General features: G+C 44.9%; 2 protein-coding genes across 6 annotated transcripts; one reads left to right on the plus strand and one right to left on the minus strand.

The window, feature by feature from the left end:
• Positions 1 to 56,545: 56,545 nt before the first annotated feature.
• On the minus strand, positions 56,546 to 105,125 carry LOC122936289 (kyphoscoliosis peptidase-like). Of its 5 annotated transcripts, none has more exons than XM_044292418.1 (12): positions 104,952 to 105,123; positions 99,749 to 99,802; positions 99,086 to 99,145; positions 97,808 to 97,882; positions 91,348 to 91,428; positions 88,645 to 88,686; positions 85,334 to 85,416; positions 83,383 to 83,488; positions 79,874 to 79,991; positions 71,945 to 72,133; positions 62,288 to 62,478; positions 56,546 to 59,259 (listed from the first exon to the last, which is right to left on the minus strand). In XM_044292418.1, exons 1-12 carry the CDS (start codon positions 105,106 to 105,108, stop codon positions 57,290 to 57,292), a joined length of 3,126 nt encoding a protein of 1,041 aa, XP_044148353.1. In that variant the 5' UTR covers positions 105,109 to 105,123; the 3' UTR covers positions 56,546 to 57,289. The 5 variants fall into 5 exon arrangements, with proteins under 5 accessions (XP_044148353.1, XP_044148354.1, XP_044148357.1 ...); XM_044292419.1 differs by having other exon boundaries at positions 91,348 to 91,410; positions 104,952 to 105,122; XM_044292422.1 differs by having other exon boundaries at positions 91,348 to 91,410; positions 97,808 to 97,878; positions 104,952 to 105,121.
• A 16,134-nt stretch (positions 105,126 to 121,259) lies between these two features.
• Positions 121,260 to 130,382, plus strand: LOC122935240. Its single transcript, XM_044291001.1, has 8 exons — positions 121,260 to 121,269; positions 124,658 to 124,719; positions 124,798 to 124,875; positions 124,978 to 125,058; positions 125,529 to 125,748; positions 125,960 to 126,119; positions 126,264 to 126,705; positions 130,281 to 130,382. Exons 1-8 carry the CDS (start codon positions 121,260 to 121,262, stop codon positions 130,380 to 130,382), a joined length of 1,155 nt encoding a protein of 384 aa, XP_044146936.1.
• The last annotated feature ends 13,797 nt before the right edge of the window (positions 130,383 to 144,179 follow it).

Genomic DNA, 144,179 nt, shown 5'->3' on the forward strand with positions numbered 1-144,179 from the left:
TCTGGCGACTTAACAAAAAACTGCCACACCGCCGAGTAGATGATTTTACCCCCAACACTACGGACTGACTGACTGCTACCGCCGCTGCTTCCATGAACCCGTGCACCACTACTTTCCGGGCAGGTAGGCTCCTGCAAAGCGGGTGGTCTACCCCTGGCACGTTTGGCTACTGACCTCCCACTGCTGCCACCCTGCTGACTCCCACCCACGCTAGCGACTTGTTGGCTCCGATGCTGCCTATCTGTCACGGACGGTGTACAGAAAACTAGAAGACACAAAATGAAGACCCGACTGACTGGATCCAAAACTAAGGAACAGCCTATGCAAAAATCTCAATGGTAGATGATCGCATATCCTCGTTCCTCGACTGTATAACACCTGAACACCCTATAATAGTGAGGGGACACGACCACCGGCTTCCTACACTTGATACGGAGGGAGTCAGGGTCACCTGGGATCCAGCAAACAGGAAAACACAAATGAATGAACAAAACATATCTGTAGAAGACTCAGTAGTAGCATCCAGCATGCACACACTCCAGGAAGTTGTATAAACCGCAAAGTGATGCAGTATGGGAAGGGATTTAAAGGGATGCAATCAGTGCAACTACATGACAGCTGAGAGAGGCTAACGAGATGAGAAAACGAAAGCAAAACAAAAGGAACCTCCAGGAGGAGGTTCTGAAGAACGTCTGTCAGAGCTTCTCAGATGTCTGGTGGTGACACTATCGGGCAAGCCTGCACCCTCTTCTCCCGATGATGAAGCTCCTTCGTCACCCGGCTCCCAAGTGCGATCAGCTACATCATCATCAAGTACTGTCTGCATATCACTGATGTCCTCCTCAACCGTCTCTGGGTCAGAAACCTAACCGCTAGCAACAGGAGCTCCCACGCCACACTCCTCATCACTACTAGCCCGCCTAGCGGAGGAAGCGGCGGATGTCTCCTCCACATGTTGGCTGGCCAGTATCTGCTGACTGTCCTGTAGTAGCTCGTCCTAGCTGTATAGTGGGGCTAAGCCCGCAGCAGTCAACCATTTAAGAACCGCTGGGTTGCTGGTCAAGACAGACTAGACAGGCTAGATGACACCGGGAGCTCAGGCCTCTCGCTGCGACTCCTGCTGCCACACCCCCATACTTTGCTGCAACTTGTGCCTGCGCCAGAAACATTTAGGCCTCTGCCACTCCCCTGTGCAGGGCCTGACACTTCTCTGTCTTACATACTGTTAGATCAAATAAATAAAAAGGAATTTAAATCACCCCAAAAAAGACTGTCATTTTCTCACTTCACCACACAACGGCTAATGAGCCCTTTTTTTCACTAATACATGCCAAAAGGGCTGTAATTTTCTCACTTTACCACACAACGGCAAATACTTTTTTTTTGCCACTAATACACGCAAAAAGGGGCTTTAGATCATATAAATACTCTGCTGAACGGCAAATATATTTTTGTTTTGCCACTAATACACGCCACAAAAGGCTTTAGAACATATAACTGCACTGCTGACCAGCAAATATATTTTACTTTCGCCACTAAAACACAACAAAAAGGGATGTAATTTTACACTTCACCACACAACGGCTAATAATAAGCCCTTTTTTCCAACTAATACAAGCCAAAAAATGCTTTAGAACATATAACTGCACCGCACAAGGGCAAATAAGTATTAATAAATATTTCCTTGCAATAAACCCTGTTAATAGCTGTATCATACAGCACTTTCACCCCAACAAGAACGGTTTGCTGGAATTACAGAGCTGTATAATCACAATATGGATCCCCAGTCAGTGCAGCAAGGTGTAATAGGATTGTTCCTATTACCCAGGCTGTAACCTCCCCTACTGAACCCTGTTCAACATAAATTCTGTGGAATGATTCCTCCCTATCTTTTCCCTACACCTTGAATAATCTTTCCCTGCACTTGTAAATCGCTTTTTCAGCAGAATTAAATTTTTTATAACACTGTCCCTAGTGCCTGCTGACGTCTCTCCCTGCACTAAGTACAATGGAAAATAGCAGAATCTGAGATGACTGAGGCTATTTATAGGGCTGTGACATCACCTTTCTCCATGTCCTCACAGATGCAGCAGCCATTTTAGGAAAAAATTTGATTTGTTATCATGAAGTGCGAGGAAATTCGGCTTTGGTGCGAATCAAATTTTTCCAGAAATTCGGATCAATTTCCACTTCGTCAACTTCGATTCACTCATCTCTAGTATTTGCCCTTCAAGCTTTCAAAGGGTTAACACAGGTGTTCAGTACAATTAAATCCTGGAGTTGTGTTTAATTTTACAATGTAATTGCACCCTCCCAGGTTCTGTCTTGAAGAGGCTCTGTCACTCGGATCAACACTACCCTTCCAAGTGTAAAGTCTGGTAGGGTTGGTGACACTAACAAAAATAATACTTTTCTTTCTGCTGTCAGTGGTCCGGTGGTAGAGAAAAATTAACTTTTAAAAATCTGCAAATTAAGTATTTGAGCACCAGGAGCAGCAGTGCATTTAGCCTTTATTCTGCCTGAGCCGAAATTTGAAACAGCACCCCCCCCCCCCCTTCCATACCAAATTATCAACCTAACCCCTTCCCTCCTAACATTACATAAATCACTACAAAATATACAGGTTAATACAGCGCCCCATACCTTTTACATTCAGCAATGTCTCCTCTGATGTAAACTTTGTGTTTCCTCATCTTCACCATTTAGACCAGACCACCATGATGATTTTTCAGCCATCTTTCGTCGCGTAGTTTCATACTTTTCCATCATCCTCCCACCTTCTGGAGAAATCATCCTACCACCCCCAATACTGTGCCACTGTGCTCCCCAATATTATACTGCAGAAAATACTAGTACCATGCAGATAGTGCCTTTCAATAAGGGCTCTTTCACACTTGCGTTCTTTTCTTCTGGCATAGAGTTCTGTCGTCGGGGCTCTATGCCGGAAGAATCCTGATCAGTTTTATCCTAATGCATTCTGAATGGAGTGAAATCCGGTCAGGATGCATCAGGATGTCTTCAGTTCAGGACCGGAACGTTTTTTGGCCGGAGAAAATACCGCAGCATGCTGCGCTTTTTGCTCCGGCCAAAAATCCTGAAGACTTGCCGCAAGGCTGGATCCGGAATTAATGCCCATTGAAAGGCATTGATCCGGATCCGGCCTTAAGCTAAACGTCGTTTCGGCGCATTGCCGGATACGACGTTTAGCTTTTTCTGAATGGTTACCATGGCTGCCGGGATGCTAAAGTCCTGGCAGCCATGGTAAAGTGTAGTGGGACTTACCGTCCGTGCGGCGCGCATGGAAGACGTGATCACATGGCACGTCATCCATGCGCATGGGGCGCTCTGACGTCATTCTGGAGCGCCCCGGGAGCTGCACGGACTGTAAGTATACTGCTCCCCGCTCCTACTATGGCAACCAGGACTTTAATAGCGTCCTGGCTGCCATAGTAACACTGAAAGCATTTTGAAGACGGATCCGTCTTCAAATGCTTTCAGTACACTTGCGTTTTTCCGGATCCGGCGTGTAATTCCGGCAAGTGGAGTACACGCAAGTGTGAAAGAGGCCTAAATATTGCCATGCAGTATCCTAAAATAACGGCACTTAGCAAATAATGCCCCTAACACTAATAGTGTAAACATAATATACTCTAAAAATAATTGTGCTAAGCTGATACTGTTCCAGGGTGCCCCTACAGTAATAGTGTTCCAAAAAGTCCCACCAATAGTAATAATTCTCAGAGCACACTTGGTAGTAATAGCGCTCCTAAAGTGCCCCCAACAGTACTAATATCCCCACTGTTCCCCAGAAGTAATAATGCTTCTATAGTGCCCATACTAGTAATTATGTTCCCCATAGTCCCCCAGTAGTAATAAAGTCCACCAAAATGCCTTCAGTAGTAATAATTTTCCTTATAATGTGAGAGTAGAAAAATGCCCCCTTAAAATGAGCACGAGTACAAAAACGACCCCTTTTAATATGTACCAGTCCCCATAGTGCCCCAATAACGCGTGCAGTATAAAATACCCCTATATAATGCCCCCATAGTGCTCATTTTCCCCTTCCCCATAGTGCTCTCATAATGTACCAGTATAAAATACCTCTATATAGTTCCCCCATAATGCTCCTCTCCCCTCTTACTCATAGTGCCCCCAGTAGATGCCTTCAGTGTCCCCCATAATTTGCCAGTATAACATACCCCTACTTAGTGCCCCCAGTAGACACCCCCATAGTGCTCCTCTTTCCCTCTTTAACCCCCTATAATGTGTCCCAAGATAAAATGCCCCTATACAGAGCCACCATTAGATGCCCTCATAGTGCACCCCAGATAGTGTTCCTCTCGCTTCTTCCACATAGCGCCCCCCATACAAAATAACCCTTCTTTGTGCCCTCAGTAGATGCCCTTATAGTGCCCCCCAATAATGTACCAGTAAGAAGTGCACCTAGATGCCCCCATGCTCTTCTCCTGCATTGTGCCATATAAAATAAAATGTCGGGACGCTAAAGTCCTGGCAGCCATGGTAAAGTGTAGTGGGGAGCGGGGGAGCAGTATATTTACCTCTATGCAGCTTTCAGCGATGCGATGCAGGCCTGTGTCCCACACTGTACGGTTCAGGCAATGCAAGGACATCAACGCGCCACCTCTGATAGGCTGCAGGCACTAGGCCTGTAGCCTATCAGACGAACAGGGAAGAGAGATGCCTCTCCTTTGCCCCGCTGCAGATTCCATCTGTAACGTTGTCCCGAGGACGTAGATACAGATTAATACAGAGATGAGTGCTTCCACATCTCCCGCTGCCCTGCCACTACTGCCCCCCACTTGTCACTGGGAACGCGCCGCCTGAGGTGATCGCCTCACCTCGTCTAATTGGCATTGCAGCCCTGACTTTTGCGGTTCGAGCACTGCTCTAGCAATGCCCCTGGTGCTCTATAATGACCCCCCTTTGCTGTAGTTTACTCTCCCTGCCTTTCGATTGACAGCGCTAGACTCTAGGGTCATGCATAATGTGCACGCGCCATCATGTTACGGGGGCTCAGGTGCAGAATCTAAGCACTAGATCAAAGGGTCTAGTGCTGTCAATCTAAAGCCAGCAGGCGTGAAGCACAGCAGAGGGTCATCATTGTGGAGCACCAGGGGCATGACTGTAGTGATGCCCCAACCGCATATGCCCGCCTCTTGGCGATCAAATACTTCATTTGCATATTTTTTTAAGTAAATTTTTCTTCACCACCGGACCACCGACAGAAGAAAGAAAGGTATCGTTTTTGTCAGCATCATCAACCCTACCTGCTATAAGCCTGTGAATTTTCACGTTATGGATCTTTTTAAGAAGTGACCAAAAAAAAATCGTCTTATTGATACTCAGTGCTGGATTTCTCTTATCAGCTTCGCCAGGTACCATTACCAATCTCGGACGCTTCAGGCAGGATGCCATTAAGGCCTCATGCACACGACCGTATGTATTTTGCGGTACGCAAAAAACGGATCCGCAAAAAAAGGATGACGTCCGTGTGCATTCCGTATTTTGCGGAACGGAACAGCTGGCCCCTAATAGAACAGTACAATCCTTGTACGTAATGTGGACAATAATAGGACATGTTCTCTGTTTTTGCGGAATGGAAATACGGACATGCGGAAAATGAATGCACACGGAGTAACTTGAAATGAATGGCTCCGTAAAAAAAACGGAATGGACATGGAAAGAAAATACGTTTGTGTGCATGAGGCCTAACTTGTATTCTAGCAGAAGTGGAGAGATATAAAGTAAATATAGAATATATGGAATATTGTGCCTCCACCTAGAAACCGTATTCAATCACAATAGGTATGTAAAAACAATTATATGTACTATTTATTTATTTAACACTCCCAGCAGGCACCTTGCTGGATATACATAAAGATAAAATAACCCCAAAAAAGTAAAACTCTAAAAAAAATTAAATGATATAAAAATACTAGCAGAAGGACCCGGCTTTGCACGGGTATATTTCATCTATTTCATTTAATATTTGTGTGTGTCGTTAAAAGATATCAACAGTATTCACAATAACAGTGACATCTACAGTACCCCGCCCCCTTAACAGTAACATCCACAGCGCCCTCCCCTTTAACAGTGACCTCCACAGCGGCCGCCCCTTTATTAGTGACCTCCACAGCAGCTGCCCCTTTATTAGTGACCTCCACAGTACCCCGTCTCGTTAACAGAGAATTCCACAATAACCCGCCCCCTTAACAGTGATTTCTACAGAGCTCCTTTCCCTTAAAATGTGACCTCCACAACACCTCTCCCCCCTAACACTGACCTCTACAGCATCCCGCTCCTTAACACTGACCTCCCCCGCGCGGGCCCCTTTAGCACTGACCTTCACAGCATCCCGCCCCCTTATCAGTGACCTCCACAGCAGCCAGCTCCTTTAACAGTGACCTCCACAGCAGCCGCCCCTTTATTAGTGACCTCCACATTATCCAATTTCCTTAACAGTGATTTCCACAGCACCCCGTCCCCTTAACAGTGGCCTCTACAGCAATCTGCCACTTAACACTGACATCCATAGTGGACAGTCCCCTTAACTGCGATTTCCACAACAGCCTGCCCCTAGGGTAGCCAGAGGTCCGGTTTTAGGCAGGACAGTCCAGCTTTAAGACTCCCTGTCCTCCGTCCGGTGCAGGACCTGGACGGATACAGGGATGTTCTTTCGAACAGCTCATTCTCAGACAGCAGCACTGTGCCGTGTGACCATGAGCTGCAGGGAGAAAATCATCCTCCCTCTGCAGCTGACAGAAGTAGATTTTTACCTTAATTTGTTCAATCCCCGTCTGCTGTGGAGGGAGAGGGGGCATAGCTTAGCGGGACCTGGCAGCGGGGTTTTTAAGTCAGTCTTTTGAGGGTGGCCTGAATGGCCACCCTACCTGCCCCTGAACTGAGACCTCCACAGCACTCCACTCCCTTAACAGTGTCATCCACAGCTCCCTACCCCTTTAAAGCTGACCTGCAGCAGTGAAGAAAAATGGCTAGGTTGTTATGGAAACCTGGTGTAAAACTGTGTGTATGTGGAGACTAAGGACCTGCGAGCTTCTATTGGCTGATAAGGGTCATGTGACCAGGCTTCTATTGGCTAATGCATTTTTTGGGAATATCTCACACAGGGATGTCCTTTTGAACAGCTCACTCTCAGACAGCTGCACTGTGCTGTCTGAGTGTGAGCTGCAAAGAGAAAGTCACCCTCCCTCCCACCCCTGCAGCTGACAGAAGTTGATTTTTACCTTCATTTTTTCAATCCCTGTTGGCTGCGGAGTGGGAGGGGTGTGGTCTAACCAAATTGGGGGGTGACTTAGTGGGACCTGGGGGCGGGGTTTTTAAGTCCATCTTTTGAGGGTGGCCTGAATACCCATCCTTCCTGCCCCTGAACTGTGGCCTCCATAGCACTCCACTCCCTTAACAATGTCATCCATCGCTCCCTGCCCCTTTAACCACTTCAACCCCCCTAGCTGAAACCCTCTTAATGACCAGGCCACTTTTTACACTTCTGCACTACACTACTTTCACCGTTTATTGCTCAGTCATGCAACTTACTACCCAAATGAATTTTACCTCCTTTTCTTCTCACTAATAGAGCTTTCATTTGGTGGTATTTCATTGCTGCTGACATTTTTACTTTTTTTGTTATAAATCGAAATTTAATGATTTTTTTGCAAAAAAATGACATTTTTCACTTTCAGTTGTAAAATTTTGCAAAAAAAAGACATCCATATATAAATTTTTCGCTAAATGTATTGTTCTACATGTCTTTGATAAAAAAAATACAAAGTTGGCATTTGACCAAGATATTTAAATGGTTTGGGTAAAAGTTATAGCGTTTACAAACTATGGTACAAAAATGTGAATTTCCGCTTTTTGAAGCAGCTCTGACTTTCTGAGCACCTGTCATGTTTCCTGAGGTTCTACAATGCCCAGACAGTAGAAAACCCCCACAAATGACCCCATTTCGGAAAGTAGACACCCTAAGGTATTCGCTGATGGGCATAGTGAGTTCATAGAACTTTTTATTTTTGTCACAAGTTAGCGGAAAATGATGATTTATTTTTTATTATTTTTTTCTTACAAAGTCTCATATTCCACTAACTTGTGACAAAAAATAAAAACTTCCATGAACTCACTATGCCCATCACAAAATACCTTGGGGTGTCTTCTTTCCAAAATGGGGTCACTTGTGGGGTAGTTATACTGCCTGGCATTTTAGGGGCCCATATGCGTGAGAAGTAGTTTGCAATCAAAATCTGTAAAAAATGACCGGTGAAATCCGAAAGTTGCTCTTTGGAATGTGTGCCCCTTTGCCCACCTTGGCTGCAAAAAAGTGTCACACATGTGGTATCACCGCACTCAGGAGAAGTTGGGGAATGTGTTTTTGGGTGTCATTTTACATATACCCATGCTGGGTGAGATAAATATCTCGGCAAAAGTCAACTTTTCCCTTTTTATTATACAAAGTTGGCATTTGACCAAGATATTTCTCTCACCCAGCATGGGTATATGTAAAATGACACCAAAAAACACATTCCCCAACTTCTCCTGAGTACGGCGATACCACATGTGTGACACTTTTTTGCAGCCTAGATGCGCAAAGGTGCCCAAATTCCTTTTAGGAGGGCATTTTTAGACATTTGGATCCCAGACTTCTTCTCACGCTTTAGGGCCCCTAAAAAGCCAGGGCAGTATAAATACCCCACATGTGACCCCATTTTGGAAAGAAGACACCCCAAGGTATTCAATGAGGGGCCTGGCGAGTTCATAGAATTTTTTTTTTTTGGCATAAGTTAGCGGAAATTGTTTTTTTTTGTTTTTTTCTCACAAAGTCTCAATTTCCGCTAACTTGGGACAAAAATTTCAATCTTTCATGGACTCAATATGCCCCTCAGCGAATACCTTGGGGTGTCTTCTTTCCAAAATGGGGTCATTTGTGGGGTGTTTGTACTGCCCTGGCATTTGAGGGTCTCCGCAATCATTACATGTATGGCCAGCATTAGGAGTTTCTGCTATTCTCCTTATATTGAGCATACAGGTAATGAGATTTTTTTTTTTTCCGTTCAGCCTCTGGGCTGAAAGAAAAAAATGAACGGCACAGATTTCTTCATTCGCATCGATCAATGTGGATGAAAAAATCTCTGCCCAAAAAAAAAAGGAGGGGAAAAGCGTCTGCCAGGACATAGGAGCTCCGCCCAACATCCATACCCACTTAGCTCGTATGCCCTGGCAAACCAGATTTCTCCATTCACATCAATCGATGTGGATGAATAAATCATTGCCGGGATTTTTTTTAATATTTTTTATATACAAAGTGTTTGCCAAAGCATAGGAACACCGCCTCCTCCTCAGCTCATATGCCTCGGCAAACGTATCTTTTACTGCAGAGGAGAAATCTCGTCTTGCAGCGCCGCATACACCGACTTGTGTGTAATCTGACAGCAGCGCAATGCTTCTGTCAGAATGCACATCAGTGCTGCAGCTAGTCGATCGGTTGGTCCACCTGGAAGGTAAAAAAAAACAAAAAAAAAAACAGGCCGCAACGCAATAATTTTATTAACTTTGGAACAGAACATATAAACTTTAACTTTTTGAACTGAACATTAACCTTTTTGCTTACTGGTGATTTTTATTTTATTTTTTACCTTTATAGGACAAACCTCTCCTTCCCCATGGGACAATGTGCAAAGCGCAAATCGCCCAAAGATGTGGCGAAGTGCGTTATGCACTTTGTCCCAGGTGAAAGGAGACGTTTGCAGCAGCTCTGTGTGAATGGGCCCTAATAGCCCTGTGTGCCTGTCCTGGTGAGATGTGATCCCTATGCTAGGTGTACCTGTGTGTGGTACTTCCGGAAACACTCCCCTAAGCATAGGGCAGGGTGGTCAGGGCAGTCAGGACAGAAATAGCGGGTGTCACGCCTTATTCCACTCCTGCTACAGACACGACATCTTTTTCGGGGTGACGGTTGGGTTGAGGTACCGGCAACGACATTGGGGAAATGTCGCTCGTGTAGACGGCTAACTACACTGGTGGATGGGGCCACGGAACCTCCTGGGTACAGGAGGTTCTCGATGATCTCTTCCTGAAATTTGAGGAAGGATCGTGTTCTCCCAGCCTTACTGTAGAGAACAAAACTATTATACAGAGCCAATTGAATCAAATATACAGACACTTTCTTATACCAGCGTCTGGTTCTGCGGGAAACTAAATACGGAGACAACATCTGGTCATTGAAGTCCACCCCTCCCATGTGAAGGTTATAGTCGTGGACTGAGAGGGGCTTTTCAATGACACGGGTTGCTCGCTCAATTTGTATTGTCGTGTCTGCGTGAATGGAGGAGAGCATGTAAACGTCACGCTTGTCTCTCCATTTCACCGCGAGCAGTTCTTCGTTACACAAGGCAGCCCTCTCCCCCCTTGCAAGACGGGTGGTAACGAGCCGTTGGGGGAAGCCCGCGCGACTAGTTCGCGCGGTGCCACAGCAGCCAATCTGTTCTAGAAACAAATGCCTGAAGAGGGCCACACTTGTGTAGAAATTGTCCACATAAAGATGGTACCCCTTGCCGAATAAGGGTGACACCAAGTCCCAGACTGTCTTCCCACTGCTCCCCAGGTAGTCAGGGCAACCGACCGGCTCCAGGGTCTGATCTTTTCCCTCATAGACACGAAATTTGTGGGTATAGCCTGTGGCCCTTTCACAGAGCTTATACAATTTGACCCCATACCGGGCGCGCTTGCTTGGGATGTATTGTTTGAAGCCAAGGCGCCCGGTAAAATGTATTAGGGACTCGTCTACGCAGATGTTTTGCTCTGGGGTATACAAATCTGCAAATTTCTGGTTGAAATGGTCTATGAGGGGCCGAATTTTGTGGAGCCGGTCAAAAGCTGGGTGGCCTCTGGGACGGGAGGTGGTGTTGTCGCTAAAGTGCAGGAAACGCAGGATGGCCTCAAAACGTGCCCTGGACATAGCAGCAGAGAACATGGGCATGTGATGAATTGGGTTCGTGGACCAATATGACCGCAATTCATGCTTTTTAGGTTAGACCCATGTTGAGGAGGAGGCCCAGAAAAGTTTTAATTTCGGAAACTTGGACTGGTTTCCACCGGAAAGGCTGGGCATAATAGCTTCCCGGGTTGGCGGTTATAAATTGTGTGGCATACCGGTTTGTTTCGGCCACGACTATGTCCAAGAGCTCCGCAGTCAAGAACAGCTCAAAAAATCCCAGGGCCGAACCGATCTGAGCTGTCTCAACCCGAACTCCAGACTGGGCGGTGAAAGGGGGAACTACAGGTGCGGCTGAAGTTGGGGACTGCCAATCAGGGTTTGCCAGCACCTCAGGGATTCTAGGGGGTCTACGGGCCCGTCTTTGCGGTGGCTGCGACGGGGTAACTAATGCACGTGCCACCGTACCAGCTTCAACTGCCCTTCTGGTGCTCGCCACTTCACCAGGTTGTACGGCAGTGCTGGTACTAGGTCCAGGGAGGGCTGCGCTGCTGGTGTATGCCTCACCACGTAATCCGACAGCGCCAGCCCCACTCTGCTGCCCTTGAAGCGGATCCTGCGCAACCTGTGGTCTAGCGACACGGGGCCGGGTACGCCTGGTGCTATCAGGGACCTCAACCTCCTCGTCCGAACTTTGGGTCAGAGTGCCACTGCTTTCTACAGGTTCATATTCTGACCCGCTAGATTCGTCAGATGAGGGTTCCCATTCCTCATCCGACTGGGTCAGAAGCCTGTAGGCCTCTTCAGAAGAATACCCCCTGTTTGACATTTGGGCAACTAAATTTAGGGGTATTCCCTGAGACTACCCAAGAAAAAAAGCAAGCCTGTCTTACAAATGGGAGGCTAGCGAAGTACCGGAGGCCGCTGCGGTTGATAAAAAATATCAAAACTGATTTTTTTTTATCGCCGCAGTGCGTGTAAAGTGAATGTGCAGTGATCAAAAAAATATATATTTTTGTCACTGCGGCGGGGCGGGTGTGGGCGAACGCACGTGTGGGCGACCGATCAGGCCTGATCGGGCAAACACTGCGTTTTGGGTGGAGGGCGAACTAAAGTGACACTAATACTATTATAGATCTGACTGTGATCAGTTTTGATCACTTACAGATACTATAAAAGTACAAATGCTGATTAGCGATACGCTAATCAGCGAATAAGGGACTGCGGATGCGGTGGGCTGGGCGCTAACTGATCCCTAAACTACCTAACCAAGGGGCCTAAACTATCCTAAAACCTAACGGTCAATACCAGTGAAAAAAAAAAGTGACAGTTTACACTGATCACTTTTTTCCTTTCACCAGTGATTGACAGGGGCGATCAAAGGGGTGATCAAAGGGTTAATTGGGGAGCAGGGGGTGATCTGGGGCTAAGTGTGTGGTGTTTGGTGTACTCACTGTGAAGCCTGCTCCTCTGCTGGATCCAACCGACCAAAAGGACCAGCAGAGGAGCAGGGAAGCCATATAACACATCATATTTACTAATATGATCTGTTATCTGGCCTTTAATTGGATTTTTTAAAAATCATCAGCCTGCCAGCCACGATCATTGGCTGGCAAGCTGATGACGCGACCCCCCTTGAAGAAATGCCGGCCCGCATTGCGCATGCGCGGGCTGGGTAAGCGCGTGATCTCGCGTCTCGCGAGATGATGCGTATATGCGTCAGTCTGCCTGCAGCTGCCGCCTCTGGACCGCGGATCTGCGTTAGGCGGTCCGGAGGCGGTTAAATCTGACCTGCAGCAGTGAAGAAAAATGGCTGGGTTGTTATAGAAACCTGGAGTAAAACTGTGTGTGTGGAGACTAAGGGCATGCGAGCTTCTATTGACTGATAAGGGACATGTGACCGTGTGTATGGCAGTTGGAATATGAAGAGAAAGACTTACAGGCTTGTGTTGGCTAATGCAGGTCATTTTTTGGGAATATCTCTGCTATGGTACGTCCTAGAGAGCTGTGATAATCCCTTAATCTTGCAGTCTGCAGATGTGTTTTAAATGGTTGTTTCTTAATCTCAGTACATTGTAGCCAATATGTATCACCACATCACAGATACCTCCTTAATGTTTCCTTAGTTAAGTATTGTAGATCATGTAAAGTCTTGCAATTAGTGAAAATATTGCCAATAGTGAAAAATAATGCTGATATAAAGAGTGATGCCGATATGGAAAATAGTATAACTCTCCATATGGTGAATAAATAGTTCACCTCCACAGTTTAAATATACATACAGCCATGGGCGGGCTGGCCATAGCCCCTGTGTGCACTTATGCACATGACCAACAGCCAAAGGTACGATAATACAGTTTCATACTGTGGCACAAGTGGCAGTATCTTGTGCTGCACTGTGGTATTCGGTTCTGCTGGGGTAGTATTTATGCATTATGGCAGAGCTGGAGAAGGTCCAGAGGAGGGCAACTAAAGTAATAACTGGAATGGGGCAACTACAGTACCCTGAAAGATTAGTAAAAATTAGGGTTATTCACTTTAAAAAAAAGACGACTGAGGGGAGATCTAATTACTATGTAGAAATATATCAGGGGTCAGTACAGAGATCTCTCCCATCATCTATTTATCCCCAGGACTGTGACGAGGGGACATCCTCTGCGTTTGGAGGAAAGAAGGTTTGTACACAAACATAGAAGAGGATTCTTTACGGTAAGAGCAGTGAGACTATGGAACTCTCTGCCTGAGGAGGTGGTGATGGTGAGTACAATCAAGGAATTCAAGAGGGGCCTGGATGTATTTCTGGAGTGTAATAATATTACAGTCTATAGCTACTAGAGAGGGGATCGTTGATCCAGGGAGTTATCTGATTGCCTGATTGGAGTCGGGAAGGAATTTTTTATTCCCCTAAAGTGGGGAAAATTGGCTTCTACCTCACAGTTTTTTTTGCCTTCCTCTGGATCAACTTGCAGGATAACAGGCCGAACTGGATGGACAAATGTCTTTTTTCGGCCTTATGTACTATGTTACTATGGTATTGCTGGCCCAGCCTACTTCTTGTTGTCCTGTCTTCTGTCAATTTGGACCTGTTGGAACATAGGGCTACTTTTAGGATTTTTTCCAGGGTCATTTTAAGTTCCCAGTCCATCCCTGCATACTGCGACCTCTATGTGGATGATGATAGTTGATATAGAGCTGTGCTGTAGATATTCATTCCAGATATGGATCGCTGGCTGCAGGGCCGTCTTTACCAAGGGGCAAAAGGGGCAGCTGCCCCGGGCCCAGTTGCTCCTGGGGGGCGCAAGGTAGCTGCCGCTTGAGCCCTGCTGGCCACTGCCCCGGGTGTCAGGCTGTCAGCTACACAGGGGGTACTGCCATGCCATGCCTGCCGGCACTGAGTCCAGGCAGCGTACTGTGAGTGAGAGCTGTGATCTAGGACCTGAGATGACATCATCACCATGTGACCAGTAACCTAGCAATATTACTGGTCACATGGCTATGAGGTCATCACAGGTCCTACCAGGAGTGTTGCAGGAGAAGTTTGCTTTAACTGTGGAGCTTTTTTTATGAAGATTACATCAGAAAAAGGTGACAGGGGCTGTTATGCTAATATACTGTAAGCTACTGTATAGTGGGGTGCTGTATACTGTGTGGGGGCCTGTATACTGTGGGGGGCCTGTATACTAGGGCCTGTATATTGTGGGGGGGCTGTATACTGTGGGGGGGGCTTTATACTGTGTGGGGGGCTGTATACTGTGTTGGGGCCTGTATACTGTGTGGGGGCCTGTATACTGTGTGGGGCTGTATACTGTGTTGGGGCCTGTATACTGTGTGGGGGCCTGTATACTGTGTGGGTCCTGTATACTGTGGGGGCCTGTATACTGTGGGGGGGGGGGGCTGTATAGTGTGGGGGCCTGTATACTGTGTGGGGGCCTGTATACTGTGTGGGGTCTGTATACTGTGGGGGGGCCTGTATAGTGTGGGGGGCTGTATACTGTGTGGGGGGCTGAATACTGTGTGGGGGCCTGTATACTGTCACTCTGTGTAGATGCAGTATCGCTGCAGAACCGCTCACCACTGCTGCACAATACAAATCCACTGTTATACACCTATCAATAGTACACCTATACAAATCCTTAAAAGGACTTTAGTGGCCCTATTAGCTAGCGATTTGTGTCCCTAACAGCCTGTCCCTGCTCCACTCAGCAACCTTTCCCTACACTGACAAAAGACTGAATGTAAAATGGCAGCCAGATCAGGTTTATTTATAATATAGGGGGTATGTCCATGTGCTGAAACTTTTCAATTTGCTGTCCTGTACCATCTGATGGATGAATATGGCGGGTGGGAATATCACCATATGAACAAGCAAAGTTTGCCGCGAACCGACCACCGAGCGAACCGCAAGGCCATCTCTTACCAGAGATTACTACATGAGCACCTGCTGAGTGCCCTAATACAGGATGGCTAAATATTGGGTTCTATCAGAAAAAGGAAGGGGGGAGAAAGAAGGAAAGAAAAAGGTGAAGAGGAAGAAGAAAAGGGGGAAAGGGAGACAAGAAAAAGGAAGACAGATGAAAGACCAGTTTCACTTATATGACATACAACATCTAGGTAAGGTAAACATGATTATCTTGTCTCATGAGAGCAGAGTGACATCACTAGGATGGTGGGGAAAAGTCAACCATTGTCTTCTGCGGTGTGGTGTTTCTTTTCATGGGTGGATTTGGTCTTAGTGTAAGCTGTGTACCGGGGTGGGTTCCCCAGGATACAGCGAAGTCACGAACAAGGAAAGCAACTCCAACACCAGTTTTGCCAAAACAGTATTTTACTTAAACGTGGTAATGAGCACTAGTGATGGCCTTGCGGATTGCCTAGCGGTCGTTTAGAGGCAAACTTTGCACATTCGCGATTCACCAAATGTGGGAACATATGGCGATATTCGCATCCGCCATATTCTTTTGCATTGTGCCGAACTTTGACCCATCCACATCCATCAGGTTGGACAGGACAGTCAATTGAAACGTTTCAGCACATGGACACATCCCCACCCTATAAAAAGAACCCGATCTGGCTGCCATTTTACATTCTGTCTTTTGCTAGTTTAGGGAGAGGTTGCTTTCTGGAGCAGGGACAGACTGTTAGGGACACCGAACGCTAGCTAATAGGGCCACAAAGGTCCTTTTATAGGTGTGCTATACTGAGGGGTCTGATATACTTTTAATATACTTTTTAACATAGAAAGTATAATATAGTGCATTTGTATTGTGCAGCAGTTGTGTGTGGTTCTGCTGAGATACCGCAGCTATACAGAAGGACAAACTCTATTGGAACAACTAATTGCAACTGGTGTGATACACCTGTTGCCCCCCAAAAAAACGATTGAGGTGTGTGATATACCTGTAATATATTTTCTAACATAGAAAGTATATTATAGTGCATTTGTATTGTGCAGCAGTTGTGTACGGTTCTGCTGCGATACCGCAGGTATATATAGGGACAAGTGTCACATTGGCTTCAACAAAATACTGATTTAGGGGTGCGATATACCTGCTTCTACCAAATATTGATTCAGGGGTTCTATATACCTGATTCCACTAAATACTTATTGAGGAGTGCAATATACCTGCTATTACAAAATACTGATTAATGGGTTCTATATACCTGCTTCCACCAAGTATTTAGGGGTGTGATATACCTGCTTACGCCAAATATTGATTGAAGCCTGCGATACACCGGCTTCAACTAAATCCATATTTAGGGGTGCATTATACCTGCTTCCACAAAAAATTGATTCAGGGGTGCTACATACCTGATTCCACTAAGTACTTATTGAGGGGTGCAATATACTGTACCTGCTATTACAAAATACTGATTAAGGGGTTCTATAGACCTGCTTCCACAGAGTACAGATTTAGGGGTGCGATATACCTGCTTACACCAAATATTGATTGAGGCCTGCGAAACACCGGCTTCAACAAAATACTTATTTAGGGGTGCAATATACCTGTTTCCACCAAATATTGATTCAGGGGTTCTATATGCCTGATTCCACAAAAAAATTATTGAGAGGTGCAATATACCTGCTATTACAAAATACTAATTAAGGGGTTCTATATACCTGCTTCCACAAAATACACATTTTGCGGTGCGATATACCTGCTTTCACCAAACATTGATTGAGACCTGCAATACACCTGCTTCAACAAATACTGCTCTTCTCTAGGGACTTTGGCACAGTGTCATTTTGAAAATGACAGGCAGAGAAAGAGGCAGGGCTTTACGCAGGTGTGGTAGGGGTCAGGCAGGTGTACCAGGCCGGAGCCTAAGTGGGAAGTAGGAGAAGGTGCGTGTGATTAAGTCAAAGGACACACCACAGTTGGTTGAGTGGCTCACTCAGCCTTCCGCTTCTGCATGCTCCTCGCTCTCTGCTGTGTACACCCCCAAAGACACCACCACCACCATAGCCCCGCCACTCAAGTCAGAGGAATTATTTTCACATCCATTCCCAGACCTTACTGATGTGCAGCCATTCTTGGCATCGGCTGATGAAGAGGAGGCAGCAACAGCTGCCACCCAGCGGTCTGATGACAGTACCCAGATTAGCCCAAGGAGGGTGGTCCCCGCTGTTTCTGCCTACTCTGAGATCTCTAATGTCAGTGGTGGTGGTGAAGGTGACAATGATGACATGTCGATGAACGTCTTGTGGGTGCCCACAATAGAGGAAGAGGATTGGAGCTCAAGAAATTGAGCAACAGATAGGGAGCAGAAGCAGGCAGAACTCTCAGTGCACAGTGCAAAAAGCAGACTGAAAATGTATCTGTAGCGAACCATCCACCATGCACGGTCACATCTTGCGCTCCCAGGACACCGGAACATGGCTCTGCAGTGTGGGCTTTTTTTAACTTGTCAGCTACTGACAATAGTGTTGCCATCTGCAGCCTGTGCTGTCAACGCATAAGTCGCGGTAAGCCCCACACTCACCTACACTCACCTAGAGACGACCGCCTTAAGAAGGCACTCCCATCACCGAGAACCCACAAAGCCACACTCCCGGTGCTCCACATCCTGCCTCTTCTCCTTTCTCCTCCCATTTGTCCTCCACTCCACCTTCCACTGTGCCGTCGTCGCGTTCATCTGACAGAAGGCAGGCTTCCGTGGCCCAAATGTTCGAGCGTAAAAAGTTGATGAAGCCGGATAACCCTCTTGCCCAACGGCTGACTGCTGGATTGTCGGAACTGCTAGCCTGCCAACTACTGCCATATAAACTGGTGGACTCGGAGGCCTTTAGAAAATTTGTGGCCATTGGCACACCGCAATGGAAGGTCCCTGAAAGGAAATGTTTCTCCCAGAAGGGCATCCCAGAGCTATATGGTCAGATTCAGTGGCAAGTGAATATATCTCTGGCACACAGTGCCGGTGCCAAGATACATCTGACCACAGACATGTGGTCTAGCAAACACAGGCAGGGAAGGTACATAACTTTTACTGCCCACTGGGTGAACCTTCTGACGGCTGTCATGCATGCAACCCGTGGCACCTGTGTGGATTTGGTGTTACCGCCACGGATTGCCTCTTCTTCTACTCTTCCTACTCCATCCTCCGTCTCCTTCTCGGCTGACTCCTCCTTTTCCACTGCTACAGCCTTTTCCACTGCACCCCCCAAGCTACCCAGAACCTATTCGACGTGCCAGGTGAGACGTTGCCATGCTGTGCTGCGGCTGTTCTGCCTGGAAGCCAAGAGCCACACCTTTCCTGCACTGCTTACAGCTCTGCGGTCACAGGCCGATCAGTAGCTAACCCCGCTCAATTTGACAGTTGGTAAAGTGGTGTGGGACAACGATGCCAATCTGCTAAGCGAGCTGAAACAGGGCAACATGACACAAGTGCTGTGCAAGGACGTCTTGCGGCAGGTCCAAAAAATCTCTGCCCATTTTAGAAGATCTTACACGGCCATGGCTTTCCTTGCTGACGTTCAGCGGCGACACCACTTGCCCGTTAGACATCTTATTTGTGCCAGCCGACACACTGGAACTCCACCTTGCATATGCTTGATAGGCTGCTCCAGCAGAAACGTGCCATTAACAACTATCTGTACAAACTCTGCAGCATGACAGGTTCTGGGGAGCTAGGTTTCTTTTCACAGCGCCAGTGGCTGCTCATGCGCGACTCATGCAGACTTCTGTGGCCATTTGATGAGATCACCAAACTGGTCAGTTGCAGCCAGGGCACCATCAGTGACATCATACCTTATGCCTTCTTTCTGGAGCATGCATTGCGTTGTGTCATTGATCAAGCCGTTAAAGAGCAGGAGCTGGAAGATGAGGAAGTCGCAATGATGAATGAATTCCCAGGGGGGCTACTCCATCTGAGACAAGTCAGCTACTCAGCAGGAGACTGAAGAGGAGTCAGAGGAGGAGGGTGGCTGGGGGTTGGAGGAGGAGCAAGAAGAGCAGACTTTGAGGGGTAATTTAAGCTTTTCGGGGATCCTTGGTGTTGTCCATGGCTGGGGTAGGAGGAGACTAAGGACGATATTCTCCTGGGTGATGAGCGGGAGCCAGGGCGCTCCACCGCTTCCAATTTAGTGCAAATGGGGGCCTTCATGCGCCAGTGTCCCCCGTATAAAAAGCATAAAGGGCAAAGACCATTACTGGGTGGCAACGTACCTAGACCCCCGTTACAAACACAAAATGGCGGACATGTTACTAGCATCACAGAGGGCTGTCAGAATGCAGCATTTCCAGGCCTTGCTGTGAGAGATGCTGCATTCTGCTGTTGCAGGCACTGACAGAGGAATTTCCTCTCACAGCGAAATAGGTGCGGGTACCAATCCTACAGCGCCTGCAAGAAGAGGGCGGTTTGAAGATGTGTTGGTCACTTCAGATATTAGATCATTCTTGCAGCCAACCCATCGACAGCCACCCTCCAGATCCAGCCTCAGGGAACACCTAGACCAACAGGTGTCTGACTACATCAGGTTAACGGCCAATGTGGACGCTCTGAGACGTGAGGAACCCCTGGACTACTTAGTGTGCAGGCTTGACCTGTGGCCAGAGCTGGCACAATTTGCCATGGAACTCTTGGCTTGCCCCTCGTCGAGTGTCCTGTCCGAAAGGACGTTTAGCGCAGCAGGGGGGATTGTGACTGATAAGTGCACTCGCCTAGCTCACGACAGTGTGGACTACCTCACATTTCTAAAAATGAATGAGGCCTGGATCTAAGAGGAATTCCACACCTGTGACGACCACGTGTAATTGAATTTCACCTATTATCATTTGGGGTTTATTAAAGAGGGGGAATTGTGTTAGCCATGTTTTTAATCCAATTTTATATTTTTAGTTCTTTTAAACATATGTATTTGACATGTATTTGTACTGGCCTACAGTAAATTTTTTATCCAGTGACAGCCTAATGTACCTCAAGCCACATAATCACAAGTTATTTTCTGTCCGGTGAATGCCTAGATGTTGGGGCCTCTACTCCAGTGGCCTACAGTAAAATATATATCCAATGACTGCCTAATGTACCTCGAGCCACATAATCACAAGTTCTTTTCTGTCCGGTGAATGCCGAGATGTTGGGGCCTCTACTCCAGTGGCCTACAGTAAAATATATATCCAATGACTGCCTAATGTACCTCGAGCCACATAATCACAAGTTCTTTTCTGTCCGGTGAATGCTTAATTGTTGGGGCCTCTACTCCAGTGGCCAACAGTAAAATTTGTATTCAGTGACCACCTAATGTACCTCCAGGCAAATAATCACAAAGTCAAGTGCCGGAGGTCCCGGGGGTACCTCCAGGACGCATTGCGAGCAAGTCTGGGACAAGGTATCGCAAAGAAAGGGCATTTCCCTTTCGTGGAACACATGGAACCCTCTTCCGTAGGTGAACCTGGAGCCAACTGGAGCCGACTAGGAGCGCAGCCATCATGACGTGAACATAGCATAGAAACATGAACAGGCAAAGCGAGGTACAAGACATGGAACAGAACAGAAGACAACAATGCAGAACCAGGCGGCCCATACCGAGACGTAGATGGCAGGGCAAAGGTAAAACCTAGCAAAGCAAAACATAGACAGACATGACAGAGACAAGAAGACATGACACCCACTGGCATGGACAAGGACAGACTTGAACAAAGACATAGCAGGGTACAGACACCCTCAAGGAAAGGCATGGTGTGGCATGAGCAGGAAGAGCAGAAACATAGCAGGGTACTGGACAGTCTCAATTAACAGTCCTGACCCCCAGAATGCACACGAGAACAGGAACTGACTGAATTAACAGAACTGACCACAAGCTATGCAGACTGAGACCTGAACCTCCATGCCCAAAGACAGAAGTCGCAGCCTAACAAGCGCACCTGAAAGGACACAGCCAGGAATCGAAGAGGGAGATTAACCCCATCAGAACCAAGCAGGGAGGTACCTAATCAGGTCAGGGATAAACAAGAAACCACAGCAAAGAAGCTGTGATACAGGACGTTGCCCCTAGCAACCAGCAAGCACGGAAGGCAGCAGCCAAAACTCTAGGGCACAACAAACTTGAATACCCACAGGGAGACGATACCACCTGAGAGAGGGCATAAAGTTATTTTCTGTCAGTTTAATGCCTAATTTTTGGGGCCTGTACTCCTGTGGCCTAAAATAAATCTTTCTAGGCTCCAGCAAGGCATTTTTTTGAGAGTTTCCCTTTAAGACGCATAAAAATAGCGCCTGATTAAATTACATATTTTTTGTGGGAATTTTTGCCAACCCTCTGGTTTGTCACTGTCCATGCTGTGGGACTATTTGTGCACTTCTAGTAAGTATTTGGTGGCTGCAAATATGACCTGAAGGTTTTTAAGGTTCGTCTGACATTAAACTCAATGGGGCCCGTTGCGAACGCGCTATGTTCGCGAACATTTGAGCGCAAACACGCATTTGCTTTTTGCAAAACGTCCCCGCTGATTTTCGTCCATCTCTAGTGTTGATCGCAAATTTTATAATCGCTAATTAATCGCGAATATCGGCACTTAGCAACATCCCTAGCAACCAATAGGAAAGTTACCTACCCCTTAGTGTTGATTGCGAATATTCTAATCGCAAAATTTTATTTCAAATATATTACATTGCCGATTTTTGCAATCAAGTAAAAAATGACTGGAGAACACAAATTCTCAAATTTGCTAATTTATGGCGAATATTCGTCCAAAAATGCACAAAATATCGCATATTGAATATTGCTTGTGCCGCTCATCACTATCCATCACTAATGAGTACGACCACAGATGCTGGTAACACACAAACAAATGTACATACACCCAGACACTGTTCAGAGAGGTGTACTGTTTTCCCTCCTTGTAAATCTCACATTTGATGATGGACCACAGGTTCTCAATGGGGTTCAGATCAGGTGAACAAGGAGGCCATGTCATTAGATTTTCTTCTTTTATACCCTTTCTTGCCAGCCACGCTGTGGAGTACTTGGACGCGTGTGATGGAGCATTGTCCTGCATGAAAATCATGTTTTTCTTGAAGGATGCAGACTTCTTCCTGTACCACTGCTTGAAGAAGGTGTCTTCCAGAAACTGGCAGTAGGACTGGGAGTTGAGCTTGACTCCATCCTCAACCCGAAAAGGCCCCACAAGCTCATCTTTGATGATACCAGCCCAAACCAGTACTCCACCTCCACCTTGCTGGCGTCTGAGTCGGACTGGAGCTCTCTGCCCTTTACCAATCCAGCCACGGGCCCATCCATCTGGCCCATCAAGACTCACTCTCATTTCATCAGTCCATAAAACCTTAGAAAAATCAGTCTTGAGATATTTATTGGCCCAGTCTTGACGTTTCAGCTTGTGTGTCTTGTTCAGTGGTGGTCGTCTTTCAGCCTTTCTTACCTTGGCCATGTCTCTGAGTATTGCACACCTTGTGCTTTTGGGCACTCCAGTGATGTTGCAGCTCTGAAATATGGCCAAACTGGTGGCAAGTGGCATCTTGGCAGCTGCACGCTTGACTTTTCTCAGTTCATGGGCAGTTATTTTGCACCTTGGTTTTTCCACACGCTTCTTGCGACCCTGTTGACTATTTTGAATGAAACGCTTGATTGTTCGATGATCACGCTTCAGAAGCTTTGCAATTTTAAGAGTGCTGCATCCCTCTGCAAGATATCTCACTATTTTTGACTTTTCTGAGCCTGTCAAGTCCTTCTTTTGACCCATTTTGCCAAAGGAAAGGAAGTTGCCTAATAATTATGCACACCTGATATAGGGTGTTGATGTCATTAGACCACACCCCTTCTCATTACAGAGATGCACATCCCCTAATATGCTTAATTGGTAGTAGGCTTTCGAGCCTATACAGCTTGGAGTAAGACAACATGCATAAAGAGGATGATGTGGTCAAAATACTCATTTGCCTAATAATTCTGTACTCCCTGTAGTGGGACAACAATGCTCCATATGGGGGGGGGGGGCGTGGCCTGACCGAGCTAGATGGCGGCTGCTTGTTAGCAGAGCTCTCGCCACCAGAACCCATCTAAGCCTCAATTTTAGCATCATCCTGACCCAGGCATGAAGATTCAGTCAAAGGAGTGTATGCAGACTGCACCGGGACGCAAAGAGGACCCGAGCTCTAGCACAGAGATGGATAAATTCCTAAGCAAAACGGCTGCTCAGCCGTCGGTGCGGCCCTCCAAAATGGCGCCGAAGTCTCTCGGCGCGGCTACAGGAGCAGTTACAGAGGATCATACCTCGGCCCAGCCTTCCGGAGATGACACTGCACCGCACAGCGGAGAGAGATCTGGACTTACCAGGGAATTTCTTGAAGAAGCTTTGCAGAGAGCGCTTGCCCCTCTGGCTGCAGACCTGGTGGTGATTAAAGCGGATATACACCACATCGGAGACCGGGTCGAGACGCTAGAGCAATCACAAGACGCCATGATCTCCTTTAATGAGGCGGTGAAAGACTCCCTGCTCTCCCACGCTAGAGCGATGAATTCACTCCTGCTTCAAATGGAGGATCAAGAGAACAGGAATAGGAGGAGGAATATCAGGCTCAGGGGGCTTCCAGAAGCAGATGACAAGAAGGACTTATTTAAAGTTATGGACTCCCTCTTTAGTACGCTGCTGGGCCCAGAGCAGGCAGCACAAATTACGGTGGAAAGAGTGCACAGAGCGCTAAAACTGAAACCAGTGTCCCGAGACAATCCGAGGGACATAATCTGTGGTATCCTGAGCTACAGAGACAAGGAATTGATACTTCAAGCGGCTAGGAAGCAGGGAGAAGTGAAGCTCCAGGGTGCTCATGTACAAGTCTACCAGGACTTAGCTGCAACCACATTGCAAAAACGGCGGCTATTGAAGCCACTCACTGACTTGTTAAGGTCATCTAAGCACCCATACAGATGGCTGTTTCCATTTGGGATTTCGGTCACTGTGGGGAACCGCCGTTACACCGTCCGGACACCTGAGGATCTACCTCCTGTCTGGGAAGCAATACAACAACCGCCGATTGAAATTCCATCCTGGCTACCTGTCCTACCCGTGGATGACCTGCCACCGCTCCCTCAGGCGTCCAGATGGATGAAGCCGAAACCCCAAAGATCGGGAAAGAACAGGAAGGCATGGTCCCATGGAGCTCCGGACTAAGGTTCTGCTGTTAAAGTAGTGCTCTTCCCTCTAGCTGCTGCAGCTTTGCTGCCATGTTTGGACGGAGTCTATGTCACTTATCCTATTTTTTAGTACTCCAGTCACTAGGCACGGTTTGTTACCTTCTTATTAGGTGTTACACCCGCATCATGTTGTATGACTGGGTTACCTATAATTATGCTTTATCTTACTGTTTGCAATGTATTTCTCCTCTCTCAGCAAAACTACTGGTTGGGATAGTTTATCTTTAAACACTGATTTAATTAGCTGAGGCTTAGTAGTGGGGTTCTGGGCTGGTTGGGATGCACATGGTGTCAACATGTGTGATCTTTTTTCCTCCCCCCGGTCCAAAATTCCACGTATACTTGTTACCGACTTTAAGTTATAGTCACTGTTTTATAAGGTTCAATGATTTGTTTAGTACATCCACACTGTCTGGTAGGACACACGACATTAGCTTGCAAATTGTCAATTTACTAAGATGGCTTCATTAACTCTATGTTTCTCCACCCTCAATGTTCATGGTTGTAATGGCCCTAGAAAACGTAGTAGGGTTTTCCAAGTTCTCAGGAGAACTGGTGCGGATATAATAATGCTCCAAGAGACCCACTTCTCCCATCTACATGTTCCTAATTTAGAACATAGCTCCTTTAATATGTGGTATCATGCTACTTCCAGTAGTTCTGCGGCTAGGGGAGTCAGTATAGGCTTCAAACGAGGCACCCCTTTTACGTTACGCTCTGAAGTGAAGGATCCGGAGGGGAGATTCCTCTTATTAAAAGGGGAGATAGGACATGTCACTGTCACGATATGCAATCTCTATGCGCCAAATGTGAAGCCAGTTAACTGGCTGACTGAGGTACTGGACAAGATTGGTTCATTTACTGCTGGGATATTGGTAATAGGGGGGGATCTTAATATTACCCTGAACCCTTTGCTTGACTCCTCAGCCCAGAAATCAGCTGTCTCATTCCGTGCTATCAGAACAGTCCAAACGCGCCTTAGAGCTTTACACCTTAGTGATGTTTGGAGGTCGGCGCATGGTGACAGACGTGACTACACGTTCTATTCTAATCCCCACAAGTCATATCAGAGGCTGGATTACCTCTTTGTGCAGGATAAATACTTACCAGCGGTCAAATCCTCCACTATCCACAATATTACGGTCTCTGACCATGCGCCCGTCTCCCTTGTCATTGGACTTCCAGAATTGTGTGGTAGAGAGTGGACCTGGAGGCTGAATCACACCCTTCTGGAATCGCAAACTCAAGTAGATTCCATCTCGCAAAAACTACAGATGTACTTCACTACTAATGCCACGCCTGATATGTCACCAGCAATAGTATGGGACGCGCATAAGGCGGTAATTAGGGGGGAATTTATCGCACTAGGCTCTTATAAGAAAACGAGATCACGGAAATTGTCGGAACTTCTGTCCCGCATAGCTTGTTTAGAGTCATCACATAAACGATCATGCGCCCTCAGGGATCTTGAGGAGTTAATAGCTGCGAGACGAGAATTACAGGAGCTGCTAAACATTAAAGCATCTAAGGCCTATCTAAAGGTTAAACACAAACATTATGCTCATGGGAATAGAGGCGGGAAAATAATGTCTGCACTCATTAAAAAACGAGATGACCAGGCTTTTATTAGGCGCATGAAATCACAAGCAGGGTCTGCTACGACCGATACACGGGAAATATCAATTTTTTTTAGAGATTACTACCATAATTTGTATAACCTTAGAGAGGAAGAACGAGAAGAAGTGAGGATAGAACGCAAAAGGGAGATTGAACATTTCCTAAAGACATTGAACCTTCCTGTCCTTAGCGATTCCTCCAGAACATCACTGCTGGCCCCTATTACTCTAGCGGAAGTGAAAAAAGTCTTGAATACAACCCCATCAGGTAAGAGCCCAGGTCCTGACGGCTTTACGGTGGCATATTATAAAAAGTTTTTCCCGGTTTTAGGCCCACAGCTAGTAAAATTCTTTAACGCTCTTCTAGGCGGAACCCCCATAACTAGCCAAGCTCTAGGGGCACACATAGTTGTTTTGCCTAAGCCAGGCAAAGATGTTGAGGTTCCTTCTAGCTATAGGCCGATCTCTCTGCTAAATGCAGACGTGAAACTATGGGCTAAAGTCTTGGCCAATAGGCTTTCTCCCTTTCTACCGGGGATCATATCCCCTGAACAATCAGGCTTTGTGGGGGGCAGGGAGTGCAGAGACAGCACCTTCAGGGTTCTACAAGCTCAGCAATTTGCTTTAAAACAAGGGAAGAAACTTGTGTTTCTTAGCACCGATGCCGAAAAGGCATTTGATAGAGTATCTTGGGATTACATGGAATCCGCATTACATAAGTTCGGCCTCCCCCCTCAATTCGTGGGGGCGGTGCTGTCTCTGTACTCTAACCCCTCCGCACAAGTACAAGTGAATGGTATCCTTTCACCCCCCTTTAAGATCTCAAACGGGACACGCCAGGGCTGCCCGCTCTCGCCCACACTGTTCATCCTATGCTTGGAAACGTTCATACAATCACTAAGGCAAGATCCTGAAATTCAGGGGATTACAATAGGCAGGGACTCACACACTGTCGCTGCATTCGCGGATGACATGCTCCTTTTTTTGACCAACCCTGAGCAGGCATTTCCAGCTCTTTTAAAACAATTGGATGTGTATGGCTCCCTGTCTAACTTTAGGATAAATCTCTCTAAATGTACGGCGATGGGTATGAATATTTCCCTTTCATCTGTCACGAAATTAGAAAAGGACTTCCCGTTTGAGTGGACTAATTCCCATATTAAATATTTAGGAGTTAATGTAACTAAAGACCCTAGCTTGCTATTCCACCAAAATTATCTGCCATTATTTGATAGCATTAAACAACAATTAGCTGATATAAAAATACCCTTTCTATCCTGGTTAGGGAGAAAAAACCTGTTAAAGACTTACATCTTGCCTAGGATGTTATACATTCTGCAGACTCTACCTATACCCCTTCCTCAATCCTTTCTAGCAAAAATCCGTAGACTCTTTTCTTCTTTTGTATGGAATGGTTCTAGACCCAGACTGGCATACAAACTTCTCACTAAACCCAGATTTAGAGGAGGATTTGGCCTTCCAGATGTTGCGGCATATTACAGAGCTATCCAACTCAGACTGCATTCTGAAGTTTGTAATCCTATGAATACAAAACTCGGCTGCAAAGTAGCTAGAAATATATTGGGCCCTAGGGGTGTGGCGGCTCTTTGGGACCCTAAATTGGCAATGAATCGTAATATAGGTAAGAGGGGTCTAAATCCTCTTCAGGGAGTTTTAAACACCTGGTCAAAAATATCACCTCTCCTACGGAATCCCTCATGCATATCTCCATTCACTCCCATTTGTTATATTCCGTACTTAGTGATTCAGGGATTTCAAGATGATTTGGGACTCTGGAAGGCGTTGGGTGAGGTGGCAATAGGAGATATCCTAGAAAAAAGGTCAATACCCTCAATTGAGAGCATGACAGCGAGTTTCCCTCGAATCCCATGGTCACCCATAGTGTTGAGCGCGAATATTCGAATTACGAATTTTTTTCTCGAATATATATATTCCATATTAGCTAAATTACAATCTAATCTATATGTGTATTTTACGAAATTTCGCAAGTTGCGATGCGAGTAATATAACACGAAATAATCGCATGAAGATTTCAATTTAGCACTGCTATATTCCATATTCTAGCCTAATATGGAATATAGCTGTTCTAAGTTAGCACTGCTGTATTCCATACTAGGCTAGAATATGGAATATAGCAGTGCTAAGTTGAAATCTTCATGCGATTATTTCGTGTTATATTACTCGCATCGCAACTTGCGAAATTTGCAAATGTTCTTAATATTGCTCTAACTTCGTCTTTTAGAATATTACGAATATTCTAAAAGACGAAGTTAGAGCAATATTACGAAATTTCGTAAAATACACATATAGATTGTAATTTAGCTTATATAGTGCTATAATCCTTTTTTTTTTCCTCTAATTTTTTTTGCCTCTTCTGAACTTAAGTTTTGTAAAATATGTACACTGTTAAAAAATATTACTATAGCAGTATATTAGCTTAAATACAATCTATGTGTATTTTACGAAATTTCGTAATATTGCTCTAACTTCGTCTTTTAGAAATTTCGTAATATTGCTCTAACTTCGTCTTTTAGAATATTCGTAATATTCTAAAAGACGAAGTTAGAGCAATATTAAGAACATTTGCAAAAGCCGAAATTGCGATGCGAGTAATATAATACGAAATAATCGCATGAAGATTTCAACTTAGCACTGCTATATTCCATATTCTAGCCTAGTATGGAATATAGCAGTGCTAACTTAGCACAGCTATATTCCATATTAGGCTAGAATATGGAATATAGCAGTGCTAAGTTGAAATCTTCATGCGATTATTTCGTGTTATATTACTCGCATCGCAATTTCGGCTTTTGCAAATGTTCTTAATATTGCTCTAACTTCGTCTTTTAGAATATTACGAATATTCTAAAAGACGAAGTTAGAGCAATATTACGAAATTTCGTAAAATACACATAGATTGTATTTAAGCTAATATACTGCTATAGTAATATTTTTTAATAGTGTACATATTTTACAAAACTTAAGTTCAGAAGAGGCAAAAAAAAAATTAGAGGCAAAAAAAGGGATTATAGCAGTATATTAGCTAAATTACAATCTATATGTGTATTTTACGAAATTTCATAATATTGCTCTAACTTCGTCTTTTAGAATATTCGTAATATTCTAAGAGACGAAGTTAGAGCAAATCACGAAATTTCGTAAAATACACATATTAGCCTAGCCATAGTCAATTAGCATAGGAACGTTGCCTTATACTATCAAGATAAATAATCGAATACGCGAAAAAAAAATCGTATATTATTCGCGATAATTGGAATAATTACGAATATTCGATTTCGACGAATATAACACGAATATTCATTCGAATATTCGCGAAATATCGCGAAATCGAATATGGCACCTCCCGCTCATCACTAGTCACCCACTCAATATTCACAGTTTTTAAAAGTGTGCACTTTATATCTGGCTTGCACCCCTAGTAAACTAGACCCTACTTGGTATGACACGTGTTTACTCAAGCAGGCGAACAAGAAAGGATCCATATCTAGGGTATATAATAAACTAATGGAAGAAGCAGATCCGGGCAAACCTTGGTTCATTTCCCAATGGGAAAAAGATCTTAACACCACATTGGATGATAATACGGTAAATAGGATCCTTTGTCATTCTCACGGATATTCTCGGTGTATTAGAATTCAAGAAAATGCTTACAAGTTGGTAACTAGGTGGTACAATACACCAGCAAAATTACATGCCATAGACCCCTCGCATCCGGAGCAGTGCTGGAGATGCAAGGGATCTATAGGTACTTTGTTTCACATCTGGTGGGCTTGCCCCTTAATAAAACCATACTGGGATATGATTTCCAAGAATATATTGGAAATTGTCCCCTCCTCATCCCCACTAACCCCCCTTGTGGTCCTACTAAATATCCCCAATGGAAAATTTACTCTCACTAGGCATTCTCTATTATCATCCCTAGTAGCAGCGGCAAAACTCCTGATACCAACTAATTGGCTTTCTGATAAAACTCCAGAGTCCACGGATTGGATCAACAAGGTTCAAGAGATACGTTTATTAGAAGAGATGTCCAGCTGGGAATCCCTGTCTCATGATAAACACCTAAAGATATGGGCTCCATGGCTGACGTGGTACGCTAACAGTCAAAAATGCATTAGCTCCCAAGTTAGTGGTTAGGCCTAATGTTAGGGAACGAAACTGTTACACGATTGAGTATTGGGACATGTATCATTTGAAGGTCTTTAATATGTTGTAATGAAATGGGTGGAAGATGGGTGATTACCTATCAATTGATTGGAAGTTGTGATTCTGGTCGAAAGTGGTCTAAATAGATCTTTTATATATTTTTGCATCTATCAGAGACCCGGTTAGTGAATTGGCAATATGGCAATATGGCAATTTTTATGCAAAAATTTGCTCGTCACTATACATCATTTTGCGTCGTGGTGAATGCTCTCCACTGTCTTTAGCTGATGTGTATCAGACTATGGATGTACCTTTATTTTTATTTGTATGTTTTTGTTATTGTTTCTTAAAAATGACATGCACCTTATCTTTATGTTTGCACGATGATGATGATCTTAAATAAAGATTTGTTAAAAAACAATGCTCCATATGGGGACATCTTTACAGATTCTTGGCAGATTTGATTGCTTAGACGAAAAATGTCTGACCACCATTTGTTAATTGCTGGACAATTCCACCAAATTTAGCTTTCTCGGGGGTTTGGGATTGATAATGAGAGCTTCGAGCCAGCCTATTGGACGAAGAATTTCCCCTTCGGTATTATTCCTTATTAGGAAAGACTTAATGTGAGGGATTAAAGTAAGGTCACATGGGCGAGGGTTGAGTAGGGCATGTATAGCATCTGTCTCTAGGAGCTTCCCAACGGGAGTCCAAAAGGCTACTGATAGGCAAAGAGGAGGATTTGATCCGTTTGGAGGAGGATTGTAATAGGATTGGAGAGGATGTACCTAAGATGTCTGCAATTTTCAGGATAGGGGAAGGGAAGGGAACTGAGCAATGGGAAGAGTTCAGCCATCTCCAGGCATCTAGTGTTGCTTTTAGAATTGGGTAGTTAGGCTGTGGTATATGTGGAGTTGAGTGATGACCTAGTAAAGCAGTCCGAAAAGGAATGCCTAATATGTCTTGTTCTAAATTTACCCATTGTTTATCGGTAGAGTTGCGGAGCCAGTCTACCGCTCTAGCCAATAGTATTGCTTTCCCATACAGTTCTGGGTTGGGGAGGCCGATGCCTCCTAGCTGTCGTGGATGGGCTAAAAGTTTGTACGAGAGTCTGGCTTTTTTACCGTTCCAGATGAAAGTTCAAAATTTTTGTTTCAAGGATGTGTAGTAGGCGTTAGGTATAGGGATTGGGAGGACCTGTTGGAGGTATGTTAGGCGCGGTAAGATTAATGAGGTAAGAAGATTTTTACGCCCAAACCAAGATAGCATGAGGGCCCTAGCCTGTAAGTTGTCTATGGCTTTAAATAGGGAGTTTTTAAGGGGAATGTAGTTTAGGGAGAAAAGATCTGAGATATGTGGGCCGATTCTAACTCCTAAATAAGTGGTGGTGGGGGAAGACCAGTTAAAGGGGGAATTTTCCATCAATGAGGATTTGGTATGAGCAGACATTCCTAATGTAAGAATCAGTGATTTACTAGCATTTATCTTAAAGTTTGAGATGGAGCTATATTGTTGTAAGTGGTTTTGTATACATATTAGAGAGGTTTTGGGGTTTGTCGCCATGATCATTACATCATCGGCGAACGCCGCAATTTTGTGTTCCCTTCCTCCCAGATAAAGACCTTTAATATTATGGTCTTTCCTAAATGTGATCAGAAGGGGTTCCATCGCCAACACGAAGAGGAGAGGGGATAAGGGGCAGCCCTGGCGGGTACCATTGTGTATGTGAAAGGGCAATGAGAGACTTCCGTTAACCATTACTAGGGCAGTGGCTTGTGCATACATAGCAAAGATCGCTTGAAAGGGACCAGGTAGACCAAAGCCCAGCAGAACTTGCCTCAAGTATGTCCAATTGATTCTATCGAACGCTTTTTCAGCGTCGGTGCTAAGTAAAAGGAGAGGAGAGGAAGTGTGTTTGGCATGGCATATTGCATTGATAACCCTCGTCGTGTTATCTTTGCCCTCCCTATTGCGGACGAAGCCTACCTGGTCCCCATGTATCAGAGAGGGAAGGAAGTTTGCAAGACGGTTGGCCAAAATTTTAGCTAAAAGTTTGAGATCAATATTTAAAAGGGAAATGGGTCTGTAGTTAGCGCATAGTCATGTCTCTAGATAGGGAATTTAACCTGTATTGCGGAATTACAAACATTAAGAAGATGCGGGAGTAGTTGGTTCTTAAAGGTTTTATAACATGATGACGGGAGGCCGTCGGGGCCAGGACTTTTACCCAAGGGCAATTGGGAGAGAGCCACAGATAGCTCCTCAATAGAGAAGGGTGCTGCCAGAGAGATTTTCTGAGTATCAGTAAGCGTAGGGAGGGTATTCGCCTCCAGGAAGGAAGAAATTAAAGACTGATGGGTTTCAGAGGATGGGGGATGGGGGATGGGGGATGGGGGATGGGGGATGGGGGGCGGGGGGGGGGGATGTTGTATAGCTCCTCATAGAAAGCTCTAAATTGATTGGCTATTTGATTTGTAGAAAAAGGGTCTCTCCATTGGGGGAGGCTAGCTGGTGTATGTAGTTGTTATCTCTTATTTCCTTAATTCTATTCATCAGGAACTTAGTAGTCCTATCGCCGTGAGCAAAAAATTTATGCTGCGAATTCAGATAATATTTAGCGGATTTAGCATCCAATAATGCTTTCAGTTCCGCTCTTAGACTAGAGAGATCCTGACGATGAGAATCAGCTAAAGAGCGTTTATGTAGGGTCTCAAGTTTTTAAATTTTGGTGAGGAGAGATGCTATATTTTTTTCCCTAAGTTTTTAAATATGTGCTCCAATGCTAATAAAGTGTCCTCTTATAAAGGGTTTATGAGCGTCCCAAAGGGTTTGAGAGGAGAGAGAAGGGTGAGTATTCAACTTAAAGTACTCATCTAGTAGGGAGGAAATTTTTGTGATAATATTGGGATCTCCTATAATAGATTCATTAAGACGCCAGTTGAAGCATGAGGTATTGCGTACAGGAGATGTAACTGAGAGGAAAACAGGCGCATGATCAGATATATGAATAGATCCGATCTTGGCTGCTGAACAGTGCTGGAGGTGTTCCTTGGACACAAATAAGTAATCAATGCGATGGTATGTGTTATGTACGTGTGAAAAAAAGGTGTAGTCTACATCGCTAGGATGCAGAGTACGCCAAGAGTCAACCAGGTGTAGGTTCCAGAGGACATCTCTCACCCGTCTTAGTGAGTTCAATGAGTGGGCTGATTTATGGGAGGATGAGTCTAGTTGTGGGTCAAGCGCAATATTAAAATCGCCTCCCAGTACAACAATACCGTCTTTGAAAGACTCAATGGTTTGGTAAATGTTGGGAAACCAGGAGGCCTGTTTGGTGTTGGGGGCATACAGGTTCACAAAAGTGTATATCTGGGGGCCTATAGTCCCTTTCACCAAGAGATATCCCCCTTCGGGATCCTGAATATGCTCAGAGTATTTGAATGGAACTTTTCTTTTAAAACCAATGCTTACACCTCCGGATGCCGACGAGTTACCCCCACAATGGAATGACACAGGATAGTGTGAGAATTCCAGGTTGGGGTAATGGTTGAACCTGAAGTGTGTCTCCTGGAGAAGCAACGCATCTGATCCCTCCTTGCGTAGCAATGAAAAAAATTGGCTTCTCTTAGATGGAGAGTTAAATCCCCTCACATTATATGTGGCAATTTGAAGATCAGTCATAGCTGTGTAATGAGTGGGGATTGAGGCGCATCAATGTGTTAGTCCCCCAGGGGAGAGCACTTACTGGTAGGATGCAAGTCAGCTGGTCCAGAGAAAAGGATTGGGTCCATAAGTTGGTGTAACATCCTCTACAGTGATATGACTAAAGTATCATGTACCTTAGAACAAACCAGGGAAAAAAAGAAAACATTAGAACAGAAAAAGAACATTTCAAGCGTAGGGTCACCCCCTAAGCTAGTCATCATGGGGGGAATGAGGTCTACAGACCAGATTATGTACCGTCTAGCACGTTAATAAGCAGCCAACATGGGGTGGTAAACACCTATAGTAAGAGAAAACTATTGAACATTTATGGAGAAGGTCAACTGATTAGTGGCGGGGGACTAGGCAACATTGACATTGAGAGATTGGACAGAACTGACAGTCCAAAGAAGTGTGATAAGTGAAGGTGCAAGCCAGAGACAGGCGAGTGACAAAGGGTCACGAAGGGAAAGGGGTAAAGAACGCAGGGGAGACAGACAGACAGTAACATATATCAAATGGATCTAAAAATCAAAGCTACTGGGCACTCTCGGATATGAGACCAATATTGAATTTATTAATAAAAGGAGTGTGCTAGATGGTAAAATCCAAACAAAAGTGGAACAATTACAATCCCAAAATATCACATAAAATATATCACATAAAATATAACACATAAATATCATAAATAACTAAAATGTCTAGTAAAAATCAATAAATATAGCTGGTGGCAGTTCGCATAAAATATTCCAATCACCAGCAACATTCAGGAGTGTGCAACCATATAATTCGAATATTCAGTCCGAATTTCTTGTATGGAGATAAGATGGGAGCAGTTGCATCAACAACATCCGAATAAAATCGACAAAGTCCGGTTTGAATTGCACCAATATTCGGATACAGAATCAAATCTTTTTCCACTAATCAACTTGCATGCGAATACTTGAAGAATATTCGTATAGTGGCGTCCCGCTATAAATGCTTTTCAGTGGCGTCCCACTGAGATTGATCTCGGTATGCCAACACACGATAGCAAATAAATTCGAACAGTCTTACCATTCGGTGTGGCTGAATGCCTGAGTCTTACTCTGGACATTGGTCTTGGTGTGTATTCGACCGTGGTCTTTCGAGTTATGACGGATTTTGACTCTGTTAGTTCCACGCCGGCCGCTTGTTCGCACCTGAATAATATTCACTAGGGCGGTCTTTCTCAAGCTTCCGAACGTTGGTGGATACAGGCACTGATTTACCGAGCGGTATACTTCATCATTGATCTGTAGATTGTAGTTGGATCCTTTGGGGGGGGTTTGGAACCAGAAGCGTTTCAGGGTCTTATGTTACCCCTTCCTCAGTGGTTCAAATATATCAAATGGATAAGACATCTCCAAACTTCACTGGAACAATTCCACTCTGTGAGGTGTCAGCTGTCGTCTGATCCTAGGATGTGCGGAAAGGGTTTTGGGATAGATTCCAGGTAATGGAACGTGAAAATTAGGATTTGCCCTAGGAGAGTTCACCGGTCTTGAGTAAGTCTTTTTGGGGTTAGTTGTCTTCCTCTTTTACCCGCTTTATGGGCTTTAGGGGTTTGCATCAGGGTGAAAGGCGTAATAGTTGGGACTTCTGGAAGGGCAGCAATGTCCTGAAATAGGTCCCAATTTTCAATCTGGAAGGGAGGAATTTGCAGGACATCATACATTGCATCTAGATCCGAATGTGACATAATATTGAAGCGACCTCCTTCCTGGGCAAAAGATAGTCCAAACGGAAAGTTCCATTTATATTGGATCTTGTTAGAACGTAACCATTCTGTCAAGGGTTTCAGGATCCTATGCTTTCTGAGCGTGGAGGGGGATAAATCTTGATAAATAGATACTTGTGCCCCTTCAAATATAATATCCGGGTGGTTTCTTGCCGCTTCTTGCACTGCAGCTTTGACCTGGAAATTAAGAAATTTGCAAATTATGTCCCTAGGAGGGTCTTCTGGTTTAGGCTTGGGGCGTAAAGCCCTATGGGCTCTCTCCAGTGTTATTTCAGGAGCGAAATTTGGGCCCAGGAGTGAGATGCAGAGATGTTTAACAGCATTTGGAACGTCTCCTGGGGCCACTGTTTCAGGGATCCCTCGTATCCGGAGATTGTTGCAGCGCCCCCTGTTCTTCTGGTCCTCCAGGGCATTATGCAGTTCGTTAAGGTAAGCGCTGCACTTCTGGAACGAGTTGGATGTGGCTTTCTGGTGTTCCAAAACCATGGCCTGGTGGGTCTCAAGGGCTTCCACTCTGCCCCCCACTTGCCTCATGTCCTGGCGCATAGCCGCTATCTCGCTGAGGATCGGCTCCATAGCTTTGCACAAGGCATGTTTTAGATAGTGCCGGGTTATAGGGAGAGTCCCTTTACCTTGCGGCTCGTCGGCGTCGCTGTCTTCATCGGACTTCTCCTGCGCAATGGCTCTGTGAGGCTGTGCAGGCTGAGTCGGCGCCATCTTGGATTCCCGCGCCACGAACGAGGATGCCCAGTTTTTATAGATTTAGGGATACAAGCTGTGAGTTTGGCGACAGTGCAAATAGAATTCAGTTTGTATTAGGAGGTAGTCAGAGACCTCTCTAAAATTAGAGCAATGAATGGGTTTATAGCAGGGGTAGCTCTTTGAGTGCCAGAAAAATTGAGCCTTGCCTCCTGTAATGTAGTGATAATTGAGAATGTCTATAAAAATTATAATGTCCCTGCTCTGCCACAGGGATGCCACAAGATGGGGCTCTGAACTCATAAATTGCTAGTGCAGCAGCTGTAGCCCCAGAGCTCATAGAAAAATGTACTGGCAAAATACAGCAGGAAAAGCCACAGGATCTCTCTGCCATGCACAGCAGGTAGCAGTACCTCCAGGAGCGCAGAACACAAGGGTACAGATTCCAGACTGGAGAAGGGTGGCTTTTACCACACGTGGGGTGTCGGGATCCAGCATTTCACATGACCAGGGAATATATCGCTCTAGAATACTGCTGCTAATGTTCGGAGATGTCACGGGCTGCAGTTCTCAGGTATATAGTAAAAGCCGAAGCCTGGGGCCCTCACAGATCCGGTACTGATGACCTATTGAGCAGCCCAGTACATTTATTATAATCCACACCAGATTTGGTGCATATTTCAGTTTTGTTGACAGACCTGGACACATGCACCACAGTAATTGTGACACATCAGATCTGATATTGCTGGACACATGAGCAGCAGGGAGCAAGTAAGTGTGATTCTTCCCCTAGAGGACGTAGGCTGTAGGCATCTGGGAAAAAAAATATTTATTCCTGGACAACCACTTTAAAGAGAACCTCTCACGTTGAACATGGTGTCTGAGCTGCAGGCAGCATGTTTAGAGCAGGAGGAGCTGAGGAGATTGATATATAGTTTTACAGGAAAAGATTCAGCAAAACTTTCAGCAGTCATCTCCTTATCATTACAGAATCCATAACGCAATTCTGCTTTTACCACCAAACGAAGCGTGAATGAATTTCAAAATATGAAATTCAATTTTCTATAATCATGATACACATCTTAGCTGCTGCATAACCTCAAGATACACACCTCAGCTGCTGCAGAACCTCATAATACACATTTCACCACATCAGACCTCATCATAAGGATCCGTCAGATGTTGTTATCCATGATGTAACTGATCTGGCTCTACCGTGATTCTCGATGTTGTGCTCCTATGACAGAACATAACGGCAAAAATCACTAGCACAAAACAAAGCCTAATATATTGTACACCTCAGATGCTGCAGAACATCATAATAAGAGAAATACAATTCTCATCATGACCAGGTTGTTATCGTAAGGTATTAGGGCAGTAAAACTTTTAGGAGAAGAGAAACCACTAACCTCTCTGACCAGAGAAACCAGCTCTACCTCCCTGACATCACACAGGTCCTTCACCCCTTCTCCTCTGCACTGCTGAGCTCTCTGTTTCTGCACTGGTCACACATGTCCTTCCCCACTTGGTATCTTCTCCTCTGCACAGTTAGCTTGCCAAGTGTAATTAGGGGACAGCCTTTTATCCACGGCTGGGCCCCCTTCCTCCATGGGCCCTATTGGTTTGCCTCTATTGGAAGTACGCCACTGTCTATGGCCCTTGCTGGCTGCTGTAAACCGTACATCTCAGGGTACTTTCACACTCGCGGCAGAGGATTCCGGCAGGCAGTTCGGCAATCCGGACGCAAACGGATGCATTTGTGAGACGGAGCCGGATGCGGATCCGTTTGACAAATGAATTGCAATACCGGATCTGTCTCTCCAGTGTCATCCAGAAAAACGGATCCGGTATTATTATTTTTTGCATTTTTAAAGGTCTGCGCATGCCGGATTCAGCATTCCGGCAAGTGATCAGTATTTTTGGCCGGAGAGAAAACTTCAGCATGCTGCGGTATTTGCTCCGTCCCAAAAACGTAAGAGCGACTGAACTGATGCATCCTGAACGGATCGCTCTCCATTCAGAACGCATTAGGATAAAACTGATCAGTTTTTTTCCGGTATTGAGCTCCTGTGACGGAACTCAATACCGGAAAACTAAAACGCTAGTGTGAAAGTACCCTAAATATTGTTAACAACTACTCAGACAAGAAGGCTGCCTCCCATAATAATATTCAGAAAACAGATGAAAAAATATATATCTGCAAATAGAAAATAAAAACAAATTAGGAAAAAAATATATGTGTCGCTATCTGGTTTTACCTTGCAGAAAAGTGACTCATTCACTTAAAAGAGTGGCTACAGCCAGGGGCGTAGCTATATGGGGTGCAGAGGTAGCAGTCGCTACTGGGCCCAGGAGCCTGAGGGGGCCCAAAGACCCTTGTGCCATATAAGAAGACACCGGTATTATAGAAAGTGCATGCTGGTCAAGTTATACCTCTGGCTGGAAGGAAGGGGTAAGGTGAAGAATTTGGCATGGGGGGGGGGTGGCATTTATATTTTTGCCTCAGGCAGCACAAAGGCAATGTGCGTCCCTGCCCCCGGCCACAAAGCACTGAGGGAAGGGGCCAGCAGGGCCCATGAGCCTTTAGCAATGCCCCTGGCTTCAGCCACAGCCCAGATAAAACGGATACATATTTGTGTTTGATAACTGAACGGCCTTTGTGGTAGCAAACCTTATCGATTATGTGATCTAGGAGTATGTCATATGCTCCGGTGATAGATGGCCGGTACTGTAGTGTATATTATCTGTCATGTGACTATAGTGTGTGATTTCTACGTCCTGTAACCTCAGTGTGTAATATTGTCTTTAGCAATATTCATAGGGTCCCTCCGCCTTCCCCATAGCATGTATGTTTGTAATGAGGGTTGTGAGTAGAGTTGAGCGAACACCTGGATGTTCGGGTTCGAGAAGTTCGGCCGAACATCCCGGAAATGTTCGGGTTCGGGATCCGAACCCGATCCGAACTTCGTCCCGAACCCGAACCCCATTGAAGTCAATGGGGACCCGAACTTTTCGGCACTAAAAAGGCTGTAAAACAGCCCAGGAAAGAGCTAGAGGGCTGCAAAAGGCAGCAACATGTAGGTAAATCCCCTGCAAACAAATGTGGATAGGGAAATGAATTAAAATAAAAATTAAATAAATAAAAATTAACCAAAATCAATTGGAGAGAGGTTCCATAGCAGAGAATCTGGCTTCCCGTCACCCACCACTGGAACAGTCCATTCTCAGATATTTAGGCCCCGGCACCCAGGCAGAGGAGAGAGGTCCCGTAACAGAGAATCTGTCTTCATGTCAGCAGAGAATTAGTCTGCATGTCATAGCAGAGAATGAGGCTTCACGTCAGCCACCACTGTAACAGTCCATTGGCATATATTTAGGCCCAGCACCCAGGCAGAGGAGGGAGGTCCCGTAACAGAGAATCTGTCTTCATGTCAGCAGAGAATTAGTCTGCATGTCATAGCAGAGAATGAGGCTTCACGTCAGCCACCACTGCAACAGTCCATTGGCATATATTTAGGCCCAGCACACACACAGGCAGAGGAGAGAGGTCCCGTAACAGAGAATCTGGCTTCATGTCAGCAGAGAATCAGTCTGCATGTCATAGCAGAGAATGAGGCTTCACGTCAGCCACCACTGCAACAGTCCATTGGCATATATTTAGGCCCAGCACACACACAGGCAGAGGAGAGAGGTCCCGTAACAGAGGATCTGGCTTCATGTCAGCAGAGAATCAGTCTGCATGTCATAGCAGAGAATCAGGCTTCACGTCAGCCACCACTGCAACAGTCCATTGTCATAAATTTAGGCCCAGCACCCAGGCAGAGGAGAGAGGTCCCGTAACAGACAATCTGGCTTCATGTCAGCAGAGAATTAGTCTGCATGTCATAGCAGAGAATGAGGCTTCACGTCAGCCACCACTGCAACAGTCCATTGGCATATATTTAGGCCTAGCACACAGGCAGAGGAGAGAGGTCCCGTAACAGACAATCTGGCTTCATGTCAGCAGAGAATCAGTCTGCATGTCATAGCAGAGAATGAGGCTTCACGTCACCCACCACTGCAACAGTCCATTGGCATATATTTAGGCCTAGCACACAGGCAGAGCAGAGAGGTCCCGTAACAGACAATCTGGCTTCATGACAGCAGAGAATCAGTCTGCATGTCATAGCAGAGAATGAGGCTTCACGTCACCCACCACTGCAACAGTCCATTGGCATATATTTAGGCCTAGCACACAGGCAGAGCAGAGAGGTCCCGTAACAGACGATCTGGCTTCATGTCAGCAGAGAATCAGTCTGCATGTCATAGCAGAGAATGAGGCTTCACGTCAGCCACCACTGCAACAGTCCATTGGCATATATTTAGGCCTAGCACACAGGCAGAGGAGAGAGGTCCCGTAACAGACAATCTGGCTTCATGTCAGCAGAGAATCAGTCTGCATGTCATAGCAGAGAATGAGGCTTCACGTCACCCACCACTGCAACAGTCCATTGGCATATATTTAGGCCCAGCACCCAGGCAGAGGAGGGAGGTCCCGTAACAGAGAATCTGTCTTCATGTCAGCAGAGAATTAGTCTGCATGTCATAGCAGAGAATGAGGCTTCACGTCAGCCACCACTGCAACAGTCCATTGGCATATATTTAGGCCCAGCACCCAGGCAGAGGAGGGAGGTCCCGTAACAGAGAATCTGTCTTCATGTCAGCAGAGAATTAGTCTGCATGTCATAGCAGAGAATGAGGCTTCACGTCAGCCACCACTGCAACAGTCCATTGGCATATATTTAGGCCCAGCACCCAGGCAGAGGAGGGAGGTCCCGTAACAGAGAATCTGTCTTCATGTCAGCAGAGAATTAGTCTGCATGTCATAGCAGAGAATGAGGCTTCACGTCAGCCACCACTGCAACAGTCCATTGGCATATATTTAGGCCCAGCACACACACAGGCAGAGGAGAGAGGTCCCGTAACAGAGAATCTGGCTTCATGTCAGCAGAGAATCAGTCTGCATGTCATAGCAGAGAATGAGGCTTCACGTCAGCCACCACTGCAACAGTCCATTGGCATATATTTAGGCCCAGCACACACACAGGCAGAGGAGAGAGGTCCCGTAACAGAGAATCTGGCTTCATGTCAGCAGAGAATCAGTCTGCATGTCATAGCAGAGAATGAGGCTTCACGTCAGCCACCACTGCAACAGTCCATTGGCATATATTTAGGCCCAGCACACACACAGGCAGAGGAGAGAGGTCCCGTAACAGAGGATCTGGCTTCATGTCAGCAGAGAATCAGTCTGCATGTCATAGCAGAGAATGAGGCTTCACGTCAGCCACCACTGCAACAGTCCATTGGCATATATTTAGGCCTAGCACACAGGCAGAGGAGAGAGGTCCCGTAACAGACAATCTGGCTTCATGTCAGCAGAGAATCAGTCTGCATGTCATAGCAGAGAATGAGGCTTCACGTCACCCACCACTGCAACAGTCCATTGGCATATATTTAGGCCCAGCACCCAGGCAGAGGAGGGAGGTCCCGTAACAGAGAATCTGTCTTCATGTCAGCAGAGAATTAGTCTGCATGTCATAGCAGAGAATGAGGCTTCACGTCAGCCACCACTGCAACAGTCCATTGGCATATATTTAGGCCCAGCACCCAGGCAGAGGAGGGAGGTCCCGTAACAGAGAATCTGTCTTCATGTCAGCAGAGAATTAGTCTGCATGTCATAGCAGAGAATGAGGCTTCACGTCAGCCACCACTGCAACAGTCCATTGGCATATATTTAGGCCCAGCACCCAGGCAGAGGAGGGAGGTCCCGTAACAGAGAATCTGTCTTCATGTCAGCAGAGAATTAGTCTGCATGTCATAGCAGAGAATGAGGCTTCACGTCAGCCACCACTGCAACAGTCCATTGGCATATATTTAGGCCCAGCACACACACAGGCAGAGGAGAGAGGTCCCGTAACAGAGAATCTGGCTTCATGTCAGCAGAGAATCAGTCTGCATGTCATAGCAGAGAATGAGGCTTCACGTCAGCCACCACTGCAACAGTCCATTGGCATATATTTAGGCCCAGCACACACACAGGCAGAGGAGAGAGGTCCCGTAACAGAGAATCTGGCTTCATGTCAGCAGAGAATCAGTCTGCATGTCATAGCAGAGAATGAGGCTTCACGTCAGCCACCACTGCAACAGTCCATTGGCATATATTTAGGCCCAGCACACACACAGGCAGAGGAGAGAGGTCCCGTAACAGAGGATCTGGCTTCATGTCAGCAGAGAATCAGTCTGCATGTCATAGCAGAGAATCAGGCTTCACGTCAGCCACCACTGCAACAGTCCATTGTCATAAATTTAGGCCCAGCACCCAGGCAGAGGAGAGAGGTCCCGTAACAGACAATCTGGCTTCATGTCAGCAGAGAATTAGTCTGCATGTCATAGCAGAGAATGAGGCTTCACGTCAGCCACCACTGCAACAGTCCATTGGCATATATTTAGGCCTAGCACACAGGCAGAGGAGAGAGGTCCCGTAACAGAGAATCTGGCTTCATGTCAGCAGAGAATCAGTCTGCATGTCATAGCAGAGAATGAGGCTTCACGTCACCCACCACTGCAACAGTCCATTGGCATATATTTAGGCCTAGCACACAGGCAGAGGAGAGGTTCATTCAACTTTGGGTAGCCTCGCAATATAATGGTAAAATGAAAATAAAAATAGGATTGAATGAGGAAGTGCCCTGGAGTCCAATAATATATGGTTATGGGGAGGTAGTTAATGTCTAATCTGGACAATGGACGGACAGGTCCTGTGGGATCCATGCCTGGTTCATTTTTATGAACGTCAGCTTGTCCACATTGGCTGTAGACAGGCGGCTGCGTTTGTCTGTAATGACGCCCCCTGCCGTGCTGAATACACGTTCAGACAAAACGCTGGCTGCCGGGCAGGCCAGCACCTCCAAGGCATAAAAGGCTAGCTCTGGCCACGTGGACAATTTAGAGACCCAGAAGTTGAATGGGGCCGAACCATCAGTCAGTACGTGGAGGGGTGTGCACACGTACTGTTCCACCATGTTAGTGAAATGTTGCCTCCTGCTAACACGTTGCGTATCAGGTGGTGGTGCAGTTAGCTGTGGCGTGTTGACAAAAGTTTTCCACATCTCTGCCATGCTAACCCTGCCCTCAGAGGAGCTGGCCGTGACACAGCTGCCTTGGCGACCTCTTGCTCCTCCTCTGCCTTGGCCTTGGGCTTCCACTTGTTCCCCTGTGACATTTGGGAATGCTCTCAGTAGCGCGTCTACCAACGTGCGCTTGTACTCGCGCATCTTCCTATCACGCTCCAGTGCAGGAAGTAAGGTGGGCACATTGTCTTTGTAGCGTGGATCCAGCAGGGTGGCAACCCAGTAGTCCGCACAGGTTAAAATGTGGGCAACTCTGCTGTCGTTGCGCAGGCACTGCAGCATGTAGTCGCTCATGTGTGCCAGGCTGCCCAGGGGTAAGGACAAGCTGTCCTCTGTGGGAGGCGTATCGTCATCGTCCTGCCTTTCCCCCCAGCCACGCACCAGTGATGGACCCGAGCTGCGTTGGGTGCCACCCCGCTGTGACCATGCTTCATCCTCATCCTCCTCCACCTCCTCCTCATCCTCGTCCTCCTCGTCCTCCAGTAGTGGGCCCTGGCTGGCCACATTTGTACCTGGCCTCTGCTGTTGCCAAAAACCTCCCTCTGAGTCACTTCGAAGAGACTGGCCTGAAAGTGCTAAAAATGACCCCTCTTCCTCCTCCTCCTCCTCCTCCTCCTCCTGGGCCACCTCCTCTTCCATCATCGCCCTAAGTGTTTTCTCAAGGAGACATAGAAGTGGTATTGTAACGCTGATAACGGTGTCATCGCCACTGGCCATGTTGGTGGAGTACTCGAAACAGCGCAACAGGGCACACAGGTCTCGCATGGAGGCCCAGTCATTGGTGGTGAAGTGGTGCTGTTCTGTAGTGCGACTGACCCGTGCGTGCTGCAGCTGAAACTCCACTATGGCCTGCTGCTGCTCGCACAGTCTGTCCAGCATGTGCAAGGTGGAGTTCCACCTGGTGGGCACGTCGCATATGAGGCGGTGAGCGGGAAGGCCGAAGTTACGCTGTAGCGCAGACAGGCGAGCAGCAGCAGGATGTGAACGCCGGAAGCGCGAACAGACGGCCCGCACTTTATGCAGCAGCTCTGACATGTCGGGGTAGTTGTGAATGAACTTCTGCACCACCAAATTCAGCACATGCGCCAAGCAAGGGATGTGCGTCAAATTGGCTAGTCCCAGAGCTGCAACGAGATTTCGCCCATTATCACACACCACCAGGCCGGGCTTGAGGCTCACCGGCAGCAACCACTCGTCGGTCTGTTGTTCAATACCCCGCCACAACTCCTGTGCGGTGTGGGGCCTGTCCCCCAAACATATGAGTTTCAGAATGGCCTGCTGACGTTTACCCCGGGCTGTGCTGAAGTTGGTGGTGAAGGTGTGTGGCTGACTGGATGAGCAGGTGGAAGAAGAGGAGGAGGAAGCCGAGAAGGAGGAGGTGGCAACAGGAGGCAAAGAATGTTGCCCTGCGATCCTTGGCGGCGGAAGGACGTGCGCCAAACAGCTCTCCGCCTGGGGCCCAGCTGCCACTACATTTACCCAGTGTGCAGTTAGGGAGCTATAGCGTCCCTGGCCGTGCTTACTGGTCCACGTATCTGTGGTTAGGTGGACCTTGCTACAGATGGCGTTGCGCAGTGCACACTTGATTTTATCGGATACTTGGTTGTGCAGGGAAGGCACGGCTCTCTTGGAGAAGTAGTGCCGGCTGGGAACAACATACTGTGGGACAGCAAGCGACATGAGCTGTTTGAAGCTGTCTGTGTCCACCAGCCTAAATGACAGCATTTCATAGGCCAGTAGTTTAGAAATGCTGGCATTCAGGGCCAGGGATCGAGGGTGGCTAGGTGGGAATTTACGCTTTCTATCAAATGTTTGTGAGATGGAGAGCTGAACGCTGGCGTGTGACATGGTTGAGACGCTTGGTGACGGAGGTGGTGGTGGTGGTGTTGGTGGTACATCCCCTGTTTGCTGGGCGGCAGGTGCCAACGTTCCTCCAGAGGCGGAGGAAGAGGCCGAGGCGGCAGCAGCAGAATAGGCCGAGGCGGCAGCAGCAGAAGAGGTAGCAGGGGGAGCCTGAGTGACTTCCTTGGTTTTAAGGTGTTTACTCCACTGCAGTTCATGCTTTGCATGCAGGTGCCTGGTCATGCAGGTTGTGCTCAGGTTCAGAACGTTAATGCCTCGCTTCAGGCTCTGATGGCACAGCGTGCAAACCACTCGGGTCTTGTCGTCAGCACATTGTTTGAAGAAGTGCCATGCCAGGGAACTCCTTGAAGCTGCCTTTGGGGTGCTCGGTCCCAGATGGCTGCGGTCAGTAGCAGGCGGAGTCTCTTGGCGGCGGGTGTTCTGCTTTTGCCCACTGCTCCCTCTTTTGCTACGCTGTTGGCTCGGTCTCACCACTGCCTCTTCCTCCGAACTGTGAAAGTCAGTGGCACGACCTTCATTCCATGTGGGGTCTAGGACCTCATCGTCCCCTGCATCGTCTTCCACCCAGTCTTGATCCCTGACCTCCTGTTCAGTCTGCACACTGCAGAAAGACGCAGCAGTTGGCACCTGTGTTTCGTCATCATCAGAGACATGCTGAGGTGGTATTCCCATGTCCTCATCATCAGGAAACATAAGTGGTTGTGCGTCAGTGCATTCTATGTCTTTCACCGCTGGGGAAGGGCTAGGTGGATGCCCTTGGGAAACCCTGCCAGCGGAGTCTTCAAACAGCATAAGAGACTGCTGCATAACTTGAGGCTGAGACAGTTTCCCTGGTATGCATGGGGGTGATGTGACAGACTGATGGGGTTGGTTTTCAGGCGCCATCTGTGCGCTTTCTGCAGAAGACTGGGTGGGAGATAATGTGAACGTGCTGGATCCACTGTCGGCCACCCAATTGACTAATGCCTGTACCTGCTCAGGCCTTACCATCCTTAGAACGGCATTGGGCCCCACCATATATCGCTGTAAATTCTGGCGGCTACTGGGACCTGAGGTAGTTGGTACACTAGGACGTGTGGATGTGGCAGAACGGCCACGTCCTCTCCCAGCACCAGAGGGTCCACTAACACCACCACGACCATGTCCACGTCCGCGTCCCTTACTAGATGTTTTTCTCATTGTTATGGTTCACCACAACAACAAATATATTATTTGGCCCAATGTATTGTATTCAAATTCAGCGGGATATAAATTTGAGGCCTAGTATTTAGGCGCTGGGTGACAGGTATGGGTTTAGTGACAGAATTAGACTTGGAAATACACAGTAGCGGGTGTGTGTGAAGTTATTCTGAATGACCCAATGTGCACCTTGAATATTATATACCCTTTTAGGGATAGATTTCAAATAGCTCTGATATAGCAGAAACCACTAAATTATGAAATTGCTAAATTGGGAATTGTATTTCAACCCAGAACAAGAAATGTGCTTGAACGGACACTAAATAACTCGCCCAGCTACAGCACTAAGGACAGATTTAGCTGGATATAAATTTGAGGCCTAGTATTTAGGCGCTGGGTGACAGGTATGGGTTTAGTGACAGAATTAGACTTGGAAATACACAGTAGCGGGTGTGTGTGAAGTTATTCTGAATGACCCAATGTGCACCTTGAATATTATATACCCTTTTAGGGATAGATTTCAAATAGCTCTGATATAGCAGAAACCACTAAATTATGAAATTGCTAAATTGGGAATTGTATTTCAACCCAGAACAAGAAATGTGCTTGAACGGACACTAAATAACTCGCCCAGCTACAGCACTAACGAGAGATTTAGCAGGATATAAATTTGAGGCCTAGTATTTAGGCGCTGGGTGACAGGTATGGGTTTAGTGACAGAATTAGACTTGGAAATACACAGTAGCGGGTGTGTGTGAAGTTATTCTGAATGACCCAATGTGCACCTTGAATATTATATACCCTTTTAGGGATAGATTTCAAATAGCTCTGATATAGCAGAAACCACTAAATTATGAAATTGCTAAATTGGGAATTGTATTTCAACCCAGAACAAGAAATGTGCTTGAACGGACACTAAATAACTCGCCCAGCTACAGCACTAAGGACAGATTTAGCTGGATATAAATTTGAGGCCTAGTATTTAGGCGCTGGGTGACAGGTATGGGTTTAGTGACAGAATTAGACTTGGAAATACACAGTAGCGGGTGTGTGTGAAGTTATTCTGAATGACCCAATGTGCACCTTGAATATTATATACCCTTTTAGGGATAGATTTCAAATAGCTCTGATATAGCAGAAACCACTAAATTATGAAATTGCTAAATTGGGAATTGTATTTCAACCCAGAACAAGAAATGTGCTTGAACGGACACTAAATAACTCGCCCAGCTACAGCACTAACGAGAGATTTAGCAGGATATAAATTTGAGGCCTAGTATTTAGGCGCTGGGTGACAGGTATGGGTTTAGTGACAGAATTAGACTTGGAAATACACAGTAGCGGGTGTGTGTGAAGTTATTCTGAATGACCCAATGTGCACCTTGAATATTATATACCCTTTTAGGGATAGATTTCAAATAGCTCTGATATAGCAGAAACCACTAAATTATGAAATTGCTAAATTGGGAATTGTATTTCAACCCAGAACAAGAAATGTGCTTGAACGGACACTAAATAACTCGCCCAGCTACAGCACTAAGGACAGATTTAGCTGGATATAAATTTGAGGCCTAGTATTTAGGCGCTGGGAGACAGGTATGGGTTTAGTGACAGAATTAGACTTGGAAATGCACAGTAGCGGGTGTGTGAAGTTATTCTGAATGACCCTATGTGCACCTTGAATATTATATACCCTTTTAGGGATAGATTTCAAATAGCTCTGATACAGCAGAAACCACTAAATTTTTAAATTGCTAAATTGGGAATTGTATTTCAACCCAGAACAAAAAATGTGCTTTGACGGACACTAAATAACTTTCCCAGCCACAACAGGACAGCGGTAACGAGAGATTTAGCGGGATATAAATTTGAGGCCTAGTATTTAGGCGCTGGGTGACCGGTATGGATTTAGTGACAGAATTAGACTGGGATATGGCCAAAAAATAACCACACTATTGCTGGTTAAATGCACTTGGTGATGGGCGCAGCTTGCCCCTGATGTAGTATATGGCCAAAAAATGAACAGACTATTGCTGGTTAAATGCACTTGGTGTCACAGCTTGACCAACCACACTACTGAGGGTTAAATGCACTTGGTGACGGGCGCAGCTTGCCTCTGATTTAGTATATGGCCAAAAAATGAACAGACTATTGCTGGTTAAATGCACTTGGTGTGATAGCTTGACCAACCACACTACTGAGGGTTAAATGCACTTGGTGTGACAGCTTCACCCTGATGTAGGCTTTAGCCAAAAAACAACCACACCATTGAGGGTTAAATGCACTTGGTCGCAGCTTGTGCTGGCGCACCACAAGACACAAAATGGCCGCCGATCACCCCAGAAAAATGTGACTGACAAACGGTCTGGGCAGCCTAAAAACAGTGAGCAATTGAGGATCAGCAGCTCAATGATCCACAGCTGCAGATCGATCAGTTAATCAAGTCCTTTGGAGGAGTTAATCTGCCTAATCTCGCCCTACTGTCGCAGCCGCAACCTCTCCCTACGCTAATCAGAGCAGAGTGACGGGCGGCGCTATGTGACTCCAGCTTAAATAGAGGCTGGGTCACATGGTGCTCTGGCCAATCACAGCCATGCCAATAGTAGGCATGGCTGTGATGGCCTCTTGGGGCAAGTAGTATGACGCTTGTTGATTGGCTGCTTTGCAGCCTTTCAAAAAGCGCCAAGAAAGCGTCACAAAAGCGCGAAGAAAGCGTACGAACACCGAACCCGAACCCGGACTTTTACGAAAATGTCCGGGTTCGGGTCCGTGTCACGGACACCCCAAAATTCGGTACGAACCCGAACTATACAGTTCGAGTTCGCTCATCCCTAGTTGTGAGTCATATATTCTTTGTAAAATGCTGTACTGATTCTTAGAATGGCAAACTCTGTATGTTGCTGCTTCGTCTGTAAACCTACGGTATGTGGGGAATACACACCCCCTTGGTGGAAATCCAATTAGCACCTGTCTGCTAAAAACAGTATGGGGCAGATTTATCAAAAGTGGTGTAAAGACAAACTGGCTTATTTGCGCATAGTAACCAATCAGATTGATCCTTTCAATAAAAGGTGGAATCTGATTGATTGCTATGGGTAACTAAGCCAGTTTATCTTCACACCAGTTTTGATAAATCGCCCCCAATGTTTCCTGGGTTCTGCGCTTAAGCCCAACGGAAATGTATAACCTTAGACATGGCAGAAAGCATGTGTCTAGGAGCTTTTTATCTTGAATACCAGAGGATGAATGAAATATATCATAAGTAGGGTTGAGCGAACGGAAAATAATAGCATTCTTAAGACAGAATGCTAAATAAAATGTCTATTGAGGGGTTAAAAAAATGAAAAAATCCAATGAAAACCTCATCCACTTGATTGTGCAGCCGGTATCCTCTTCTTTCTTCAGGACCTGCAAAAAGACTTGTGATGACGTCACCGCGTTCACCACGCGGTGAGCGCGGTGACGTCATCGCAGGTCCTGCTGAATGAATATAGAAGGATTGGTTTGTGTTCCTCGTCCTCGCCATCCCTGGGCCCAGAAAACATAAAAGTATAAGAACCTTTCTGTTTTAATCCTTTTATTTTCTGTAACTGTTTGATTATTATTTTTTTGTAATGCACTTTTTTGTACATTAAATCTTAAGATTTAATGTTGCTCATTGTTGCTGTAACGTGCCCAACTCTTCGAAATGCCGCTTTGCCCATTACCATTGATGCCATTATGCTTATTGTATGCCAGAACGCAGTGCATTCCTGTGAGGGTTGTGCGTCTGTAACCAGGGCGAAGAGTCAGCCTAGCCGTAAATTGACAGATGGAGGCAGCTTGTATATGAATTTGTGTGAGGATAGGCAACGTATGTCCGTGGTAGCCAAATACCCGTGTGAAGTTGGCACCCCATGTTCTTAAATTTCAAAAAGAAATACACTATTCGTTTGTTCTGCATTTGTGCTGGTTTGTGCTGCAAAAATGAACGTTTGCGCCGCTTTGGTTTCCGAGATATTGCGCGCTTGATTTGCTGAAACCTCGCCCATTTTCGACCCCATGTTCTTAAATATCAAAAAGAAATACACCATTCGTTTGTGCTGCGTTTGTGCTGGTTTGTGCCGCAAAAATTAACATTTGCGCCGCTTTGGTTTCCGAGATATTGCGCGCTTGATTTGCTGAAACCCCGCCCACTTTCCACCTCATGTTTTTACATTTCAAAAAGAAATACACCATTCGTTTGTGCTGCATTTGTGCTGGTTTGTGCCGCAAAAATTAACGTTTGCGCCGCTTTGGTTTCCGAGATATTGCACGCTTGATTTGCTGAAACCCAGCCGACTTTCCACCCCATGTTTTTAAATTTAAAAAGAAATACACCATTCGTTTGTGCTGCGTTTGTGCTGGTTTGTGCTGCAAAAATGAACAATTGCGCCGCTTTGGCTTCCGAGATATTGCGCGCTTAATTTGCTGAAACCCCACCCACTTGTCACCCCATGTCTTTAAATTTCTAAAAGAAATACACAATTTGTTTGTGCTGCGTTTGTGCCGCAAAAATGAACGTTTGCGCCGCTTTGGTTTACGAGAAATTGCGTGCTTGATTTGATGAAACCCCTCCCACTTTCCATCCCATGTTTTTAACCCTGACTCTAGACCCCCCAGGTGTGCTGCAGCTTGCCCCCCTCCCGCCCCCCCTACAACTTTTTTTGGGACACAAGCATATTATTATTATTTTTTTCGGCGTATGCTGACTGTGGCCATTTTTTTTTTTTTGTCTGTTAGGTTTAGGGTAAGTTTGCGAACACCTATCCCCGCACACACACGCACACCAAATAAAGTTTATCACGCACACACACACTCCTCTATGGCCCGCCGGATGTTCTCGGCTAAGGAGGCATATGCCCAGTCAGAGAGCCCCAGTGAGGACGAGGATGACCCCACTTTCCTTTTGTCATCCGCGTCCTCCTCATCATCTAGCGATGAGATGGCGGAGACGCCGCCAGGTGGAGCAAGGGGCCCGCCTTGTTAGGGACCCTGTGGCCCACACTAGTACGAGAAGCTCTGGGGCTCGTACTAGTTTTCCGGCCCACCAGTTAAGTCCACCGGAGCCCCCTACCGGTGAACTTGTCTGGTATACCCCAGAACGTTTTGAGCCTGTGATTCCTGATTTTGTAGGCCAACCAGGAATCCAGATTTCCACAGTGGGCTTCACTGAATACGACTACTTTAGTCTTTTTTTCAGTGACCCCTTTGTGAATCTGATGTTGGAGCAGACGAACCTGTACGCCCCGCAGTTCATTGCTCAACATCTGGGCTCCTTTTTGGCTAGGCCCGGTGGCTGGACTCTGGTCTGTGCAGCCAAGATGAGGACGTTTTGGGGCCTCGTGCTGCATATGGGCCTAGTCAAGAAACCTAGTGTCAGGCATTACTGGAGTGGGGACGTCCTCTACCAGACCCCTGGGGATAGGTACTTGGAGGGGGTGGGTAGGGAGGCTCCGTTGATTTTTCCACACGGTCCCACAAGCGGACGTGGATCTGGCTGCCAGGGACTGGAACAAGGGGATAATAGTTTAAAAGTTATCCACGTACAGGTGGTAACCCTTATCTAGCAGTGGGTGCATAAGGTCCCACACAAGTTTCCTGCTAACACTCAGAGTGGGGGGACATTCTGGGGGTTGAATACGGGAATCTCGCCCTTCGTACACACGAAACTTGTACTGTAAGTGTACCCTGAGGTACTCTCACAAAGTTTGTACAGCTTCATGCCATACCTCCCCCGCTTAGATGGAACATACTGGCGGAAAATGATTCTCCCCTTTAAAGCAATGAGAGACTCAACAACCGCTACCTCTCTTCCAGGTACATAGGCATATTTGGCCCCAAAGTGATCGATGACCGGCCTGATTTTGTACAGGCAGTCATAGGCAGGATCATCTTGGGGGGGAAATGCTGCATTATCTGCATAATGCAGGCATTTCCGGATGGCCTTAAACCGGGTACGTGTCATGGCCATACTGTAAAGTGGGGTCTGGTAGAGGACGTCCCCACTCCAGTAATGCCTGACACTAGGTTTCTTGACTAGGCCCATATGCAGCACGAGGCCCCAAAACGTCCTCATCTTGGCTGCACAGACCGGATGTTCAGCAATGAACTGTGGGGCGTACAGGTTCGTCTGCTCCAACATCAGATTCACAAAGGGGTCACTGAAAAAGACTAAAGTAGTCGTTTTCAGTGAAGCCCACTGTGGAACTCTGGATTCCTTTTTTTTTTTTTTTTTATTCAAACTCGCTGATCAACCGTCCGAAGTTGATCAGCGGTGGGGTGTGCGATGCGCTTACAGTGACCGGACGCTAAGAGTCCCGGCCACAGTCAGAGTACGCAGAGGGGGGGGGGGGATGGGAGGAGGGGCAAGCTGCAGCACACCTGGGGGATCTAGAGTCAGGGTTAAAAACATGGGGTGGAAAGTGGAAGGGTTTAATCAAATCAAGCACGCAATATCTCGGAAACCAAAGCGTCGCAAACGTTCATTTTTGCAGCACAAACCAGCACAAACGAATGGTGTATTTATTTTTGAAATTTAAGAACATGGGGTGGAAAGTGGTCCCCACTGGTGGAAAGTGGGAACCCATTGGTTTTCAAGCGTGCAATATCTCAGAAACCAAAGCGACGCAAACGTTCATTCTTGCAGCACAAACCAGCACAAACGCAGCAAAAACGAATGGTGTATTTATTTTTGAAATTTAAAAACATAGGGTGGAAAGTGGCGGGGTTTCAACAAATCAAGTGCGCAATATCTCGGAAACCAAAGCGGCGCAAACGTTCATTTTTGCGGCACAAACCAGCACAAACGCAGCACAAATGAATGGTGTATTTCTTTTTTCAATTTAAGAACATGGGGTGGAAAATGGGTGGGGTATCAACAAATCAAAAGTGCAATATCTCGGAAACCAAAGCGGCGCCAACGTTCATTTTTGCGGCACAAACCAGCACAAATGCAGCACAAACAAATGGTGCATTTCTTTTTGAAATTTAAAAACATGGGATGGAAAGTGGGCGGGGTTTCAGCAAATCAAGCGCGCAATATCTCGGAAACCAAAGCGGCGCAAACGTTCATTTTTGCGGCACAAACCAGCACAAACGCAGCACAAACGAATGGTGTATTTCTTTTTGAAATTTAAAAACATGGGGTGGAAAATAGGTGGGGCTTCATAAAAATCTAACGTGCAATATCTCAGGAACCGAACCGGCACAAACGTTCATTTTTGCGGCACAAACCAGCACAAACGCAGCACAAACGAATGGTGTATTTCTTTTTGAAATTTAAGAACATGGGGTGCCAACTTCACACAGGTTAGCCAAATGGGTTAGACGAGTGTAGAAGCACTCCCTTCCAATCCAAGTTATGGGTTCCGTGTGCCAGAGTGCCCCTCATGGCCTGTCGTGTTGCGTGAGCTTGATGATGTGCGATTCATGACATTGTGGGTATGGGCTGTCACAAGTACTCAGTTCAAATCAGAATGGCAAGTTCTGTCTGGTGAGAAATCAGATCTGGTGAGACAACCCTGTTTCACTTGAATGGGACAAGCAGTTGTAATATACAGTGGATATAAAAAGTCTACACACCCCTGTTAAAATGTCAGCTTTCTGTGATGTAAAAAAATAAGACAAAGATAAATTATTTTAGAACTTTTTCCACCTTTAATGTGACCTATAAACTGTACAACTCAATTGAAAAACAAACTGAAAACTTTTAGGTAGAGGGAAGAAAAAATATGAAAATTAAATAATATGGTTGCATACATGTACACACCCTTAAACTAGTACTTTGTTGAAGCACCTTTTGATTTTATTACAGCACTCAGTCTTTTTGGGTATGAGTCTATCAGCATGGCACATTTTGACTTGGCAAGATTTGCCCACTCTTCTTTGCAAAAACACTTTAAATCTGTCAGATTGCGAGGGCAACTCCTGTGCACAGCCCTCTTCAGATCACCCCACAGATTTTCACTCGGATTCAGGTCTGGGCTCTGGCTGGGCCATTCCAAAACTTTAATCTTCTTCTGGTGAAGACATTCTTTTGTTGATTTGGATGTATGCTTTGGGTCATTGTCATGCTGAAAGATGATATTCCTCTTCATGTTCAGCTTTCTAGCAGAAGCCTGAATGTTTTGTGCCAATATTGACTGGTATTTGGAACTGTTCATAATTTGCTCTAGCTTAACTAAGGCCCCAGTTCCAGCTGAATAAAAATAGCCCAAAAGCATGATGCTGCCACCACCATGCTTCACTGTGGGTATGGTGTTCTTATGGTGATGTGCAGTGTTGTTTATGGGCCAAACATATCTTTTGGAATTATGGCCAAAATGTTCAACCTTGGTTTCATCAGACCATAACACCTTTTCCCACATGCTTTTGGGAGACTCCAGATGTGTTTTTGCAAAATGTAGCCTGGCTTGGATGTTTTTCTTCATAAGAAAAGGCTTTCGTCTTGCCACTGTACCCCATAGCCCAGACATATGAAGAATACGGGAGATTGTTGTCACATGTACCACACAGACAGTACCTGCCAGATATTCCTGCAGCTCCTTTAATGTTGCTGTAGGCCTCTTGGTAGCCTCCCAGACCAGTTTTCTCCTCGTCTTTTCATCAATTTTGGAGGGACGTCCAGTTCTTGGTAATGTCACTGTTGTGCCATATTTTCTCCACTTGATGATGACTGTCTTCACTGTGTTCCATGGTATATCTAATGCCTTGGAAATTCTTTTGTACCCTTCTCCTGACTGATACCTTTTAACAATGAGATCCCTCTGATGCTTTGGCAGCTCGCTGTGGGATGTGACTAAGAAAATTTCAGGAAAGACCAACTAGAGCAGCTGAACTTTATTTGGGGTTAATCAGAGGCACTTTAAATGATGGCAGGTGTATGCTGACTCCTATTTAACATGATTTGGAATGTGATTGCTTAATTCTGAACACAGCTACATCCCCAGTTATAAGAGCGTGTGCACACTTATGCAACCACATTATTTTAGTTTTTTTTTAGTTTTCTTCCCTCCACCTAAAAGATTTCAGTTTGTTTTCCAATTGAGTGGTACAGTTTATAGGTCACATTGAAGGTGGAAAAAGTTCTGAAATGATTTATCTTTGTCTCATTTTTTTTACAGCACAGAAACCTGTCATTTTAATAGGGGTGTGTAGACTTTTTATATCCACTGTAAATATCAATAACACTGCACAACTCCTGTAAGTAAAGTATATACAGTAGTTTAGTCTTTTATTTTTAAATGCTATATACACCTTTGGGGGCATTTTTTTTAATTATTGCATTGTACTAATTTTGAGCTAAAAATCTTTTTTTCAATTTGTCTTTACTAAAAAATGTTGAGTTCTTTTCTCTGTACAGCTATGAGATTCCCTAGCAGCATGCTCTGTTCTTTTACTGTTTTTTGCCAGGCAGCTCAGCTGAAGGCTCCTTATCTCTGCTCTGACCTCCTAAACACTCACTATAGCTTAATTCTCATCTTACTGATAAGAATGTGGCTTAAATAAGTTTGTATGTTCTTTTAGTAATTTAGAGATGACGCTTATTAGATAAAAGCACTAATAAAAGCGAAAGTACAATTGACACAGCTAGACAAACAGTTAACTCTTTGTGACAGAACAGCTAAATATTTTTAATAACGACCAATTGAAAAAATGATTTTCAGATCAAAATGAGTAAAATATAATCATTAAATAAAAAAGTAAATAGCCTTACATAAGCCAAGGACTTGGTAATACAGATTTTTCTTCTCTGACATGCACAAAACTAGTGGGCAGCCTCAGCTCAATACAATGCATGGTATTTATTTATCTTCATCTAAACTGTCCCTGAAAATTCAGTATACACCCACTAATGTGAGAGTTTTTTTTTCTATTCCAGGTAGAAATCCTCTTTTAAGGAGCACTGCATGCAACACTCTGCTACTCTGGGGCAGATCGATCAACGTACTTACCACATCCATTCAACCTGCCATACACCTTGTTGATGAATCTTGTGCATGCTGCACTGAAGGAGAGACTTGTTCGCTGTGTATATAGTTGACCAGTATTAATACATTTCCTCGGATACTCTTTTTTCTGGGCTCTTTAAATCCCTGTGTCACACGCTGCCAACTCAGGTCCTGCGCTTCCTATAACACCGTATATGAGTTTTGCACAGAGTGTTTCTTTAAGCAGCAAAACTCATATTGTGAACTTCCAACAGGTTGTTATCAGATATAGGTTACCTTTATACAACTGAACAGATGCGGCATGGTGCTACTATCTACTTCTATTGTGTATCATGATTAAAAAAATAAATAGGTCATGAAACTTTGCAATATCTTGTTCAACGTGTATATTACCAACGTATTTTGCTCATAGTTATAAGAATACATTTTATAGTACATTAGCCTCATTGCATTAAGAAATCTTTTATAGAAAAACATCTCGTAAAATAACACTGTAGGATAAAAAAAATAATAAATAGTGCAAATGGGTTCATCTGAATGAAGCCGTTTTGTTCCATCCACTCTGTATACTCTTCTCTCCCACTTGATATTGCAGAACAAACTTCCTAGTTTTTGGGTCATCTTCAGAACTAGTAGTGACATACATGTACTTGCAATCCTCTGTACTACAAGACCCTTCCCAGTAACCGCCCTTACCAAGGCTCAGCGGAAAGAAATCCTTTCCCTTTACACTCACTTCAGTAACATCAGGAATCCGAAGCTTGAAGGAAACATTAATATTCTGAGGTAGAACACCTTCCAGGGGCTTAACAAGATCAAATTGCTCAGCCCAATCTGTGTATGCTAATGGAAATGGTGGCCACTTCACTGTGGAACTTTTACATATAATGAGGTAGTTACACTGGTGCTTGTACATGTTACTGTTTTTAGGTTTGACATTCACATGCAGCACATAGGTTCCTGACTGTGGAAGGTGGACCTTTATTTGCACATTGCCTTCTATTACAGTCTGGAAGACATGTCTTCGGGTCATCTCTGGAGTCATTTCTATTTCATCAGAGTGTAAAGTTGGAAAAATACTTAGGTCTGTCATAAGTGCGAAACTGACCGTAAAGCAACCATCTTCTGAATCAATTATAGGGTCAGGATGTGAAGGCTGAGTGAGACCAGCTTTCTCTGTGTCTGGATTTGGTCCAACAGGATTATGAAGGCTGGAAGGAAAAGGAGGCCATTTTACTTTAGGATTTGAGCATGATACTAAATAGTTGCAAATGTAGCCAGAAGAGGCATCAAATATCTGTAGAACATAAGAACCCGGACCTGGGAGGCGAACACTAAGCTTTAATTTATGATTTTGTATGCTCTGTATAACATGCATAGCATTGCGTGCCATCTGCCTGTCTTCAGACTTCAGACCAACTGTGAGGTTTAATATTCGGTTAGTAGAAAAACTTAGGGTAAAACATCCATCTTCTGTGTGGACAATTGGGTCTGGATGTGATGGCTGAAACAGTCCAACCATTTCTGTCTCTGGGCTGGGACCAACTGGACTATGGAGTAAACTTGGAAAGGGTGGCCATTTGACTGAAGGATTTGAGCAATGCAGTAGATAATTGCAGATATATTCATTATTACCGTCAAATATCTGGAAAACATAAGAACCAAAATGGGGAAGACGGATATTAAATTCAACTTTATGCTTTTCTGCCCTTTGTATTACATGGTGAAGGATAGTCTGCATTTTGTCAGACTTCAAGCTGCTGCTTAGTTTTAGATATTTGTTGAGTTTGAAACTGATAGTACAACATCCATCTTCTGTACGAATAATTGGCTCCATGTGAGAAGGTTGAAGAAGACCGGCCTTTTCTGTGTCTGGATTTGGGCCAACTGGGTTGCTTAGTAAAGCTGGGAATGGTAGACATTTGACCTTGGGGTTTAAACATATTATGAGATAGTTGCAGACATACCCCACAACAGAATCAAATATTTGGAGAACATAATGACCAGATTGTGGGAGATGAATGCTAAACTCCACTTTATGGTTCTGTACAGTTTGTATGATGTGATGAAAAATGTTTTTCCCTTCATCTGATTTGAGACTGGCAGTGAGTTTTAGTGTCTTTTCCATAGAAAATCTAATAGTACAGCATCCATTATTTGCATAGATTACTGGATCTTTGTGGGAAGGGGAACAAAGCCCTATTTTCTGTGACAACCAACTAGGACCAACAGGGTTACTGAGACATTTAGGGATCTTTATCTTGTTGTAAACATCTTTGCAATCTATTCTGTAATCCAGGACCATCTGGTAAGCCTCTTTTGTATCTTGTTTCTTTGCATAAATGTGTAAAATCTGCTGTCCAGTCTTTTGTGGGTAAATATCAAATTTGGCTTCGTGATCCATGACTCTTAGAAGACCAGGATCTTCTGTTTCTTGTAGGCTGAAGAGGAATAACAGGTTGTTCTGGCTTTCTATAGTGACAGACGCTTTCCCTTGTTCTAGGAAAAACATATATATATAGTTACTAAAATAGTATTTACCTCCCTGAGCATCTTAACCAATTACATTTTCTGGCTATCAGGAATTGTCTTGATAAATGTACTTGACCTTGGCTACATTTCCTAGAGAACATGCCATATCAGATCCAACAATTACTTTCTGTCTCAAGAATGAAAAAAAGAGTAAAGACACAAGTTCTATTTAACAGCTTTGAGTAACAATCTACTTGCTATACTGAGTTTCCTTTTTATCTTGGTTTTGCAAGGATCTTTGACTGCTGTGCTGAGCAAAAAGACAGAAAAAGTGCATACAAATGAATAAACTCTGGACACAATAGTCAAATGGAAAAGTTCAGTAGAAAATGATCCCAACTTTCCAACAAAAAAAATAAAAAATAAAATACAGATAACAAAGGAAAAATGTGTGTATGTTTGGGGGAGGAGGGGGATTATTAAGGCTAAAGAGAAAAGATGCAAATACAGTGCTTGCCATCAGGACAAAAGGACAAACTGCTTCGGATCAACTGTGAATTTCCACTAGTAACTACCCTATCAGCACCATATTAGCTGCAAAGAAGGCTTCTTCTATTGCTATGTATGCCATTGTACAGATTAATACTTTAGAAATGAACTACCATAGGCAGTTATTACAGATTTGGCCAGAAAACACTGTGTAATAGATCAGCTACTGAGGGCTTTGCTAGGTTTTGAAAACCCATTTTCAAATATTCTATTAAGGGATTCTCAGTTAATAGGTGGAATAACCCTCATGTCTTAGCCATAATGTCAAGTGACTACATACAGCATGTCAGGTTCTCAAGACAGCACTCTATATTGCTCTATTTGGCCTGTGGTAGATCTGCAAGGAAACTGCACCTTTGTATTCCACAGAGTCCTCACAAATTACAGCTGATCATTGGGGCTTCAAGCAGTACCCTCTAATCAGATGATGGGGAAGCCTTGTAACAAAAGAAGATTACTGTAAATAGGCAGACCCTTTAATAAATACCCATATATTTATTAGTCGTTTGCATTAGACTGTTCTCCAAACTATTGAGGTAAAATCAATAAATGAAATGAAGCACACACCTATGCCTACTCCATAGACAAACGGTGGTATCAGTATGGGTCATACGGAAAAGCTCAGTGGAGTTAAATGTGGTGCTGTCATAAGATGCCGCCCTTGCCACCAGTCAGTTTGTGAAAATTATGATCTGCTAGATCTCCCTTGGTCTTAGAAAAATACCTCAGCCATGAAACGGTGTGCCATGCAAATTCAAATAGCAGATCAGTCCAATTCTAAAGCATGTTGTGCGTTAGATTCACCAATTCTTGCTGGCATCCCTCACTCATCATAGAGTTCTAAACTGCCTCTGGAAATAATATCAGCACAAGGACTTTAAATGGGTTGAGCACCTGCACACCAGCCTTAGACTACTAAGCACAATGCCAATCATTGGCTGGAGTGCCGTAAAACATGCCACAACTGGACTCTGGAGTAGCAGAAATGTGTCTTGTGAAGTGATGAATCACTTATAGGATCTGGGTTTGGTAGATGCTTGGAGAACACTACCTACAATAATGCCTAGTGCTAATCGAAACTATATATTAGAGGAGGGGTAATGGTATAGGGCTGCTTTTCAGGTTTTGGGCTAGGTGAATGGTCCTGTTAATGCTATAGCATACAAAGACATTTTACACAATTGTTGCTTATATGTTAGGCTACTTTCACACTTGCATTCGGAGCGGATCCGTCTGGTATTTGTACAGACGGATCCGCTCCTATAATGCAAACGATGGTATCCGTTCAGAAGAAACCGTTTGCATTATATTTCACTAAAAAAGTCTAAGTACAATTTGTATTCAGACGGATCCGTCCAGACTTTACATTGAAAGTCAATGGGGGGCGGATCTGTTTGAAAAATGCACCATATTGTGTCACCTTCAAACGGATCCGCCCCCATTGACTTCCATTGTAACTGCAAGCAGCGTTCGGGTGTCCGCATCCACTCAGAATGCATTAGTGCTGGACGGATCCGTTCGGGGCCGCTTGTGAGAGCCTTCAAACGGAACTCACAAGCGGATCCCCGAACGCTAATGTGAAAGTAGCCTTAGTGGCAACAGTTTGTGGATAGCTCTTTACTGTGTCAGCATAACTGTGCCCTTGTAAACAACGCAAGCTCCTTAGGGGCATGCTTTGGTGAGATTAGTGAAGAAGAACTCAAGTGGCCTAGAGGGACTTCTGACCTCCTGAAATCCCTTTGGCATGCCAACCTTCTAGTCCAACATTAGTGCCTGATCTCAGAAATGCTTGCAAATTCCCACAAAGACACAAGAAACTCAAAGGAAATCCTTTGCAGAAGAAGTGGGGACTGTAATAACCTCAAAATGCTGGCCCAACTCGATAATTATGGCATGTTTTTGCGATGGGATGTCCAATAGGGTAACATAGGTGTGTTTGCCAGGGGTCCACATGTTTCTGGCCGCATAGTATGAATGGGAAAATACTGCTTGTCTATGTCTTTTTTTCTCAGTAAAATACATGTAAAATGTGTTTAGAAATTGTGCTGGTGTGCTAATGTTCAGTGATGGTCAGTTCGCCCGCGAACACATGCGGGCTGCCATCTTTTCTCACAAGTCTGGCGAGGCACAGGTAAGCCCTTACCTGTGCCCGTGCGCGAGCCGGTCTGAAATCCAATGCGGTCACCGGGAGCAGGCAGTTCCGAGAACAGCCCGATGAAGGCCCCCGGCGGCTGTTCTCGGAACTGCCTGCTCCCGGTGACCGCATTTGTTTCAGACCGGCTTGCGCACAGGTAAGAGCTTACCGGACTTGTGAGAAAAGATGGCAGCCCGCATGTGTTTGCAGGCGAACAATGCGAACTGGCCATCACTGCTAATGTTATCTTATTTACCTTCTTCCTGATTTGGCTTGGCCCATAAGCATCCAAACACAATTAGAAAAAATAAGCAAAAATCTTCCATGGAGAAACAAGCTCAACACCATCCATAATCTATTGAGAATATTTACCTGTTTCAATAATGGCTGTTTCTGGCTGAGAGGAAATCAAGCCTAAGCTGTAGAAGTGGCTCCTGCGGTGAACACTTTGCTCAAACTGCTTCTGGGACAGCTTTGGCTCCAGTAATTGAAAATCTGTTTTCTCAGGGTAGTGATCACCAATAAAAAGAGAAGGATGAGTAAGGAAATAGAACTCATTGTACCTTGAAGAAAAAAGAGAGAAGGAAAAAGGTATGGTGGAAAAGTGTCACTAACGGATCTAACCTACAGAGACAATTTGACATAGCACCTCCAAGTCAATTGTAAGCAAGATAGCATCATAATAGGACACAACATAACATAGTAACATAGTAACTAGAGATGAGCGAATCGAAGTTGTCGAAAAATTTGATTCCCACCGAATCTGAATTTCCTTGAGATTCGTGATAACGAATTGCATTATTTCCTAAAATGGCTGCTGCACGTGTAAGGACATGGAGAAAGGAACTCTGATAAGGCGGGATCACCCATAAGCAGCCAGCCAGCCCTGTGATGTCACAGCCCTATAAATAGTAGAGACAAATGTGCAGGAGCAGCACTCAATGGTCCGTCCTTGTTGTAGGGAGTTGCAACAGCCCCGCACCAGCCACGGATCCAATCAGCCAGAGAATACGTGAAAATCAAACAGCGGTGGCAGCATCTCCCATCATTGCATCTTTTTTAGGACTTCACAGCATACAAAAAATCAGCAACGTTTCGGCTGTGCAACAGCCTTTGTCAAGCATAAAAAACATATGGCAGAATTGCATATAAATACCCACACCCAAGACCACCCACAGTCGTCAGTACCAATTAGCAGTTCAAGCTCCATCATCAGCAACTTGAGTCTAGAGTCGCTGATGAGCAGCTTTCTTAACCCGCCTAGTGAAGAAACTACTCAGAAGCAGCTAGACCTGGAGCAGGACCTAAACCAGCATGTGGTGGCATAATTGGACAGCACCCTGCCACCCCACATTGAAGATCCACTGGACTACTTGACAGCCAAACTGGATTTGTGGCTGCAACTAGCAGAGTTTGCCCTGGAAAGGTGTCCTGCCCAGACAGTAGTGTGGCATCAGAGCGGGCTGTTTAGTGCGGCGGGGGCCACAGTTACCCCAAGAAGAACTCGCCTGTGGAGAGACTGACCTTTTTATCAAGATGAATCAGGTGTGGATCAGCCAGGATTTCCACCCACCAATGCCTGATGCATCAGACTAGATCATTTATGGTGCCACACCAACATTTTGACAAAAGAGACCGGTTTCTTCTGGCTACCTGCCTCAGCTACTATTCTGATGCTGCCACCCGCCTGACACCACACATCTGATGCCAAGTGCTCCTTCTTCTTTAACCCACCATCTTCAGCTGGTACTCACATTGCCACTCACCTTCCTACTATGTCACTTTGCCACTCTGTGGTCTCCTGATGCTACTGCCATCTCCACACTATGTCACATTGCCACTCTGTGGTCTCATCATGCTGCTGCCACCTCCACACTATGTCACCTTGCCACTCTGTGGCCTCCTCCTGAAGCTGCCGGCACCTCCAGAATCTGTTATTGGGCCACTCTGTGGTCTCCTCATGCTACTTCCACCTTACCACTATGTCATAGGGCCACTTTATGGACTACTCCTGCTGTTTCCACCCTCCCCACTTCATGACTGGGCCACTATTTTGCCTTTCGGCCTGGCTGACATCATCATTTGTTTGACCCTTCTTCTGATCTGTCAGAAGGAAGAAAAAATGAGACGCAAAACCGATCCTGTCTGTGTAGCAGCTGTAAGGCCTGTATGGTCCCATAAGAATTGGCTTGTGATTTGGTAGCCAAAAGCAGGAGTGGGTACAAAACACAGAAGACATCCAAAAAATTCCATTCACGTGTCATCTCTGTTTTGGATCCACTCCAGTTTTATTTTTTGCATTAGCAATACTGATGGTTTACTGACCAAATGCTGACTGAGTGCAGATGGATGCTCAACAGACAGGATCAGTTTTTTAGGGTTATCGTTCTGATGGATCAGAGGAACGGCAAAATAATCAGTGACGTCAACACAAACTTACTGCTGACACCCTCTCCACTCTAGTAGTAATGAAGGATCGGCACTCACTCTGGGAGTCTTGCAAATATTTCTTTATTGCCACATAGAGTCAGTGCCAAAACGCGTCACAGATTTGATATGTGCAATAAAGAAATATTTGCAAGACTCCCAGAGTGAGTGCCGGTCTTTCTTTTTTTTTTTTGAATTAACAATTTTTATTGTTTTTAAAATAATAACAAAGATATATGACAATGGCGGGAAAGTAGCGCCAATATGAAAGTACAAAAATATAAATATACGGTATTAAGTCATACCAGCACATCATAACACAGCAAATCAGTAAGCAGTGCCATAAATTAACATAAATGGGAAAAGGGAAGTGGAGAAAACATCAACAAAACAAATGGTATAAATCAGGTAAGATACAAATATACGTTATAGCTCACTTGATGCAGCAACAGGGTACGGTACTAAGTCAGTTATTTGCCCTATACAATAGAGAAAGGGTAAAATGGTAATAATGAGAAAAGAAAGCTAGAAAAAATAAGCAAGTAAAAATCAAGGAAGGCCCCTAAACGTCTTCCAAGGAGCCCACATGTCCAGGAAGGTGCTTCTAGTGCGGGTTTCCCAATGAGAGAGTTCCTCTAATCTATACAGTTGGTCCACCTTTTGTGTCCATTTAGCCTCATCAGGGGCCTCTGTAGAAAGCCAGGCGGCAGCAACTAAAATTCTAGATGCAGCTAATAGTATAAGTAATAAGGACCGGACCTTCTTATGGATCCCATCCAGCCCCAGGCCAAGGAGAGTCAGTTCAGGAGAACATACCAAAGAAGTGCCACAAATCTTATTACATTTAAATATTATGGAATGCCACCATGATTGAATTGTTGGACATTCCCACCATATGTGGTAGAAAGTGCCCTTGGAGGTTTTGCATCTCCAACAGGAGTCGGAAACACTGGGAAAGTATTGTGCAATATTTTCTGGAGTTTTGTACCACCGCATCATAATCTTGTACCCATTTTCCTGAACACGCACGCACCTTGAAATTTTATGTGGAACAGAAAACATAGTCTTGATTTCAGTGGGGGTTAGGGATCGATTGAGATCCTTTTCCCAAACTCTCACTATAGCTGGTGTAATGACAGTCACCAGTGACTTGATCCTTTTGTATATGAATGAAATTAATCTATTAGGCGCTTGTTTAGATCCAATTAGCCCTTCAAACCATGGGAACAGAGGAGTCACCTTAGGAAGGCTCTCCGCCGAAGCCATTTCAGATAGTATATATTTGTGTACAAATGAAAGAGACATAGATCCTTTCAAGTTGGTAAAAAGGAGAGGAAGAGGGGGGAAGGTATCGTGCTCTTTTAGGATATCTGATATGAGTAAGTTAGACTGCCTAACCACAGGGCTACAAGTCTCTTTTAAATCCAAGGGTGCTAAATCAATGACATCTCCCAAAGTCAGAAGTGAGGAAGGAGTGGTAAGCATTATACCACTAGAGGAGAACCATTCCCAAACTGCCAATGAGCATCTTATCATAGGGTTTTGGATTTGAGAAGTTGGGGGAAAGGATTTCCCAGCAAGCAGAACAGCTCTGGGATTGGAGAGGAGAAAGCTATTTTCCATCTGAACCCAAAATTTATGGGGGGGAGCTCTAATCCAATCTACTACTCTGGCTAGATGTATGGCTTTCATGTATATTTCAGGATCTGGGAGATTAATCCCACCTAGCTCCTTTGGTTTGGTGAGAGTGTCCAATGCAATTCTCGGTCTGCGCCCCTTCGAAATAAAAGGACGTACTGCTTTGTTAAATCTATTAAAGAAGGATTTCGGTATCTTGATAGGCAGAACCTGCATGACATATGTCAATTTGGGTAGAATCAATGCCGATACCATATTCTTTCTGCCAAACCAAGACAGAAAAGGGAGGTCCAACGAGTCCATCTGGTCAATAACCGACTTTAAAAGAGGAATAAAGTTTAGTTTGTATAAGTCTTTAGTATTAGGGGATAAGTTCACTCCCAGGTACGTCAACCTTTGTGTGGACCAGTTAAAGGGAGATTGGAGCTTCAGAATTCTAATTGTTGAGGGGGGGAACCCACTATGAATGAGTTGAGATTTAGCAGGGTTTACCTTGAAATTAGAGAGTGACCCAAATAAGTCCAACAACGATACGATAGCAGGAAGAGATTTTTTCGGATTGGTTGTGCAGATCAAGAGGTCATCAGCAAATGCAGCTAATTTGATTTCCTGACTTCCCACTTTAAGTCCTATAATATCTGTTTGCTGTCTCAGGGATTGTAAAAGCGTCTCCATAACCAATACGAAAATAAGCGGGGACAGGGGGCAGCCCTGTCTTGTGCCATTCCTTATACTGAAACAGGGAGACAGGGTATCATTAACTAGTACTGATGCCGAGGAGGAGTGATACATAGCCCTGATTGCATTTGAGAATTGAACAGGGATATTAAATTTGGCTAACGTAAGACTAATATATAGCCAGTCTATTCTGTCAAACGCCTTCTCGGCATCGGTACCTAAGAGAACTATGGGTATTTTTTTAAAAGAGGAGAAGTACAATGCATTTAGAACTTTCATAACATTGTCCTTACCCTCTCTTCCCTTAACAAATCCGACCTGGTCTGGATGGATCAGGGAGGGGAGTAGCTTTTGCAGTCTAGTAGCCAACATTTTGGCCAATAGTTTAAGGTCAGTGTTAAGCAAAGATATGGGACGGTAATTTGAGCAGATGGAATGATCCTTACCTGGTTTGGGAATAATTGTTATCGTAGCTCTAGACATATCGGATGACACAGGGGAGTTGTGCAGAGCATTATTGCATATTGGAAGTAGGTGGGGAAACAGGACTTCGGAATAAGCTTTATAATAGGACAGAGGTAAACCATCCGGTCCGGGGCATTTCCCGGGCGGGGATGAATTAAGTGCTTCTTGAATGTCCGCTATAGTAAACGGGGCAGCCAGCTGGTCATGTTGGTTATTTGTAAGGATAGGGAGATGAAGCGAGCTAAGAAAGGAAGAGATATTTTGTTCCTTATCCAGTCCAGGATCAGGAAGATGGGGGGGGGGGAAGATTATACAGGGACTCATAATACAACTTAAACTGTTCTGCTATTTCTTCTGTTTTGAGCAACATTGAACCTGTTGGAGATGTAATTTTATGTATAAAGCCATTCAATTTCCTACGTTTAATCCGTTGCATCTGAAACTTTGTTGCTTTATCGCCATGAGCAAAAATTTTTTGCTGAGAGCTTAAAAAATACTTCGCAGAGCGCTCATTTAGTAAATTTTTAAGCTCTGTTTTGAGTAAAATAAGTTCAGATAAGTGAAGTTGCAATAAAGAAATTTTATGAGTCTTCTCTAAGTTATTAATCCTGGAAAGAAGGGAGTCTATTTTTTTGTTGGCCTCTTTCTTCAGATAAGAGCATAGGCTTATCAATTGTCCCCTTATATAGGCTTTATGGGCATCCCATAGGGTATTTGGGGAAATGTCAGAAGTATGATTAATTTGGAAGTATTCCTTTAGGAGGGAAAGTATTTTATTCTTATGTTTGGCATTTTCCAAGATGGACTCGTTGAACCTCCAACCAGATTTCTTACCCATACCTTGTGAAGGGCGGATGGAGCAGAAGACTGGTGAATGGTCTGATAGCGTCATGGACCCTATTTTCGCCGAAGAGCAAAGTTGCAAGTGTTCTTTGGAGATTAATACATAATCAATTCTGCTATATGAGTTGTTGGCTGCAGAAAAAAAAGAGTAGTCAATATTAGTAGGATTAAGACATCTCCACACATCAACCAAACCAAGTTTGAACATTCTAGCCAGAGTAGCTTTGATTGCCTTAGAGGGGAGAGCTGATTTTCTTGAAGACGTATCCAAAAGGGGATTAAGAGGCATATTCAAATCTCCCGCTAATATTAATAGAGTGCCGGTCTTTCATTACTACTATTACATGGGACGCCAATCCTATGACATGTGCACCGCCACGCCATATCTGCAGTGCCAACTGATCTACACAGCACATAGCCTCTCCACTCTGTCGGGGGGCTCTACTTGTAAAAGCGTTTAATAGAACAGGTACTGTAGACATCTATGTGGAATCAGCTGACGACGGTGTAAAAGGAGTGCGCCTCTTGTTGGCGCTAACATCGACCTCTAAGGCTGAGTTCATACTTTGGTTTTTTGGCCCCGTGACTGCCCAAATAAATGAAGTGTGCAGTGATTCTAAGAACAACGCCTGTCATCTGCATGTCATACTGACTCACAGTATTATTCCACTACCAAAGCAGACCTCTATGCGTGTTACTGCAAGGCACAGTGTTCTACACCACTATAAAGGCTCTCTGCAACCAGGAAATATACGTTTTTCAACGAGATTCGCTGTGAATAAATACGGGTCCAGTTCAGCCTCTTATCTTGCAAGTTGATCCAGAGGAATGCAAAAAACCCTGTGAGGTAGAAGCCAATTATCCTCACTTTAGGTGAAAAAATTCCTTACCGACTCCAATCAGGCAATCAGAATAACTCCCTGGATCGACAATCCATCTCTGAAATACATCCAGACCCCTCTTGAAATCTTTTAGTGAACTCACCATCACCACCTCCTCAGGCAGAGAGTTCTATAGTCTCACTGCTCTTACCGTAAAGAATTGTCTTCTATGTTTGTGTAGAAACCTTCTTTCCGCCAGACGCAGAGGATGTCCCCTCCCTCACAGTCCTGGGGATAAATAGATTATGGGAGAGATCTCTGTACTGACCCCTGATATATTTATACATAGTTATTAGATCTCCCCTTAGTCATCTTTTTTCTAAAGTGAATAACCCTCATTTTGATAATCTTTCAGGGTACTGTAGGCCACCCATTCCAGTTTTTACTTTAGTTGCCCTCCTCTGAACCCTCTCCAGCTCTGATATGTCTGCCTTGTTCACAGGAGCCCAGTACTGTACACAGTACTCCATGTGTAGTCTGACTAGTGATTTGTAAAGTGGCAGGACTATGTTCTCATCATGGGTATCTATGCCCCTTTTGATGCAACCCATTATCTTATTGGCCTTGGCAGCAGCTGCACGGCACTGGTTTCTTCAGCTTAGTTTTCGGTTCACTAAAACTCCTAGGTCCTTTTCCATGTCAGTGTTACCCAGTGTTTTAACATTTAGTATGTACTGGTGACTTGCATTATTCCTTTCCATGTGCATGACCTTACATTTGTCAGTGTTAAACCTCATCTGCCACTTCTCTGCCCAACCCTCCAATCTATCCAGATCCCTCTGTAGTAGTATAGTGTCCTCTTCTGTGTTTATTACTTAACACAGTTTAGTGTCATCTGCAAAAATATATTTTACTGTTCAAGTCTTCTACAAGATCATTAATAAATATATTGAAGAAAATAGGGCCCAATACTGACCCCTGAGGTACTCCACTAGTGACAGTGACCCAATCTAAGTGTGTACCATTAATAACCACCCTCTGTTTTCTATTACTGAGCCAGTTACTTACCCACATACAGACATTTTCTCACAGTCCAAGCATTCTCATTTTATTTACTAACCTTTTATGTGGTACAGTGTCAAATGCTTTGGAGAAGTCCAGATATACAACATCCATTAATTCACTGCTGTCAAGTCTAGAACTTACCTCCTCATAGAAACTGATTAAATTAGTTTGGCATGACCGATCCCTCATGAAGCCATGCTGATATGGGGTTATTTGCTTATTTTTATTGAGTTACTCCAAGATAGCATCTCTTACAAAACCTTTAAACAGTTTACCCACGAAAGATGTTAAACTTACCGGCCTATAGTTTCCGGGCTCTGTTTTTGGACCCTTATTGAATATTGTCACATTTGCTATGCGCCAATCCTGTGGAACACTCCATGTCATTATAGAGTCCTTAACTATCATAAATAAGGGTCTGGCTATGACATAACCTAATTCTCTTAGGAAACTGGAGTGTATACCATCTGGTCCCGGCGATTTGTCTATTTTAATCTCATTGAGACACCGCTGTACTTCTTCCTGGGTCAGGCAGGGGACTTTTAATGGGGAATTGACTTTTTCATTCTGCATTTCATCTGACAGTTTATTTTCTTCAGTGAATACAGTGGAGAAAAAAAATAATTTTTACCCCCTCATTACTCTGTAAAGGGCCGACACCTTCAGATTTATACTTTTTACCATTTATATAATTGAAGAACATTTTAGGGTTAGTTTAACTGACAACTATGACCGGCATAGGAAACACCAGTCTTTATTAAATGTTCCCCATAGACTTTTATGAGATCCTACTGTAATTCCCTATGCCTCCAATTTCATGTACATATTCCAACAAATCAAACAGGAAAAGTATGTGGCTTACTCCATTAGATGTCATAATCTATACCCAGGTCTGTCATCAGCACCCAGCATACCCGGGTAAGTGCTGGGGCCCACTGTTCCTGAGGGTGCCCCAGGGCCACACCGCCAAGTAGGCAAGGCAAAGTGATCACCTCAGGCGGAGTGGCCCTGGAGATAAGTGGGAGGTGGCAGCAGCAGGACAATAGGAAATGAGCACTTCCATTGTGAACAGTAATACAGTAGGATGCTGTGGTGGAGCAGAGGAGAGGCATCTCTCTTCCCTGTTCCACTGATAAGCTCAAAGCACTAGGCCTGAAGCCTATCAGAGGCCAGAAAAGGCAGCTGTCATTACTGTCGCACCACCTGAAACGGGCAGCATACAGCGTAGGACACAGGCATCACACTGCTGCCAGAAGCATGGAGGTAAGTATTAGTGCTTTTTTTTTTGGCACAATGCTGTTGGGCGCACTATGGGGGAATTTTTTACTGGCACATAATAGGGGGCACTATGGAAAAGGGGAGTACAGAAGCACTATGGGGCATCTACTGAGGGCACTAAGAAGGGGTATTTTATACTAGCACATTATGGGGCACTGTGGGGACATTAGCTGAACTAGGGGCACTAAGCGGAGGTATTTTTTGCACTGGCGCACAGAACGGGGGCATTTTTGTACTAGCTCACATTATTAGGGTTCATTTAGTACTCTGGCACACATTATAAGGGGGCATTTTTTCTCCTGGCGCTCAAATTAAAGAGGCATGTTTTGTACTGGCACACATTAAGGGAGCATTTTTCTACTGTCACATTATAGGGGGAGTTATTACTACTGGGGACATTATGGTAAGCTTTATTATTGAATAAAGAGCAATCAAAAAGGTGAATGTGTGCAAAAATGGTAAAAACTACAGCTTGTCCCATTTAAAAAAAAAAATATGTCTAATTATAATACAAGCAGTGTCATTGACACTTTATCGCCCAAGAGTCCAGCCAGCTCTGTATATGCCCATTCTTCCATTTATGCAATTCTTCAAAGACTGAATATGATAACTCCATAGTATGACCCACATTGACTCTGGGTGCCCCTATATACATGTTCTGCATTGTTTAGGAAATCTGGAGCTGAGAATGCCCAAGGAGTACATGCTCCTCTGCCTTCCCTCTTGACAGTCATCCCTCAAATAACATTTTACTTCTTAAGAACAACTGCCATCTTTTATCTTGGAATATCTAACTAAAGATCTCTCTACTTACTGGAAAATGAACTTGCTTATGTTCTCATCAACATAACCAGCTCCCCATGTGCAATCCAACAAGTGCCAATGTCCTTCTAAAGATACCATGTTCCAAGTGTGGTCCAGGTCCCCAGATACTTCCTGTCCAGTCTTGAAGGATGTTCCCTTGCTGTAGCCGCTAACTGATTGGCATGGAACACCAACAAGTCTATAGGAGGGAGAAGTTCACATCTTTAATAATATTTTACATAGAAATAATCTTAGTTTCTGAACGGAAGCAGAACCGTTTAGTAAAAAATACCATTTAATAAGTAAAGTGGTTCTAATGTATCATCAAGTTTAACAGTCTTAGAGGGATTTACATATTGATGACCTATCCTCAGCATAGACCATTAATATTAGATTAGTGGGGATCTGACTCCTGACACCCCAGCCAATTAACTGTTCGAGGAGGCTGCAGTGCTCCCATGAGTGTTGTGGCCTGCTTGCAGCTTACCAAGAACAGCACCGATCTTATCCTATACTGGGGATAAGTCATCAATATGTAAATCCTACAGAACACTTTTTAAAGTGTAACTGTCATTCTTTTTTTATTTTTGTAATGTGTAGGGGCAGTGATACTGAACATTTTTGTAATATACTTTACTTACTGAAATTGTATATTTCTATTAGAAAAATACCTCTAAAATGGCCCATTTTGAGCCTTAGCAACTCTCCTCTGTCTTCTGTTTACATAACATAGTGTTAAAGGGGTTCTCCGGGCTTAACCTTTTTTTCGGTATATTTAAAAGTAACCTGTGGAGGAAAGATTATTGGTCCCATACTTACCTTCCAGAGTGCAGTCGTTCTTGAGATTAGCCTCCCGGTCACGTGGTCCCTCCAGATGGCTTTTCTTTGCTTCCAGCCGAAGTCCGTCTTCTTGTCTTCCTGTCTTCTCTTCCTTTCTTGAGCAGGAGACATCACCGCCTCCTGCTGAAGAAAGTGTCGGGCAGCCATCTTCACTCACCACGCAGGCTTACTATGCTGAATGCTAGTGTGCATGCGCTGGGTTGCCGGCCGCTCTCTGCAGTGTACAGGCTTCTTTGTGACTGGGGCACAGTGGATGACACATGGGGCAATGGATGGCACAAGGGGGAAATGGATGGCACAAGGGGCAATGCATGGCAAACAAGGACACTGGATGGCAAACAAGGGGGCACTGGATGGCACAAGGGGCGTTGGATGGCACAAGGGGGCAATGGATGGCTCAATGGGGGCAATGGATTGCACAATGGGGCAATGGATGGCACAAGGGGGCAATGCATGACAAACAGGGGCACTGGATGGCAAACAAGGAGGCACTGGATGGCACAGTGGGAGAACTGGATGGCAAACAGGGGCACTGCATGGAACAATGAGTGCACTGGCTGGAACAAGGGGGCAATGTATGGCACAATGGGGGCAATATATGGCAAAAGTGGGACACTGGATGGCACAAGGGGGCAATGCATGGCAAAAAGGGGCACTGGATGGCAAACAATGGGACACTAGATGGCACAATGGGGCAATGGATGGCACAATGGGGGAACTGGATGGCACAAGGGGGCAATTGATGGCAAACAGGGGCACTGGATGGCAAACAAGGGGGCACTGCATGGCATAGTGGGGGTATTGGATGGTACTAAAGGCACTGAATGGTACTAGGGGGCACTGGATGGCACAAGGGGGTACTGGCTGACAAATAGGGGGCATTGGATAGCACTAGGGGCACTGGATGGCACTGTTATGGGGCACTATGGATGTCACTGTTATGGGGGGCACTGTGGATGTCACTGTTTTGGGGCACTGTGGATGTCACTGTTATGGGGGCACTGTGGATGTCACTGTTATGGGGGGCACTGTGGATGTCACTGTTATGGGGGGCACTGTGGATGTCACTGTTATGGGGGGCACTGTGGATGTCACTGTTATGGGGGCACTGTGGATGTAATTGTCATGGGGGCACTGTGGATATCACTGTTATGGGGGCACTGTGGATGTCATTGTCATGGGGGCACTGTGGACGTCACTGTTATGGGGGCACTGTGGATGTCACTGTTATGGGGGCACTGTGGATGTCACTGTTATGGGGGCACTGTGGATTTCACTTCAGCAGGCAGTATCATAGAAGATGGGATTAGATACACACTTTAGCAGGCAGTATCATTGAAGATGGGATTAAATATACACTTCAGCAGGCAGTATTGCACACAACAAGATGTGTATCAGGCACACATACAGGATAGGATTAGATACAGATGTGATTGAATACGCTTGCTGATTCCAGCTGTTTATCACACGCTGGAATTAGTGAGGGAAGAGCCTGTGGACTGTCAGTGATAGGATTAGATCTGCCAGGATAATCTGATTTCTTCCAGGGGGAAAGGAAAGCTCAGACATGAAAAACAGGTATTTGGGCCAGTTTTCAACTTCATGCCCAGGCCATTTTTTGCAAATCTGACATGTGTCACTTTATGTGGTAATAACTTTGGAACGCTTTTACTTATCCAAGCCATTCTGAGATCGTTTTTTCGTGACACATTGTACTTCATGACAGTCATTGATTTGCGTCAATACAGGTCACCTTTATTTATGAAAAAGTCCCAAATTTACCCAAAATTTTGTGAAAAATGTGCAATTTCTCTGCTTTTAGAATAGAAAGTGATTGGCTACAGGTATGTGTTCCCAAGTACCGAACACTTGACTCCGACATAGAACTAGACCTTCTATCCAGTAAACAACAAGCAGGGCTCTGGGGAATTGTCACCCCCAATAAGACTCCCACAGGATTAACCAAAGGTATATATTTAAATATACAGAACCTTAAACCTAATGTAAACCTCTTCTCAGATCCCCCTCTTTGGATTACCAGCAAAACACACTCCCTATCTAGTTAAACCAGATTCACCCAGTATTCCACAATTCTGGGACCTTCTAACTGATACCCCAATGACGGCTCTGATATCCGATTTAAAACATAGAGAAGATATTCCTATCCTCTGCTCCAAGTACATCAAAGAAGGTGATTTTCTGGCTAAACAGGAATTAATTAACATGTGTCAAACTCTAATTACCAATTATGCTATTATGCCAACCCCAACATGGTTTGAGCAAATCTCTTCTCACTAAAACCTCACAAGGCATAGTGTTTCGCTCCTATATAAATGGTTAATCCCCCAAAAAGGTGGGAGTACCCAAGTATTCATAAGAGATTGGGAAGAAGATCTAGTTCGGTCCTTCTCCCCACAAGAGATTGACCTGATCTTCTTGAGATCACACAGGTTTTCCAGGTGTATAAAAATGCAAGAACATTCTTTTAAAACCCTAACCTGATGGTACAATGACCCTCATAAGCTCTTCAGAATGGGTTTTGCAGACCATGACTTATGCTGGCGGTGTAAGACCCAGAAAGGTACATTAGGCCATATTATGTGGCAATGCCCTTTGATTCACTTCCATTTTGGGAACAGGTTGAACAAAAATAAAGGAAGTTTGTAACACCAGATTAAAGTTAACCCCTCAATCAGTACTTCTTTGGCTACCTTCCAAGAAATGGCAACGTTCGATGTTTGACTTACCGACCCTTCTAGTCCAAGCAGCAAGGTTGCTAATCCCATTAAACTGGCTTAATTCCTCACCTCCCTCATTAAAAAGTTGGAATGAAAAAGTTGACCAAATTTTCTTGATGGAGGGGTTGGCAAGCTGGGCAACTAGATCACATTCTAAGTTCCTACAGCTTTGGAGGCCATGGAAATTGTTCAGGGATTCAGGGAATAAGTCTGTGACCTCTGACATTGGATCCACTTGAATCATCACAATTATCAAATCAATTATTTGTAGCTGCTGCCCTACACACTCAATTTACCACATTGTCCAAACTCATGTCATGCAGGATTTCGTTGCTGTTTTTACAGTTCAACTGTTCTCTTATGTTAGTAAACTGTTTCTTCCTCTACCATTTTGGTGGGTACCCGCCATGTTCCAAACTGCTCCACTTCTGTATGTAACATAGATATCTGAGTTGTCTTAAACTATGTAATTAAAGATATTGTATATCATTACCTTCATACCTGACATGTGGTCGTAAACTGATGTAAGGGTGCATGGCAGGGCGCAGAAGGAAAGGAGCGCCATATGGTTTTGGGAAAGCCGGTTTTGCTGGACTGGTTTTTTGACACCATGTCTCATTTGAAGCCCCCCTGATGCACCCCTAAAGTAGAAACTCCCAAAAGTGACCCCATTTTGGCAACTAGGGGATAAGATGGCAGTTTTATTGGTACTATTTTGGGGTACATATGGTTTTTTGTGATGCAAGGTAACCAAAAAATAGCTGTTTTGGCACTGTTTTTATTTTTTATTTTTTACAACGTTCATCTGACAGGTTAGATCATGCGCTATTTTTATAGAGCAGGTTGTTACAGATGCAGTGATATCAAATATGTATACTTTGTTTGTTTCAGTTTTACATAATAAAGCATTTTTGAAAAACGCCATATTGTTTTTATTTTCTGCCAATCGTCTTGTTCAGGGGCTCATTTTATGCAGGAAGAGTTTTTATTGGTACTATTTTTGGGTACATATGATTTTTTTATCATTCATTATTACACTTTATGAGGCAAGCTGACCTTAGCACAGTTTTTACACCTGAGTTCACCTGAGGGGTTAGGTAATGTGATATTTTTATAGAGCAGGTCGTTACGAACGTGGCAATACCTAGTATGTATATTTATTTAAGTTTTACACAATAATTGCATTTTTGAAACCCAAAAAATTATGTTTTAGTGTCTCCATGTTCTGAGAGCTATAGTTTATTTTTATTTTTTGGGTGATTGTCTTAGGTAGCTGCTAATTTTTTGCAGGATGAGGTGACGGTTTGATTGGTACCATTTTGGGGGGCATAAGCCTTTTTGATCGCTTGGTGTTGCACTTTTTGTGATGTAAGGTGAAAAAAATTTCTTTTTTTAAAACAGTTTTTATTAAAAAAATTTACGGTGTTCATCGGACAGGGTGGATCATGTGTTATATTTATAGAGCCGGTCGTTATGGATGTGGCAATACCTAATATGTGTGTGTAGAAAGCAGCACAGCATCGGGCTGCCTTGTCACCCATCGGTCCCCGCCACAGCAGCGCAGGGACTTGATGGGCTCCCTCACCCGCCGCAAATCCCTTCTATGTCGCGGTCAGCTCTGATCGCGGCATAAAAGGGGTTTATCCACCGGCCGGACCGCTGCAGTGATCGGGTGCGCACCTCTCCGGTGCCCACCCGATTACCATGATGTAATAGTAAGTCAAAATTGCTGGAATGCACCTGCCGCCATGACGTACTATTACGTCAACAGGAGACAGAGAAGTGTTGCTAAGGCACAAAATGGGCCACTTTAGAGCTATTTTTCTAATAGAAATGTACAATTTCAGTAATGAAAGAATATTTTTAAAAAATGGTCAGTTTCACTGCTCCTACACATTACAAATATAAAAAAAAAGAATGACCGTTACACTTTAACTTTGGTTCCATGATCTTCTGCTACTAGGTAAAGAAATTAATTTGGAAGGACTCTCTCAGCCCACACGTGTGTACTTTATGCTGTCGTTACATAAATAGTATGAAAGGGTGCACAACTGTACAACTTTGCAACCGTTCAATCTCAAATAAAAAATGAACCAAACTTGGCATATAGTCTTAATAAAAAATATGCCACTATTCCATGTATACAACACCTATTCAGACCTCTTTGTCATTACAGACTAAAAACGAACCCTGCGTAGTCTGATCTTGCAGTCATACTATCACCTGTCCATCTGGAAAGGACTAAGACCTCATGCACGCGGCCGTTGATCAGCCATTCCGTGCATTGTGGATAACAATTTGCGGTCCCCAATGCACGGGCAACATCCATGTGGATTTTGCAGACGTATCCATACCCATTCTACTTGAAAGTGTCCATGGTCTGAACGCACTGCAAAAAAGTACTGCATGCACTATTTTTTTGCGTTGTGGAGGCACGGACAGAAACCTCCACACCACTCTGTAGTGCTTCAGTGGGCGTTCCGTGCCTCCGTTCTGCACCGCACCTTCTGGATTGCGAACCCATTTAAGTGAATGGGTCCGCATCCTTTGATGCGGAGTGCCCACTGCTGATGCCCGTAAATTGCAGACCCACTGTTAGCCATAGGCTGCAGAATTAGACTACGCTAGGCTTGTTTGTAGTCTGTTACCATTGAGACATATAGGTCTGCATAGAAGCTGTATACACAGAACGGTATAGTGGATAAAATCCACCACTTATTAGAAACGGGATACCAGTATAGATGAGCTATATACAGGGAGTGCAGAATTATTAGGCAAATTAGTATTTTGACCACATCATCCTCTTTATGCATGTTGTCTTACTCCAAGCTGTATAGGCTCGAAAGCCTACTACCAATTAAGCATATTAGGTGATGTGCATCTCTGTAATGAGAAGGGGTGTGGTCTAATGACATCAACACCCTATATCAGGTGTGCATAATTATTAGGCAACTTCCTTTCCTTTGGCAAAATGGGTCAAAAGAAGGACATGACAGGCTCAGAAAAGTCAAAAATAGTGAGATATCTTGCAGAGGGATGCAGCACTCTTAAAATTGCAAAGCTTCTGAAGCGTGATCATCGAACAATCAAGCGTTTCATTCAAAATAGTCAACAGGGTCGCAAGAAGCGTGTGGAAAAACCAAGGCACAAAATAACTGCCCATGAACTGAGAAAAGTCAAGCGTGCAGCTGCCAAGATGCCACTTGCCACCAGTTTGGCCAAATTTCAGAGCTGCAACATCACTGGAGTGCCCAAAAGCACAAGGTGTGCAATACTCAGAGACATGGCCAAGGTAAGAAAGGCTGAAAGACGACCACCACTGAACAAGACACAAGCTGAAACGTCAAGACTGGGTCAAGAAATATCTCAAGACTGATTTTTCTAAGGTTTTATAGACTGATGAAATGAGAGTGAGTCTTGATGGGCCAGATGGATGGGCCGTGGCTGGATTGGTAAAGGGCAGAGAGCTCCAGTCCGACTCAGACGCCAGCAAGGTGGAGGTGGAGTATTGGTTTGGGCTGGTATCATCAAAGATGAGCTTGTGGGGCCTTTTCGGGTTGAGGATGGAGTCAAGCTTAACTCCCAGTCCTACTGCCAGTTTCTGGAAGACACCGTCTTCAAGCAGTGGTACAGGAAGAAGTCTGCATCCTTCAAGAAAAACATGATTTTCATGCAGGACAATGCTCCATCACACGCGTCCAAGTACTCCACAGCATGGCTGGCAAGAAAGGGTATAAAAGAAGAAAATCTAATGACATGGCCTCCTTGTTCACCTGATCTGAACCCCATTGAGAACCTGTGGTCCATCATCAAATGTGAGATTTACAAGGAGGGAAAACAGTACACCTCTCTGAACAGTGTCTGGGAGGCTGTGGTTGCTGCTGCACGCAATGTTGATGGTGAACAGATCAAAACACTGACAGAATCCATGGATGGCAGGCTTTTGAGTGTCCTTGCAAAGAAAGGTGGCTATATTGGTCACTGATTTGTTTTTGTTTTGTTTTTGAATGTCAGAAATGTATATTTGTGAATGTTGAGATGTTATATTGGTTTCACTGGTAAAAATAAATAATTTAAATGGGTATATATTTGTTTTTTGTTAAGTTGCCTAATAATTATGCACAGTAATAGTCACCTGCACACACAGATATCCCCCTAAAATAGCTAAAACTAAAAACAAACTAAAAACTACTACCAAAAATATTCAGCTTTGATATTAATGAGTTTTTTGGGTTCATTGAGAACATGGTTGTTGTTCAATAATAAAATTAATCCTCAAAAATACAACTTGCCTAATAATTCTGCACTCCCTGTAGATTGCTTTGGTAATACGACTGATGCATGCTCATGGTGAAACTCACCTGCACATATGCTCAAAGAGCGAGCTGTACCCTGTGCATACACCTTTCTTGGTCCGAAAGACATCTTCTGGGGCCGAGGATACCAGATCTTTATTCTTTAACCCCGCTGTGTCATACTCTGAGATCATTGAAAAGAAAGTAGTGTCTCTTTATTGTGCAAAGTACATGGATTTATTCTATTTTTATTCTTATTTCTGCAATACATGATGTTACATTTCTGAAAAATACCTTCACGTGAGGGTTTTAAGGGATTAACTGGTCCACCAGAGCACTTGGGCCCCTTTCATACGAGCTTTTCCGCGCAGGTGCAACGCGTGACGTGAACGCATAGCACCCACACTGAATCCTGACCCATTCATTTCAATGGGTCTGTGTACATGAGCGTTTTTATTCACGCATCAGTTCTGCGTTGCGTGAAAAATGCAGCATGTTCTATATCCTGCGTTTTTCTCTCAGCCTTGGCTCATAGAAGTGAATGGGGCGCTTCAGTGAAAAACACATTGCATCTGGATGTAGTCCAGATGCAGTCCAGATGCAGTCCAGATGCAATGTGTTTTTCACTGATGGTTGCTAACCGTCAGTTTTTATCACGCGCTTGAAAAATGCATCAAAACGCATTGCGGAAAAACTGAACAACTGAACGCAATCGCAGACAAAACTGACTGAACTTGCTTGCAAAATGGTGCGAGTTTCACTGAATGCACCCTGGACGCATCCGGAGCCAAGCCGCCACGCTTGCGTGAAAGAGGCCTTAAAGGGGTTTTCTGATGAAAAACACCTATCCTTTAGGCTACATGCACACAAACGTATGTGTTTTGCGATCCACAAATTGCGGATCCACAAAATAAACAGATGACATCCGTATGCCATCCGTTTTTTGGGTGGATCCATTGTAACAATGCCTAGTCTTGTCCGCAAAACGGACTAGAAAAGGACAAGTTCTATTTTTTTGCGGGGCTACGGAATGGACCCATTGAAATGAATGGGTGCTCATCCAATCCGTATATATATGTGTGGGGGTAAAAATGGCAGCACTGGGAAAAATAATAAAAGAAAAACAATAAAAGAGAAAATGGGTGCACAGCCCAAACGGGAAAAGGCTTACCCAGTATGAAGAGACCAAAAAGCGGGCAGCTCTCCAAAATAATGGTGAAAATATGCAAAGCTTTATTCACTCATGTGACAAGGCAACGTTTCAGCTCAGTGTGAGCCTTTCTCAAGCAAAGATACACGACCTGCTCCCTTGGTCCTGTATCTTTGCTTGAGAAAGGCTTACACTGAGCTGAAACGTTGCCTTGTCACATGAGTGAATAAAGATTTGCATATTTTCACCATTATTTTGGAGTGCTGCCCTATTTTGGTCTCTCTCTCTCTCTCTCTCTCTCTCTCTCTATATATATATATATATATATATATATATATATAAAGATGAAATAACGAGGCAGCACTTCCAGCTTTTGGTGTACGGGTGAAGACCCCAAACTATAATCCAAGCGACGTTTCGGCCTGCTCAATGAGGCCTTTATCAAGCTTGATAAAGGCCTCATTGAGCAGGCCGAAACGTCGCTTGGATTATAGTTTGGGGTCTTCACCCGTACACCAAAAGCTGGAAGTGCTGCCTCGTTATTTCATCTTTGTATATCGTGGAGGAGTGGCCTACCTCTGTGGGGATTTGCACCCAGTCCACCTACTCTGTGCACCATGTCACAAAGCTTGAATTATTTCAAATTGGTTTCTTGAACATGACAATGAGTTCACTGTGCTAAAATGGCCCCCACAGTCACCAGATCTCAACCCAATAGAGCATCTTTGGGATGTGGTGGAACGGGAGCTTCGTGCCCTGGATGTGCATCCCTCAAATCTGCATCAACTGCAAGATGCTATCCTATCAATATGGGCCAACATTTCTAAAGAATGCTATCAGCACCTTGTTGAATCAATGCCACGTAGAATTAAGGCAGTTCTGAAGGCAAAAGGAGGTTCAACACCGTATTAGTATGGTGTTCCTAATAATTCTTTAGGTGAGTGTATATATATATGTCTCAACAGAAATCGAGACTCTTCAGACCAGGCAACATTTTTCCAGTCTTCAACAGTCCAATTTTGGTGAGCTCATGCCTGGCTTCAGCTGTGACATGTCCCCTCACTACTGGGCCAGATGCTGTTTTTGTATACTGGTGAAAGCAGTCATTGGCTGCAGCAGTGCACATGACCGGGTCCATATTCATACCAGAAGTAAACAAGCTAAAAATGAACAGGCGCTAGAGAGGACCGGGGCGGCGGAGAGCAGCTTAGTATGACTTTTATTAGATCATACACGCTAGAACTATAGAATTCCAAGAAAAACCCCTTTAAGATAAACTAACCACTGTTACTGGATCTCAAATATAATTCACTCTTCTGAATAACATCCATAACTTTTTTGTTTGAGAACAATGACCCAGATTTATCAATCCAGGGTTTTAGACAGTTTTTCACCATGCTCAACAAGGAGCGCGGCTTGATTGAAAGCCCTTTGGCTTAGCAGGAAAGCAGGCATGGCCTAAAATGTGTCCTTTTCTCTAGAGGAAAATTCTGAGAAAAATCTAAGGTGGGCACGTATACTAAGGAATTAAAAGCGTCAGTATTAGGGCTCGTGCACACAAACGTATTTTCTTTCCCTGTCCATTCCGGGTTTTTTGCGGACCGTATGCGGAACCATTCATTTCAATGGGTCGACAAAAAAAAAAACTGAAGTTACTCCGTGTTCATTTCATTTCCGTTTGTCCATATTTCCGTTCCACACACAAAAAAAAATAGAACATGTCCTATTATTGTCCGTATTACGGACAAGGATCGTACTGTTCTATTAGGGGCCAGCTGTTCTGTTCCGCAAAATACGGAATGCACACGGACGTGAGAATTGTTTACCATGCCTGGCAACTTACATTTACTAAGGGTTGAACAGATGTTTTGTTGCAGGGCTTCATTTTTGACAGTGGTGCAAAAGGGCTCCGATGTGTTCCTGACAGGAATACATTGGCTAAAGTCTCAGGTCTTAACATCAGCTTGATGGATTAGCCAGTGATGTCAGTTGCTTATCATTGGGGTGCACCTTTCACAGTGATTTAGGGCTTCAAGTCTCCCAAAAAAAAGTTATCTAAGTCCTCTGGCGGAGCACAACCTGTCAGAAAACTCTATAATAAAGCCTGTTTTACAGTCTGCAAATTGCGCGTCCACAAAACACAGATCTCGACCGTGTGCATTCCGCATTTTACGGAACGGAACGTGTGGCCCATAATAGAACTGTCCTAAGCTTGTCTGCAATGTGGATAAGAATAGGACATGTTCTATATTTTTGCCGATGGCACGGAACTGTGTGCTGTCCGCATTTTTTGCAGCCCCATTAAAGTGAATGGGCCCGCATCCGACCCGCAAAAATTGCGGATCGGATGCGGACAAAAAAATACATTCGCATGCATGAACCCTAAACCTGGGCCAATGTACTAACAGTTAGACTGTACACATACCTATATGATGACATATCCATATCCAGATAGCTCTTATCTTCTCTAAGTCTGTGTTAGCACCACATGTAAGTTCTTTTACCAACTGCTCCAATGTCACAGCAGTCACCTGTAAGAAAGAAAAGTGTCATCAGGTAACGTATAAAAATCCTATAACTGTGTAGTTACTAAACTGACTTCTGGCGGCTGAGCTTCAAGGTAACAGTTCAACATCGGTGATGGGGGTGTGGGACTCTGCTGATCTGATATTGATAGCCTATCGTGATAGCAGATGAAAATCCTGAGCCACCCCAGGCCTATCATGAAAGCCCTAAAGATCCTTGCTGTCTTTATGAGGACCCAGTAAGCAGCACTTGTTCACTGACAGGACCTGGTATGATTAACAAGCCACGTGGGAAAGGCTGAGAGACTGGTCAGGGTTGAGGGAAAGCGGAACGGAGCAAAGTGCAGAGATATCCTTAATAAAGACCCGATCCAGACCACGCTGGACCTCAGACTGGACCAAAGGTTCACCTGCTAATAAGACAATGATCCTAAGCACACAGCCCAGAAAACACAGAGTGGTTTAGGGATAACTTTGTAAATGTCTCTGACTGAACCAGCCAGAGCCCTGATTTAAACTCAATCAAATATCTGAAAATGGCTGTCCACCAATGGTCCCCATCCAACTTGACAGAGCTTGAAAGGATCTGCTGAAAAAAATTGCAGAAATTCACATCCTCCAGGTGAGCAAGCATTGTGGCATCATACCCAAGAAGATTGGAGGCTGTAATCACTGCCAAATGCAGCGACTCTCAGGGGAAGAGCTGTGAAAAGGATGGGAGTGGTAGTGATGGCACCGATAGGAGTAGTAGTGGTTCAAGGTAGCCATCCTCACTGGGGCTGTGCACCAGTGAATGGAGGGTGCCTCGTGGTAGTTGGGGTACCCTTGGCAGGGTGCAAGGCAGATGGGCATGTGCAGGGCCAGAGGAAGGTTGATGGATTCAATGACCAGTCCTATTTGGTTGCAATACTCCAATGGTCCCTGGGGCAGTCCAGTGAATGGAGGGCGCACCCTTTCTTTCATCAGGCGCACGCTGATATTGGAGCTTTGGCCTGGTGTTAGGTGGAGTGCCCTTGATGGCAGGTGTTTGGCAGGGTGCAAGGCAGGAGGTTAGAAGCAGAATGGATGGATGATGCAATCACCAGGCCCAGTTTAATTAAAATAATCGCTTTACTGAGAATGATAAGAGTTGCAGTACCAGCATAAAAAGTAGTCATAGTTCTGTGGTTTTTCAAAGGCACTCTTCAGTTTACACACTGTTTGCAAGGATGAAAATGGGTTAGCAAACTACAAGATAGCTGACTCTGAGTCTCTCTCTAAATATACTTTGCAATCTTTCCAAATAACCAAGGTGTGCAAAGCTCTCAAAAATGTGGCGGGTGCCCGATTTTACATCCTATTCAATATTCAGCAAAGTCCAAGCTATCTTTACAGTCTTCCACCTGGCTCTAAACAGTCTGTGAAAGTTCTTTACTTCTTTCGTTCCAGAGCTTCAGGTAGTTCTTAGCGCCTTCCAGGAGTGGTGTGTCTCCTGGAGTAGGCCTCTCACTAAATAGATAGGAGGCAGCCTCCTCAAACTTCAGCTGCCTAGGCCAGACTCACTGGCTGATGCAATCGGACTATACTGTACAGCTCCCCCTTAAGAGGGAGTAGGACCAGCCACCCACCCACTGAGTAGGACAAAATAACTACCGTAAGTTGCTTTCCCATTTCAGCTTTTGGAATAACATAACACAGCTTTGAAAATACATGAACTTTTTAGCAATAAATTAATTCTTTTAGCAGTGATCTTCTGGAGCACTAAAGATAACTGTTATTATTATTATTATTATTATTATTATTATTTAAATTCACATAAACACAAATAACTTCTATTGCTTTATGTATACTAAGATAAGGATACTATTTTACCTTTGTAGCAAAGAGGTCCAGTTTTTTAAATACATTTAAGTCAACAACAAGAGATTTTAGGTTTCTTTTGTCCCGGGGATAAGCTGTGTAAAACAAGGACATCAAACAGTTAGCAGGCTCCTTTATCATCATTTGGATTCATAATACAATAGTTAAACTGGGAACTAAAGTGTAGATATAGGGGTGCAGAGGTAGCTGTCAAACTTGGAGTCTGGTGCCAGAGAGGGCCTAGGGACTCCTCTGCCACATAAGAAGGCATCAGCATTTTAGTTCGGGACCTGTTGTAGATTTTATTTTGGGCCCAGAAGCTGTTATCCGATAATAAATATTGATAACTTATCCCTAAGATAGATCATCAATATCAGATTGGTGGGGGTCCGACACCCAGGACCTCCACCGATCTGCTGTTAGAAGAGGCCGATGCTCCATGAGCATCGTGGCCTCTTCTTAGGCCATGTGATGTCACATAGTTGTGGTTGGGAGAGATGCTGGAAGCTGGCTGCTTCGGTGAGTGTGGTGGCTCCCTGTAACAGTTGACCAGTGGGGATGCCAGGATTTGGAACCCCATCAGTCTGATAGGATGACTTATCCTGAGGATAAGTCATCATTATATGTTAATGGATAACCACTATAAGCCTGGGCATGGGTTCAGTCCATAATTTTAGTAGGAGAATCATTGAGAGGAACTATGTGAGTGGCATATTATAGTTAAATGATTGGAGACATCATGACCTCAATAAACAATGTTTGATAGGATTTGATGATCTCTGTGAAGGTGGATAGGAGAAAAGTACTTGAAGTGACTTAACCATGAGAAATAAGTAGTATATAGAGCATTTTACAGAATTGAGGTATATACAGGCAAATACAGTCTGACAGATGAGAACACCACTGAATGGGAAAGTGGGAGTAAACACAGAAAGCAGTCCGGCAGTTTCTGTAGGAGTCTATGGTCTCTAGGGCGTTTTAGTATTTCACACATGAATCTATGGAGGACACAGAAAAGCAAGTCAATTTCCATAGGTTTCTATTTAGATGGGGGTTTAGATTGTGTCAGAGAAAACGGATCCGTCCCCATTGACCTACATTGTGTGCCAGGACAGATCCGTTTCGGTCAGTTTTGTGAAGCGGACAGCAAAACGCTGCAGGCAACGTTTTGGTGTCCGCCTCCAGAGCGGAATGGAGACGGAATGGAGGCAAACTGACGCATTCTGAGCGGATCTCACAAACGGAAAGCCAAAACGCCAATGTGAAAGTAGCCTTAGAAACACTTCCACTTTGGTTTCAGGGCAGTAGCATGACATCCTATTCTCTTATGGTCCCAGATCATTTTTACAGTTTTTCCCCCCAGAAATAGAGCATAAGGTGCAACTTTTAACTTTTTAATATATTCTCTATACTAAAAGGGGTTAACTTACTGCACAAAAAGTACTACTATGTACTGAATAGGACATTTCAAATGAAGTATTATTGCAATATATATGCAATAAAACGTTTTTTTTTTTTTATTAGCATTTTTTTATTTGCATTACATTTTCCTCTCTGGTAGCTCCTCTGCTGTTTATCTTCCTCGTCCACCTTCTCTTGCATTTAGAGCTGAGCTAACATGCTCATTCGCTTCCCTTTCTGTTCCCTTCCCCTTCCCTCAATGCTGGCATAGTGATCTCCTAGTGAATCAGGTGAAATGATCCAGATACCTTTCATTTATTCATCCATACCGTACTTCTAGGGGCTGATTAGCCATAGACCCTACATGACCCTAGACCCTGATGCCAAGGGCCACCTAAGCCCTCCTAGCTGCCAGCCGGGTTCATAATGAACTAATTTTCTCTTTTGCACCTGACCAGCAGCCACAGGTTCCCTCCTGAATTCAACTGTATTGAGGTCCTCATGAAAACGATACAGTTGAATACTAAGGCACAGGTGGCAGTGTTTTGTGGTGCACTGTGGTATTTGGTTCAGCTGGGGCGGTATATTGCTCTGCACTATGGTATTGCTGGCCCTGCCTACTTCTGTTGTCCCTGCTTAGTCATGTTGCTCCATCTGCCATCTGTCAATTTGGACCCACCTGCAACATAGGGCCACTTTTACCTTTTTTTCCCCAGGGCCTCTTTTAGTTCCCAGTCCGCCCCTGCCTAATTCTGAAGTCACAGAAATAGATGGCATAGACAAAACTAATGGGACACCTACAGATTACACCCACAGGAGCTTTTACGACATCCCATTCTAGAACCCCAATTCCAGTGGGACAGTGTGTAAGATGTAAATAAACACAGAATGCAACCATTTACAAATCTCATAGACCCATATTTTATTCACTATAGATAACACATACGAGATTTTGAAAGTGAGACATTTTACCATTTCATGTAAATGAGATATCTTACTTTCAACATCTGATATGTGTTCTATGATCTGTTGTGAATAAAATATGGGTCTATAAGATATTTAAGTCATTGCATTCTGGTTTTATTTACATTTATCTACATTTTACACAGTGTCCCAACTTTTTTGGAATTCAGGTTGTAAATCCTGAACCAAACTTTACACTTGGCACAATGCAGTCAGGCAGGTAACGTTCTTCTGACAGTCACCAAATCCAGACTTGTCCATCACATTGCCAGCTAGAGAAACACAATTCGCCGCGCCAAAGAACACATTTTCACTGCTGCAGAGTGTTGTGAACCGCCTCTGTCCTGTGCGCACAGGTACCAGCTTTCTGTGTGTGAATTAGGGATTGTATTCATTCTACCTCTGCCTGCAGCACTGCTAGGGTTAATCTCCTGCTATGTGAGGGGCAGCATAGCTGTGTCCAGCTGCTCCTATACATACACCTTGCAGTTTCCTTCAGTGCTTGCCTGTGCATATCTTGCTAGGTCTCTACAGCTAGTTAGAGTCAGAGGAAGAGCTATTTTCTGTTTGTCTGTCTCATTCCTGATTCCTGAACTGTGCTTGTTAACCGTACTGTTCCTGTGCCAAGCGTCTTTGGATTGTTTCACGGATTCGCTCTCTGAACAGTGGAGGAGGAAATTGTCGGGGTATTACATACTACATGTATCTCTAGGACTATATGTGAGGGACTGATTTCTCTGCAGGGGAGCAACAGCTCGTTGCAATGCATCCTGGGAAATGTAGGAACTTGATGAGACTTTGCCCATCCACAGAAAGGAAAGAAAGTCCACCAGGTGAGCAATTAAAAGAGTGTCATAAAATTGTAAATTTGTGGGAAAATCCCTTTAAAATGATACATCAGTGAAATGCTACAAAAAGAAATGGAGATACCCTCAATCCAAGTAAAATGGGTGTCTTACGATTTGTCAACTTTGGACTCTGTTCACTGTTCTGTGTGTGATCTGTACAAAGGAAGACACAATCATGTTAGACATTCGTAAATGCTAGGACCATTTTCCATTGTCAGGAGCCTCCACATGGAGATGCTGTGATATTACATAGGAAGGATAGCGCAGCATGCAGACACCATGAAAACACTATGGTGAAGCCTAACAGACCACAATAAAAGGGTCCATTCACATGTCTGTATTTTTGGTCCGCATACGATCCACATTTTTTTGTGGATCAGAGGTGGACCCATTTATCTCAATGGGGCTGAAAAAGATGTGGACAGCACATGTATATTCCATCCATGGCCCCGCAAAAAAAAGATAGAACATTTCCTATTCTTGTTCGTTTTGCAGACAAAAATAGGCATTTCTAACATAGGGTGAATATGCGGGACCGCAAAATGCAGGGCGCACACAGCCGGGATCTGTGTTTTTTTTTTGCGGATGCGCAATTTTCAGACCACAAAGTGGATACGGTCGTGTGAATGGGCCCTGAGTCAGTAGCACTCTTTGTTTCGGCCTCTGTAATGGAACAGGAAAATTCTATCTGTTATATTCTATTGCAGACAAAAAGAAGGTACTAGCTACTGTATAATACCAATATGAAGCCATTTAATTAACCTTTCCCTGTGCAAATAGGTAAAAAAAAAAAACTGCTGAAAAAAGAGTAAATTGTGTGAGAAATGACAGGTTCTAGAAAACCCTGCCCCCTAATATGCCATCACTCTGCCACCTACTGTAGATGCCACTATACTCTCCGTTGGGTATTTCATCACTGTCCCCTGTATGCCATCACTTCGTCATCTGTATGCCAGCACTGTTCTCTGGGTATACTACCACTCTGTCCCCTGCAGAAGCATTTGCAGGATGATAATCCTCCCAAATCAGATTACATGGAACCCTTTCTTTGTGTTGCTTCATAGTCTTTTTTAGGGTTTTATACTTTTTTTGCTGCCCCTATATTTACTGTACTGACTGTATCCATGTTCTGACCTCTAGATAGTAATAGACCTCTTCCCATTCACGACTCACATCTTCAAGAAGGCACAAGGCAACCTGCCCTTTTACCCATGCCGGTAGCTATTACTACTTGATACCCTTCTGTTGGGGCAGTGTAACCATTTCTACACCCACACTTGCTGAGACCACTACTAAATATCCACTGCTTGTTATAGAGGTATTGAGTAGAAGACTTCTGTCTTTGTTGTCCATGGCAATTAATCAGAGCTCTGCTTTCATTTCTTAAGCTGTCCTGGTAAAATGAAAGCTAAGGCAATAAACAGTGTCTCTTTTAGACAGTTTTGATAAATCTGCTCAAATAAATAGCGTTTACATGTAAAACTGTACATTCATTAAAAGAGTCCATGCAGGGAGATGAGAGGCAGGCTGAACAGCCACTGCAGCCAAAGAGAGAAAAAGCGAGTCAGACCTATGTACAGATGTGGCAGAGCTAAACGTATTCAGTACTCAGGGACTACATCATTCATGCATCATGGCAACTCTTGTCAAAATAGTCACTTTTTGCTGGATTGACATTACTCATGATATGTATTATTCCAATAGTAACAATACTGTATGTGACCAATTGATTGTTATGATACGTGTATTTCACCTCCAGTCCTTACTACAGCCACAGTAGCTAATATATTAAGTTACTGCCTTAAACTTCTCAGTGTCTTAAAGGGGTAATCCCATGACTAATGTAATACATGAAAACCTGACATCATACAGTACATGACAATACCTTTCTAGCAAAGCTGGAACTAGATAAGACTTGTCTGAATAAATCCTAAAGCTTTGGCAAAACTGTGACTTTTCGTAATACTAGTGATCGATTTAAACTTTTGAGCAAGATTGCATACAGTAAAACCTTAAGTATTCCTTTGGACTGCAGCTGTCACTTAATAGTTAAAACCAATTAGTAGGGGTAAAAATAGTCCCATTGTGGTTGTAATCCAATGGTGCTATTATACACATGCATCTAAGTTGCGGTAACTGCACTATGGTTGTTACTATTTGCTGCCCCACAATCTTACTTACCCCTTTAAAAAGGTGCAGTCAAGGTGCAACCCAGCAATTAGCAGAAACCAAGGTTCCCACATCTTAAGACATATGTGTAATAACAACCTAATGGTCTATGAAATATCCGCCATTCATTTCAGTTGCCACACCCAGTGGCACTATATCAATGTGAGATCGGTGGGGGTCCGACTCCCTGCCCCCCTGCCAATTAGCTGTTTGAGGAAGCCTCAAAACTCTGAGGAGCGCTGTTGCCTCTTGCAGCCGACCGCACACAGTGCCGTCCTTTAGTTAGTGGCTGTGCTTGGTATTGCAACTCAGACCCATTCACTTGAATGGGACTGAAATGCACCTAGGCCATGTGACTGATGGCCGTGACATCACATGGCCTAGGAAAAGGCCTAAGTGCTCATGGAACATCACAACCTCTTCAAACAGCTGATCGGCTTGGGTGCCTGGGGTCGGACCCCTGCCGATTTCATACAGATGACCTATCCTGAACATACACCATCAATAGGAAAATCCTGGAAAACCCCTTTAAGTACTGTAAGAAGAAGGAAGTGTTTTTTTAATTGAGTCATTTTTTTTTTTAAGATTGCTTTTCCATCTCTGTGGGTGTGCAGGCTGCAGGCTATTTACTTTCTGATTACTCACCAGAACTGTGATAACTTTCCTTTTGCTTGATTTCTTCCTTGTCCTTGTAAAAGCTTTTCTTTCCTTGTAAAGAGTGACATACTGATAAATAGGAGACAATAAGGATATATATACTGGCAGAGTTTTTGCTAAAATTTCTAAAGGTACCCACACATTAGTCTATAGTTGATGAAGATTTACAATTTCAACCAAAACGATCATTGTTCGGGTGGAATTTAACAACGATCATTCAGACAGACCCTCATAGTGTGAACAGAAGTTGGATCTGTTTGAAATCGGACATAAGATTTTACGTATAAAATAAAATAAGATCATTCATGAAAAATAAAGAGTTTAGTTTGAAGGAACATTTTCAGAAAGATCTTTTGCCCCTCTCCCGATTTCACTCAACTTGTACGACAAGTTTGCATAACTGTAATAGTCAATATGGACTAAAATGTGTATCTCTGCGTCTACATAACAATCAGACACCAGAGTTCAATTGCTATTCTACCATCAACCTGTTTCTATCTAATGTGTATGGGGATGTTAAAGGGTTTTTCCAGGATTCTAGCAGTTTTTGTCTAGCCCTGGAACTTGTGGTGCCTAGTGACAATAGTCATTACTCCTCCTTGCCACTCTATTCCGGTGCCACAAGCCATGGAGGAGCAGAGTGGAGGATGGAAGTGGTAGTGTTTCTAGCTGCAATAATCATTCACAGTGGTAATCCTCACACCGAGGCTCTCTAGGGTCAGGGCAGTGATAGGAGGGTGCACCCTTTCTTGCCTTGAGGCAGACCCTAATGTTGGAGCTCCTGCTTGATGGTAGTTTGGGTGCCCTTGGTGTTGTAGAGTTTAGTGGTGGGTACAAGAAAGGAGATGTAGGTGCTGTGGCTGACACATGGTGCTGGAGTCGGTAACCAGGCCAGTTGTAGAAAATAAACGAGTCTTCTCTTCAAGTCCATAACTAACAGGGATTGTAGTCCACCCATCTATCTCTCTCTCTCTCTGCAGAATCTCAGGTCTAGGTAATATTATTCTTGCAGTGATGGCTGTAATTCCCAGTTGAGTGGCATAGGATTAAGATATGGTGGACCATACTGTGTCCAAGAGTGGAAGGTGTTTTCTCAATTTCTCTTTCACTACAGTAAAGTCGCTATCAGCCATAAGCTGCCGATACCTTACTGACTGACTCCAGCTAGGTAGATTCTGGACCTTCTAGTTTTTCCTTTTTCTCTTTGAAGTAATGTGAAGTAGAGATGTTTTTTTCTCTGTGGATCTCTCAGAGATAGTAATTCTCTGGGATGAAGGCTGGTCTTCTAAGGAGTGAAGAGATGTAGCTTGTTCTCACTTCCTACACTAGCACACGACTAACTAAGCTATGGGCTGATCTAAGGAGTTTATAATCCACTTCCTTTATCTGCAGTGGATGCTTTCTCAAATTTTACTGAGGGTCACATGACCTGTGATGTCAGCTTCTCTCCCTGCTCTGATGATGTTTCATGCAGAAGCCTGAGAGAGCAGATCTGTGTCTGTACACAAGATTTCACTGTGATGGCCACGCCCCCTGAATGGCTGTCTGCTGCTGTCTGCCCTCTCCCTGGATTCTTCAGGAAACTTTAAGCCCTTCTTCACCACACACTCAGAGCTGGAGGCTTTGCTGAACAGCTGCAGTCATTGAAGAGACACAGGATCTTCCCTCCTCATTCTGCAGACCCAGAGCTGACAGACTGGAGAAGTTCTGCTGAGCATTGCACAAGAAAAGGTAGGGGGAAGATCCTGTATGTATCAGCAGAGTCGTTGTACAGCCAGGACTTGTAGTCCTACATCCAACATGCTGCTGAGTATCCTAGCAGTCAGACATGTCACTCAGGGAAGCACTTGTATTCATTCCCTTTGCAGAGCGGGGTGGAGTCACAAATATGGATGAGGAAAATCTCAGAGATTGTTGTTATTGCAGGTAAACAAAGGGCCAGAAGAGAACCAGGGAAATGAGGAAATAGATTTTTTTTTTTTGCCTAAAATTTGCTTAGCTTATGTATATATTGCTGACCCTCAGATTTATAGTGATATATATATTTTTCATAACTCGGACAACCCCTTTAAAGAGTATTACCCTATTCTGGGGTACTGCACTTGCACAACGGCTCCATTCAGCGATCTATAGTCCATTTCCTCACCCTTCCCTTGGAGTCATGTAACCTGAGACAGCCAATATGGACTAAAGTGTGTATGGCTGCATCTGCAAAATGATTATTGAGCAGACAATCATTTGTTCAACTGCAGTTCAAACATCTACCTGCTTCTTTCTAATGTGTATGGCCAACCCTATTACTAAAGCTTCTGAAAAGGATGACAATTAAAGAGGTTGTCCCATGAAAATACTCTACATTTGTCAAACCAGCACCTTCATTCCAATACTTTTGTACTTGCATGAAGCAAAAAATTTAGCATAGCCACTGAGTTATTCAATAAAATGTACCTGTCTAGCGCCTTCTGCGTTCTATTATTTTCCTTATTTCTCTGTCCACCTCAGTAACATCGCTAAGATGGTCGCACATGCTCAATTGCATCCTTCAATTGCTATCAACTTTATCTACTGTTAGATGCTGTGACAGTTACAGGGAGATAGCTGCAGTATAAAGGACATGTCCTCTGAGCTGTGACAGTTACAGGGAGAGAGCTGCAGCAGAAAGGACACATCCCCTGAGAAAAGGCACACCTCCTGAGCTGCCAGAGTTAATAAAATCTAGCCGATCAATTGGAGCAATGAATGAGGGGAATCTCTGGACCCATGTGTGGTACATGGCTGGTTCTGGCTTTGTTAGAAAGAGATTGTTATGTGCTATATGGTGCCTGATCACATTATACATTAACCATTAACTACTGTATCAGCACTGGTTATAAAGCTGCCTTTTGTTCTACAGCCATGATGGGAGGTAACTCCATTCCGAAATGTTAACCACTCGATTGCTACAGTCTGTGACTACGTCATGATCAAATCCAGCAGTGGTGGCAGCGCCTCCACACAATAGGAAAAAGTGCCTGCCTCTCTGGTGACCATGACCGTGGGAGCATGCATAGGAAGCTCCTGTCCCAGCCACCACATGTCTGCACTGCAGCAGTGGCCATAACCCCTGGATAGAAGCAGTGTATAATGTGATGGAAAAATGAATCAAGCCAGCAAAGGAGGCAATATGGACAATCACAATACATTAGGAAGTGCCTTGTATTAACTTTATCTAAATGATATATGCCATTTGCTGAAGCGAGACAACCCCTTACTTACTTTTGCTTCTAGTCAAGAATAACAGCCTGCTGGGGTCCATCATATCCGGCATAGCAGGAAAGGGCCGGAACATCGCCAGGCCCCACTGACTATATTGGAACCTGGCAGGGATCTGTTTACGACATTAGTGCCGCAATTCAGATGGACAAAAACAGCTGCTTGAAAACTTCTGCAAGCAGCATTTTTATTGTCTGGCAGAATCCCGACAGATCCCCGCTGAATCCCATTATAGTCAATGGACTCTGGCAGGGAAAGCCAGTATCCGGCTATGTCAGATACGATGAACTCCAGCAGGCTGTTCCTCCGGAACAGGAAGATTTTAACACTAGTGTGCAACTAGCTTATGTTAACCCCTTAAGGACCTCCACCATACAGGTACAACGCAACCGGACGTTACTTAAGGACCAACGCTGAACATGTACAGTGCGCTGATCGGACGGGTGCCGGAGTTGCGCCCCCCCAATCAGCGGCAGGGTTCGGCAGTAGCCGATAGTCAGACCCCTACTGATGCGCCGGCATTGGTAAAAACACATATGCCGGCGCATTAACCTTTGATGTGCCGCGGTCAGCGCTGACCGTGGCACGTGCAATGTCCTGTGTGGAATCGGAGCTGCCGTCAGGTCCCCAAGCTGCTGTGACGGGGACCCGATGGCAGGGAAGGCAGCCAGATGCCTTCCTTAGGCATCGTGGCTGCCATCCCTCTAAGGGCTCATGCACACAACCGTGCCATTTTTTGCGGTCCGAAAATTGCAGATCCGCAAAAAAACGCCGCCTGTGTGCCTTCCTCAATTTTGCAGAACGGAACAGGAGGCCCATTATAGAAATGCCTATTCTTGTCCGCAAAATGGACAAGAATAGGACATGCCTCATCATTTTTGCTGGGCCACGGAATGGAGCAACGGATGCGAACAGCACACAGAGTGCTGTCCGCATCTATTGCAGACCCATTGAAATGAATCGTTCCTTATACGGACCGTATACGAAATCAAAATACGGCCTGTATACGGAACGCAAGAAGCGTTCATGTGCATGAGCCCTTAGCCTGTGAGATCTAACCCCCTGGATCTCAAAGGCAGGGGGCTGTAAGTGTATTACAGTGTGTAATACACTTACAGCCAATGCATGACAATACAGAAGTAATGTCATGCATTGTAAAGGGGATCAGACCCCCCAAAAGTTGAAGTCACAGAGGACTTTTTCCAGAATAAAGTAAAAAAATTTTGTTAAATATAGGGAAAAAAAGAAAAGTAGACATATTAGGTATCACTGCGTCCGTATCGACCAGCTCTAAAAAAAAATCACATGACCTAACCGCTCAGGTGAACACCGTCAAAAAAATAAAATAAAAACTGTGCTAAAAAAACATTGTTTTGTCACCCTACATCACTAAAAGTGCAACACCAAGCGATCAAAAAGGCGTATGCCCCCCAAAATGGTACCAATCTAACCATAACCTCATCCCTCAAAAAATGGCTCAATGAAGCCGCTGCCAGCAGTCCGCATGGGAGCAACAGGCTGAGCCTAGTGCTCACGCACGGGATCTGGCAGAGGGATGGGAAGATTGCGGAGGCGGCGCTGAGGTGAGGAAGGCGGCACTGTAGACAGGCAGGGCATCGATTAAGACAGGGAAGGCGTGCGCTGGGCACCAGATAGCGATGGGTGCGGCCGGGCACCCTGTATTAACGGACGTCCCCTTGGGCACCTTAGGTACGTGATTGACAGGTGATTGTTTTTTGGGCTAATAGAGCCACAAGCAGGTTTAATAAGGCCAGTTTAGGATTCATGTTATTAGTATGAACATGGGCATATGTTTAGGTTATAGAGGTAAAATCTCATGACAGAATCCCTTTAAAATGGAAAATCTGCCAAAAAAGTGAAATTCTGAAATTTCATCTCCATTTTCCATTAATTCTTGTGGACCACGTAAAGGGTTAACAAAGCGTGTAAAATCGGTTTTGAATACCTTGAGGGGTGTGGTTTCTAAAATGGTCACTTTTGGGTGGTTTCTATTGTGTAAGCCTCGCAAAGTGACTTCAGACCTGAACTGGTCCTTTAAAAGTGGGTTTTGGAAATGTTCTAAAAAAATTTAAGATTTGCTTCTAAACTTCTAAGCCTTCTAACGTCTACCAAAACTAAAATGGCATTCACAAAATGATCCAAACATGAAGTAGACTTATAGGAAATGTAAAGTAATAACTATTGTTGGAGTTATTACTATCTATTATAAAAGTAGAGAAATTGAAATTTGTTAATTTTTCTAAATGTTTGGTAAATTTTGTATTTTTTTTATAAATACAAATGAAATATTTTGACTCAATTTTACCACTGTAATGAAGTACAATATGTGATGAGAAAACAATCTCAGAATGGCCTGGATAAGTAAAAGCATTTTAAAGTTATTACCACATAAAGTGACACATGTCAGGTTTGCTAAAATGGCCTGGGCAGAAAGGTGAAAAATTTCCCGGTCCGGCACTCTGCTTACTACTTAGAAATCTGTGCACATGGTGTAATTATGTGCATGAAACCTAAACACGTGAAACACATCAGCAGGTCAGGCCTTAGATTAGATGGTGCTTTGTGCAGAACCTCTTTATGTCCTCTTTAGGCATCTTTCACATGTTTATGAAGATATCCGTGACAAGATGGTCGGTACTTCATCCATGATGATGTCTGTGAAGAATCTGTGTTTGGTCCATGTGTCCATCCCCCCCCCCTTCCCAAGTACCATCCATATACTCCTGCTAGACTGGAAACTGGTTACTAATGCATTTCCTAGCAATGATCTCTGAAAACCACAGACCAAAACGGATGCCATTGTGGTTGTCACAGTCCCATAGACTATCATGTGCATGAGGGATCCATAATAATGAACAAAATAGTGCATGCTTCCATGGTGTCACCATGGACGCATGGTCAGTGGAAAACCATTGATGTGTGGATACACACATTAAAGTCAATGGGAACATGTGCTGTCCTTGGAGACCATGGACAACACATGTACTGTATGTGATTCACAGACATGTAAAAGAGGCCTAAGGGGTGTGCCATATGGTTTAGATCATCAGAGTCACTAGAGCTCCTTTCAGGGCCACTGGTGACCCTATCATTAATGACAAGAGATGCACCATCTAATGTTATTTGCCCTACACTCCTGTTAAGATTATTATGAGCCCATAAATGGTTTTCTTACCAAATTCCATGGCTGGTCTAACTTCCAGTTTCCCATTTTCTGGACTGGAGGAAATGGTTTCATCCTCCACGCTGACTACAAAATAAGAGAAGCAGAGGTCAAACAGGATATGAAATACCCTTTCATATGTAAAGAATGAAATTCAGCTCTGTTCTAACCTAAAATTGCAATTGCAGTATGTCTCTTTAACAAATGCTATTTACAGACTGCCCCTCCTCAACCTTTGAAACCAGTGGAATGATCGGAATGTTTTGTAGATGGAGAACCGGATTAGCCAATTTTTCGTTGCAGCAATCATTAACCTGTGCCTCACCATAATATCACAGAAAGGTGACCATGTCCTGTTGGTTTGGTTTTGATTGGACAGTTTTAAAGCCTTTCTCATGTGACAATGATCAACAAAGTTGTGTCTAGCCACAAAGAAAACGTGGTGCCAAAATCTATGCGACGCATAGCAAAAAATGGGCACAATCCAGACTTTTGTGTCTATGACATGGGAACTGAACATCAACAAGGACCTGACATATACATAGTAAGTAGTTTTGTCATACTGTGCTCCATCTCTGTACGTCTTCTGGATAGGTCATCAGTATCTGATCGTGGAGCTCCTGCTAATCAGCTATTTGAGAAGTCACCGATGCTTGTAGTAGTGCCTCGGCCTTCTCCAGCTTTCCTTAGGCCACGTGATGCCACGTTTATCGACGGCCTTATAGCAGCTCAGCCCTATTGAAGGGAATGGGGCTTAGCATGATACCAAGCATAGCCACTATACAATGTACGGCACTGTGATTGGTGAGCTGAGAGAAGACAGTAGCACTACTGCTAGTGCAGGTGCCTTCTCAAACAGCTGATCGGCAGGGGTCCCGGGTTCAGAGCATAGGTCATCAGTTAAAAAAAATAAAAACTCCTGGAAAACCCCCTTATTAAATTTACTTCTTGTTGTGCTGTCTATTGCTAGAAACTGAAATTCATGGACCTGCTATGGACAGGTGTAGATTTCAATTATAATTTCCATCCATTTTTCTGTTGTAAATTATGTTAAAAGTGTCAAGATGAGTCCACACGGCGTCCACTAAGCCCTACCCACTTTCTTTAAAAAGTGCCATGAGGGGCAGGAAATCTCACAAAGTCTCAAATATATAAAAGTGGTGACTTTTGCACACCAGAAAACCGGAGTTCAGCTATACTATACTACTTGTGCCGTCTTTCATTTACTTTATTTAATGTTAATCAAACTACATCATCGTCTACCCACAGGTGAATATTTTTCTTTCTTACCATTGTTATTATTGGGTGACAACCTCGTTCTTGCATCCTCTGAGGTGATTTCTGAATCAGCTGTATGAGAGATATTACAATAGAATACACTATTAATATTTCCTGTTATTCTGAGGCTTGACTCAAAATTATAAAACTGTTATGAATATGAGAAGAACCAGAATTTGTAAAGCATCTGTGTTCAACAATGTAATTGAAAGATCGCAGTGCTATGGGCAGCATGTTACAGAGCAGGAGGACCTGAGAAGATTGATATATAGTTTGATGGGAAAATATTTAGTATAACTAACATTTCAGTCATATACAGTAATGCCACGCTCTTTCCATGCTTAGGAGTCCAGTGGGCGGTCCTACTTAGTGATTGACAGCCAGCTCTGTGTATGCACTGGACTCCTAAGCTTATGAAGAAGCATGAAATAAATGACTAAGATGCAAGTTAGTGTGCTGCCCACACTGCGGACCGCACTACGGCCACGGGGGACACACGGTCGTGTGGAAGAGGCCTTATACTGAATCTTTGCCAACAAATTCATATATAAGTCTACTCAGCTTGTTTTTCTATATTCCAGAGTGTCCACAGATACCAGTGTGACGTGTTCCCTTTAATTGATGAGTGCAGTCTCATGATATAATTATGGCGAAATTTCTTTCCAAATATCTTACCCAAATCTCTTTGTTTTCCCTCGGACTCCGATTCATTTTTATCTTCTCTAAGACCTGTATATAAATGACATGCATATATATATCAATAGAGAGTAGCAGGCAGAATGGTGACAGATATTCACCATCGCTATTGAATGGAAGATCAGTAGACAATCTATTGTCTCTTGGTCAGAATCCTCTGGGCATATGAATCACTTGTATTCAAGGTAAATGTCACTAATGAATAGTAGCAAAAGTTGTGCCCAGAACTCAGAGGTAAAACATATAAAACATAAGGTGCTCCATAGTATAAACTATTCCAGATTAGCAGCTACGCTGGATAGAAATTGTGTACAAAAGGGTTATTTTAGACCTTCGCTTTAAGAATGGCTCTTCCCTTTACCTGGAAGGGTTAATAGTTTAGCAGAAACATAGCTAATCCCTGCCCCCCAGCCTTAACAAAGAAGACCTGTTAAGGGCTCATGCACATGGCCGTTGCCCGGCGTGGCCATATTGAGGGCCGCATACAAGAAGTCCTCAATACACGGGCACCGGCCGTGTGCACTCCGCATCACGGATCACGGGCCCATTCACTTTAATGGGTCCGCAATCCGGGAGCTGCGGAATGGGGGCACGGATCGGAAGCCCACGGAAGCACTGCGGATTACGTGCCTCCGCACCGCATAAAAGTAGTGCGGACCGTCGGATGCGGATCGTGGACCCAATTAAAGTGAATAGGGCCGCGATCCGCATGCGGCTGCCCCATGGTCGGTGCCAGTGCATTGGGGACAGCAATTTACTGTATGCAGCACGGGCACGAAGCCCTTACATTCGTGTGCAAGAGGCCTAAGGGATATAGGGCCAGATTTATCATTACTCTGACAGCTCACTCCACTTTCACATATGGCTAAGTCAGATTTATGATCAGCCCTTTAAGACTGTAATAAATGTGGTTTGACGGTAGCAGTTTATCCGTCAGTAAGCAGCTTTACAAAAGTCGCACATCTTTACGAAAAAGTCGCATGTTCTATTAAAAAGTCTCATAAGATAAGCATGGTTCTCACTGGAGTGAAATTGCGCATTTTTTTGCGACTTTTTTGCGACTTTTTAAATAGTCCCAATAGTAAATCTGTCTAGAGATTCATTTACATAAGAAAACACGCCCACTTTCAGAAAACTGGCGAGCATAGTGCAGAGCAGAAAAAAGTTGCAACTTTGTGCGCAGTTTTAGCGTTTTGAGCTAATGATAAATCTGGCCCATAGAGTTTGATAAGCCCCCAGTCTCTTGTCCTAGTACTAGATGGAACCATAAACATTCTTAAGATAAGGGATTTTGAATTCTGCACAATGCTGGTTATTTTAAGGAGGATCGGAAGTAACTGGTTAAAACTGGATTTGCACCATAAGGATAATTTGGAAGGGCAAAGTTATAAAACGTTAGTGCAGACGTCTTGTTGGCTTGCTATTGTCTATGGTTTGAAGACTGATCCTGGGTGGGGCGCACCACAGAATTGACCCAGTGACGAGACAAAGCTAAGTGATATTCTTCTTTCTGCATGCTTGCTTTTATAGTGCATGTATCTTTCCATTTGTTTCTATTTCTGTTAAATCTTAGTAAAATCACTGGTTTCACTGAATTATCTGTTGTTACATAATTTTTGTTTCGCAATCCAAAATTAACCCTTTAAAACAGACATAGTAATAATAATTACTATACAATACGTATGAATAAAACATCAATCTTTTTTAATACATCAATTTCGTAATAAACTCTAAAATAGTGTCTGAATGCATATATAAAGGATGATAAAAACATATAACAAATCCACCTCCCTGGTGACGCTAGTAACAATGTAAATTATACGAAAGGATTTCAATAAACAAAACTGTGGTTAATAAAAACGACTGTATCTGGTGGACAGGAAGGTACCTTAAAATCAAAGATATATAAACCTGACTAAATTGTAGGTATAGCAAACGAAAACGTATGGCAGCACACCATTACACCTTCAAACAATAGAACTAGGGATTAAGGATTATACTGGATTAAAGTGGTACTATACCTACTATCAGTGATGGCCAGTTCACAGTGTTCGCCAACGAACAAATGCGGGCTGCCATCTTGACTCGCAAGTCCGGCGATGCACAGGTAAGCCCTTACCTATGCCTGCACCACGAGCCGTTCTAAAACAAATGCGGAAACCGGAAGCAGGCAGTTCAAAGAACAGCCGCCGGGGGCATTCATCCTGCTGTTCTCGGAACTGCCTGCTCCTGATGACCGCATTTGTTTCAGACCGGCTTGCGGCGCAGGCACAGGTAAGGGCTTACCTGTGCATCGCCGGACTTGTGAGTCAAGATGGCAGCCCGCATGTGTTCGTTGGCGAACACTGCGAACTGGCCATCACTGCTTACTATACATAAAAAATGGAATCTCTTTGCGCACATTTTTGATCAAACGTGTGTCGGGCCCATCTACCAGCATCAAGGTGGCTTCTGCAGATGGGCAGATGTATCCCTAACACTAACAGAACTGTCTCTCCTGGGCCTAACCTAAGCCTACAATGTTCAAGTGTAGGTATACACATGAGTAAGCCACCACAAGGTACTGTAGACCCCACATCATGAAAAATCAAGAGCTGTGCATACGCAACTGATTAACAACCTTATGTATATGGGGGTGGTGGGCATGTGACTAAGGACTGTATTAAACCTGCAGATCATCGCTAATGGGCGTTCATAGGAGATGATCTGCTTGTGTAATAGTGCCGCCGATAACCCAATGTGATACTCAATCACATTTTTATAGGCTAAAAGATCATCATTTGCCGACAGAAGATCATGCCGTCTAATCATGTTCTGTTGCCGGCAAGCAATGATTCTGTATGGGGATTAGTGATCGCTCCTCCCTATACTGTGGAGGAGATTGCTGCATGTAATAGCAGCAATCTCCTTCACTGACGATCAGGCAATTGTCAGGAAGGAGCGCTTCCTTCCCGACAATCGTAATGCTCATTAGCAGGTGTATTACAGACCTAATCCCTTGTCCCCCTAGGAGATAATCCTCTGCCAAAGGCGCCAGATGCTCATCTACCTCTCCTCAATAAAATAATCATATAAACTTGCTGTTAAAGCCCCTTTACACTGATCAATTGAGCAGATGATTGTCGGGAAGGAAGCGTTCTTTCCTGACAATCGCCTGTTCATCAGTGAAGGAGAGCGCTGCTATTAAATGCAGTGATCTCCTCCACAGTATGGGGAGAAGTGATCACTACTGCCATTGCTCAACTCCATACTGAATCATTGTTTGCCGGCCTCAGAGAGTGTCTAGACACCACGATCTGCAGCCGATAATTTAGGTGTCCGCACAAACTATCATATTATTCGATGAACAAGCTGCTAATCAGTGGCAGATAATCGCTAATGAGTGTTCCTACACAGGCTCGGACTGGACCACAGGGGTACAGGAGAATCCCCCGGTGGGCCCCTGGTCAAAGTGGACCCCTAGTTTCCCATCCCCTGCACAAGTGGCACATAACAATATTTACGGCACCTCAACCAGCCTACGTTCATATAAAAAACTTCTTAGATTATTTATTACATTTGAATGTATCCGTACAGTGGGCCCCCAAAATAAATGTTACTGGTGGGCCCTAGGTACCACAGTCTGACACTGTTTCTACAAATGCTTGTTAGCGATTATCTGGCTGATTCTCGGCCGGTGTAAAGGGGCCTTTAGGGTACAGCTACAAGGTCAGGCTTTTTCCTGCAAATTTGGAGGCAAATACCAGGAATAAATAAAAAGAAGAGGAGAAGTCGTGTTTGCCTTTTATGTGTTCTCTGCTCCTGATTTTGGCTTATCATGTGAGTTATTCTTCCCAAACCACTACAGGGCTACCAACCGTCTATAAACTGATACACATTCTGCTCCTTTTATTATGATTAAGTACTTCTACAGGTCAAAGTGTTCACATCTCTAGTGTTTGTATTGCTTTATTGACATTGGAGTCAGTGCACCACTTCCATCTAGACGGAGGTGCATTATCTGGAGGTTAGTAGAACTGCCTGGGTCAGACACCCATACACTTTGACTCTAGTTGTAAATAACCAAAACACTCATGAGGTATATAATATAACTACTTTTATGGGTAGAATAACAAATTATTGGCATGACGGCTACAATCACGAGACACACAGAGTTTTATGGAGTCATCAATATGAAAGGATAAGCCAGACTGTATCCTATTCCAGCTTTTATACTGCAAGGTTCAGATCAACAGACAGATCGAAATGATTCTTCAGCTTCATTAAAACAATCACAAAAGCGTACGACCACATGGTCAGGTTTCCTGTTGCAATTTTGGAAGCTGAAATCAGGAGTGGATCAAAAAAGGTGATACATTATAAAGGACAGATACCACTTCTCCTCTTTTTTTGGATTGACTTCTAATTAGAGCTTCCAAAGCTGCATTAGGAGCTAGAACGTGGTCATATCCTAAGAAGTTGAGTGGATCACATGCTTTTAAGTTGATCACATTTTTATATAATTTTCCAGAAATACAATTAGTTCTTATTACAGTATAGATGTGCAGAAAAGAACATTTATGGGAACCTACTTATCTCAAGAACGTTTTCTCTACAGCCACCCATGCAGTGAAGGTTACTATACATTCATGGAACTACCTTTCGAAATGAGGTTGCTTCACTTACTAATGAAAATAATAGGAGTTCTAGAAACTGCTCCCAGTTCAAGGTAGAAGGATCACGCATGTTTACCTTCTTTTCCAAAGATGACAGGGAACATTCTTGGGATCAGTGCTGGTTCTTGTACCACGATACAGTGCTGGTTTCTTTGCAACCATGATAGTGAAAGTGAATTCCTTTTGAGGATCCATGAGTGCCCCAATGGATGGACCTCCCGTGATCCCATTACTGACACGTAAGTTCATTGCTACAAACCCCATTTAAATATCAGCTTCATAACGTAGTGTAAGTTTCACTGCTTTTCTCTAAAGGGTAAGAATTATTATATCATAAAATGCAACTCCCTACAATTTCCTGGCAAATTCCATTTCCATAAAATCTGCCTGCAGACTGTCTATGGTCTTTCAGGAAAGGTGTAGAAATTTAGACTTGCCTTGGCTAACCTGATTGTCCGGCATCATGCTCCCTGAAACTATACAAGACACTGAAACTTAGCTACGGTATAACAAGCAATAGTACTTACACAGGTAGTACACGCACAAGTAGAATGGGAGTAGAGGAAAGCAAAGAATCCCCAGCAATACCCTTTGCCACTGATTGAGTCGATGGTGCAGTGCCATGATGCATTTCAGCCAGTGTACGTTCCTTCTCTGTAATGTTTTCACTGATACTGACTGCATGAACTTTATACTGCAAATCTGTATAAAACCTCACAGATATGAGCAGTATATGACACACTGTCAACACCATCCCTTTTTTGAATGTGAGTTTGGGTGTGCTCATATGACCTTTGGTTAAGTACATTCTTTCATTTACTACACCGCCTTACATAGTAGCGAGTGATCATAACAACACAAAAACACAACCTCTCCGTCCAGATAACTATACAAATAGATGTAAAAGCCAGTCTTAATCTATCCCCTGCCTTAGATTATTGAGAGGCACACATTTCCTTATAATTTTGGTGCATATTTCCAGGTATAAACTACACCATATTCCAGGAGTAAATTATAATAAATGTCCTGGGCTGGCTATGCCCCCTTAACCCCTATTCCCTGCTTGTCTTTTTGAAAAAGTAGCGAGTGGGGCTTTAAACCCCCAAAATATTGCAAAATTTCACACAAGTATGGCATGCACCATACTTTTCAGTTTTTCTATGCCAGTGTTTGGGAAAGCAAGGGCTAAGAAATGTTTCTCTTATGGCGATGGGTGTGGAACGATTGTGTTAACCAACAGATTTGGCTTTGGGCTAAACCTAAGTGAGTTATCTTGGCAGTCCCCTTGTATTCATTACAGATAGCCTTGCGGTTCGCCCGGCGGTCGTTTCGTAGCAAACTTTGCTCGTTCGCCATTTACCGAATGGCGATATTCGCACGCGCCTTTTTTTTTTGCATAGCGCCGAACTTTGACCCATGACACATCCATCAGGTGGGACAGGACAGCCAATTGAGACGTTTCAGCACATGGACACCCCCAACCCTATAACAGAACCTGATCTGGCAGCGATTTTACATTATGTGTTTTGCCAATGTAGAGAGAGGTTGCATTTTGGAGCAGGGACAGGCTGTAAGGGACACCAAACGCTAGCTAATAGGGCCACTGTAAGATCCTCACCTGCTTTGCACTCCAGGGGAACCAAGAGGGGTCCTCGTGGAGTTGCGGGACAGGTTATGCGTGTCTCTGATGCACCAGCGCTGACCCCTTTGCGAGCCAGTGCGGAGATGCGTTCGCGTGGACATCGGAGGGGAGGACCGTCGGAGTCCCGGGGACAGAGTGGCCAGGCGAGTGACAAGACGCCGCGGCCAGGGTTGTCTCCGGTGTCTCCTGCGACTTCCGTTTCCGCATCTGGGTCCACGCACTCGCATACTCGCGCTGAGTCAATCATGCGTCCGTGCGTACGCACGAGGGCAGGTTCACAAAGGGATACACGGTCGCGAGTACGCGCTTCTTATGCACTTCGTCGACCAGTGGCGCATATTATACTGACTCACAAGAGCAAAGTGGATTAGGGAGTCAGCCATGGGTTAATCAACTTGTGATTGCCTTAGGCCTTGTACTCAGGTGCAGGGCAATTTGTTCACCTATGGTAGTGGACACTTGGCACCCTGGGATTGGTCAGCAGGCATTTAAAAGGAGGTCTCTCAGGGTGATCAGTGCCCACTGTTATTTTCCCTCAACCAGGTATAGGTCACAACTCCTAGTGACTGAAGACTGCCAGGAACTTTGTCCTTTACAGCGGACCCAAGATCTGGAGTGACTCGACTGCCAAGTGCACAGCATCATTCAGCACTGGTTGGGACTATTCCTGGAATCTCCTTGCCTGTTTTTTTGTTATTATTCCTTGTTACCAGCAAGTGTCCTGGATGTTTATGTTTCTGGTGAATAAACACCTTTTTGCTTTCATCACTGGTCTGTTTGTTGGTGCCTTGCATTACAGAACAGTGGGCCCAACTAACAGTTGCCATGGACAAGATCCAGCAGCAGCTGAATGAATTAACGGGAGCCGTTAACCTGCTGTTCCAACGACGCCCAAATATACCAGCAGCCGCTGCAGCGCAAATCCAAGAGCAACTGACAACTGTGATGGAGGAGGTTCAGCAGCTTATCCAGGGAGCCTCAGCACTACCCGTCACTATCGCAAGGCATCAAACAGAACCTAAGATCCCTCTGCCTGACCCCTTCACAGGAGAGCGACAGGAGTTCTTAAACTTCAGGGACTCCTGTCTCCTTTATTTCCAGTTATGACCGATGGCTTCTGGCACTCTCAGGCAGAGAATTGGGATTGTAATGTCACTGCTACGTGGAGACCCCCAACGTTGGGCATTTAACTTGCCTCAAGACCATACAGCTTTTTCGTCAGTGGATGCCTTCTTCGAGGCTATGGCTGTGATTTACGATGACCCGGATCGTACTCGCACCGCAGAGACCAATCTTGAGCATATTCAACAAGGCCGCCGCCCAGCTGAAGAATACGCTGCAGAATTCAGGCGATGGGCAGCTTTCACCACCTGGGGCGACGCAGCCCTACGCCATCGCTTCCGTTTGGGACTTTCGGATGCGGTCCGGGATCTTCTTTTGGCCTTGCCTACCCCTTTCTCGTTGGAAATGGCTATCTCTCAGGCAATCGATGCCGACAGGCGAATCCGTGAGAGGCGAGTGGAACGGTCGTCTCGGTTTTCATCCTCTCGACCACATCCAGGGCCTCTAAAATCGGCCGAAGAGCCAATGGAGGTTGGATCCTCCCATCTCACACAGGCAGAACGAGCTCGTCGCCAACAGAAAGGCCTGTGCCTATTTTGCGGAAAGTCTGGACACCTCGTTAAAACCTGTCCCCTCCTGCCGGTGGGAAACGAATGAACCTAGGGGGCATAGAGGAGAACCCCCTAGGTGCTATTATCCCTCCTCCAAGCCGGGTGATGGTATCCATATCGTTACGGTGGCAAGACAAGGTCCATGAGTTTTCAGCACTAATCGATTCTGGGGCCGCTGGGAATTTTGTGGACTCAACCTCGTCGACTTGGCATCCCGTTGATCCAGCCGAAAACCACCATGTCAGTGACCGCGATTGATGGTTCCCCTCTTCAAGATGGTCGTGCAGTGTGGATGACTCCGGGAATACAGGTAACGGTGGGGGCTGATCATCGGGAGACCTTAAGCCTTTTTGTCCTTGACATGCCATCCACTCCCGTGATTTTGGGTCTCCCTTGGTTAAGGCTCCATAATCCAGTAGTGGACTGGCGCTCGGGTCTTATCTGTCAGTGGAGTACGGAATGCCTTACTAAGTGCATTCGTCCCGACCTGTCACAAGCCTCCATGGAAGTATTAAGTACTTTACCACAGCAGTATCATAATTTCCAAGATGTGTTCAGTCCTCAGGGGGCTGATGTATTACCTCCCCACAGGTCATATGATTGTCCTATAGACCTGTTGCCAGGCACCATGCCACCACGAGGGCATCTTTATAATCTCACTGGGCCTGAGGTTCAGGCTCAGCGGGAGTATATTAAAGAGAACCTTGAGAAGAATTTCATTCGTCCATCCACTTCCCCTGCTGGAGCTGGATTCTTCTTTGTGGAGAAGAAGGATGGAGGCTTGAGACCTTGCATCAATTATCGTGCCCTTAATCGGATTACGGTGAAGAATCGGTATCCACTGCCTCTGATTGATGATCTGTTTTCTCAGGTGGCAGGGGCCCGAGTCTTCACCAAACTCGATTTAAGGGGTGCTTATAATTTAGTTCGCATTAGAGAGGGTGACGAATGGAAGACCGCATTTAATACCAGAGACGGGCATTACGAGTATCTCGTGATGCCTTTCGGTCTCTGTAATGCTCCCGCGGTCTTCCAGGAGTTCATCAACGATGTTCTCAGAGATTTCTTGGATAGATGTGTTGTTGTCTATTTAGATGACATACTAATCTACTCTTCGGATCTGGTCTCTCATCGGAGACACGTGTGTCAGGTTTTCCAGAAGCTGAGGGAGAACCGCCTCTATGCCAAACTTGAGAAGTGTCTGTTTGAGGTGAAGGAGTTGCCTTTCCTGGGGTACATTATCTCAGAAAAGGGATTGGCTATGGACCCATCCAAACTTTCTGCTGTCTTGGATTGGCCTCAACCTAAGGATCTTAAGGGGTTGCAGCGTTTCTTAGGCTTTGCCAACTTCTACTGCAAGTTTATTAAGAATTTTTCTGCGATAGTAGTACCTCTCACCAACCTCACTAAGAAGGGAGCTAATCCTTCTAAGTGGACGAGAGAGGCAGTCAGAGCCTTTGAGACGCTGAAACAGGCCTTTTGCACGGAACCAATTCTTACTCATCCAGACACCTCCAGACCTTTTGTTCTCGAGGTCGATGCCTCAGAGGTCGGTGTAGGGGCAGTTCTCTCACAGTATTCTGGGGACCCCGAGAAGTTACATCCCTGTGCCTTCTTCTCTCGGAAGCTCTCTCCAGCCGAGTGTAATTATGATATCGGCAATAGAGAGCTTCTGGGAGTAAGATTGGCTTTTCAAGAGTGGAGACATTGGCTAGAGGGTGCAGAACATCCCATCACGGTTTACACTGACCACAAAAATTTGGAGTATCTAGAGAGTGCCAAAAGACTCAACTCCCGACAAGCCAGGTGGGCATTGTTTTTCACCCGCTTCAATTTCCGCCTCACTTATAAACCAGGTTCCAAAAACGTGAAGGCAGATGCCCTGTCCCGCTGCTTCCCTGAGGCTGCTTCTGTCCTGGACTCTGAGCCAGAAACCATTCTCCCAACTAAATGTTTTCTTGCTGCCCTGGGGGCCGCAGAAGTAATGGAGGACTTGTCCTCTCTTCTTGAGCCCTCACAGGCAGAGAGGCCACCTGACAAACCCGAGGGTCAATGGTTCGTACCCATTAACCTTCGATTGGAGGTCATCCGACAGCTTCATGACTCAAAGTCTGCCGGGCATTTGGGTGTTAAAAAAACACTTGCCCTTGTTAAACGTCACGTGTGGTGGCCCAACATGTCCGTGGATGTTAAGGCCTATATCCAGGCATGTACTGTTTGCGCCAGAGGTGGTGGAGGTTGAGGAGGAAGAGGAGGAGGCCGGACCCTCCCAGCATATTTGTGCCACCCCCACCAGATGTGGGAGAATTGAAAGAGGTGGAGGTGGAAAGTGCTAGACCCTCCAGCACCGCCCCATCTCAGGAGGAGGAAGAGGAGGAGATCACCAGTCCCCGCCAGGAGGGTAAATATGTGCACATAGCAATATGATTATGTATCCATAACATGTACATAAACATTAAAAGGGCTTACAATAAGGGGACAATATACACTATAGTAATACAAAAAAAGAACACTGGACAATAACTCCTTAATTTACATTAAAACCATTAACTTAACAAATAAATAATATTAAACACTATTGAACTATCACTAACTAACAAACAAAATAAAATTATACTGTACTGAAATATCACTAACTAATAAACTATATAATCATCATAAATATCACTAACGTATTGAGATTTAAATTGTCAATGTGTATAAAGACTTTAAATAAATAAAAAAAAGGTAAAAAATAGACAGACATATTTTGTACCGCCATGTACATATCGACCGTCTCTATAAAAATATCCTATGACCTAACCCCTCAGGTGAACATTGTAAAAATAAAAAAATTGAAACAATTAAAAAAATAATAATTTTTGTCACCTAACATCACTAAAAGTGCAACACCAAGCTATCAAAAAAGGCATATGCCCCCCAAAATAGTACCAATCTGTCATTTCATTCGGCCAAAAATGAGACCCTACCATTAGACAATCGCCGAATAAAAATAATATTATGGCTCTCAAACTAGGGAGACATTAAAACATGAATTGTTTTTGGTTCAACAATGCTTTTATTGTGTAAAACAGAAATAACTAAAAAATAAGGAAACATATTAGGTCTTGCCGCATCTGTAACAACCAGCTGTATAAAAATATCATACCAAGTAACCCCTCAGGTGGACACCTTTCAAAACAAAAAAATAAAAACTCTCCAAAAAGGCATTTTTTGGACAACTTTTATCACAAAAATGTGTAATAGCAAGCGATCATAAAGTCATATGCACCACAAAATAAAGGTTTAAAGGTTTAATAAGAATTGCAAATAATGTTCATATATATTTTTTCCAACAGTACTGAAGGCCAAAGTGGCAAAAATGCAGAAGGAGCACCGCCAGGATATGCGGGCCATTCAGGAGCGGAGGAATGCCATGGAGGAGAGGCATGGCCATGAAAGGGGTGCAGGAGATGCTCCTGCTATTGGAAAAGTTGCCTTAAATTTTTTTATTTTATTTTCTAATAATTTATATAAATTGTTTATACAGTTATAACGTGTATTTTGGTTTTTGTAATATTGCTCTGTTTTTAGGCTCCATTCAGATGTCCGCAAAACACGGACACCGGCAATGTGCTTTCCGCATTTTGCGGATCCGCACATTGCAAGAACTATAAAGAAAATGCCTTTTCTTGTCCGCAATTGCGGACAAGAATAGGACATATTCTATATTTTTGCGGAACGGAAGTGCAGACCCGGAAGTGCAGATCCGCAATTCCGGATCCGAGCGGGACAAAGTCTGTCCCCATAGAAATGAATGGGTCCGCCATTCCGTTCCCCAAAATGCGGAACAGAATTGCGGACGTGTGAATGGGGCCTAAGTGTAATAGCTCGTCCTAAATCAGCCAGAACTGACAGCAGCCGGTAAATACATGTCAAATACATATAGGGTCCATTCACACGTCTGTAAAATGGGTCCGCATCGCGGAACGGTTACAGAACCATTGATTTTCAATTCCAGTCAGCAAAATTAGGCATTCACAGGATAAATAAGTGTCGGCCAGTACAGGCCCCAAAAATTAGCCAACAGGCGTTCACCTGGCAAAGAACTTTGCATTCTGTGGCTGTAGGTACATTAGGCATTCACAGGATAAATAAGTAAGTGTCGGCCACTAGTACAGGCCCCAAAAATTAGACATTCAAAGGACATAAAAGGCCTTTTATGCTGCTGTATTTACCTAAGACAGGGACCATGAATTGTTATGGGTGGTGGCGGATATTTGTGGGCTGTCATGAGGAATTTGAATCAAACATGGTCTACTGGTCACAAGTGTTGAATTCCTCCGAGATCCATGCCTCATAAATTTTTAGAAATGTGAGGTAGTCAACACTGTCGTGAGCTAGTCGAGTGCGCTTATCGGTCACGATTCCCCCTGCTGCGCTGAACGTCCTAGATAAAAGTCTCTAGACAAGCGCAGTGTTTGTGGAAGAAGGTATATAACACCCCGTTAGTCGTTTTGGGGGGCGCTTGGTATATCACACCCGTTATAATAATTTTTTCTAATTGCGTTTGTCAATCTTTGTAGTTGTAGTATCGCTGCAGAACGGCTCACCTGTCACAATGCTGCACAATACAAATCCACTATAATATGCTTTCTATGTTAGAAAGTATATTATAAGTATATTACACCCCTCAGTATAGCACACCTATCAATAGTACACCTATACCAGTCCTTAAAAAGACTTTTGTTAGCTAGCGTTTGGTGTCCCTAACAGCCTGTCCCTGCTCCACACAGCAACCTCTCCCTACACTGAGAAGAGACAGAATGTAAAATGGCGGCCAGATCAGGTTTATTTATGAGGTAGGGGGTATATCCATGTGCTGAAATGTCTCAATTGGCTGTCCTGTACCACCTGATGGATGTGTCATGGGTCAAAGTTCTTCACAATGTAAAAGAATATGGCGGGCGCGAAATTTGCCATATGTTCGCATGTTCGGCGAATCACAAACGAGCAAAGTTTGCCGCGAACCGACCGCCGGGTGAACCGCAAGGCCATCTCTACTTACCACACCCTGTGCAGTGCCCCTAGTCATTCCCTGTACTGTGCCCTCTTACACCCTTTTATCCCATCACAGTATGGCGGTGTTATCTTGTCACTGTACAGAGGTGTTATCCGGTCAATGTATGATGGTGGTATCCAATAACTGGATGGCCATAACTGTATCCCACGCCATCCTTTTTTAGACCTGGCATGAGCGGGAAAAATATGCAGATTGCGGTGCTAAGGACCTTTGACATAATCTGTGTCAGAAATACGCCTAACATAGATGTATTTCTATATAATAAATGACCACCTAATTGTATTATTATTCAGGGGTAGAGCTAATATGTTTATCTCTTATATATATAAAAATGAGTTTATGTCTGTCTATCTGTCTGTCTGTCTGTCTAGACGTCTGTCTGGACGTTCTTTATGCACAACCAAATGACTGGAGCGATCTTCACCAAATTCGGCACACAGGTACATCAGGTGTCCGGGAAGGTTTTAGACCAGGTCTCAGCTCTCTAGGACGTACCATTCCTGAGATATTCCCCAAAAAATGACCCACATTAACCAATACAAGCCTACAAGTCTTTCTTTTCCAATCCCAACTGCCATAAACACAGTTTTACTCCAGGTTTCCATAACAACCCAGCCATTTTTCTTTACTGCTTAAAAAGGACGGGCACTGTGGAGGTCACTGTTATTAAATGGACGGGCACTGTGAAGGTCACTGTTTTTAAAAAGGCGGGCACAGTGGAGGTCACTGTCATTAAATGGACGGGCACTGTGGAGGTCACTTTTATTAAAGAGGCGGGCTCTATGAAGGTCTCTGTTAACCACTTCAGCCCCGCTAGGTGAAACCCCCTTCATGACCAGAGCACTTTTTACACTTCGGCACTACACTCCTTTCACCGTTTATCGCTCGGTCATGCAACTTACCACCCAAATGAATTTTACCTCCTTTTCTTCTCACTAATGGAGCTTTCATTTGGTGGTATTTTATTGCTGCTGACATTTTTACTTTTTTTGTTATTAATCAAAATATAACGATTTTTTTGCAAAAAAATGACATTTTTCACTTTCAGCTGTAAAATTTTGCCCAAAAAAACGACATCCATATATAAATTTTTCGCCAAATTTATTGTTCTAAATGTCTTTGATAAAAAAAAAAATGTTTGGGCAAAAAAAAAAATGGTTTGGGTAAAAGTTATAGCATTTACAAACTATGGTACAAAAATGTGAATTTCCGCTTTTTGAAACAGCTCTGACTTTCTGAGCACCTGTCATGATTCCTGAGGTTCTACAATGCCCAGACAGTAGAAAACCCCCACAAATGACACCATTTTGGAAAGTAGACACCCTAAGGTATTCGCTGATGGGCATAGTGAGTTCATAGAACTTTTTATTTTTTGTCACAAGTTAGCGGAAAATGATGATGATTTTATTTATTTATTTTTTTCTTACAAAGTCTCATATTCCACTAACTTGCGACAAAAAATAAAAAATTCTAGGAACTCGCCATTCCCCTCACGGAATACCTTGGGGTGTCTTCTTTCCAAAATGGGGTCACTTGTGGCGTAGTTATACTGCCCTGGCAATTTAGGGGCCCAAATGTGTGAGAAGAACTTTGCAATCAAAATGTGTAAAAAATGACCGGTGAAATCCAAAAGGTGCACTTTGGAATATGTGCCCCTTTGCCCACCTTGGCAGCAAAAAAGTGTCACACATCTGGTATCGCCGTACTCAGGAGAAGTTGGGGAATGTGTTTTGGGCTGTCATTTTACATATACCCATGCTGGGTGAGAAAAATATCTTGGTCAAATGCCAACTTTGTATAAAAAAATGGGAAAAGTTGTCTTTTGCCAAGATATTTCTCTCATCTAGCATGGGTATATGTAAAATGACACCCCAAAACACATTCCCCAACTTCTCCTGAGTACGGCGATACCAGATGTGTCACACTTTTTTGCTGCCAAGGTGGGCAAAGGGGCACATATTCCAAAGTGCACCTTTCGGATTTTGCAGGGCATTTTTTACACATTTTGATTGCAAAGTTCTTCTCACACATTTGGGCCCCTAAATTGCCAGGGCAGTATAACTACCCCACAAGTGACCCCATTTTGGAAAGAAGACACCCCAAGGTATTCCGTGAGGGGCATGGCGAGTTCCTAGAATTTTTTATTTTTTGTCGCAAGTTAGTGGAATATGAGACTTTGTAAGGAAAAAAGAAAAAAAAAGAAAAATCATCATTTTCCGCTAACTTGTGACAAAAAATAAAAAATTTGAGGAACTCGCCGTGCCCCTCACGGAATACCTTGGGGTGTCTTCTTTCCAAAATGGGGTCACTTGTGGCGTAGTTATACTGCCCTGGCAATTTAGGGGCCCAAATGTGTAAGAAGTACCTTGCAATCAAAATGTGTAAAAAATGGCCGGTGAAATCCGAAAGGTGCCCCTTTGCCCACCTTGGCTGCAAAAAAGTGTCACACATGTGGTATCGCCGTACTCAGGAGAAGTTGGGTAATGTGTTTTGGGGGGTCATTTTACATATACCCATGCTGGGTGAGAGAAATATCTTGGCAAAAGACAACTTTTCCCATTTTTTTTATACAAAGTTGGCATTTGACCAAGATATTTTTCTCACCCAGCATGGGTATATGTAAAATGACACCCCAAAACACATTGCCCAACTTCTCCTGAGTACGGCGATACCACATGTGTGACACTTTTTTGCAGCTTAGATGCGCAAAGGGGCCCAAATTCCTTTTAGGAGGGCATTTTTAGACATTTGGATCCCAGACTTCTTCTCACACTTTCGGGCCCCTAAAAAGCCAGGGCAGTATAAATACCCCACATGTGACCCCACTTTGGAAAGAAGACACCCCAAGGTATCCAATGAGGGGCATGGCGAGTTCCTAGAATTTTTTTTTTTTTGCATAAGTTAGCGGATATTGATTTTTTATTTTTTTTTTCTCACAAAGTCTCACTTTCCGCTAACTTAGGACAAAAATTTCAATCTTTCATGGACTCAATATGCCCCTCACGGAATACCTTGGGGTGTCTTCTTTCCGAAATGGGGTCACATGTGGGGTATTTATACTGCCCTGGCTTTTTAGGGGCCCTAAAGCGTGAGAAGAAGTCTGGAATATAAATGTCTAAAAATGTTTACGCATTTGGATTCCGTGAGGGGTATGGTGCGTCCATGTGAGATTTTATTTTTTGACACAAGTTAGTAGAATATGAGACTTAGTAAGAAAAAACAAAAACAAACAAAAAATTTCCGCTAACTTGTGCCAAAAAAAATGTCTAAATGGAGCCTTACCAGGGGGGGGTGATCAATGACAGGGGGGTGATCAATGACAGGGGGATGATCACCCATATAGACTCCCTGATCACCCCCCTGTCATTGATCACCCCCCCTGTAAGGCTCCATTCAGACATCCGTATGATTTTTTACGGATCCATGGATACATGGATCGGATCCACAGAACGCATGCGGACGTCTGAATGGAGCCTTACAGGGGGGTTATCAATGACAGGGGGTGATCAGGGTAATCAGGGTGATCACCCCCCTGTCACTGATCACCCCCCCTGTAAGGCTCCATTCAGACATCCGCATGATTTTTTACGGATCCATGGATACATGGATCGGATCCACAGAACGCATGCGGACGTCTGAATGGAGCCTTACAGGGGGGTTATCAATGACAGGGGGTGATCAGGGTAATCAGGGTGATCACCCCCCTGTCACTGATCACCCCCCTGTAAGGCTCCATTCAGACATCCGCATGATTTTTTACAGATCCATGGATACATGGATCGGATCCACAAAACGCATGCGGACGTCTGAATGGAGCCTTACAGGGGGGTTATCAATGACAGGGGGGTGATCAGGGAGTGTATATGGGTGATCACCCGCCTGTCATTGATCACCCCCTGTAAGGCTCCATTCAGACGTCCGCATGTGTTTTGCGGATCCGATCCATGTATCCATGGATCCGTAAAAATCATGCGGACGTCTGAATGGAGCCTTACAGGGGAGTGATCAATGACAGGGGGGTGATCAATGACAGGGGGTGATCAGGGAGTGTATATGGGTGATCACCCGCCTGTCATTGATCACCCCCCTGTAAGGCTCCATTCAGACGTCCGTATGCTTTTTGCGGATCCGATCCATGTATCCGTGGATCCGTAAAAATCATACGGACGTCTGAACGGAGCCTGACAGGGGGGTGATCAATGACAGGGCGGTGATCAATGACAGGGGGGTGATCAGGGAGTTTATATGGGGTGATCATGGGTGATCAGGGGTTTATAAGGGGTTAATAAGTGACGGGGGGGGGGGGGGTGTAGTGTAGTGTGGTGTTTGGTGCTACTGTACTTACCTACCTGAGTCCTCTGGTGGTCGATCCTAACAAAAGGGACCACCAGAGGACCAGGTAGGAGGTATATTAGACGCTGTTATGAAAACAGCGTCTAATATACCTGTTAGGGGTTAAAAAATTCGGATCTCCAGCCTGCCAGCGAGCGATCGCCGCTGGCATGCTGGAGATCCACTCGCTTACCTTCCGTTCCTGTGAGCGCGCGCGCCTGTGCGCGCGCGTTCACAGGAAATCTCGGCTCTCGCGGGAGGACGCGTATATGCGTCCACCCAGAAGAGCAGGACCGCCGGCAGGACGCAATCCTGCGTACGGCGGTCCTAAGGTGGTTAAAGGGGCGGCACTGTGAAAGTCACTGTTAAAGGGGCGGTCACTATTAAAGTCACTGTTAAAGGGACGGTTACTGTTAAAGAGGCAGTCACTGTAAAAGTCATTGTTTTAAGGGCGGTCACTGTGAAAGTCACTGTTAAAGGGACGGTCACTGTGAAAGTCACTGTTAAAGGGGCGGTCACTGTGAAATACACTGTTGAAGGGGAGGTCACTGTGAAAGTCACTGTTAAAGGGGTGGTCACTGTGAAAGTCACTGTTAAAGGGGCGGTCACTGTGAAAGTCACTGTTAAAGGGTTGGTAACTGTGAAAGTAACTGTTAAAGGGGCGGTCACTGTGAAAGTCACTTTTAAAGGGGCGGTCACTATAAAAATTCACTGTTAAAGGAGCTGTCACTGTGAAAGTCACTGTTAAAAGGGCGGTCACTGTTAAAGGGGCGATCACTGTGAAAGTCACTGTTAAAGGGGCGGTCACTGTGAAAGTCACTTTTAAAGGGGTGGGCATTGTGGAGATCTCTGTTAAAGGGGCGGGCACTGTGGAAGTCACTGTTAAAGGCGCGGGCACTGTGAAGGTCACTGTTAAAGGGGCGGTCATTGTAAAAGTCACTGTTAAAGGGGCGATCACTGTGAAAGTCACTGTTAAAGGGGCTGTCACTGTGAAAGTCACTTTTAAAGGGGCGGGTACTGTGGAGGTCACTGTTAATGGGGAAGGCACTGTTAAAGGGACAGGCACTGTGAAGGTCATTGTTAAAGGGGCGTGCACTGTGGAGGTCAATGTTAAAGGGGCGGCCACTGTGGAGGTTATTGTTAAAGGGGAGGGTACTATAGAGGTCACTGTTATGGGGAAACTGTTGGAATCTTTTTACGACACACGGAAACAAAATGAAATAGATGAAATATACCTGTGCAAAGCCGGGTCCTTCTGCTAAAATTTATATAGATTCTACTGTATTATACTGTGCCCTGTATTTCCCAGTAGAAAATGATTCTTGGGAAACACAGTCCTTGTTCCTGACCACCAGGTAGCGCTCTGTCAGTACATGGCGGCCTCCCCTCTCCGCCACGCTGCTCCGCGGTGTACTGGTGTTTATTATGACACTAGGGCTGGGTTCACATCCTATTTTTGGCATCCATTTAATGCATACAAAAAATGTATGCGTTAACAGATGCCTCAGATTGATGCCATACTGTGGCGTCCGTTCACCATACAGTTCCATGGTAGAAAAAAAAATTACGTTAACGTATGCATTTTTTTCATGGACATTTTTGAGAGTTTCCCTTTAAGACGCATAAAAATGGCCCCTGATTAAAATACATATTTTTTGTGGGAATTTTTGGCAATGATCCCCCTCTGGTATGTCACTGTCCATGTTGTGGGACTATTCGTGCACTCGTAGTTTTTATTTGGTAGCTGCAAATGGTTTTTCAGGTTCGCCTGCTATTAAAAATCAATGGGCGCGATACGAATGCGCTGTTCGCGATCATTTGATCGCAAACGCGCATTCACATTTCCAAACTGTCACGGACGATGTTCGTCCGTCACTAGTATTCATCCTTTACCCCTATACAACAAAGTCCCCTATCTCGACTTCACTAAAGGAGAACCACCAGGCTGTTACCTTCTGGAGTAGTCTCAGTGTGGTTAACTGTTGACCCACGGGGGTCAGAAACACCGGTGCAGGGCATAGAGGGGTCAGACGGAATCATGGTCAGGCACAAACAAAAGTCAGGGCTGGAAAAGTACATGCAATATGGTAAACAGTCCAAGGTCAGGGTAGAAAGTGTAGGACCAGTACAGGTAAAAGGCATAGGTCAGGTCAGACAGCAGGTCAAATACCAGTAAACATGCAGAGGTCGGTACAAGGGTAGACAACAAAAAAGTACCCCAAGCAGGAACTTATCAATCTAAGACATCTATTGCTCAGACACCCCCCACTACATATACTACAGTAAGCTTAAAATACATTTTGAGTGAAATGTTTTAGGGACTATACACAGGAGTACATGCCTGTAAATAATATCATAAGTGATAGCCAGCATGGGTTTATAAAGGACAGATGTCAGACTAAGATTTGTTTTTATGAGGAGGTGAGTAGAAGTCTGGTCCGGAAGGCTGTGGATGCAGTGTTTTTGGACTTTGCAAAAGGGATTGATAGATGCCTAATGGGCAAATTAAGGTCTATACGGTTAGAAAGTGTAAACAGTAATTGAATTAAAATCTGTTTGAAGGACCTTGTCCAGACAGTTGATTTCTATTCTGAATAGTCGATGGTTATAAATGAGGTACTCAAAGGTTTAGTGCTGGGTTGGATATGCAGTGACCAGGAACTTGTTCGCTGACGCCACTTTTAGTGCAGTGGCCGGGTCAGGTGGATAATATTCTGTATTAGTTAGTGACGCCAATTGCAGCGTGCGCAGGGTACTATTCCAGGGCCCTTCCAATGCCTATAATGTCTCTATAGCTTTGTGGTAGTTGTGTCACAGTGTCTCCTACCTGGGTACGTCCGGACTCCTGGCTTCCTGGCTCACTTGCAATAAATTTGAGTGTAGTGATAGTTGGAGTAATAGAGGAACTTGGCAGAATAATTGATGTACAGACCTTTAGACAAAGTTCAAATTTTGCTTTACTTGAAAAAACTTGCATACAAGCAGTATACAGCTTTGGTCTCTTGGTCCCAGCAGGTTTTGGCAATCATTGGCAGGAATTAGTACTTCTAATTTAAATGTGGAGCTTGCAGGATAAAATGTCTGCTTGGTAGTTCTGTAACTGTGGCAACATTAGCTTCTGCACTTATCTGGTACCTTCTGCTCTGTGGGGACAGACTAGCTGAGGAGGATTTGGCTTCTCCTAGGACTCTGGACTTATCTCACTGATGGATTCTCAGGGTATGCTTTCTTCCTCTGGAGGTTGTCTTTAGTTTCTGCTTTCCTCATCCAGCAGAGCTGAAGGTGCTCAGACTGGGTATATGGCCAAGTCTCAGCAGAGAATAGGTCCTTGCTGTCTTTCCTATGCAGGGGAACTCCTCACACACACCCTACCCCTAGCAGGGCCCCACAGGGGGGGTACACTCCTCTCTAACTTTCTTCTCCACCCATGCTGCAGCATGTTTAACCAGCCCACTTCTCCACATAGGGGGAGCTAAGCTGGAATAATCCATTCCAGCTCAGATACACTGAACTGTAACTTGTACCTGCCAATGTGTTGCTGTCACCTACTGGTAACCAGGCAAATTACATGAACAATTGATTTTAACATGGTTTTGTATGCACATTTGTGGAAGACATAATATAAATTATATCCGATGACAGTATAAAGGCTCTTAGAAGATAGAGGGGTAGAGGAGTGTAGTAACACAATTCTTGGGTGTTACAGATATTAATTAACTTATTTATTAATAACATACACTAACATGCACTAATTACACTGTTTGTATTTTTGCAGATAATATCAAGCTATGTAGTCTATGAAAGAGATCCATAATTTACAAGCTAATCTGGACACACTTGCCATAGAATTTTTAGCACTCTGAATAAAATTGAATTAGAGATGATTCTAATTGGCCCCAGTTGCCAGCTGTCAGGGAGGTGCTGGATGCGATGAGAGCTTCCATCAATACAGAGGGACTCCTTCCCTCCTCCAGGCCATCATTCAGCCTTGCAGGCACAGATCAGCTGCCTGACTGTATAAGAGGATCAAGCAGGCCTGGGAATCTGCCTGTGCCCTCTGCCTACACAGTGCTGCAGCATGATCTGTGCCCGCAGGAGAGTGATGGAGGTGATCTGATCATCAGAAATGGGACAAGGTGAGTATTTACTGTTTATTTTTATTTTATTAACACTGAGGAGCAGTGAGATAGCTAAAGGATCATGGGCCCTGGGGCAGGAGTTCAGCTTGGACCCCACTATCCTCAGTGCTTTATGCTAGGGACAGGGATACACCTAGCCTTTCTTCTGCCTGAGAAAAAAAATGGAATGGCAACCCCCTATGCCAAATCCTCAACCTAACCCCTTACCTCCAGCCCTACTGTTAAAGAACAAATTGGAAAACATCACACACAGCGCTAAAATTATACAGGGCAATACAGCACCCCATACCTCTTACATCCAGTGATGTCTCCTCTGATGTAGACGTTCTCTATCCTCATCTTCTTCATTCGGACCAGGTCTCCATGCTTTCAGCCATCTTTTGTCTCTGCACAGTCTAACAAACAAACACCTTAGTTATCTACTTTTCCATTATTCTCCCACCACCTCAACACCCAATCCTGCCACCCCTAATACTGTCCCACTGTGGTCCCCAATACTATACTGCAGAAACAGCCCCCCCTGAAAAGTGCCACACATATAGTGCCCCCTTAAATAATTATAGGCACACAGTGCCTTAAAATAACTGCACAGCCAATATTCCCCCCTGACACAAAGTCTCGTAAACATAAAGTACCCCAAAAATAACTAAGGGTACTTTCACACTTGCGTTTTTGTTTTCCGGCACAGAGTTCCGTCAAAAGTGCTCTATGCCGGAAAACGACTGATCAGGCATATCCCCATGCATTCTGAATGGACAGTAATCCGTTCAGAATGCATCAGGATGTCTTCAGTTCAGTCATTTTGACTGATCAGGCAAAAGAGAAAACCGCAGCATGCTACGGTTTTCTCTCCGGCGAAAAATACTGAAGACTTGCCGGAATGACGGATCCGGCGTTTTACTCCATAGGAATGCATTAGAGCCGGATCCGTCGCAAAGGTTTCAGTTGTTTGCCTGATCGACGGATCCGGTTCTTCTTTCTGCGCCTGCGCAAACGAATAGGAGGAGCTGTGGGCGCCGTCAACTTCCTGTCACTCTTCGATCCTGCCTGCGAGGGAGAAGGGAGGACGCCATTGTAGGTGAGTAGAAACTTTTTTTTTTTTCTTTCGTCTCCGATTTTTTTTGTTTAAAATCAACATAAGCAGCTCCTATGTAATTATACATGGGAGCTGTAGTAAATAGATCATGCTAGGGGTGGTAGTCCTGTTGACTACCACCCCTAGCATCCACTATATGTACTTCCACCTCATGCAGGGCCTATGTAGTTTTGCATAGGCAATGCATGTGGTGCAAGTACATAGTGGATGCTAGGGGTGGTAGTCCTGTTGACTACCACCCCTAGCATCCACTATGTACTTGCACCTCATGCAGGGCCTATGTAGTTTTGCATAGGCAATGCATGTGGTGCAAGTACATAGTGGATGCTAGGGGTGGTAGTCCTGTTGACTACCACCCCTAGCATCCACTATATGTACTTGCACCTCATGCAGGGCCTATGTAGTTTTGCATAGGCAATGCATGTGGTGCAAGTACATAGTGGATGCTAGGGGTGGTAGTCCTGTTGACTACCACCCCTAGCATCCACTATATGTACTTCCACCTCATGCAGGGCCTATGTAGTTTTGCATAGGCAATGCATGTGGTGCAAGTACATAGTGGATGCTAGGGGTGGTAGTCCTGTTGACTACCACCCCTAGCATCCACTATGTACTTGCACCTCATGCAGGGCCTATGTAGTTTTGCATAGGCAATGCATGTGGTGCAAGTACATAGTGGATGCTAGGGGTGGTAGTCCTGTTGACTACCACCCCTAGCATCCACTATGTGCTTGCACCTCATGCAGGGCCTATGTAGTTTTGCATAGGCAATGCATGTGGTGCAAGTACATAGTGGATGCTAGGGGTGGTAGTCCTGTTGACTACCACCCCTAGCATCCACTATGTGCTTGCACCTCATGCAGGGCCTATGTAGTTTTGCATAGGCAATGCATGTGTTGCAAGTACATAGTGGATGCTAGGGGTGGTAGTCCTGTTGACTACCACCCCTAGCATCCACTATATGTACTTGCACCTCATGCAGGGCCTATGTAGTTTTGCATAGGCAATGCATGTGGTGCAAGTACATAGTGGATGCTAGGGGTGGTAGTCCTGTTGACTACCACCCCTAGCATCCACTATATGTACTTGCACCTCATGCAGGGCCTATGTAGTTTTGCATAGGCAATGCATGTGGTGCAAGTACATAGTGGATGCTAGGGGTGGTAGTCCTGTTGACTACCACCCCTAGCATCCACTATGTGCTTGCACCTCATGCAGGGCCTATGTAGTTTTGCATAGGCAATGCATGTGGTGCAAGTACATAGTGGATGCTAGGGGTGGTAGTCCTGTTGACTACCACCCCTAGCATCCACTATGTGCTTGCACCTCATGCAGGGCCTATGTAGTTTTGCATAGGCAATGCATGTGGTGCAAGTACATAGTGGATGCTAGGGGTGGTAGTCCTGTTGACTACCACCCCTAGAATCCACTATATGTACTTGCACCTCATGCAGGGCCTATGTAGTTTTGCATAGGCAATGCATGTGGTGCAAGTACATAGTGGATGCTAGGGGTGGTAGTCCTGTTGACTACCACCCCTAGCATCCACTATATGTACTTGCACCTCATGCAGGGCCTATGTAGTTTTGCATAGGCAATGCATGTGGTGCAAGTACATAGTGGATGCTAGGGGTGGTAGTCCTGTTGACTACCACCCCTAGCATCCACTATATGTACTTGCACCTCATGCAGGGCCTATGTAGTTTTGCATAGGCAATGCATGTGGTGCAAGTACATAGTGGATGCTAGGGGTGGTAGTCCTGTTGACTACCACCCCTAGCATCCACTATATGTACTTGCACCTCATGCAGGGCCTATGTAGTTTTGCATAGGCAATGCATGTGGTGCAAGTACATAGTGGATGCTAGGGGTGGTAGTCCTGTTGACTACCACCCCTAGCATCCACTATATGTACTTGCACCTCATGCAGGGCCTATGTAGTTTTGCATAGGCAATGCATGTGGTGCAAGTACATAGTGGATGCTAGGGGTGGTAGTCCTGTTGACTACCACCCCTAGCATCCACTATATGTACTTGCACCTCATGCAGGGCCTATGTAGTTTTGCATAGGCAATGCATGTGGTGCAAGCACATAGTGGATGCTAGGGGTGGTAGTCCGAAAAAATGTTAAATTTTTATTTTTTTTCCCATGTAGTCCAAAATCGATTTTTTGGGGAAAAAGAAATTTGAATAGAACTTTAAATAATGTCAAGTAAGTATTATTAGTCTTGGTTTGTTGTTAATATTAATAATAATAATAATCAGAGTAATATTTTTTTTTTTCTACAGGCTCAACATCTTCAAGTGATGCCGGGACCTCTCCTCCAAGACGTAGGCGGAGACATGATACGGTAACATTTTTTTTTAAAGCATTCTGCATTTACATTATGAACGCATTTCTTAATTTTTTTATTGTTTATAATTCACAGTCATCATCTGCGGAGGAGAGGCCTCGCGCCCCAGAGACCGCTGGAGAGGAGGAAGCTGGTGGTGGAGCACATGAAGCGGTAAATATTTTTTTTTTTTTTTTTTTTTTTTTTTTTTTTTTAAACACAATATTATGATTTGTATATTAAATTTTTTTTTTGTTGTTGGTATTTCTATTACAGGTCGCTCCTCCCGTTGGATCCAACAGAGGTCGTCAATCGAAAGCCAGAGGAAGTCGGGGAGCCCGCGGCGGTCGTGTTCGTGTGAGTATTTCCTAGAGGAATATTTTTAATTTTAAAACTGTTAAAAGGATTTCTGTCAACAGGTTTGGGCCTATAGAGATACGGACCTGCACGGCTAGATTGCCGCTAGCATGTTCGCAACATATGTGTCCTATAGGGCTGTGTGGTTTTAACTTAATAAAAAATTTTTTTTTATAGATATAAATGAGTGTTCAAGGGCTGCACTAACCTTCCTTGTGAGCAGTGCCTTTATATTGTTCCTTCCCTGTCCTGACATCAGCTTCATGCCGAGAACAGCGCATGAGCGACACATTCAACACTCATTTACATATCTATAAAATCCTTTCTCTTTATTTAATTAAAACCACACAGCCTTTTATTGGACACATATATTGAAAACATGCTAGCGGCGATCTAGTCGTGCAGGTCCTATCTCTATAGACCCAAACCTGCTTTAAACATGAGATTATAATTTTTTTTTTTTATTTTAGGGTTCACGACGCTCCACCAGAACGGATGAGGAGGAATTTGGTAGTTGTATAATTGACAATGAACTCCTCATCCAGATGGTGGAGGATAGACCACCGCTCTGGGACCACACAGACCGCCGCCATGCTGACCATCATGGTACCCGGCTCCTCTGGCTTGAGATATGCGAAGTCTTGGTGCCTAATTGGGACGACCTCAATGAGAGTCAACGGGAGGAGTGCCGTAAGTATACTCTAGTATAATGCACATGTGTACTTTTCATTATAAATTGGTTTTGTGTCTGGTTGAAGTTGGTCACTCAATGCTACCTATAGTGAACATCAATAATTTTTTTATTGTTGTTGTAGCAGGTTCAAACAAATACTAAACCATTTCTGATGTCTGAAATAAATTATTATAATATTTATTTTATTTATTTTTTTCTTGCGGACAGGGACTACAATCCTGGTGCGGTGGCGGTCAATGAGGGACCGCTATAAGAAGGACTACAACGAGGAGGTCAAGCGCCCGAGTGGTTCAGGAGGAAGCCAAAAGCGGCCGTACCGTTATGCGGCCGCATTAGGTTTTCTTAGAAGAACCCTACAGCTGCGAAGGTAAGCTGTAATGTTTATAATAATTATGAATACTAATCTCCAATCTATGTGTGTGGCCTAGACAGACTGTCATTTGACACTCTGTCTTGGACATTCACACATAGTTCCCTATTTGTCCATTAATTTTTTTTTTTCCTTTTACAGCACATCTAGCAGTACTCGGGCGCAACAAGCTCCTCGTGAAGTCCTTCCAGAGTCCGGAGCTCAAGAGGCGGTCCCCGAAGAGCCGCCCACCGCGGGTCCCTCACGTCCTACTCCAACAGCTGGTCGGGACCTCAATGTTCCCCTACCTGTGCCCTCTGGCGACGCAACAATGGCCACAATGGCACCACTTTTTGAGGCATTGATGCGTCGCCAGAGGACCGGTAGGAGCCGTCAGGCGGACTACGAGGATCTCACAAGGCTCGTTTACGAGTCCTTGATGGGATATACCAATAGGATTGCCGCTTTGGAGGAACAAGTGCGACGTCTGCAGGAGGGGGCGGTGCATACGTCGCAATTGGGTCCTGTGCATCACTATTGGTATTCGTTGCTCCCCATGATGGAACGATTTACGCCCGACCAGTTGTTTGAGGCCCGAAGACAGGTGGACAGTGTCTTGTGGCAAGTTCAACACCGCCCCACATCCTATCCCCCATCCATGCCCTATCCCCCATCCATGCCCTATCCCCCATCCATGCCCTATCCCCCATCACAACCTCAACAACCCCCTACCCAAACTACCTACCCACCTTTCCTACCTCCTCATCCCCCATCCCAGCCTCCACATTCCACCGAGCACTTTTCTCACCACTTTTCTCCTTCTCCTCCTCAATATTTTCCAACTAGCAGTTTCAACACTCCTTCTACTCTGGCTCGGTCAACTCCTTCTCCCGCTCCCCCATCCAGATTGAATACTCCCTCTGTTGTGCTTGCCACAACACACACTTTTATGTCCACAGGGGCACAGGAACGAGGGGGACCAACCAGTGTTGAAACCTCCACCACCCAACCTTCTACTCCCACCACTCCCACCGGTCCTACTTACAGGCATTTATAGCCTTTTTTTTTATTTTTTTATTATTCTAAAAAGTTATTTATATTATTTAAAAAAAAATATTTTTAAAATAAAAAAGATATTGTTTATAAATTTTATTTGTTTTGTATTTATTTAATTTTTTGGTAAATAAAAGCGAACATCTCACATCGCTTTTGAAGTGAACTATACTTGGTTTGCTCCGACAGCGATGGGAGATTACTTTAGTGTATGTAGGAAAGGTCTTTAAAATTGTACGATCGCCAGCGAAGCGACACAAGTATGTATCGCTCCGCTGGCGTTGGTCAGATTACTACACCATAACAGGCCTGATAAAATCTACCTTCACCAGTGGAGCAACACAAGTATGTGTCGCTCCTCTGGTGTCGGTCAGATACTACACCATAAAAGGACTGATGAAATCTACCTTCGCCAGTGGAGCAACACAAGTATGTGTCGCTCCGCTGGCGTTGGTCAGATTACTACAACATAACAGGCCTGATAAAATCTACCTTCGCCAGTGGAGCGACACAAGTATGTGTCGCTCCGCTGGCGTTGGTCAGATTACTACACCATAACAGGCCTGATAAAATCTACCTTCACCAGTGGAGCAACACAAGTATGTGTCGCTCCTCTGGTGTCGGTCAGATACTACACCATAAAAGGACTGATGAAATCTACCTTCGCCAGTGGAGCAACACAAGTATGTGTCGCTCCGCTGGCGTTGGTCAGATTACTACACCATAACAGGCCTGATAAAATCTACCTTCACCAGTGGAGCAACACAAGTATGTGTCGCTCCTCTGGTGTCGGTCAGATACTACACCATAAAAGGACTGATGAAATCTACCTTCGCCAGTGGAGCAACACAAGTATGTGTCGCTCCGCTGGCGTTGGTCAGATTACTACAACATAACAGGCCTGATAAAATCTACCTTCGCCAGTGGAGCGACACAAGTATGTGTCGCTCCGCTGGCGTTGGTCAGATTACTACACCATAACAGGCCTGATAAAATCTACCTTCACCAGTGGAGCAACACAAGTATGTGTCGCTCCTCTGGTGTCGGTCAGATACTACACCATAAAAGGACTGATGAAATCTACCTTCGCCAGTGGAGCAACACAAGTATGTGTCGCTCCGCTGGCGTTGGTCAGATTACTACACCATAACAGGCCTGATAAAATCTACCTTCACCAGTGGAGCAACACAAGTATGTGTCGCTCCTCTGGTGTCGGTCAGATACTACACCATAAAAGGACTGATGAAATCTACCTTCGCCAGTGGAGCAACACAAGTATGTGTCGCTCCGCTGGCGTTGGTCAGATTACTACAACATAACAGGCCTGATAAAATCTACCTTCGCCAGTGGAGCGACACAAGTATGTGTCGCTCCGCTGGCGTTGGTCAGATTACTACACCATAACAGGCCTGATAAAATCTACCTGCGCCAGCGAAGCTACACAAAGATGTGTGGCTCCTCTAGCGATATAGAAGATTGAAATTGAGTATCAACACAATAATATATCTGCAGTGTAGCAAATCACGAATGTATTTCTCTTATATCGTGCTAAAAATAATATATAATTAAAAATTTCAAATACTTAGAAAAACTATATTTATTGAAACACAAATCCAATTGAAAACTAATACAAAAAACTGTAAACCACTAAAATAAACAGAAATTAACTGTAAATCTCAAAAAAAATGAAAATGTTTAAACAAATCGGTCCTGCCAGTCCACCCTTCCTGCCTCCGAGCAAAAATAATCTGCAAAACAGTCTCTCATCCGTGATACTGCAACACTTGACCGTGGTCCAAAACTTTCAATGCTTGGCATCTCGCTGTCCTCCTGTATCTGTTCCAAATTCAGTGGTTCCTTTTTAAGGAGGTAGTTGTGTAACACAACTGCACACTTTACAACCTTATCCACCGATTCCACCTTCATATGAATTGGTTTGGTAAAAATCCGCCATTTTGCAACCAAAATTCCAAATGTACATTCAACCATTCTTCGAGCCCTGGTCAAGCGGTAGTTGTATGTACGTTTTGTTAAATTTAATCCGCGGCTTGAATAAGGTTTCAGAAGATTTCCACACATTTGGAAGGCCTCATCACCAACCAATACAAACGGCATGGGTGGGGCCTCAGTACCTGGCAGTGGTTGAGGCTGCGGGAAATCAAATTCTCTATTATATAGACTCCTGCCCATATAAGAATTTTTAAAAACCATGGAATCGTTGGTGCGTCCATAGGCCCCCACGTCGACGGCAACAAATCGGTATTCTGCATCAGCGATAGCCATTAGAATTATTGAAAAATATTTCTTATAGTTGTAAAACTCAGATCCGGATCCTTGGGGCTTGATTATTCTTATATGTTTCCCGTCTACTGCACCTATGCAGTTGGGAAACTGACAAATGTCCCAATATTTTTCAGCAATTTCGGTCCAATGCTGTCTAGTTGGATGTGGAATAAATTCTTCATGAAGTTGATCCCACAAAACACGGCATGTCTCCTTCACAATCATGGAAACAGTCGATATGCCAAGGCGAAATTGGAAATGGAGTGAGCTAAAACTTTCTCCACTTGCAAGAAACCTATGGAAAAAAAAAGATTTTTATTTTAGAAAAAATTATAATATATATCATTCGAGATACAATTCTATGGGACGTTTTTTTATCAAGATTTTTTATGTAGACAATAATAATGTAAAAAAAAGGAGAAAGGTTTCTTCTCCATGGTGACCGATATTGATCACAGTTCATTTGACATTGTTTGACCATTATTTGGATTTAAGCATAATTAAAAATAATAATCACTTGTGGCCTATACACTTTCTACAATGATCACAGGAAATAAAAATTTAAATTAATTTACTTTTACACTACCAATGAGCAGCTTTAAAAAATTAGAATTCGTACTATATATAATATTTATCTACTTTACCTTATGGTCAACAACAGGCGTTCTGCTGGGGAAACACAGCGGCGGAAAGTGGTGTCTTGCCTTTGAATGTGTGGTGACACCCGTTGTAAGAGATCGTCAAAACTTTCTACTGTCATCCGTAAGTAATTAACAAATTTGTCTGGATAATTCCTCAATTCGGGAAACAAAGTTTCAAAAACTCCCCTTCTTATTCTTGCAGATGTTATTGGATGCACCCAATAGCGACGCTTTCTACGCTGTCTGTCTCGAAGACGTCTTCTCCAGCGCGAAACCAGAATTAGAGCCTGGAATCCAAAACTAATATGGTCTGGCATCATCTTTACACTCTGCAGAAGGAACTTCTGAGTGGTAAGTGACCTTCGGTTTTCTTTTATAGCCACTTGTAGTATTTGCTTAACAGATTGCATGTTTTTATCTCTGAAATTTGAATAACGGATCCGTCCTTCCGTTTACAAACGGAAGGAAACGGAACAGACGGATCCGCTATTACGACGGATCCGGCAGACGGATCCGTCGAAAAGTGTATGTCGGATGCAACGGAATGACGGATCCGGCATAAAATACTATTGCCGGAACGACGGATCCGTTGCATGAAAAATATCCGTTAATGTTGATTTTGACGGATCCGGCAGGTAATTCCGGCGACGGAACTGCTTGCCGGATCACTCTGCCGCAAGTGTGAAAGTAGCCTAAGCAAAGCTGATACTGTGACAGGATCCCCCCCATTGTAATAGTGCTTCCCAAATTCCCATCAATAGAATTAAATATCTGCCAGAGTGCATAGTGCCCATACTAGTAATCATGTCTCCCATAGTCACCCAGTAGTAATAATTATCCTTGTCAGGATCTGCAACTAAAATTCAGGAGGGGAGCCTGCAGGGTCACACTGGACCTCCCTCTGTCAGCACTCCTTCCTGAAACTACTCGATCTAAGGGTCCATTCACACATCTGTAAATGAGTCCGCATCCGTTCCGCGGAACAGGTGCAGACCCATTAATTCTTTATGGCCACAGAAAAGATGCGGACAGCACACAGTGTGCTGTCCTCATCCGCATTTCCATGCCGCGGCCCCGGACTTCCAGGCCGCGGCTCCGCAAAAGATATGCAGCCAGCTAGTCGCAGGGGCAACACGTGAGGTGCATGGTGGACCGATGAGGGGCCAAAATATAACACACAGTTCATCCATCAGTTTACTCACGGTTAGCAGATAGCCTCCCTGGGCTGGCAGCACAGTGTTGAGGTGGACAGCACGAAATCCTCCGGGGCACGCTCTGTGGTAGGAAGCATCAGCCAAGATGTTGGTTGAGGTGCCCTTGATGTCAGGGGTGCTTAGTGTGCTTGTTGCGGATGAGTCCCTTGATGGTTTTTGTCGTGAGGCCAGTACCGTTAATTGTGGTACAACCATTAGTGGTAATAATGAGGTAGACAGTGGTAAGATGCAACTCACAACTTTTACTTTTGGTGACTTTGGTTGCAGCAGTACAACAATGCAGTCTCCTGATGTTACAGAGTTGGTTCTGCAAATCCACAGTTTCTAGGCTTTTCAGGTTCTAGTTTGGAACAGTGGGTTAGGTGTACATTGTTCCTATTGATGTGCTGGATCCTATTCCTTGTCCTTTCCCTACATGCTGAACATTTGGACTGGAAAACTCAACAATCTCTAAGTATGGTGTGGCTGCCAGAAGCTATAAATCCTCCACCATGCAAAGGTGTCTGTGGCCCTAAATAATGGCTCTTATCACCAATGATTCCTGAGGAAGCTTGTTTCTATTCCAGGGAGGCAAACTCTTCTTCTACTGGTCAGGGATGCAAGTATATAGTCCAGCCACAGAAGGTAAACGCTCTTCTGCGCCTCACATCTTAGTATCACCTGCTAGCGAAGTTGGCTCCACTCACTAATCTGTGTCATGGAGTCTTCACTCTATCTTCTTTCCCACTATTCTGATCTGACCTCCTCAGATCTGCTCTCGTCTGTACTCAACTCTGATCTGATCGCCTCAGAGAGACCTCTAACTAGGCCTGACCTAGGTATATATAGGGCCTAAGCTATATCCCCATCTAGTGGTGGGATGTATAAATTACACCTAATCTGCCTGGTAACAGGGATTTTGCAGACAAATTGTATAAAGTACTACAATACAACATAATACAGTTTCAAATGTAAAAAGTGCTTTTAAGCAGTGCCCACATACACGTAGTGGGACGCTGCAGATAGAACATGTCCTATTCTTGTCCGCAATTTTGGACAAGAATAGGCAGTTCTATGGGGGGTGCCGGCCGGGTGTATTGCGGATCCGCAATACACTACGGATGTGTGAATGGACGCTTAGCTGCCACCACTCATCATATCAGGCTGACAAGACACCTTTGCATTGAATAACACCTAAGTACTCTCTAAAGCTGCTAGCATTTACAGGGTTAATAAATCAATCTAATTAATGCTTCTAAGGTCATGGAATCGTTAAAACACAAGAAGGCTCTTATTAAAGTGAAGATTTAATATAAAAACAAAAGGACAGTCCGTACAAACAATGTGGTTATCATAGAAAGTATAACATGCACTATACAGACATATACATGCAGTGCAAAATAACAGTATGTAAAATAAAAGGGATGAAAACTGAACTTAATACGGTTAAGTTGGGTTGCCTGGGGAAGCAGAAATATCAGTCAGTCCATCAAGCTAGTCATCTCCAAAGAAATGACAGTTTGTTTTTCTCCATGCATGTTTTAAAAGGGATCAATATCTTGCCCCCATCACCCCCAACTGTGATGTTAGAGGAGGCCAGGGAGTATGGTAATGATTAGTGTTGATCGAGCACAAAAGTGCTTGAGTGCTCAAGTAGAACACTTTGGGATGCTTGAGTGCTCTACAGAGCACCCGAGCACAATGGAAATCAATAGGAGAACCCGAGAATTAAACCAGGCACCCTCTGCTCTGAAGAGGGGAGGGTGTCTGATTCACAGGAAAAGGTCAGCAATTAATGGAAACACCACTGAAATAGTTCGGGAACAGCATGGGGAGGATGTCTGGATGCATCCTGGACTCCCAGGTCACTGCCGGGAACTAAGTTGTCTGAGTAGTACGCCACTTTTACAGACTGACAATAATACGCATCAAACCGAAGATAAAATCTATTTTAGAGGAAAAATTGTTAGGAAACATTCTTTTCTGTATATTTACTTGTATATAACGTGCAAGTGCTGCAAAAAATTACAAGGAAGAGGCACTTCGATACAACCTGTATATCACATAAAGGAGGGCCTCATTCACATTGTGGTACAATTGTTCAGGTAGTGGGACTCCTACACTTATAAAGCCTATGCACTAAATGAAAGGGCTGCCAAAAATTACAAGTAACCGGCACTCCAATACACCCTTTGTTACACATAAAGGAGGGCATCATACACAGCCTTGAAAAATTATGATTGATGTCCTGCTGGTGACCCTCAAAAACATTAGGAGCAAGGGCCTGCTGATCTGACCCTCAAAAACATTAGGAGCAAGGACCTGCTGATCTGACCCTCAAAAACATTAGGAGCGAGGGCAGCCTAATAAGCATGTTGACATGATGGAGGAGGGGGAGGACGAGAAAAGGAAGATTGAACCATATACCCTTTTTCGTGGTGGAAGGGGTGCATGGGAATACAGTGTATTCAATACACCATAAAAGCCACATTTAAAGTGCCTTTTTGTTCAGCCGCTTTCATCTGGTGGAGTAGAAAATTCAGGGGCAATTCAGGCCTTGTTCATTTTGATAAGAGTCAACCTGTCAGCATTTTCAGTTGACAGGCGGATGCGCTTATCAGTTATTATGTCCCCATCAGCACTAAATACCCTCTCTGACAAAATGCTGGCGGCAGTGCAGGCCAGCACCTTCAAGGCGTAGAGAAGAGCGCCAGTTCGTGCCACGTGTCCAGCTTGGACACCCAATAGTTGTAAGGCACAGAGGGATCAATGAGGACGCTGACACGGTCTGCTACGTACTCCTTCACCATCTTCCAAAAGTTGAACACATGGGCTAGGCATGTTATGTGTGTAAGCTTGCTGAGCTCCAAAGCCGCCACCAAGTTACGGCCATTATTAGACCCAACCATGCCTGGTTGTATGTTGAGTGGGGAGAGCCACAGATAAGTCTGGTCCCTTATACCATGCCACAGCCCTGCGGAGGTGTGCTGTTTGTCACCTAAGCAAATTAGTTTCAGCATGGCCTGTTTCTGCTTCCCCACTGCAGTGCTACACTGCTTCCAGCTACTGACTGGTGCTGCAAGATGAGAATTCACAGGTGGAAGTGGTTAAGGAGGAGAATAGGGAGTTGCAGCCACTAATGTAGGTGGTGGCGGAAATCCTGATGGAAGTAGGGCCCGCAATCCTTGGCGTCAGTAGCACCTGTGCCACCCAAGGGTACGACTCTCTCCTGGCCTCCACAACGTTCACCCAGTGTGCCGTCAGGGAAATGTAGCGTCCCTGGCCAAAAGCACTCGTCCATGTGTCAGTCGTTAGGTGGACCTTCCCAATAACTGCGTTGGTCACGGATAGGGTGATGTTACGGGACACATGCTGGTGTAAGGCGGGGACGGCACACTGGGAAAAATGGTGGTGGCTGGGGACTGACTAACAAGGGACGGATGCCACCATCAGGTTGCAGAAAGACTCAGTGTCCACAAGCCTAAATGGCAACATTTCCAGGGCCAGCAATTTGGAAAGGTGCACATTTAGTGCTATGGCCTGTGGGTGGGTGGCTGGGTATTTGCGCTTTCATTCAAAGACCTGGGGTATGGACATCTGTATGTTGCGCTGAGACACAAAAGTGAATGTGCTAGCTGATGGTTCTTGCGAAGGTCCAGGTGCAGGGCGGGAGGCATCCAAACCTGCTTCTTGGACAGGGGATTGGCCAGCACGTAACACAGGGGAAGAGGAGGCAGTGGTGTGACAATGATTGTGGACCCGGGCGTTCGGCCCACCTATTAGGGTGCTTTGATGCCATGTGGCGGATCATGCTGGTGGTGGTGAGATTGCTAGTGTTCACGCTGATCATTTTGGTACTGCACAGGTTGCAAATAATTCTTTTTTTCGTCCGCACTTTCCTCAAAAAAGCACCAGGCTGCGGAACACATAGCCCTTGGAAAGGGAGATTGCCGCAAGGGGGTGCTCCAGGGAACAGTTGCGGGCCTGTTTGGTGTGGCCCGCCTTCTCCCTTTTGCAACCCCACTCCTTCTTCCAGCCTGTTGCGGTGCTGAGGATCCCTCCCCCTCTGTACTGCTGTCCTTGCTCGGCTTGCGACCTTCCCAGGCTGGGTCAGGAATTTCATTGTCCACCACCTCCTCTTCCACTTCCTCACTCTGGTCATCCTCCTGACTTGTTGACCTAACAAGAACCTCACTTATTGATAACTGTGTCTCATCCTCATCATCAACCTCTTGAGACACTAATTGCCGTTGACTAATTGGCAACTGTGTCTCATCACCATCCACCTTGTGAAACACTAATTGCCGTTCCCCAAGTCAGCTTCTTCTAGATGTGGATGCTCAAGAGTTTTGGAATCAGTGCACAAGATCTCCTCATGTACCTCTTCAAGCGGGCTTGGCGAGAGGCCCAAATCAAGGAATGGCGCTGAAAAGAGCTCCCTGGAATATCCGAGTGTTGGATCACTTGTTTGCCAAGACTCTCCATGGTGGGAGGAAGGAGGATCAGGGTGAGGATTCTGTTAACCAGACTCTTGGCTACTGAGACTGGACTTTCTGGAAGACAGGGTGGTGCTTAACCTACTGGAAGAATTATCTGCTGCAATCCAAGTGACCACCTGGTCGCACTGGTGTGACTTCGAGAGTGGTGTCCTGCGCCGCCCTGAAAACTGGGACATGAAGCTAGGTATTGTGAGAGTGTTTCTTGTGCTCTGGCAGCAGGCACAGTTTCACCGCGCCCAGGGCCACGACCTCTGCGTGCACTATCATCAGCACAGCCACTTCCCTGTCCCTTACTGCTCACATTGAGCATATCAAATGGTATATATGCTTGCAAGTATGTCACATGTACAGTAGCGCAGGTTTTGTAAGTGTATGCGCAAATAAGTTAAACTGAATGTCACAGATTTTTAGGATGCACAAACGTTATACAGGAGATGTAGCGCAGATAATGTCACTGTCAGCAGCGACGAAAAAATTCAACTGAATGTCACAGATATTTAGGATGCGCAAACATTATACAGGAGATGTAGTGCAGGTAATGTCGCTGTCAGCAGCGGCGAAACAATTGCGCTGAATGTCACAGATATTTAGGATGTGAAAATTTAACACAACAGATGTAGCAGAGGTTGTGTCACTGTCAGCAGCGGCCAAACAATTGAACGCAATTTAGCGCAGGTTGTGCTAATATTTTATATTGCAGCCAGATAAAACAATAGTTCTTAAAAGACGTGGAAGGACATGGAAGAGGTGATGACCTCCTACAGAAATGTAAAGGGAGGGGTTGCCTACTCCTAACTGTAATTTTAATTTTAGAATACCCCCTGATAATGTGTGCCAGTACAAAAATACCCCCTTATAATGTGTAATAGTACAAAAATACCCACTTATAATGTGTGCCATGGTGACGTTCACCTGCGCAGTGGGATGTGCTGGTTAATCCCTATTTTTCACTTTGCAGTCTGCATTGGAGGTGTGGCTGACGCCATTGGTCATGCGCTCCTAACTAACCTGTCTTTCCCATAGGCTGATTTTAATTCGTACAAGTATAAAGCTGCAGCCTGCGCTCTCTGGCCCAGATTCAGGTAGATTTGCCCATTACTTACACCTGAGCCGCTCAGCTGAATTTCTCTGCGCTGGAGCAATTTTGCCAAATTGCCACCTGATTCAGGAATCGTTTGTTCATTTAATTTGCTCCTGTTTAAGGCAAAGCTGAGGGCGCAAGGCCGTGCAAGTCAAAGTGGGTGTGCCCCTATGTAAATGAGGAATTTTCGGCTCAGCAGAGGTTTGCTAGCATAATTTCAGGGCAAATCCTGCTCAGCTGCTTGCACTGAGCAAATAAATAGGAGCAGACTTGCGCAGGTTCTTTGCTGAATTTCATCCTGCTTTTTCCTACCCCCCCCTGAGCAAGGAAATTCAGCCCTTTTGCAAGACATGGCACCTCCCAAAGGGACCAAAATAAGGAAGGCCAACTTTGTGGCTGCAGAGATGGACATCCTGATTGCTGCACTCCAGCAGCATAAGGAAGTCCTATATGGTGCCCAGCGGGCAAACGCCACCATTGCCCAAAGGAGGGCTATATATGAAGCCATTGCCCTGGACATCAATGCCCTGGGTAATGAAGTGCGTACCTGGGATGACATCCAGAAGAAATTAAATGATATGAGGCGCAGGGTCCGTGAAAAACTGGCTCTTATCAGGAAGCATACCGGTGGCACGGGAGGTGGTCCGCGATGTATGATCCGGCTCAATCAGGAGGAGCAGCTTATTGCACAAACGTTCGTGCAGGAGCAGGTGGAGGGACTTGAAGGGTACGACTCCACTGTTGGGAACTTGGGGACTGGTAAGTTATTTTTCTTTCATATCTGCTGTGCATCATGGGAGGGGGTACAAGTGAACATATGAGAAGTGTGTTGCACCAGCAAAATATGTCGTTTTGGTGTCATCCACAGGTGGTGATGAGGAAGAAGAAGCTGGGCCGTCTTCGGCTGCGGCTCGACCCAGCCCATCCAGACCAGAGCCAGGGGTCCAGTCAGGCCCCATGGACATTCTGGCTATGCTGGTCCAGGAGGAGATCATACCGGGGCCAAGTATGGAGGAGCAAGTGGTATTGGAGGAGGATTCCTTTTTCCTCATCCAGGAGGACTCTGGCTCCCTCCAGGAGGATACCACCATCCCTGTGCAACCCACCACCCCCCCGCCCATCACGTCATCCCCCTCCAGGGCAAGCCCCTCCCTTGTGGACCCCTCCCCTTCTCCCTCTGTCCGTGGCCGAGCCTCTCCTCCCAGGAAGGCTCTGTCCAAAACGAGGCATATATCCTCCAGCCTCCGTGACGGTCTGCTGGAGGAGCAGGCCCTGCAGACCCGCCATATAGGGGCCATGGTGGGAGAGGTGCGTCGTCTGGCGGACAGCATGGCATCCACCTCCACCTCTATGCAGCATGCCCTCACCCTGCATGAGGACCGGGACAAACATGTGGCACAGAGCCTGGGGGAAATTAGTGGCAACTCTAAGGCCATAGTCACCTGCTTGGTGGCTCTGGAGACCACACCAGCTTTGTTAAGCAGGATGACAGCTGCGGTGGAGGCCAACACCGCTGCAGTGCAGGAGGAGGCGAGAGTTACCCGCCGGCATCAGCGGGATACCACCACCCGCCAAATGCGGATGTTGGCCCAGACCAACACCATCCTTGCCCGCCTGGCCAACGCCATGGAGGGCATGCAGCCACCACCTGCAAGGAGTGTGGAAGTAGGGGTTGATGCTCCTCCCCCCCTCCTCCCCCCACCCCTCCATCCCCACCCCATGCCTCCTCCGCACCACGGAGATTGAGGAGCCAGAGCCGGGGCACCCTTGGCCCAAAGAAAAAAACAAAAAAATAATTTTATGTCTACATTTTTTTGCTCAACACAATATGATTTTTTTTATTATTTTTCGATATGCTCAGGGTATGAGATTTTTTTTTTTTTTATATGCTCAGGATATGAGTTTTTAGATTTATTTGTAGTCCCTACACACGGTGAGGAGTGTATACTACAGTGTGACTGGTGTGTGAATGGGGGGGGGGGGGGGGGCACTCCTGCTGGAAAAGGGGTGTCACCCTCTGCCATGTGAAAGGTGTATGAATGGACAGCAACATAATTGGAGCCTTGACGCGGCGTTGCTGCTCCCTAATACCATGGGGTATTGTTGGGTCTAATCCAATTGGGGGTGCATGTGTCGGGTGTGTGCTAGGGACTACAGTGGTGTACATACATGCATTATACTTGTGACAAGATCAGGGTGTGTTTAATGTGCAAAGAGACGTTCCACAAGACCATTCCGGATTGCTCTTCCCTCAGAAGATCCGGTAGTGTTTCTTGGGGGGGGGGGGGGGTTGCGTGGTTCGGGGGTAAGGTCATTGCGTAGCTCAATGTGCATGCCCCTTCTTTGAGCTAAATTGTGGAGAATACTACATGCCCCTACGATTTGGCATACAAAGTTGGGTGAATACAATAGGGTCCCCCCTGATTTATCCAGACATCTGAATCGAGATTTAAGGATGCCAAATGTGCGCTCCACCACCGCACGGGTACGTGCATGGGCTTCGTTATATCTTTCCTCTCCTGGTGTTTGAGGGTTACGAAATGGGGTCATCATGTGAGGTCCCAGGGCATAGGCAGAGTCACCTGGAAGGGAAAAGACAGGAGGATGTTAGTCGTGCATGTGCCCCTTGTGATGTGTGCATCATGGGGGGGGGGCAGTCATACCTGACACCCATGTCACTCACCAATCAGCCAGCTGTCTCCATACATGTTCTGGTCAAACTCGGTTGGGATGGGGCTGTGTCGGTAAATAAAACTGTCATGGCTTGACCCTGGGTGTTTGGCACGGACATGCCATATGAGGCCATGTGCATCCACAATCATCTGCACATTTATCGAATGCCAATGTTTCCTGTTGCAGTAGATATGCTCGAGGTGCCGGGGGGGGGGGGGCGTAGTGCCACATGGGTACAATCTATTGCACCCACAGTGCGTGGAAATCTGGCTAATAAATAAAAATCACTGATTGCCTTCTGCCGCACGTCAGCCGTGGTTGGTTTGATAAATTGTGTGCCCATTCGTCTGAGTATTGCAGGGATCACTTGGTGCACACACCTGCTCATGCTGGATTGGGACATCCCCGCCACCACTCCACCTGTGCGCTGAAATGAGCCAGTTGCCAAAAAATGAAGGGTTGCCACTACCTTCACCAGTGGCTGCACTGCCTGTCCCCGATGGGTCGGGCTGCTGATGTCATCCTGCAGGATTGTTACCAACTCAAGGATGACTTCAGGGCTAAAGCGAAACATGCGATACACCTCAGTATCAGTCATCTGAAAAAGGTTGTAGCGCCCTCTGTAAATCCTCTCCCGTGCCCTCCTACGAGTCGGCTCAGTCAATAGAATATCAAGAACCATAGCTGCCCCTGGCATGTTGGTGCACAGATGTGAGGTCCCGAAAATGTGGGTGCTCTGCTTGTTCAGATCGTCTGTCTAGGTGCTGCTGAAGTTGCGCGCTCCTTCAGATGACATTTGGCCATCTTTTGCTAACTTGCCCCTGCTTTTAACAGGAGCAAGTTTGCCCAGGGAAAAAAGCTTGCACGCTTCCAGCGCAAGATGCGCATCACACGCGCATGTTTCTGAATCATCGGCAGTACCTAATTTGCATATTCGCTGAGGGAATTCCATGAAGGCGCAACTTACACCCCGCGCAAAATTGCACGAAAATTGCGCAGGAACAGCTAGGCTGCGTGCGCGGGAAAATGGCCGCATTTCAGGCTTAACTGGTTTACAGAATCAGCCGCAAATTTGCATAGGAGCAAATCAGTACTTGCGCGGCGCAAATCACACTTGTTCCCGCGCAAGTGCTTCTTGAATCTGGGCCTCTATATTTAATGTAGGTCATTTGGCAACAGGAGAGGTAAAATATAGAGTGGGCTCAGCATGTATATGGAACATCCATTCCTTGAATTTAATGGAGGCCATTGTGGCACCGAAAGAGGCATAATACAGTGTGGGCTTAGCATGCATGTAGAACCTGCATTCCCTGAATTTAATGGAGGCCAGTATGACACCAGTGGAGGTAGTAGTTAATGTAGGTTCCGGTCTTAAACAGATCACATTGTAATTGGTGGAAGGGCACAAATGGTTTGAGATGTGCGGACTAACCCCTATTTTCTTCTTTGCCTCAAATTAGACACCCTTAACAAATCCTCAAATCAGAACCCCATCATACCTCAAATCAGACCCCCATATTAGACCTCAGATCAGACGCCCATATCACACCTCAGATCAGACCCCAATATCACACCTCAGATCAGACCACCATATCACACCTCAGATCAGACCCCCGTATGAGATTCTCAGCTCAGACCTCAAATCAGACCCCCATATCAGACCTCAGATCAGAACCCCATATCAGATCCTCAAAGTAGACCCCCATATCGGATACTGAGATCAGACCCCTTTTAGATATCCATGTCAGACCCCCATATCAGATCTCAGATCAGAGCTAAAATAAATTAATTTACCTCTCCTGCTCTGCTGCTACTCTCCAGGTGGTCTACCCTGCAGTCGCGCTCCCTGATCTTCTCCAGCCCACATTGCACTGTGATCTGACTGCATGCAATGTCAGGTCATAGTGCGCACACTGTGTCCTGACAATGTACGCAGTCAGGACATTGCAGAGCGGGCCTGGAGAAGACCAGAGAGAGGTTAGTACCAGCAGCCCTAGCAGAGCCTCCCTCTGTGCTTCCTGTATACTAGTGAGCACTTCTATAATGGAAGGGCTCACAAGTATTCGCTTTATAAGATGCAGTGTGTCTTATAAAGCGAAAAATACGGTAAATGGTGGTGCGCCACTAGGGCCTGTGTGCCCCCCCTGTGTTTGCTTAAGGGTCTGGTAGCAACTGGAAATTGGAACTGCTGAGACCCCTAGAGCTATGCCATTGCTGAGGGGGCACAATGTGATAGTGTTACTACTGTGAAGGGGGCACAGAGAGGGCATTACTACTGTGAGGGGGGCACAATGAGGGCATAAGTACACTGAAGGGAGCACCGAGAGGGCATAGCTACTGTCAAGGGGGACAATCTGATGGCATAATTACTGTGAGGGGGGCACAATGTGGGCATAACTAATGTGAGGAGGCACAATGTGGGCATTACTACTGTGAGGAGGCACAATGTGGGCATAACTACTGTGAAGGGCGCAATGAGGGCATAACTACTGTGAAAGGATGCAATGAGGACATTACTATTGTGAGGGGGCACAATATGGGCATAACTACTGTAAGGAGGAAAAATGAAGGCATAACAACTATGAGGGGCACAATGTTTTAAAGAAAGGGGAGGGGGGGTGCTAGAGAGAGGATCTGTCCAGTGAGCCAAGCACCTCAGAGAGAGTTTTCAACATGGACCAAGTTGTCCTCTGCCAGGGTACAAAATATTAATTTTGTCAAAATGAATCATAGATCCATGAAGATTTTCATACTATCCCGGCTAAGGCCGATGGATAGATCTGCCTTTGCTGATTGTGCCCCATCATGCCACTATCGCTGTCTGCCTGCCACCATTATGTTCTGTACCATATAGCTGCTGACACCACAAAGGCAGCTGCTTCTCCCTGCTACTAATCCCCATACTGCTACTTCTATTCCCCTTATTGCCACTAGTAGTAAGGCTGAAGCTCAGCCTGTGTTTGTGGGAGGGGCGGAGGAAGCCTATTTAGTGCCACCTCACGCTCCCATCATGGACGCCGCGCTCTCACGGACGTCTCTGCGCATCAAGGATTCAGTGCAAGGATTCAGTGCCGCTGCTGTTTGCCAACGCTGCTGCTCCCTCAGCTTTCGCTCAATCCAGTACCTCCCCTGGAACCACTCTCCCCCGGTAAGCTAAGCGGCGCCTTGAGCTGCTCCCCGTTGGGAGCCTCGGCGCCGCGCTCTCTCATACTCACACGTCGCTTCCTGGCCGCCCCTCGCTGCTCGTCAGGCAGCGTCAAAACCGGGTCCCCAGCGCTCCCACTCACTGCACACGCCCGCAACCTGGCCCCACCTCCTGCACCGGCTGGTCTCTACGCAGCACCGACGCCGGCCGCCCTCCCCTCCCTCTCCACCAGAGGGCATATGCCCGACACAGATTCACCATCTTACAAGAAAAGTGCCATCCTTGCCAGCGGCAGCGTGAATGCAGAGTCAGGTCCCTGCAGACAGTGCAGCTCACAAATACTGCACTTGGTCAGGAGCCCAAATGACTGTTCTTCCTGGATGCTCAAAATGTGCATTCAATGCTCAAACTGGTAAACCTGACAGCTGAGGCCTCCCCACAAACAGGGGCCTCAGCAAAACAGCGCATTTTTATTCCACGCCACCATCTACCAGCAGAGTCATGCCAATGTTTTTCTTCCTTAAAAAAAAAAAAAAAAAAAAAAAAAAAATAATTTTTTCACGTTATCATCTGCCACGTAGCAGATTCATGTCTTTTCCTCAGGTTCGCTTACGCTATTGTCTGCCACGCAGCAGATTCATGTCAATTTTCTCAGGTTCGCTTACGCTATTGTCTGCCACGCAGCAGATTCATGTCAATTTTCTCAGGTTCGCTCACGCTATTGTCTGCCACGCAGCAGATTCATGTCAATTTTCTCAGGTTCGCTTACGCTATTTGTCTGCCACGCAGCAGATTCATGTCGATTTTTCCTTCCTTAAGTTCCATCCACGCTACTGTCTGCCACGCAGCAGATTCATGTCAATTTTCTCAGGTTCGCTCACGCTATTGTCTGCCACGCAGCAGATTCATGTCAATTTTTCCTTCCTTAAGTTTCATCCACGCTATGGTCTGCCACGCAGCAGACTCATGTCAAATTCCTCAGGTTCGCTCACGCTATCGTCTGCCACGAAGCAGATTCATGTCAATTTTCCTCAGGTTTGCTCACGCTATTGTCTGCCACGCAGCAGATTCATGTCAATTTTTCCTTCCTTAAGTTTCATCCACACTATTGTCTGCCACGCAGCAGATTCATGTCAATTTCCTCAGGTTCGCTCACGCTATTGTCTGCCACGCAGCAGATTCATGTCAATTTTCTCAGGTTCGCTCACGCTATTGTCTGCCACGTAGCAGATTCATGTCAATTTTCTCAGGTTCGCTCACGCTATTGTCTGCCACGTAGCAGATTCATGTCAATTTCCTCAGGTTCGCTCACGCTATCGTCTGCCACGCAGCAGATTCATGTCAATTTTCTCAGGTTCGCTCACGCTATTGTCTGCCACGTAGCAGATTCATGTCAGTTTCCTCAGGTTCGCTCACGCTATCGTCTGCCACGCAGCAGATTCATGTCAATTTTCTCAGGTTCGCTCACGCTATTGTCTGCCACGCAGCAGATTCATGTCAATTTTCTCAG

Source organism: Bufo gargarizans, chromosome 4, assembly GCF_014858855.1.
Source record: "Bufo gargarizans isolate SCDJY-AF-19 chromosome 4, ASM1485885v1, whole genome shotgun sequence".
In the NCBI taxonomy this organism is placed as follows: Eukaryota; Metazoa; Chordata; class Amphibia; order Anura; family Bufonidae; genus Bufo; species Bufo gargarizans.

What these genes read in the sequence shown, in the direction of transcription:
- LOC122935240 (XM_044291001.1), top strand. An exon ending in GTAGGCGGAGACATGATACG is followed by an intron (nt 124,720 to 124,797) that starts GTAACATTTTTT and finishes TATAATTCACAG; the next exon opens with TCATCATCTGCGGAGGAGAG. An exon ending in TGTTTGAGGCCCGAAGACAG is followed by an intron (nt 126,706 to 130,280) that starts GTGGACAGTGTC and finishes TTATTCTTGCAG; the next exon opens with ATGTTATTGGATGCACCCAA.
- LOC122936289 (XM_044292418.1), bottom strand. Translation starts at nt 105,108, where the DNA reads ATGCAGTCAGTATCAGTGAAAACATTACAGAGAAGGAACGTACACTGG. An exon ending in GGGAAAACAAAGAGATTTGG is followed by an intron (nt 99,146 to 99,748) that starts GTAAGATATTTG and finishes TCTCTCATACAG; the next exon opens with CTGATTCAGAAATCACCTCA. An exon ending in TAGACCAGCCATGGAATTTG is followed by an intron (nt 91,429 to 97,807) that starts GTAAGAAAACCA and finishes CCTATTTATCAG; the next exon opens with TATGTCACTCTTTACAAGGA.